The sequence below is a fragment of the Aethalodelphis obliquidens genome, unplaced genomic scaffold (assembly GCF_003676395.1).
Source record: "Aethalodelphis obliquidens isolate GAN/ISIS:26980383/991018 unplaced genomic scaffold, ASM367639v1 scaffold16, whole genome shotgun sequence".
NCBI classification, from domain to species: Eukaryota; Metazoa; Chordata; class Mammalia; order Artiodactyla; family Delphinidae; genus Aethalodelphis; species Aethalodelphis obliquidens.
In genome coordinates, this window is record NW_020837960.1 from 10,994,382 (window position 1) to 11,100,521 (window position 106,140).

Genomic DNA, 106,140 nt, shown 5'->3' on the forward strand with positions numbered 1-106,140 from the left:
GCATCCTTTCATGTGTTTGTTGGCAATCTGTATATCTTCTTTGGAGAAATGTCTCTTTAGGTCTTCTGCCCATTTTTGGATTGGGTTGTTTGTTTTTTTGATATTGAGCTGCATGAGCTGCTATATCCTGGAGTTTTCAACTTATTGACTCCTGGTCTGTGTAAACAGAATGTTTTTCAGAAGTGTGATATAAAGTAATTCACAGTCCCTCTTTTTTTTTTTTTTTTTTTTTTTTTTGCGGTATGTGGGCCTCTCACTGTTGTGGCCTCTCCCATTGCGGAGCACAGGCTCCGGACGCGCAGGCTCAGCGGCCACGGCTCACTGGCCCAGCCGCTCCGTGGCATGTGGGATCTTCCCGGACCGGGGCACGAACCCGTGTCCCCTGCATCGGCAGGCAAACTCTCAACCACTGCGCCACCAGGGAAGCCCCACACAGTCCCTCTTTTGATCTAATTTTAATAATTGAATGCTAGCTCTTCTGTTTATAATCCATTTCTGACCTTTGGACCCATCTGCCTAGCTCCTAGCTCTGTGGGCTCTGGTTGTTTCAACTCATGCTACCAGGGGAGTCTCCCACTTTGGGCTGTCTTGGTAGATATTCTGCCCTAGGCAGGTGCTGGTCACCTATTCTTGACTCCTGATGGGTATTCAGACAGTTACAGCAAGAAATGTTTCACAAATGGTATCTGATAGAGTCTAGTTAAGATTAATGGGGAATAAAAGTGCTTTGCTTAGAAATAATTATCCATGGATCTAAAATCAACAAAAGTCTCTATAACAAAAAATACATAATTTTGGGGGGGGGGGTAGGAGGAGGCTTGAAATAGATCAGAAAACACTTTCACATTTATCGTTCTTTTCATATACTTCAAATTTGTACTTAATGCCTTTCTCCTCCTGGACGTCAGAAAGAACACCTGGATATTCTGGGATAAGTTTATATTTTTCCAAATCAATTTTTGGAAAAAATGTGTCACTTTCAAATTCCTGCATGATCCTTGTCACGAATAGTCTAAGGTGGCCTGGCTTGTTCGTGGCTTCCTTATAAACAGAACTGCCCGCCACTATCCAAACCATGTCCACTTTATTTGTTAATTCTGGTCGCTCAGTAAGTTTTAAGGCGTCATCCAGACTTTTGGCAAGAAAATGAGCTCCCTGTGGAGGTTCCTTGAGTTCTCTAATGAGAACTATGTTAATTCTGTCCCTTAAAGGTCGATTCTTCTCTGGAATGAATGGCGAACCAGGTTTTCCTACCCATAATCACCAAATTCTGTTTACCTTCTACTGAAGAGGTTGTGGTCATTCTCTGGAAATACCTGTATTCATTCCTGAGCAGGGGCCAGGGCAGGTCCCTGTTCTTGCCGATGCCCATGTTCTGTCCATGTACACAGCGACCATGCAGTTTAGTGGATGAACCACGACAGCGGCAGAAAACACTTCCGAGCTAGGGTGTCACACTGACGCGGGGATTACCCGCCAGCTTGGCGCGAAATTCCTCCATCACTTTTCCACGCTTCTTCTATATTATTGTTGACATCATCGGCATGGCAGACTTTACACATTCCATGATCTTGTCCTTGTTCTTTAGAATCGTGCCGGTGGTTGAACGATTCATGTTATAAGAATGAACCACGTCCACCATCTTGTCGCCTCACTCCACTCTCTCAATTATTTTTACTTTTGTTTCCACTGTTATCCCTTTGTACTTCTTAGCAGTACCAGCTACAACATCGCTGTTTTTACGCTTGCTTCTGGACATCCTGCACTTAAAATAAAGGTACTGTACTACTGTACTCTATACAGTACTGTACAGTAAAGTACATAAAAGCACAACCACTTGTAGAGGATGCACACGTGACAGTGTACTCCAGACACGTGAACTAACTTATGTGATTGGACATGCGAACGCACGTTCACATTTTGAAAGTTCATAACTTGAAGGTTTGTATGTAGGGGACTTACTGTATCTTATTTATTTACTTGGCATTGTAGACTCAGTGCCGAGTAGAGTGTCTGATACCTAACAGATGCTTAACACATATTTATCGAATATATGAATGGATGAGTGAATGAATGACGTGTGGGTTCCAATCCAATTTATTTACTTAGTTCACCAACGTCCTCGATACTTGTGGATCAGTCTAATGAAAATTAATCTATGTAATAAGGCCATTTTTCTGAAGAGTCTTGGCATGTTTTTTTTTTTTTAACCCAGTTCTACATGCCACCTTTTTCATTTCTGTGTGTTTGTTTCCAGCTAACATTTCCAGTCTTCCTCCTCTTTCATGTAAAAAAGTCTTACCCATTTGTTACTGACCACCTCAATGGCTCAGTCTCCACCAACCCTCCTCTGATGACCCTGGTTAAAAATGGCCACTCCCTCCCAGAAACACCAATCAAATTGTGGTAGTAACTCTCTTCTTAAGTGTATTGTACAAATTACTTCCATATTCTTTTTTTTCCTTTTTTCATTTTATCCTTACAATTTCCCTGAGTCAGAATGTTGGAGAAATGTTACTCCCCTTCCACAGGTAAGGAGAGATTTGAAGCAGTTAATGGGTATATTCAGGAACACAAGCCTAGAAAATGAAGGAACATACACCAGAACTCAGATCTCTTCTATCCTCCTAGTCCCTTCCTCTTTATACTGCTGTATGATGCATATAGTCTCATGCTCTGGAATACATTATAATCACTTCGTATTAGTTTTATCTTCCCTACTGGATTGTAAATTCCTCCAGGCCCTAACTTCTTGGGCTTGCTAATAATATTAACTAAATCAATAAATTAGTAGGTCCTCAAAACTTTTAAATCAGGAATTAAAAAAAAAAAAAGAAAAGATTTGTAAGCTGCTTTTGCGATGGGTATAAAAGGCAAAAGAGCTCCAAGTTGGTACAGGAGTTGGAAAGCACTACATTGGCTTCATTTATTGGTTAATTTTTGCTCCAAAAGGCTTTACTTAAAAATTAATAATAATAAATCTGAAAAATAAAATAAAGAAAAAAACGAATAACAAAGTGGGTCTTTCTATATCCAAGTCAGTACAAAACCATTTGTGGGGTGGAAGGTTACAAGTTTCTTCTTTGTAATTTCATCTTACATATAGCCAGTCATATGGCGGGAAGGGGTGGAGTAAGCAGATTGCCACTTCTATTGCCCTCATGGATGGGAGAACCGTGGTATTATGAAGTATGATCAGTGGTTGGGCGGGGTGTGTGTGGGAGGGCAGGTTTAGAAAGGTCTGGTGTGGGTCTCAGGGAACGTCAGGGAACTTCGGCACTGCACTTAGACTCTCTGGGTCTCTCCTGGTCCGGCATCTGATGAGACCAACATCAGATCTAACATCAGACTGCAGGGCTTAACCCCAGGCTCTCAGGTCGGGATAGGGGAAGGAAGACGGGCCCCCATCACGCTTTGCCCCAACGAGTCCCAACGTTGGCTTTAGGCCCGCAAATCTGAAACAAAGAAAAAACTCCTCCACATCCTAGGGGCCCCAGCTCGGATCTGCCCTTTGGCTTGAGGGGACAAGTTGGTCTGAGCCTGGGTGAGAACGAGATCCCTTGGGGCCCCGCCCTCCACTAGCGCAGCGGGAGAGGCATAGGTAAAACCCGCGAACGGACCCGCCCTAACTAGTTTGTCCCTGCGGCCGCCTCGTAGGCAGCGGGGCGTTCCGAGTGTCCCGCGCCGCATAGCCATGGCTGCCCGTGGCGGCGTCGCCAGCGCCGGCGAGAGCCTGCGCTACGCTGAGGACTCGCCGCCCCCGACCAAGCGGTCGGACGCCGACACTGACCCGAGACTGGTGAGTCTGCCGGCTCTCCTGCCGTTCTCCCGCTCCAAGCTGCCCGAGCCTACCCGCTAGCGCTCCCCCACCACCCCCACCCCAGTCCCTGTCTCACCTCTCTGCGCCCTTACCCCCGAACCGGGGTCGTCCCTGTGTTCATCCACTATCTTTGTACCACCCCTCATTTATTCAGAGTTGATGCTCCTCGGTGCCCGGCGTTGACGAGTAGGCGTGTTCGGAGAATCTCTGGTCCCTCAAGGAGCTTTCATTCTTGTCGGGAAGACAGACCAGAGAACAGGCAATTGCAGATGCAGTGTGATAAGTGCTGTAGGGTGGGTGTTCCCATCGTGTAGGAGGAGACCCCAGTCCAGTCTTTCGGGGCTAGGGGGTGAGGCCAGGGGAGGCTTCTAGGAGAAAGCGCTGTAACCATCGTTGTAAAACTAAGCTCTGAAGAATGAGTAGCAGCAGACTCGGTGAAGAGGAAGAAGGGTTTCAGGCGCCAGTAGTATCACCTACAGAGTCGTAGGCCAGGTAAACAGGGCCCAGTCAGACACAGTAAGGGGGTCTCTTCAGGCTGAAATGTAGAGCTGGGAAAAGAAACTGTCCAGTGGAAACAATGCGAGCCGCATACGTGTTTTTAGATTTTCAGTAGCCATATTTAAGAAGTGAAAAAAATAGGTGGATTTAATTTTAACAATGCATTTTTATTTAATCCAGTATGTCCACAGTGATATTTTGACGTGAAATCAATATAAACATTTTTTTAAAAAATAAATTTATTTATTTATTTTTGGCCGCGTTAGGTCTTTGTTGCTGCTCACAGGCTTTCTCTAGTTGCCGCCAGCGGGGGCTACTCTTCGTTGTGGTGCGCGGGCTTCTCTTGTTGCAGAGCACGGGCTCTAGGCGCGTGGGCTTCAGTAGTTGTGGCACGCGGGCTCAGTAGTTGTGGCTCACGGGCTTAGTTGCTCCTTGGCATGTGGGATCTTCCGCATGTGGGATCTTCCCCGACCAGGGCTCGAACCCCTGTCCCCTGCATTTTGATGAGCTTTAAGCAGAGGAGTGACCTGTTGGACAATTGTAAGGTTCTCTCAGGTGACCTGTGAGAAGAATGGATTAGTTGGAGAAAGTCTGTTTTATCCCTTTTCCACACCACCTTCCGTGTTGATCCAGCCAACAGTGATATGTCTTGCCCTTAGATGCACAGCACTTGTTGTCCATACTGTTCGTTGACTAGTCATACACAGTCTTGTGACATCTTTTATGTTGACCTGTCATTTTCCAGCATTTTTTTGTTTCTTAAGAGCAGAGACTGGGTGTTTGCTTCAAGTAAGCACTCAATTTGTAAGCGCTCAGTTATCGTTACTTAACTGATAAATTTCTGGAACTGAGTCAGTGGGCTGGAAAGGTTTCAGAAAGCAATATGCTTTTGTTCAACAGACATTTCTTGAGCACTGCTGGATACCAGCCAGGTATCATCCTTGGAAGAAGTAAACGAACAAAACAGATAAAAAGTTTGAAGTAGCAAACTCTTCGAGTTCCTGCTATGTCTGATTCATTCCATACCACAGCCCTGTGAAGAAGGTCCTTTTCAGTTGTCACTTAAACGAGGAGATGGAGACTCAGAAAGTGGTAACTCATCCAGGATCATTCTCCTAATAAGTGGTGGGCCTAGGGTTCTAAATCCTAACACTCTTTCTGCTGTGACTTGCTGACTCCTTAGAAATAAGGCTTTCTTTCTTTTTTTTATTATTTAACTTTTTTAAAAATTGAAGTATAGTTGATTTACTATGTTATGTTGGTTTCAGGTGCACAGCAGAGTGATTCGGATATATATATATTCAGGTTCTTTTTCCTTATGGGTTATTACAAAATATTTCAAAATATTGAGGATAGATCCCAGAAATAAGGCTTTCTGAATAGAGTGTTCAGTCTGTGATGTAAACTGGATAAGATATTAGGTTAGGTAGAACTCATCTCTCTATGGAGAGTTGTAAAAATCTCAGTACTGGACTGATTTGCAAGGCAATTGGAGCCCTGTGGTATTTTGAAGATAGAAATAATATTGGTGATTTTTTTACATCTGTAGGTACTTTTATTTGGAAAAGGGAGTGTATAGAATCCAAGCTATCAGTTAGGAGACATCTTTAGTAGTCTGGGCACGTGAAGGCTAAAGTGTAGGCCAGTGATTCTAAACCTGTCCAGCCCAGAGCCCCCTTTTTATAACAAATATTAAAGTTTCCTGTAATATCCTAAAGATTTATAGGCAATAAAAAATACCCATAAGCATAATTTTAAAAAATCAGTGTACTGCTCTAATTGAAGCATAAAGGTAAAATAAGTATTTTATTAGAAAATAATGTGTCTAGTATTTAAATACGTAAGTACTCAGGCATGATTACATTAGAAGACACAGTGAAGAACTGATCAGTTGCTGGCATATTGCACCAGTGCAAAGAAATCATTGTGAGTGGGATGGCTATAAATGCAGGCTGATTTCAGATGTATGACATTGGCAGTTCAAATACCATAAGAGCCATTGTCATCGACAAACTAATTTTTCCCAAGTTGTGAACAATTTTTGGTAAAATTTTGAATGAAACAAAGTGGAATCTTACCTCAATTTACATGATAGCTGCAATTCTGGAAAATTCAGTCTTCACTAAAATGGTGCAAAAATGATATATTTTATATGTAGTAAAGTCCTAGACTAAGATGATCATAGATAGGCTTTTCACCTACTCAGTGTCCAGTAGAGTCTTTTAAAATCTTGAGGGATGCAGGCAGTTGTTTGTTGTCCTGTGTTGTCTCATATATTTTAGGACTTCTAGGATCCATAGTCCTCATCCACTAAATACCCTCCTTCCTATCCAACTTATCGTGACAACCAGAAAATGTCCTTGCAAATTTTCAAAAGGTCCCTAAGGGTCTGTTCTGCTTCTGTAGGGAATCACTGGTCCAGGCAGTGACCAATGATGAGGTGGAACATAAGAGAGTTGATAATAATAACTTTGGGGAAACTTAGAAGTACTGAAAGTGATGGGAAGTTGACAAAGTGTAGGATAACAAAGAACAAATGACCTAAGTATGGGATATATTTGCTAATCTTATTGAAAATAGTAGAAAATCAAATGTTTGTCAAGGAATTGAAGAAGACATTTTTCATACCATTTTTTAAAAAGATGCAATTTATTTTAAAGTTTTTGAAATATATATCTGCAGTTGTAGATGTTAAATAACTGTCTAGTGTAAGCTTTCCTTTAGGGATTAAGAATTCAGGTTCATTAGCCTGTTTGGGAGATTAAAAGCTAAAAATGTAGGAGGAAATACCTGCATAGTACTTTGAATAAAATACTATCTTACAATTAATTGTTTAATAATCACAAGTCATGACCAGACTTTGCTATAGCAAAGCTGCTTCTCATGGACAAGTAGAAAAGAAACTTTAAAGTCAAGAGGAGAATATTAACAATTTTTAAAGCAGTTTGAACAAAATTCAGTTTGTATGACTTGGTAGCCTTTCAATTTTCAGTACTTCCCTGAAGAGTGTAACTCCTAGTATTATTAGGATGATGTAACATATAAGAAAATTAGCCACATATATGTTTCAGTGTAAGCAAACCTTATACATGAAAATCAAAACCTATCAGACATGTAAATTATCAAGTGCTTATTCATTACCAAAAAAAAGAGACCACTTTTATTTTTCAATTGCAATTGGAATTTAAAATATTTACCTTGAAGCTTACCTTTGAAGAAATCACATGGATTATGTATTGTATATCCATATTTTTAACCTTGCCCTATTCTTTCCTCACTGTAAAACAGTGTTCCTATCATTGTTATCATAAGAGGAGGCTAAAATGTAAGCTCCCTGAAGAGGGACTTTGCTGTCTGTGTATTTCCAACATTTATAAAGGTGCCTGTTATGTGGTAAGCACTTTAAAAATAAATTGTTTAATGAGTACATGTTATTCTGGAATGGGAAGGAATGAGAAGAATAGAGTTAATAAGAATTTTCAGTTGTCTACCAGTGAGTCCTACAAATAAAGATACAAAATTCAGCTTATCTAAAATGTAACTCGTTATATCCCCTCCCTATGCATGGTGATTCTCACCTATCCACTACCTTGAATGATGCCATCAACACTCCACTTTCTCCCTTCTCACTGTTATTCTGTTGGTCTAGCCTCTCTCCTCTGACCTATTGTATTGATAATAGCCTTTAAAAACAGGTCTCTTTGCTTCTGGTCCTTTACGCTTTTTACACTTCACACAGCCATCAGTTATTTTTCTAACTACACAGCTAATTATGGTACTATAATTTTTTAAATTAATTTACCAAGTTCCTTTTTATAAATTTACCAAGGTCCAAACTTCCCATGGTAATTATATAAATTGTATAAATATGCCATTGTGATATACAGGACTGTTCATGAACTAACCCCTAAATGACTGACTTACGCAGCCTCATTCTCCATCTCCTTCACTGTACTGTACCCTGTGCTATGACTTTACTTACTGTAGTTTTCTCCTCTGTCTGAAATTCGTTGCCTGGCAAACTGCTGTTCTTTTTTTTTTTTTAATATATTTACTTTATTTATTTTTATTTTTGGCTGCATTGGGTCGCCATTGCTGCGCACGGGCTTTTCTTTTAGCTGTGGCGAGTGGGGGCTGCTCCTCCTTGCGGTGCGCGGGCCTCCCATTGGGTGGCCTCTCTCGCTGCAGAGCATGGGCTCTAGGCACGCGGCCCTCAGTACTTGTGGCACTCAGGCTCAGCAGTTGTGGCTCGCGGGCTCCAGAGCGCAAGCTCAGCAGCTGTGGCACGGGCCTAGCTGCTCTGCGCATGCGGTATCCTCCCAGACCAGAGCTCGAACCTGTGTCGCCTGCACTGGCAGGCAGTGATTCCTAACCGCTGCGCCACCAGGGAAGCCCCTGCTGTTCATTTTTTAAGACTCAGGTTACTGATGTGAAGCCTTACCTGACTCGAGTTCCCTTTCCCTAGTAGAATAAAGTTGTTTTATCCTAAGTACTTCCTTAGAAAGTCATGTACAGTTTTTTATTAAATTATTTCTTATACTATATCAAAATTATTTGTATATGTATAAGCACCTAGGTTGTGAAGTCTTAGGGCAAGAACTTATATGCTTGCTTCTGTGATTGGCATTGCAGTCGATACATGGTAGTTACTTGTTTATTAAATGAACAGCTATTAACTTTTATTACTACTGAGTGGCTTAATAAATAAACATGGATGTTTGGTTCAACATATTGATGCATGTATTCTTTTTCTGTTAGATTTCTCCTTTATGTTAGTTTCTAAGGGAGAAGAGTCTGTGTCTGTCTTGCTCACTACTCTGCCCAGAATTTAGCACAAAGCCTGTCATAGATGCTAAATAAGTATTTGTATACTTATAGATAAATGCTAAACAAATGTTTGTTGAGTGACTAGTCTCCATATTTCTCCATCACAGCTACCATTTTGATGCAGAATTTATTATTTTTTAAAAATTTTCCTCTGGTACAACTATTGTCTATCTTGAAAGTTGAATGTTGCAGTCTCAAGATAGAAGTTTTAGCATTTTATAACACTTTCAGGCAGTTCATATTTATCTAGAAGGTTATTTACTGCTTTTGCTGTTTTGGAAGAATATAATGCCTTAGGGAATTTGTAAACAATTTTGATGCTTTTTTTTTCCCCAGCAGTATCAGCTATGATGGATGGGCTGTTTTCCCAGTTCTCAGAAATTCTTTGATTCAAGATGGTGGAACATTTAAAGTAATGTGTGTTTGTGTGTGTGTGTTTTTCTGGTGGATATTTGAAACTAGGTGATAGTAACAGATACCTGACTTGGCCCAATTGTTGAATTGCTGGCATTATTTAAATAGTACTTCTTCTCCTTTTTGAAACATGTCTTTTAAATTAAAATTAGATATTCTTTACAGGCAAGGACCAAGTTTTAAGGATCCTTGTTCTCTCAGTTCTCAGCATGGTACCAGCCTTGGTTACTGCTCTATAAATCCACTGAATAATTAAATTAACAAAGGAATGAAACAACTAGATGGAAGAAAAACAGAGGATTAGAGGACATGTTTTACAGTATGATGAACTGATGGCCTTAAGGAATAAAAAAGACTAAGATAAATGATATTCTCTCTCTGATTTTTTTTAATGGTAAAGACAGGCATAAAATATAAGCATGTATTAAATATTAGGTGTAGTCAGAGTACACATGATGCTCTGACTTCTTCTGACGTGCTTTTCCAAATTTTGGTAACTTTATTGCTTGATGCCTCTGATAACACAGGCAGTCTCCAACTCTGTTTTTAAAGTTTGTCGATTCAATTCAGTATAATAGATTTTTTTTTTAACACCAAATACATAGAAGCTATATACGAGGTGTGTGTGGGGAGATGAGTGAGCCAGGATTGCCACCTTCAAGGACAGAGGGCAGCAAACTTCTTTTGTAAAGGGCTGAATAGTATTTTAGGTTTGCAGACCTTATGGCTTCTGTCACACTACCAAACTCTGCTGTTGTAAAGCAGAAGCAGCCATAGACATACAGCCTAGCTGCAATGATGTTAAAGTTTTACTCACCAAGAACTTTATTACTGTATAGTACTTACAGTATTTCTAAATGTGTTACATGGTTTTGGTAAAGATTTTTTTTTAATTAATTAATTAATTTTAATTTTTGGTTGCGTTGGGTCTTCGTTGCTGCGGGTGGGCTTTCTCTAGTTGCGGCGAGCAGGGGCTACTCTTCATTGCAGTGCGCGGGCTTCGCATTGCAGTGGCTTCTCTTGTTGCAGAGCACAGGCTCTATGTTCGTGGGCTTCAGTAGTTGTGGCACGCAGGCTCTAGAGCGCAGGCTCAGTAGTTGTGGTCCACGGGCTTAGTTGCTCGCTGGAGGTAAAGAATTTTAAGTAGAAGTTTTAGTAAGTGCCATGAATTGATACCTAATTTGTATATTTCCATTTGGGGTAACCCATTTCATTCTTTCCTTCCATGCTAGAAAACTTGTGATATTCTATTCAGAAACAGTTTAGAATCGTTGACTCAATTACTCTCAGTTTTGTGTCAGTGGATCTATGCCTAGCACTAAGTTTATTGTCTGTATTTGATCAATATGGTAAGGTTTTTTAACTGTGAGATTTTGTAGGGGATTGTTTCAGGTGCTTGTAGTATAAAATCACTTTTGGCCAGTACAAAAGCTGTGACCATGTGGGATCTTCTCATGATTTTTGTTTTTTAATAACCTTTATTTTTTTTCTGAGTTTGTCTTCAAACAGTGCTTCCCAATCTTTTAAACTTTTTATAATGTAACAAGTTTCATACCTGTCTCTTGCCCCCATAATATTAGTAATATTTTTTATTTTTAATCATTGAATATATAAAAATAAGGTAAAAATTAATGATATGCATGAATGTATTGAGTTTATGATATGCAAACAAATAGTTAGGGAGGAAATGAACTAACATTTAGTGAATGCTGTTTACCAGGCACTGTATTATATTCTCCCAATTCTCATAATAACCCATGAAGTTAGATGTTACTTTTCACCATTTTACATATAAGAAAACTGAGGATCCAAGAGGTTAATTAACTTTCTTAAGGTCATATAGCTCGTAAGTGGCAGGACTAGGATGTGAAACCAATTTTGACTCTAAAAGTCCTTGACTTTTATACTGTACCATATTATTTCTCCATCATTTAGATATAAGAAATTGATGAAATTCAACTCCAAGAAATGATATACAGTCTTGGTTTTTGTGGTACTTTTCAGAGTCTTCAGAAGCTTCAAGATATGTTTTAAAATTCTGTTTTTTTAAATAAATTTATGTATTTTATTTATTTATTTTTGGCTGCATTGGGTCTTCGTTGCTGCACGCGGGTTTTCTCTAGTTGCGGCGAGCGGGGCCTCCTCTTCATTGTGGTGCGCGGGCTTCTCACTGCGGTGGCTTCTCTTGTTGTGGAGCACAGGCTCTAGGTGCACGGGCTTCAGTAGTTGTGGCATGCAGGCTCAGTAGTTGTGGCTCATGGGCTCTAGAGCGCAGGCTTAGTTGCGGTGCATGGGCTCAGTTGCTCCACGGCATGTGGGATCTTCCCAGACCAGGGCTCGAACCCGTGTCCCCTGCATTGGCAGACGGATTCTTAACCACCATGCCACCAGGGAAGCCCTGTTTAAAAATTCTTAAACTTCAAAGCAGAGTTAATTTTATTTCACCTTAACTCAAAAAGGAAGAAAAGAATACTGTGTAATGAAATTAAGCTATAAGCATTACTACTGTAAGAAATTACAGCCTTAAAGTAAAAGACCCTATTGTAAGGGAGTAAAAGTAGCTTTCAGGAAATGGGATGATTTCCCAAGCAAGAAGAATAACCGAATTACAAGGTGTTGCAGGTAAACCGAAAGAGAGAGTTTAAGGGGTGCTTTCCAGGGTCTTCGAAGTCAGTATAGTAAAAACTTGTAAGAGTACATGATAGGAGATGTGGCACATATATACAATGGAATATTACTCAGCCATAAAAAGAAACGAAATTGAGTTATTTGTAGTGAGGTGGATGGACCTAGAGTCTGTCATACAGAGTGAAGTAAGTCAGAAAGAGAAAAACATGCTAACACATATATATGGAATCTTAAAAAAAAAAACTGGCTCTGATGAACCTAGGGGCAGGACAGTAATAAAGATGCAGACATAGAGAATGGACTTGAGGACACGGGGAGGGAGAATGGTAAGATGAGATGAAGTGAGAGAGTGGCATGGACATATATATACTACCAAACGTAAAATCAATAGCTAGTGGGAAGCAGCCACACAGCACAGGGAGATCAGCTTGGTGCTTTGTGACCACGTAGAGGGGTGGGATAGGGAGGGTGGGAGGGAGACACAAGAGGGAGGGGATATGGGGATATATGTATATGTATAGCTGATTCACTTTGTTATATAGCAGAAACTAACACACCATTGTAAAGCAATTATACTCCAATAAAGATGTTAAAAAAAGAAAGTACATGATAGGGAGGAGGCTAGCTAGAGACACAGCAAGATCACTTTTATGGTCAGGGTGCAAAATTAAGTGCAGGATTAAAAGGGAGATACCAAAGATGAGGTATATTTGTTTCTGTTGAAGAATTTGTTTTTAAAGTTTATTTTAAAGTAGACAGATCAGAGGGTTTTCTGACTTAAGTTATTTATTAAACCCTTCTGACTGGTGGGATCTTCCACAACTTTTCTTTTTTAACCTTTATTTTTTCCCCTGATTTTAAAAGAAACAATTGTATAATAATATCATATAGTAATTGAAGTAGGTACCATTTATTGAATGTTTACCACATGTAAAGTACTAGGTGATGTATATGTATGTCCTAATTTTTAAAAATTCATAGCAACCCAAGGAGGTAGGTATTGTTTATTTCATTTTACAGGTGAGGAAGCTCTAGTATAGAGGTTAAGTAACTTGGCCAAGGTTATGTTGCTGATATGTAGAGAGTAATTCAAACCATATTTCTTTGAATTCCAAAGTCTGTGATCCAAAGATTTTGTTTTAGGGATAAAAGGTAGGTAATAAGAATATATAACTACTGTTAATGTTTTGTTTTATAGCATTCCATTTTTTTCCTGTGTGCATATATGCTGAACATTCCGTCGTATAACTTGCTTTTATTCTCTAACGTGGTCTGTAAACATTCCTCAATATATTATTTAATTGTGGATGCATATTTTAAATGTGCCTTAATTTATTTAATTATTCCCCTATTGTTGGGTATTCAAATTGTTTCCAGTTTTATATATTATAAATAATGCAGTGATGTGTATTCTCATATAAAAGTTTATATGCACCTCTCTGATTATTTTCTGAGCCTAATGACATGAATATGTTTAAGGCTGTTGATTCCTATGGTGAAATTACCTTCAAGACAGATTGTCCCAATTTGAATTCGTAGCATCAGTTTGAGAATGTTCATTGAACCACTCCCTTGACAATTGTAAGGCTTTGAGTTGTTGGCTAAATGCATGCCTCTCATTATTAATGGCCTTTATTCTGGAGTGTGACAGATTGCCACATGGCCCCATCCAGAAGTTGAAGGAGGTACTAGTAATCCTACTTTCATACTTAACAAACTGTTTTATATTAAATGTAGGAGTTTTGAACATACAACTTCTTGTTGGAGGTTGAGGGAAGGTAAAATTCTGTGAAAAAAAAATAGGGAATTATATAAGGAGTGAGGACATCAAGGACCAGTGCTAGGATCTAACTTGACATTAGACAATTAAATGACACTATTTTCTCTGGGTAATTTATCAAACTACCTAGTAAGAAGTTGTACAAGGCAAAAGGTTTGTGAATGGGCACTAAAGTCAGTTAGGGATGTTGCATTGAGTATGAGCTCACACTGGAAAGATAATTGAATGATTTTTATAATCTATTAAAAGACTGCAGGAGATTAAATTGTTGCTTGAAGACCTAGGCTGTGGTCTGGAATTAGGATACCTGTGTTCCAGTCCCAGTGCAGACACTGATAACAATTGCTGTGACGCTTCCCTGGTGGCACAGTGGTTAAGAATCCGCCTGCCAATGCAGGGGACACAGGTTCGAGCCCTGGTCCGGGAAGATCCCACATGCCACGGAGCAACTAAGCCCGTGAGCCACAACTACTGAGCCCACGCGCCACAACTACTGAGCCCACGTGCCACAACTACTGGAGCCCGTGCACAGCAATGAAGAGTAGCCCCCACTTGCCGCAACTAGAGAAAGCCCGCGTGCAGCAATGAAGACCCAATGTAGCCAAAAATAAATAAATTAAAAACAAAAGAAAACACAAACAAACAAACAAAAAACAATGGCTGCAACTTGGACAAGGCATGTGACTATTCAGGATCTCAATGTCTTCCTCCGTAAAAATGGAGGAAGTGGAGTGGGTTTTGGCTAGATGTTTTCTATCATTTCTTTCAGCTCTAAAAATGCCAGCAAAACATTGGACATCTTATGGAAACTATTGAAAATAAAACAGAAACATATATATATTTTTTGTGCGTGTGGGATCTTAGTTCCCCAACCAGGGATCAAACTGGGCCCCCTGCAGTGGAAGCACAGAGTCCTAACCACTGGACCACCAGGGAATTCCCAAAACATATCTTTCCTGTATAAAAGTATAAGTGTCTGCTCGTAGAGTACTGTGTGTACTTCAGTTTGCACCTTTCAAAAGTCAAATAGAAATAGAACATTTCCCGAAAAAGAAAATATATAAATGAATTGGTGGGAGAAGTGTGTGATTGTGGGAGCGGGAAAGAGGCAGGGAAGGCTCATTTGAAGGTAGGCTAAAATAGTTTAGAACTTAATTCAGGAATAGTGTAGAACTCTTAATTCAGGAAATTATTGGACAAAAATAATTTAATAAAAGTCAATAAAACAATAAAAGTACAGTAACAAAATGATAAAGGATATCTGTTAGGTAAAAAAAGTCCCTCTTCTCCAAATTTTAGATAATAGAAAGAACTAAGGAAAATCCTTAAATTTGAAAGAGAGAAATTTAGGGCCAGTGAATAAAATAGCAGTGACGAACAAGTTAAAGAAACTAACTCCTAGAACTAAATGAACCTTGAATTGCCCAGAAGACCAAGCTTTTTAGAGCAGATATATCTGAAGCTCAGGCCAAAGAACACGTCTCCAGGCTTCACTGATAGACTTGCCACATCTAGCATGAAGAGCCACAGAGCACGGATGTAAAGCTTGCCATAGTTCTTACTTCCCAACAGATAGCTTCCAAACACCGAAGTCATCTTTCAGTATCATTCTGGTTTAATTTTCTAATTAGAATTTGACTTTGAAAATCTTGCCCCTTCTTGGCCTGTCTGCTTAGGGTTATTATCTTGAGATGATTCCATATTGTTAAATAGATGGAAGTTGACCTTATATTTTACATGTTGTCTGCTCTACGTTTGAAATATTTTATAGGTTACTGGTCTAGTCTGTATTTAACATATTCTGTAGATATTTAACATATTCTGTAGATGATCCCTGCCCTCCAACGTACACATATATTCAATTGCAATAACCTAAGGTCACCGTGAGTTAAGGACAGAATCTCAATCAGAATTCAGGTTTCCCAGCTTCTAACCTTTGTTCTCTCCTGTATCCTCCCTTTTCCCTCTTGGTCTAGCATTGACCCTATCCTTCAGTTTTATCTGGACTCTTCTCAGAAGCCATCTGTGACCCAGAAGCAGAGTACTTAGCAACTGGCCACCTGTCCACCTAACCATCTACACACACATTCATCCATGCAGTCAGTTAACACTAACTTTTTTTTTTTTTTAACACTAACTTTTATTTAACCCATACGTATTCTAGGAATACAAAGATGAATAGTACCTGCTTCTTGCTTTCTAGAGGCTCACAGTTCAGTAAAGGAGACAAGTTATGAAGTTGTGGTCTGGGATTACAATAGACAAACTGGGATGTAGAGAGGTGGGAGTATTTGAATAGGGGAGAGGGTACTGTTGGCATTGATTTCTTTCATATTTGGAAATTCACTTGTTCCTGCTGCCTATCTAGAGTCATTCCATTTTTCTTTGCTATTTAGTAACTGAGAAGCCATATATATACCAGACATCCTTCTGTGTTAGGGACTGGGGTCAATAATACTATCTTTATATGAACAGTGGTGAAACAGAAGGGTGGAGACATATTAGACTCAACTGAATGAGGGTAGTAGGGATATGACTCAGATACCCCAAGTCCCTTAGAGCCAGCAGCTTCAGAGGTCGGAGAGCTTATTTTGGGAAGTGACCTGGTCCAGACACAGGTAGGGACCAGCTCACAGGGCAAACATGTAAGGGTAAGTGCAAGTTTCTTATTGGCAGCCTCTGATCAAATATCTGCTGAAACCGACTTGCAGCGTCTTACTTCCACTACTCCCTACTAGCACTGACTTACTAAATTGTAATAAAGATAGAAAAATGGAATCTCTCCCTCAGGTTAAACCTAGTGTTAAAGTGAAAGTTTTTACCAATTAAAAAAAATGTCAATTACTATATTATTATAATCGTATACATCTTAAAGAGAGTTTTTAGTTAGTGCGTGCTTGTTTCAAATTTGATGGAATGTGTTAACACTAATTAGTAAAATCTGTGCACTAGATTATTTTCAGCACATTGGTTATCTCAGTGTAGCTGTATAAAGCGCTGGATCTTAACTCCAGTGTCTCTGCACATTGATGAGGTATCATGAGGTAACATGACAAAGGGATGGGATTACAACCATGTGCCTTTGCAAATAGCCTAGAGGGAATCTTATCTATGGTCCATGATCTGATTTAAAATCTGGTCCGAAGAGAGGGTGTGTCATGTGTCAACTTTTGAGAGTCATTGACAACTAGAATAACCATCCCTTTATTATCCTAAGAAATATTTCTGGCTAAAAATCTAGTAAGTTCTAAAAGAAATTAGATAAATTTATGGAGAAATAAAATATAAAAGCAAACTAGTAAGTTTTTGAGGACTCTCAGGTTTTGTTTTGAGATTGTGAATCAGTTTGTAACCTTTGTGAGGTGACCTTATTGATCCATATTTCTACCCCTAGTACAGTGCCTGGTTTGTAGTAAGCACCCCGATTAAATGTTTAAATAAACGTTGAATTAGTGAATAATGAATGAGTCAGGGCGATATACCTAAAAACATTATTTTCTGGTCCTGAAACACAGTAGAAATATGTATCAGCCAGGGTTCTCCAAAGAAACAGAACTAAGTAGAATGTATTATTTATCTATTTCTAGGAACTGGCTTACACAATTGTATGGGCTGGCAAGTCTAAAATTTGTAGGGCTGGCCTGCAGGCTGGCAACTTTCAGACAGCAGCTAAGTCTTGAGGCAGAATTTCTACTTCCTCAGGGAAATCCCAGTTTTCTTAAGGCCTTTCAACTGCTTGGAATGGTCACACCTATGTTATCAAAGATAAACTGCTTTACTTAATAAAGTCAGCTGATTATAGATGTTAGCCACATGTACCAAATACCAACATAGCAACACCTACATTGAGGTTTAATTGACTGACCTAGCCAAACTGACACATAAAGTGAACCATCACAGTATCCTTGGGTTTGAGAACTTGAAGCCAAATGTGCAGCCTGGTTTGGCAAACCTGTGATGAACCCAGGGACTCCTGGTACCCTCTGAGGCGACCAGAACTAGGTTGGTATTGGGACAGGACTTTCTGGCTAGTCACATTTAACGTGAACAAAGAAAGCTGCTTGCGTTATTAGAGACAAGGTTTGTATCAGTGGGTCACTGAATAAATGCTAAACAGTTCTTAAAAGGTTATTCATAAGATCATCAGTTATAGCAAGAATTTCAGTTTGGAGAATTTTTTGTTCATTATATTAGAGTGGAGAAGTACTCATTTGTCCTGAGCCTGAGAGTTTTGTTTCTTTTTTTTTATGGTACGCGGGCCTCTCACCGCCGTGGCCTCTCCCATTGCGGAGCACAGGCTCCGGACGTGCAGGCTCAGCGGCCATGGCTCATGGGCCCAGCCGCTCCGCGGCATGTGGGATCCTCCCGGACCAGGGCACGAACCCGTGTCCCCTGCATCGGCAGGCGGACTCTCAACCACTGCTCCACCAGGGAAGCCCCTTGTTTCTTATTATGTTTGCTTTTGGGTTTTGTTTTATTGTTTCAGTTTGTTTTTGTTTTGCCCTTTTATTTACTCTCTGGTCATGCTGTAGATATTAATGCTTGCCTATGGTTTAAAATAAAGTGACTTTAAAGTCAAGCAAGTAAGATGTAGTTAACATTGCTTTTTCTTTTTACTTAATTAAAATTTTTCACTTTAATTAAAGAATTGGTGCTTTGAGAGAAGTTCAAGTGTATTTTTTTTTTGGCGATGGAACAGTAATGGTAAGGGCCAGGTGGATTTAGATATGAAAATCTGGAACATTCATGCCAGCTTGAAATTTTTAGGGAAGGATAATTGTAAAAATTCTCTTCCTAATGTCATTTTATCATGTCTGACACTTTTTCTGGAATATAAATTCCCTTGCTCTCCTTCTTTTGATCTGCATGTGCACTACCTCTCTTTCTCAAATTCTGCTGATTTGCCAAGCAGTCTTTCTTGTTTCTTCCCTTTTTTCTCCTTTCCACTTGCTGTTTAAATTCAAATAGCTTTCTTTGTAGAAATTGAACCAAATAATAAGGCAGCATAAAACACTGAGTTCAGCAGAAAGTGATTTGCTTGTGATTAACCCTTGAGAACTGAGCCACTGCAAGATAACAAAGGATGTATTTTGAGACAACCTGCTCATTCTTCTTTTCCATTAGTAGATGAGACCGTTTCTTCCCCAGGTGTTAGGAATTCATGTGCAGCTTTGCTTGGGTTTTATTTATCACACTGAGGGTGGCGTGTTTTTAGAAAAGCAAGACCAAAGGAGCTTATGACAGTCCTTCCCTCTGCCCCACTACCTCTCACAGACTTTCCTCCCAGCAAAAGGGAACTCCATTCTTCCAGTTGTGTAAGGCAATAACCTTGACATTCTTTCCCCCCAGCTTTACTGAGGTATAATTGACAAATAAAGATTGTATATATGTAAGGTGGACAACATGATTTAATAGACATATACATTGTGAAATGATCACCATAATTCAAGCTAATTAACACATTGGTCACCTCACATTGTTACCTTCTGTGTGTATATGTGTGTGTGTGTGTGTGTGCACGTGTCTGTGCACATGTATGTACACATACGGTGAGAAAGCTTAGGTCTACTACTCTTAACAAATTTCAAGTATAAAACTTATTCATCTTACAGGAACTTTGACCCACATCACCCCATTTCTCCCACCCCAGCCTCTGTTAACCGCTGTTCTACTCTCTGCTTCCATTAGTTTTTGACTTTTTTAGATTCCACATGTATGTGAGATTAATCAATATTTGTCTTTCTGTGTCTGGTTTTATTTCACTTTGTGTAATGTCTTCCAGGTTCATCCAAGTTGTCACAAATGCTAGACTTTCCTTCTCTTTATGGGTGAATAATATTCCACTGTACATATGCACTACATTTTCTTTATCCATTCATCATCTTCTCTTTCTTTTATACCTCACATCCGGTCTCTTAACAAATCTTGTTGGCTTTTTAAAAAATTAATTAATTTATTTGTTTTTATTTATTTATTTTTGGCTGCGTTGGGTCTTTGTTGCTGTGCGTGGGCTTTCTCTAGTTGCAGCGAGTGGGGGCTAGTCTTCGTTGCATTGTGCATTCTTCTTATTGTGGTGGCTTCTCTTGTTGCAGAGCATGGGCTCTAGGCACGCGGGCTTCAGTAGTTGTGCGCATGGGATTAGTTGCTCCACAGCACGTGGGATCTTCCCTGACCAGGGCTCGAACCCGTGTCCCCTGCATTGGCAGGTGGATTCTTAACCACTGTGCCACCAGGGAAGTCCCCACACGTAATTCTTTGGCTGCTTAATTTTCTTCATAGCACATGTCACTTTCCATTGTATATTTTTCTGATTTCTATTGTTTATTGCCTATCTCTTTGAAATACTCAGAGATGGGAGAGTCTCCAAATGGCTGCTTGAAAAAATGCCTGACTTTTTTTATTTGGAGTGTTATTATTTTTCCTTGTTTAACAATTCAGTTACTCCTTCATGTTTTTCTACATGGATCTGTGAATTATATTCATTTCATTTTTGTAATGAAATTTACCTGGCATAGGCCCTTAACTTCATTTTCTTTTTCTTCTGTGAGACTTTTGGATATATATACCTGGTCCAGAATATTTTAAGACATGATTATGTGTTAATTTCTTGATTAAATTTAACGATCATTTTCCATTATATTTTCCCATTTCAATCATAATTCCATCCACTAGCAGACACCAATACAGTACATAAATAATTCAAGTTCCAAAAGGCATCTGGATAGTGGGAATGCTTCTTAAGATCATTTTCATCCCATTATATTAACTTTTGAGAACCTACTATGTACTAGATACTTTGTTAGATTTCAGAAATCCAAAGAGGTAAACAGTCCCTACCTCCAGAAGCTCACATTTTAGCAAGGGTTTGAAATAGGTAAGCCATTATTAAATAATGTGCTATGTATGTACTATAATAGAACTGCTAAGTACCATGGAGTCACTAAAAAGTTTTACTTGAGTGAGGAGATGGGTGGCGTAAGTTTTACCTGGAGGTGACCTTAAAGCTATTTGAAATAAGCCGGGATTTTCCAGGAGGAATGAGCAGAGAACAGAAAGGATTAAGAGTAAAATTGTGGGAGTGAAGAAAGAACTAACAGACATCGGCCATGTTTACACAGTTCGTTGGTCATTTTTCATAATCTTTTCTCATAAATCATTTTGAGCACGCTGTGATTAGGTTTTCACATTCCCACATTCCCATTTTATAGATGAGGAAATGGGCCTAGAGAGATCAGCTTAGGGTCGCAGATTTGGTAAATGTTGAGCTGGAATTGTAGCCCAGGCCTGATTAACTTTGAAGCACATGGGTTATACATTCAGGGGTGAAAGGCAAGATTGAGGAAGTTCATGCTTGCTTCATGGGTAAAAAACATGAAGGCTAATGAAAAAAGTAAAATTTAGAACAGTAAGGGCAAAAAGGAATGGGGAATGGTATGAATCAAGGATGAAGGAGATGATGATACTGAGTGGATTTGAAAGCCCAGCCGCCATCAGAAACCATAATTTTGTCATGGTGCTATGTAGTGTGTTCATAAGACTTTTCTCCAGTCAGCTTTAGCAGTCTAGGCAGAGGATTCTTTTTTTTTTTTAATAATTATTTATTTATTCTATTTATTTGGTTGCGCCGGGTCTTATTTGTGGCCTGTGGGCTCCTTTGTTGCAGCTTGCAGGCAAGCTGTGGCATGCATGTGGGAGCTAGTTCCCTGACCAGGGATCGAACCCTGGCCCCCTGCATTGGGAGTGCAGAGTCTTAACCACTGTGCCACCAGGGAAGTCCCTAGGCAAGGATTCGTTATGGTAACTCTCCAGCCATTTTAAATCAGTCAGTGACTTCACTGGGAATTTACTGTTTGTTAATTTCTGCAATGCTATTATACATATGCTTGGACATTTTAAAATCTAAAATATTCATGCATTGTGTATGGTCACAGGGGATGCAGTGAAAACTATGCTTTTTGGCATTTTTGAGAAATATAATCTAAAGTTGTCATGAATTTTTAAAAACTTAATTAAATACCATTGGCCAATAACACATAAATTAGTTATATGTGTACATATCATCTTTGTTTTCTGTGGTGACTATGATGAGATTGTTAAAAACTGAATTTCCAAATTTGGTATGAATGGAATTTTTCTATTTTTCTTATATAGACCACTTTCCCCAAACACTGGTCTGGACCAGTTGTAAAAGAATTAGTTGGTAGAATTTTTAATTGATTTGTAACTGTATTAGTTTTTAGGCATATATGTGCACATATATACCTTTTTTATAGAAAGATCAACTTGTTATAAATATGTGCTCGCATAATTTTATATAGAAAAAAATGTATCTAAGAATTTATTTAGATCTTCTGCAGACCTAGAAAGCGTTAGCTGCTTTTCTAACCATCTGAACCTTCAAAGAAAAAGTTTCAAAACTAAAACTTCCTGAAGGCAGCCTTGTGGATGTTTAAAACAACAACAACAACAAAAATACCTTGGATGGCATCCACATTTACCATCTGCTGTCTCCTACATATGTTTGACACCTATGGCCATTTTAGCTTAGGCCAGAGTACAGGTGTATACATATCTTTCTTTTTAAATCACACTGCCTGTCTTATTTTCAGCCCATATTCTAATTTCCCTAAGTCAAAAAAGTAGCAACATTTCCCTAGTTTCTGTAAAAACACAGATGTAACGTGATATCAGTCTAGTTGCATGAGCAATCATAGACATTTAACCTGATTATTGCCTAATTGGTAAACAATGACAGTCCTTATGGTACTAACACTGCCTCACTCTCCATTTTGCTTTTAAATTGTCTTTTCAGTGTCGTTTTTGTTCTGTTACTGGCAATTTAGTTTTAAAGCATCATTGTTTATAAAAACATTCAGAATAAAAATTGAAGCACATCATTGTGCTTGACATAGATCAAATATGGTGTTACGTATATAAAAGAAATAAAATAGATCCTGTTAGCCTGAAGGTACAACACTGAAGTTTAAGTAAATGTGAAATAGCATAGTGATAAAGCATATGTGAATTTTTTTTCAACAGTAGTCAAATAGAGAAGATGTTGATGGAATTCTCTGATATTTACACAGTTATGCCAAATGAACCATGGGCTTTTGTTTTTTAAAGCCCCAGTATGCTTTAGATGTTATTTTACTTTAAAAAAATTTAAGGTCAGATAAAAGTATGGCTGAGAGTTCTGCATGAGCTACTTGCTCAGATTTCAGATGGATTTTCCTGTGCTTCCTGTCTTCTGTATTTGCAACTAGATGATCTCTTTTTTCTGTTTGGGTCACTCATGTATGTGGAGAGTTGGTGGAATTTGTTGTTTTAGAGCTCTCTAAATTTGTGTCTGAAAAAAAAAATAGAAATGACTTTCTAGTGACTGAAAAACAGGTAGTAGATAAATATTTTTCTCTAGGAAACAAATAATATTCTTATTCTGGACCGTTTGAGGTTGAAGTTTTAACTTACTTGCTTATCTCTCTGACAGTATTTCCATAGAAAACTTCATGCAGAGGACCTTTATTCTTATTACAGAGTACAGGAATCTGGTAGTGCAGGACGCACAATAGTTTTAAAATTTCAAGTTGAGTTCTACTTCCAAATAGTAGATTTTTGTTATCAGTTGTTTATGCTCAAAAGGTATAAACTATTTTAATATCAAATTAATTGAAAATACTATTAAAGAGGTAAATCAGATACAGTCCCCTTCCAATAAGTAATTTAATTCCAATAAGAAATGAGTTGTTGATTAGCTATGCTAATACTTTGTCCATTTTCAGTGTGGGTGAGTAAGACTTGATTGCACAGTTTGGAGTCATTTATTGAACATTCTTATTTGCTCCAATGATCTACCTAATTTGGGTTTGTTTTTGTTGTTTTTAAAGGTTGCAAGGCCTTTAGTGTTTATCTTTCTATAAAGTTAGTCTTCAGAAATAGAGATTAATTCTGGCGTTAGCATTATTTTTCTTATTGTACTATTGTTGAATGAATGAGAAATGAAATATAAATGGCAGATCTTCTGATATGCTCTGGGAACTCAAAGTAAATGAAACACCCTTCTTATTTCAGTGGGCATTTGTTTATTTTTAATTTTAATTTTTTTTTTATATTTTTTGGCTGTGTTGGGTCTTCATTGCTGCGCGTGGGCTTCCTCTAGTTGAGGCGAGTGGGGGCCACTCTTCATTGCGGCGCGTGGGCTTCTCATTGCAGTGGCTTCTCTTGTTGTGGAGCACGGGCCCTAGAGTGCGCGGGCTTCAGTAGTTGTGGCGCATGGGTTTCAGTACTTGCAGCGCACAGGTTCTAGAGTGCAGGCTCAGTAGTGTGGCACACGGGTTTTGTTGCTCTGCGGCATGTGGAATCTTCCTGGACCAGGGATCCAACTCGTGTCCCCTGCATTGGCAGGCAGATTCTTAACCACTGTGCCACCAGGGAAGTCCACATTTATTAAAAAAATTTATTTAATTAATTTATTTTTGGCTGTGTTGGGTCTTCGTTGCTGCATGTGGGCTTTTTCTAGTTGTGGTGAGCAGGGGCTACTCTTCGTTTCAGTGCGCGGGCTTCTCATTGCAGTGGCTTCTCTTGTTGCGGAGCATGGGCTCTAGGCACGCGGGCTTCAGTAGTTGTGGCTCATGGGCTCTAGAGTGCAGGCTTGGTAGTTGTGGCACTCAGGCTTAGCTGCTCCACGGCACATGGGATCTTCCCAGACCAGGGATCCAACCGGTGTCCCCTGAATTGGCAGGTGGACTCTCAGCCACTGCGCCATGAGGGAAGCCCCACATTTATTTATTTCTTAGAGGTTCTCATGTTGGGGTTTGTGAGCTGAAGGGCTTCAGGGAAACCCATGGATTCCCTCAAATTATATACAAAAATATTTGTGCTTTTCTAGGGTGTATGTATATATTTGCGCTTTTCTAAGGTGTTGCTCCATAGAGTTCATCAGATTTTTTAAAAGCTCTTGCTATCTAGGAAAGCTTAAGGAGACAGAACACATCTAAGCATACATCAGTGAAATAAATGCGATAGGTTAAAAATAAAGATCTTTGGGAGATTAGCATAAACGTTGGAGGCTCACCATGTTTAGCATCCTGTAGAGGACCCATTTGATACAGTTGTGTATAGTGACTGGTGTACAGTCATGCTTGTATCATTGAGGGTCCTGGTATTAATGGATGGTTTTTTGGAACATAGTTTAATGAAGGGACTATTTGCAGAGTTGTGGGCATAGTTTAACCAAAAAGGGATGATGAATCACCCAGGGACTAGCACCAGTTGGAAACAGTTATCCACTCAGGCAAAGAGGCAAGGGGTTGGGAGCTATGCTCCAGAACCCAGTGAGAGTCACAGGTATGGAAGAGGAGCCACTCAACAAGAGCCATGGCCACAGAGGAAATACAGCAGGGAATACGTTGTACTATTGTTTCTACCTCCTTCCACTCTTTGCTTTTCTGCTGATCTTTCCTGTTGGGAAAAAGTCTCATGTGCATAGCCTTTCAACCCCTCTTGGCCTCGTAAGAATGGGTCTTGGACTTGGAACACTTGGAGCTCACACAACCTGTACTTTGTGGGATTATCGTCCCCTGTTTCAGGCTTGCCCCCAGCTTTCAGTATTTCAGACTCTAGGGATAGTGTGGGATAAAGAGGGGGAGGGTGCTTGTGGGCCAATTTCCCTTTATCAGCTGGCTGGCAGCACTAGCCGTGTGAGACTAGTGCACATGACTGGAGCTGATCTTACTCTGTCTCTTCTCTATATGAGTAAATCATTGTTCTACCTAGTGCTTGACTGTTGTGTTTTCCTTCACAACCTTGATACCAAGATATAATGGGCAGAAATGTATAGAGTCCTTTTCTGGGATTGGTAACCAGTGCATGGTGTTCTGTTCAACACTTCCTCTCATTGGCAAAACCCAACCAGAAGCGAGAGGGGGCAAGCAAGGACTGGATAACATAGTCTTTTGAGATAAGGGAAGACAGAGGTAAAGAGCAAGGCAGAGAAGGGTGGAAAATGAATCTGGAGAGACAAATGGAGGATAATCATCAGAGTACTCAATACTTAATTTGTTAAATTAAATTGAAGTTTTAATTGTTAAACGCAATTGAGCCTTACATATTGTTAGATTAAAGTGATAAATGATCAAATGTCTGATGATTTAATGTTTCTGATATAAATACCTTGACATAAAAATCTCTTTAGAATAATGAGGCAACTATTTGTCTCATATATATATTTGAATAGTAGAAATAATAAAAATGATGCAATAATCAACCTATAAAATTGTGAAATTAAAATAACTCAACTTTTCAAGACTTTATGTTTTTTAAATATGCATTTTTCAAAATGTGAAAATTTGGATTATCTAACCTAGAGAAGAGCAATTCATTTTCCACGGCCTACCTCAAAAACCACTTCTGTGAATCTTCTTTTACTTGGACAAATTTAAGAGTTTGTGAAACATTCTTCGTATTTCTGTTACACCATTTACATTCTTAATAGCTAGTTATTCTTATTGATAACATTAAAGTGGTTCACGTTTACTGCCTGTTTACTATGTGCCAAGCCACTGTGCTAAGTCCCTTACATACATTATTAATATTATCCTCAGAATAACCCTAGAAGTGTAGATATTATTGCTTGGTGCTTGATGCATCAGTGGATAGAACAAATCTCACAAAGGCCAGAGATCATTATATTCTTGTATTAATATTTCTACAACATTTTGGTTTTGTGGTTATTGTTAGTATTCATATGTTTATTAGCCATTTAGATTTTTTTCTATGAAGTCCCTGACCTACTCTTTTTTTTTTAATATTTTATTTATTTATTTATTTTTGGCTGTGTTGGGTCTTAGTTGTGACACACGGGATCTTCAATGCGGCATGTGGGATCTTTCACTGCAGCATGTGGGCTCTTTGTTGTGGCACGTGGGCTTAGTTGCCCCGGCACGTGGGATCTTAGTTCCCCTACCAGGGATCAAACCCGTGTCTTCTGTATTGGAAGGCCGGATTCTTTACCACTGGACCCACCAGGGAAGTCCCCCGGACTCTTGTTCATTTTCTACTGGATCATCTGTCTTTTTCTTTTTTTTTTTTTCTTTTGCGGTACGCGGGCCTCTCACTGTTGTGGCCTCTCCTGTTGCGGAGCACAGGCTCCGGACGCGCAGGCTCAGCGACCGTGGCTCACGGGCCCAGCTGCTCCGTGGCATGTGGGATCTTCCCGGACTGGGGCACGAACCCGTGTCCCCTGCATCGGCAGGCGGACTCTCAACCACTGCGCCACCAGGGAAGCCCCATCTGTCTTTTTAATGTGGAGGAATTCTCTGTATTTTTGGGCATGTGCTCATCATTATGTGTTGCAAATGACTTCTCCCATTCTGTGGCTGGTTCAAGCTGAAATATTAAGAATACGTCAGATCTTGATAGCAAAGATAAATATTTCTAGTCAGATGAAAGAATAAACAAGTTTTATGAGGAAGGAAAATAAATTCACACATGAAAACAGTTGAGTACTTTTTTAAAAATAAATTTATTTATTTATTTATTTATGGCTGAGTTGGGTCTTCGTTGCTGCGTACAGGCTTTGTCTAGTTGCGGTGAGCGGGGGTACTCTTCGTTGTGGTGCACAGGCTTCTTATTGCAGTGGCTTCTCTTGATGCAGAGCATGGGCTCTAGGCGCATGGGCTTCAGTAGTTGTGGTGCCCTGGCTCAGTAGTTGTGGCTCACAGGCTCAGTAGTTGTGGCGCACGGGCTTTGTTGCTCCGTGGCATGTGGGATCTTCCCAGACCAGGACTTGAACCCATGTCCCCTGCATTGGCAGGTGGATTCTTAACCACTACGCCACCAGGGAAGCCCCTGTTGAGTACTTTGGTTGGACTGAGGATCCTTAAAGTGAACCAATGGAAAATAAGACTGGAAAACTCAAAATATGTAGCCCCTGGGAAGCTCTAGAAAATGGCAAAAATATACCTCAACAGAACGTCTTCTTGAAATCAATACTCATTTCCCTTCAGTTCAGGAGTAATTACATCTAGACAACTTGAAGGGAACCTCAAAGACTGTTTGGCCTCTTGCTAGCTAGCTCTAGGCTTGTCCTTCTCTGCCAGGGAAAGAATCTTCCTTTACTGAGATTGCCCTAGTGCTCTGCCTTGTGAAAAGGTGAATCTTAGAACTGGAGCTGAGGACTTCCCTGGTGGCACAGTGGTTAAGAATCCACCTGCCAATGCAGGAGACACGGGTTCCAGCCCCGGTCCAGGAAGATCCCACCTGCTGCAGAGCAACTAAGCCTGTGCACCACAACTACTGAGCATGCAGTCTAGAACCTGTGAGCCACAACTACTGAGCCCATATGCCACGACTACTGAAGCCCACATGCCTAGAGCCTGTGCTCCGTAACTAGAGAAGCCACCGCGGTGAGAAGCCCGCACACTGCAGCGAAGAGTAGATCCCACTCACCACAACTAGAGAAAGCCTGCGTGCAGCAACGAAGACTCAGTGAAGCAAAATAAATAAATAAATTTATTTTTTTAAAAAAGTCTAACTCTTTAAAAAAAAAGGAACTGGAACTGAGGAGAGGAAACCTAGATGAACTTTCCTCATCTTGTCTATGAAGAGCTCTAGACTTCTAAGAGAGAGTTACTGGGAGTTAAAGTTAGAGCACCTTCATACAGTTGGCCTTTGTGTCTTGATGTTTATCCTTATAGAGTCTCCTCTTGAAGACTTGGGGCTTTGATTTCCTAAGATTTGCATTCCCTTACAGAACTTGAAAACTGATGGCTATAGGGCCTTTTGGTTTTACTATCCATCTAGTCTCAACCTCCATCTTATGATTTCTGCTGTACTGTTGTGAAATGACTCCATTCTATTCCCTAGTGAGATTATTGTAGCTTTTTTTTTAGTTTTTGGATCTTAAGGGTTTGCCTCTTTCACCACTAATCAGACAGAAACCGTTTCTATAGTATCTCTCCTTAATTCTGATCCCATCAGAATTTGATTTGGCTGCAAGTACCTGAAAACTGAAAATAGTCGTAGTATCTTAGAAAGACAATTTTATTTTTATCTCATGTAGATAGAAGCAGTCCAGGGGTGCTGTGGCAGCTACATGATCATCCAGGACGCGGGCTCCTTTCATCCCATTGTTCTTCCTTCCTTATCCGACATGGCAGCTCCTGGTATAATGTCTACATTGCAGCCAGCAGGACGGAGGAATGGAAAGGGAGAAGGACATTCCACCGTCCCATGAAGGACTTCTCTGAGGCTGCACACACCACTCTGCTTATATCCTATAAGCCAACACTTAGTAAACATAGCTGTACCTAAGTCTAAGGGGGGGCTTGGAAATATGTGTCTGGCTAAAAATAGGAATTTTGATCCTGTAGAAGAAGGGGAAAATGGATCTTGGGGGGCAACCGTTGATCCTGGTTACATAAAACCTTTTTCTGTTGTGACGAATATTTTCCCAAGGTGGTTAAGGAGAAAAGCATAGACTGATATGGAGTATATAACTAATTTAAAATTTATCAGGATGAGCTCATAACTTTAAATTCTGAATTCTTGGCTCTTACTGTAAAATTTTTACATTGGTCTAGAAAGGTAGAAATAAGCTAGCTCTTAAGTTATTCATCACTTTTACTAATTTTTCACAGTTTGACTTCTTTTCTAAACATGGATACGTTTTATCAAGTTTTTTAAATATAGCAGAGTCCATTGAGCATTGCATATGTAAATGAGGAGGAAATATTTACCTTTTAGCTTTATAGAAGATAAATACATTAAACCCACTATTAAGAATAGTCTAGGGGCTTCCCTGGTGGCCCAGTGGTTGAGAGTCCACCTGCCGATGCAGAGGACGTGGGTTCGTGCCCCCGTCCGGGAAGATCCCACATGCCGCGGAGCGGCTATGCCCGTGAGCCATGGCCGCTGAGCCTGCGTGTCCGGAGCCTGTGCTCTGCCATGGGAGAGGCCACAGCAGTGAGAGGCCCGCGTACCACAAAAAAAAAAAAAAGAAAGAAAGAATAGTCTATAGAAAACATTTTAGCAATAGGTAACATAAAAGCTCTTGGTTAGAACAAATTCAAATACATGGAAATTAAATGAAATCTAGAATTATTTTAATTCACTGAAAATTAGCTGTAATCCTGAAGATTTTTAAAAATTCTGCACCACAGAGCTTGAGGAAAATGTGTTATTAATCATAATTCTCATTATTTAAAATGATTTACTTTAAAAACCCAGTATGTAACACTATAAGTGATAATTATTTTTTCCTCCATAGGCAAGAAGTTTGATAGCTGTGGGACTGGGTATTGCAGCTCTTGGATTTGCAGGTAAGATAAATAAAGGATATATATCAATAAATGTTGCAGGAGAAATATTTCCAAGTAGCTTCTGTAGTGATTCATGAGAAGACCCTTAGTATTCTGAGGCTTTTGATTTTAAGACATACGTTCCCATTCTTTGCAACATTTATAGTCACTGAAGATTTGTCAGCACAGCTGACAAATCTAGATAAACTTTGTAGTGAAGGAAATTAACGATACAAAAGCTAGGAAAACTAGCCCCAATAATAATTGATCTTCCTGACATTTTTTTAGTTTGAGCTATAGTGTACTATTAAAAAATAAAATCTCTTTAATATGAAGCAGTGTAAGTGATAATGGGGCTCTTTTATTCTCCTATATTTTTTTCTTGCCGATAAAGAATACACATTTTCTGAGCTGTCAGTTCTTTCTGATGAGCGTAGCCATTCTTTATAGTATATTTATATTCATTTTAACATGTTGGTGTAATTTCTTTGACAAACCCAGGAGAACTTCTTTTACTGCCAAAATCTTTTTAGAAAGAATAAAGATTTAAAGTAAAATTGCTGTCTCTTGTAACCATTAATTTATAGTTATAAATTTAAATTGCATAGCTATTCTCTAATTAAATGTTAATCTGAGAGCATTTCCTTGTTGATAAAGGTTTACATTTTTCATTTAGCATTTGTGTCTCTTAAGTTCCATGGATTTGATCTTGTTAATTGGATCTTCTTTTTAGGTGCAGCTACATTCCATTGTGGTTATATGCAGTGAGATCCAATAGAAAAAGAGACATAAAAGATTTTGTTTTGTTTTGTATAATATTTAATTCCACACAACTCTGTTTAAAGCACCTTACCAGTAAGAACTTTAAAATCAGGAAGATCAGTGGTTCAGATTCTCTTGGTTCTTGTACTGTCAAAGTCTTGTGTCTCATATAACTATAGTTAACTACTTACTGAGGTTTCATGAGAAGAGCATCATGTCTGAAAAGGAATTCTGACAAACTTGCCCATAAACATAAAACAATTTTTGTATTAGTTACTGTAGCAGAATAGGCATAGTTATTTCAAATTCAAGTGTAAGATTTTTATTTGAAATTAGAGAAAGATACTTTTGCCAAGGTCTTGTTTTTACAATGAGAAGAATTGGTGTATGTATTCTATACATACTACTCTGTTGCCAAATTCAGTTTACTGACTAGAATATTAATAGCAGGCAGTTCTCTTTCAGGGTCAAATACGACTGAAGAGTAGAATTTAGGAGAAAGTACCCCTAGACTATTGGAACTAGATATTCTCCTCTATAGTTAAAGTAAATGTCCAGATGTCACTTCTTGAAGCCTTTAATTGCTTTTTTACATTGAGATTGCATGATTGTGGTTTTGAAGGAATTTTAAGGCACTTTAAAAGCCAGATTTTATACTGTTGTAGAATCAAATGGAAGTTGATATTTATATAAGAGATTTAGATGAGTTAGGGTTTCCGCTTCATTTAATTTTACTTTAATGTTCTACTTGATCTCAAGAGCTTTTTATCTCCTACTTAGATTGGCTACTTCACATCTTCCTATGTCTAGCATCCTTTGTTTTTCCCCGTAACATGTTGTTTGCACAGGAATGACAGTATGTTTAGACAGGTTACTTCTTATAAAACATCTATGTAGCTGAACTTTCCCAGCAGAAATCTTGATTTGCAAATAATGTTATGGTTAGAAATTGAATTTAAGTTCAGAGGGTCATAACTGGTTTTCTAGCAGAGCTTTGGGAAAAGAGACCCTAGTATTAGTAGACACACATTCTGATTAGGGTACAAAAGGTAAATTAGCCAGATAATATTTTATTCTTGTTCTATGCCCTCAAAACAATTTAGGACCTATTTTGCTATTGATACTTAGTTGTCCAGACTCAGAGGAATTTTGATTATTAGGATGCCTAAGAAAGGAAAGCACTAAAATAAAAGAAGCTTTTAGGAGAGTAGTCATCCTCAGTGAGAAATTGAGTACTAGGGTGTTATTGTTTTTATGACCTGTAACATTGTATAAAAGTAGGATTTTATACATAACCATTGAAATTTTCTAATTTTATAATTAATAGCTTAAATTAATAGCTATGAACATTATATTAAAATGAAATCTGTCCTCCATTTAATAAATTAGAAATTTGAAAAAATGTGACTGTCTTTCAGGTAGATTTTGAGATAGGTATTAAAATAACATATACACAGTAAACAATAAATACTGTGGTGAGCACTTTGTGGGTGTTGGCTTTCATTATAGAAAATATATTTGCTTTTATTCCTGTTACTATTTAGGTCGCTACACATCTCAAATCTGGAAACCTCTAGGACAAGTAATCACAGAAACTGCAAAGAAGATTTCAACCCCTGTAAGTTAAAAATGGCTTTAGTTAGAAATCTAACCTTGCTTTGATTTTTGTTTATATGCCATTATTGATAGTAATTCAGAAAAATGTTTTGGATTTTCATACAAATGTTTGTATCATTGGCAACTTTACTTTATTGATTTTTCTTTTAAGTTTCTTGGTCATGTTATTTTATATCTAAGCTTATTCCTGACTTTGACTTTTAATTATCGTATTCCTTTTAGTAGTATTACATCAACTTTGAGGTAATTTGTTTTCCTTGTTTAATTAGTATTCATTTAGTGATTGTCCTGTGCCAGGGGCTAGGCATAGCTGGTGAACAAGACAGACATGGTGCCTGTCCTGATGGAGCTTACCCAAAAGTTGATTTCATCTTCAAATTTGAAACTAGTTCCCTCGTACCACCACACCTGGCTATCTCAAACATAAAATTATATGATTCCAACCTTGAAACCTATAGGGCTTATACATTCATCTACCAGCATTACAGCTACTCTGCTGAGCTGAATATAAGTAAAAGATGAATGATAGTAGGTATCTAAAAAGCTATAGTGTGGTGAACTGGGTGAACTGTGGTTTGTGACCACTAGAGACCATGCAAAGAAAACTCACTGAAGCAGTACAACATAAACGTTGATTTCTGGGAAACAGAAGATCTGGGATAGATCAGCTTGACTTACAGCAATTTGAGAATGAATGGCTTGTTTTAGCAAAGGCATTATAGGCTTTTGAGGCTTAGTTAGTCATGAACAATAACCACACTTTCAAAGGATGACATACTATATTATGACAGATAATTAAACTCGGGGTCAAAAGAACTGCAAGTGATTTTGCAGACTTATAAATGCATGTCTGTGATTAGAGGGAGCATGTGTTTATTTTCTGTTTTCCTGTTTATATTTTATTTGGCTAAAGTATTAATAGGTATTTAGCATTCATTCAATAAATGTTCATTAAGCACCTACTACATACTGGACATTATTGTGGGGAGTGGGAGGTAGTCATGAACTAGACAAAGACACTGCCTTCTAGGAGTTTACTTTTTAGTGGAAACAATGAACAAATAAATAAGATACATAATATGTAGAGGTGTTGAAGGTAAGAGTTTAGTTTTCTTTAGAGAACTAGATCAGCGTAAGAGATTGGTTCTTTAACAGCAGAGAGGAATCTATATTAGATAGGTCTGGGAAGGCCTCTCTGAGAAGATGAGGGAGCAGGCCATGTGAACATCTGAAGAAAGAGCTTTCTAGTGGGAACACTGCAAAGGTCCCGAGGTGGAAATGAATTTAGCAGCAAGAGTAACTCCAGTGGAGTATGTGGAAGGAACAGTGGTAGTTTGGGCCCAGATCACTTAGGGCCAAATAGACTGTGACAAAGATAGCAGATTTTGGTTTAAGTGTGATGGAAAGCCTTTGGAAGGTTTTGAGCATGTGGGCAACATGATTACCCATTTAGGTGATCCCTCTGCCTGCTGCAAAGAGTATAGACTAGAATGAGTCAGAGGAGAAGCTGTGAAACCTGTTAAGAGGGTACTGAGATAGTCCAGGGACTTAGGTGATGGTGGCTTGACATAGTTATTTAAATGTCTTTCCATATGTTTATGTAAAGCAAATTGAGAGACTTTCAGAAATCATTTCTCTCCTGTTTATGCTGATCTTCAGTAGATATATTTATACCATAAATAGACTTGTGTTTTGTAGAACTACATTATTTAACACTGAAAGGAAAAGAGAAAGAAAATGAGAAACATTTCACTGCTCTGTGCAGGCTCACAGATAACGTAGAATAGTTTAAGAGATTATTATGGGTATCCTGAATGCAGCCCCTGCATTTCTTTTTTCTTTTCAAAGGTGTCTTTATTTATTTATTTATTTATTGGCTGCATTGGGTCTTCGTTGCTGTGCGAAGGCTTTCTCTAGTTGTGGTGAGCGGGGGCTACTCTTCATTGCAGTGTGTGAACTTCTCATTGCGGTGGCTTCTCTTGTTGTGGAGCACGGGCTCTAGGCACGCGGGCTTCAGTTGTTGTGGCATGCGGGCTCAGTAGTTGTGGCTCATGGGCTCTAGAGTGCAGGCTCAGTAGTTGTGGCTCATGGGCTTAGTTGCTCCGCGGCATGTGGGATCTTCCTGGACCAGGGCTCGAACCTGTGTCCCCTGCATTGGCAGGCAGATTCTTAACCACTGCGCTACCAGGGAAGTCCCGGCCCCTGCATTTCTTAAGGAGAGAAGAGTGATACGTGCCCCCTTTCCCTCCCTTTTGTGGGCTTCAAGTTAAGACAAGTGCCTTTTGATAAATCTGGCCCCTTTTCCACAAAGTACTACTCTTGCAGTTTGCAGTGAAACATCTTGGAATATCTTTATCATCATCATAATTATACCTCAGTGAAGATAGGAGTTTTTAAAATACTTCTTTAAATATTAATTGTTCCAGGGAAATTGAGGAATGAAATATATACATACTTCCTCTTGGCACTGATCCAAAAAGCCAAATTCATAAGCACAGCATTTACAGTGTTTTGATTTTGTAACTGTGTTCATTATTGAATCAAATAGAGTTACTAACAAATAGGGACTGTAGTTGTGTGTCAATAAATCCCTGTCATTCAAAAGAGAATGTTCAAGGCTCAAGTTCCCATGGGTTCTCTTTTCATTTTTTCTTAAACTTTATTCGCTTCTTTGATGCTTTAACATCATCTTTTTCTTAAATCTCATCTTTCTTTTTCTCATGCTTTTTTCCCCATTCTTCTGGAATATTGCCTAGAATAATTTTGTTCATATGGAATGCATGGAGAGTTTGTTTCTTTCCCTCTCACTGTTGTCATGTAGCCGCTGGCTCCTTGGAATCTGGTGGAGCCAGTATTAGAGGGATACTACAGAAGTCTCTGCTCAGACGGAGTCTCCGTGCCCACCTTTATACTTTCCTGCATACTCTCAGCCACATTTTTTGGTACTCTCAGACTTAGCCAGATTTTCTGTTCTTTTTGCTTTGTACACTGCTTGTTTTGATTTTGATTTTCTTTTGTTTGTGCTTTTGGTTTTTAGGTTGGGGTGATTTTTGTTTGTGTGTTTGTTGTTTAGTGCTGGAAATTTGGGGGATTTTCTCTTTATTATTGATGTTCTGAAATTTCACAGGAATTTTTAGCCTTGGCTTATGTGAAAATTGTCTGTTTTTTGTTCTGTTAGATCCTCATATATTTTTTCTTTATTTTTTCCTTCCAATGTGTCTCTGCTCCTGGAACTCATATAAGTGGCCTTTCTCAGCAGTTTGGTAGATTTACTTCCACAATTTAATTGGATGAGAAGATTGGCAGTGTGCTGTGAGCACGTAGGTGGCTTACATCAACAGTCATGTCTCTTCCAAATCAAGGAGCCCAGAGGCAGTCTTGGAACCTCCAGAACCCAGGAGTGGTTGAGTACTATGTGTATTTTACTGCTTGGCATAACTGTCCCCCTCTTCAGCCCTCTGGGTTCAGTGTGATCTGTTGGTACTCGCCTTTGCTTCTCTTGGGCCCTACCACCCACAGCTGGGTGCATCCCAGGCATATGATTCTCTTTCTTGGCCTGAGGCTAAAGTGGTAGGTGGCAGGCCCTTATGCCCAATGCTAATGGAGTTAGGAATCATCTCTCTCTGCTGTTCTGGTTTAATTAATTACCCTGATGTTATTTTTTGTATTTGTTGACTCTGAATTTAGTCAGAGGGGCTGCTAAATTGGGGCTGCTGTGAATTTTTTCTATATGTGCAGTCTTACCTGTTTTCAATCTTCCAGGATCTCTTTAAACTTTCTGGTTTGCTACTTGATCCATTTCTTGTTTTCTAGGCCTCTTATGGATTTTTCTTGTTTAAAATATCTTTTCTCATTTCACAGGCACTTTGGAAAGCAAAAGACTTTTATTATTAAGTCTGCTGTTTTGAACCAGTACCTTTTACTTGATTTTTTTTAAGTATTAATGTATATTATTGACCCAGCTATTGTCTAATTACCCCTAATTTTTTTCTTGGGGAAAAAACCCAAGTCATTTATCTTCTTTTGAGGCTTCTATTTTTCTATTTGTTAATTTTTCTTTTTACTTGAATACAAGTTTTTAAAATTGGACTTACATTGTTTTATGGTTAAGTGAAATTCATGGAAATAACACTAATTAAAATCATCCTGTGGCTCTATAAATCAAATAGATTATTGTACATAATTAAAGTTTATAGTTTATGGTAAATGTGTTTCTTCTCTGAAGACTATGGAATGATATATTTTCCTGGTTGTTTGGAGGGCTTTTATGTTTCAAGTGATTGAGTAAATTAGCTAATGAAGACTTTATCTTGGTTCGTTTCACATCTTCTTTAATAATATATAGCACTACAGCATTCAATGTTAATTTTAGAAGGAAAATTATTTTGATTTTTGTTTATATATATACTTTATAAATGAAATAATACAAAATAATAATTTGTAAGGTTCAGGGTGTGTTTCCAATAGACAGCAGAATAAATCCCACTATTTCTGTTCTTGGAAATTCTATTAGAAAAATATAACCATCTACTCCATCTGTTTGGTGTTCCTTATTGTAGTCACATCTTTTTGAATTTAAACATTTCCTTGACCCACCAGTGTTGTCAGAAAATAGTTCTGCATTGCCTATGTCTGTATATCCTAATATAATGCAGTATTGGTGTATTACTTGTAAGCTTCAAAGGGCTTACAATTTCTTTTTAAAATTATGTAATGTAAAACCTAAATTCCATATGAGTTTAGAAGGCATGATTTTTTCTGAAGTAGCATGAGCAGTTGATTTTCGTTGTTTTCTCTGTCTGCCTTTCTGTATATAGCCCCCAAATATTAAATGTCTATCCTCAAAAATGATATAGCTCCTTTAGAAGGATTATGATGATTGTATATTTACTTGTAAGCTTATTTGTAAACAGGTCAGTGTTTTAGGGTATGAGCCTCATCCAGTTGCTAGACTTTAAGTAACCTTTTCTTAGTCTCCTTTTCTACCTGGAAAAAACAAAGTAAAAAATTTGCTTAGATATAATGGCTACTTTTAGGGTTAATGAGCTTTGTGAATAGAGTGGAAATGACAGTTCATGAAACATCATCAATTTATGCTGAAAATGTGGAGCTCACAAAGGTAGATACTCATAGAAATATTAGGGAGTAAGGTATGCATCTAGTAAAAATTTTGATCACCTGAGAGAAACCTTAAAACCAGCTGTTCTTCCTCTGTTAAGTTTTCTATTCCTTTATATATATTCCCCTATATATTTCTTATTCCTTTATATATTCCCCTGTGTGTGTGTGCTTGTGTATATATACATAATATGTCCACATTAGTATGTGTACTTAAACAATTTGCTTCCCTTCCTCCCCTCACAATTTGGAGGAGGGGGTTGTTTTTTGTTTTCTTACTAGATTGTTAATTACTTGAAATTTGGAATAGTACATCATATTCCTCACAGTACTGGTACATTGATAGATTAGCATCTATGTGATAAAGGACAGAACTTCACTTGTCTCATTTGAAAAGGTCCTGGCACATAGTAGGTGCTAATGTATTTGTTGAATGAGTTAATTGCCAGGGAATTATTACCAATGGAAATTTATGACAAGCTGTTCAAAGAGAATAGCTTATACAAATGACCAGATCTGGCTCCTTAGGACTCATTTCTTAAGCTCTAATAATTTAGTTGGTTTCCTTTTAGTCCCTTTTTTTTAAAAAAAAATTGTATTTGTAACTGTGTTTATTGTTGAAAATTTAGAAAGTAAAAATAAACATGAAGAAAATAATTATTCATAATTCCACCACCCCAAAATAACATTTTGGTGTGTATACTTTCAGATTTTGTTTTATGCAAGCATACACTTTGTTTTTCCTTAGAAAAATATGGGTTCACGTTTTAGAAACATGCATGCATTCAATCATGTGTGAATTTTTTTCCTTCTAAAAGTTGAGTTCATGCATCTTGTTTTCTCTAAGAGCTCCTGAAGAGTTGTCTCTCTTTGCTGTCTCCCATTCCTTTCCTCCTGTTCTGTGTTTTTTGTTTTTGTTTTTTTAATTTATTTTTGTCTGCATTGGGTCTTTGTTGCTGCGTGCAGGCTTTCTCTAGTTGTGGTGAGCAGGGGCTACTCTTCGTTGTGGTGCGCGGGCTTCTCATTGCAGTGGCTTATCTTGTTGCGGAGCACAGGCTCTAGGTACGTGGGCTTCAGTAGTTGTGGCGGGTGGGCTTAGTTGTTCCACAGCATGTGGGATATTCCCGGACCAGGGCTCGAACCCGTGTCCCCTGCATTAGCAGGTGGATTCTTTACCATTGCGCCACCAAGGAAGCCCTCTCCTGTTCTCTCTTAAACTCACTCTAATCAAACCTTCACTTCCAGTACCTTCACTAGACTTAGATTTACCAAAGGGTAAATCCAGCCGTCAGCCCTCAGTTCTTGTCTTACTTGACCTATTGGAAGCATTTGAAACTTTTTTTTTTTTTTTTTGCTACGCGGGCCTCTCACTGTTGTGGCCTCTCCCGTTGCGGAGCACAGGCTCAGCGGCCATGGCTCACGGGCCCAGCCGCTCCGTGGCATGTGGGATCTTCCCGGACCAGGGCACGAACCCGTGTCCCCTGCATCGGCAGGCGGACTCTCAACCACTGCGCCACCAGGGAAGCCCTGAAACTATTTTTCACTTCCTCACTTTTGGCATCTGCTTTTCCTCCTCCTGCACCACTAGGCCATCACAGTTTCCTTTACTGATTCCTCACCATCTCTGTGCCATTAAATGTTGCAGTTTCTAGGGCTCAGTCTTTGGACTTCTTATCTACCCTCCCACTCTAGGTGACCTCATTTAGTCTCACACTTTTAAATACCGTCTGTGTACTCATGACTCCCAAATGTTTTCTCCAGGTCAGACTTTTCCTCCACTTACATAGACATTTTTGAAACTTAATGTAACCAAAACCAATCTCCTGATATGTGTTACCCACAAGAAACAAGTAACAAATAACCACGCCTTGTCTAAGTCACTAATGGCAGTTTAGGCCAGAAACCTTGCAGTCATTTGCAGAGTGAGACAAAGTTTAGCAAGCTGTTAGTTTATTAGAGAATGCTCTTAGGATCAACAGCTCCAGGAGGCAAGAGAAGGAAGAAGAATGGAGGGATAATTTAGGCTGCAGTGCAGTCTTAGTAAAAGGCCTGAGACAGCGAACCCCCCGGGACCTCTGACGCTCAGGTGACTCATCGTGATTATCCCGATTTGGGGCAAGAGGCCATGAAGCTAAGTGACATCACCTGGGAGGTAAATATAGCTAAGAAGTCCAAGGACTGAGCCCTGGAGAAGCACAGTGTTTATACCCTGACGTCAGCCAGTCATCAGCTAAAGACCCTCCTGCGAAGGGGGCGTGAGCTTGACATTCTTCAGCCAAGGCAATTGCTGGAGTTTGACAGCTGAGTGCTGTCTGCCAGCGGCAGCCCCAGTGTCTGCGGAGTAAGTGCCTCAGCTCTGAAGGGGGATCTGAGCAGTGTATAGCAGCGTTTACTGCATCATCTTTAGTTCCCTGCTTTTTCTCATATCCCATATTCAATCCAAGCAAATGTTATTTCTGCTTTCAAAGTACATCCAAAATCTGACAGCTCTCACCTCCTCCTCTACTACCACATTGGTCCATACCAGCATCATCTCTTGCCTAGATTACTGTTATGTCATCTTAACTGGTCTCCTGCCTGCACTCTGTACCTGTCTTTCTATTCTCTACACAGCAGTTAGAGTAATTCTTTTAAAACCAAGTCAAATCTGTTACCCCAGTGCTCTGGTTCTCTTACCACTGAGAATAAAATCCTAAATCATTTCCATTGCTTCCAAGGCCCTCCACAATCTGGCGCCTGTTATCTCTCTACTGCCTCTCTCCTTGCTCAGGCCTCTCCAGCCACATTGACCTTTCAGTCTAGTCTTCCGGTCTCTTGGCCTCCCTGTCTAATATCCTGATGTCCTCCTCACGTTATCAGCTTCTCCTCTTTCTCAGTCAGCCAGTCTAGTAGGTTAAAAAGATGTCTGTCATCTCTACAGTAAGTGACTTGGTCAAGGTTATCCAATGAGAAAATTACCGTAGAGCTTAGATAAAGTTCAGGCCTTTTGCTTCTACTGACCTGTTTTATTCCTTCAGTGTAGTGTTTATCTTGGTCATAATTTCTTGTAGAGGATTATTGTTTAGTGCTCTCCCTCCCCACCTCCCACAATTCCAAGTTGACTTCTGGAAAATACATTGCTCTTTTTTTTTTGAAAAAAAATTTTTTTTAAGAAGATGTTGGGGGTAGGAGTTAATTAATTAATTTATTTTTGGCTGTGTTGGGTCTTCGTTTCTGTGCGAGAGCTTTCTCTAGTTGTGGCGAGCGGGGGCCACTCTTCGTCGCAGTGCACGGGCCTCTCACTGTCACGGCCTCTCTTGTTGTGGAGCACAGGCTCCAGACGCTCAGGCTCAGTAGTTGTGGCTCACGGGCCCAGTTGCTCCGCGGCATGTGGGATCCTCCCAGACCAGGGCTCGAACCCGTGTCCCCTGCACTGGCAGGCAGATTCTCAACCACTGCGCCACCAGGGAAGCCCTGGAAAATACATTACTCTTATTGCAGCTGTGTGACGGGATTGAGGTCATGCCATCTCATATGTGGAACTAATTATTTCTTGCTCTTTCTTTCCTGTATAGAGTTTTTCATCCTACTATAAAGGAGGATTTGAACAGAAAATGAGTAGGCAAGAAGCAAGTCTTATTTTAGGTGTAAGGTAGGTGTGCTGCATAAGTATTATTTTGTTCTGTGGCTAAGTTTGTCTTGAAAAAGAAGAAAATGTGACAGTAAAGTTATCCTTATATTTTAAATTATGAATAGGAGGCAGAGGAGAAAATATCAAATTTTTACATTTTAAAACCTCAAATCTAAGAAATTATCCTACCACCCCTAAAAAAAATCAGGCGTATTTGTGATGTGCCTTTATTTCTTAACAAGGAGCTATTGTATTTTAATACTAAAGTCCCAATGCAATTATCAAAATAACCTTTATTGTGACAATGAATTCTTTCTGGAGTCAGTTTTCTAATTTGATACGTATCATATTTTTGGGATCTGTTTCACAGTTCTTTCTTAGTTCCACAATTTGACATCTAGCATATTTCATTATATTTGTTTTACCTTAGTATCCATTTATTGTCTAACTTTGAATGGCTTGGAGAAAGTTAATGATATTATGTGATTGCTGTATATCATTTAACACTTAAAAGTTAATAATACATCCCCTACCATAGATTTACCAGTATCTATATTTGTTTACCTTATGTTCCCTTAGAGCTCACTCAAATTTTTATGGGGGTTGGTTACAATATGTTAGCTACAACACATCTTACGGTGACTTAGTCAACATAATTAAGGAGAATAGATCATAAAGTCCTATATCAACAGAATTTTTAAATCTCTTTTAGATTAGCAGATATTTAAGGCCAAACATTTTGTAATTTCTTATGACTAATCAAGAAAAAACAAAAAGGTGGGTAGGGGAGGAACAGCTCATTTTAGCTTGGTGCTTCATTTAAATATAAGAAGAGATGGGGGCTTCCCTGGTGGCGCAGTGGTTAAGAATCTGCCTGCCAATACAGGGGACATGGGTTCGAGCCCTGGTCTGGGAAGATCCCACATGCCGCGGAGCAACTAAGCCCGTGCGCCACAACTACTGAGCCTGCGTGCCACAACTACTGAAGTCCATTCTGCTAGAGCCCGTGCTCCACAACAAGAGAAGCCACTGCAACGAGAAGCCCGTGCACCACCATGAAGAGTAGCCTCTGCTCGCTGCAACTAGAGAAAGCCCGTGTGCAGCAATGAAGACCAAGTGCAGCCATAAATAAATAAATAAAATAAATAAATTTATTTTAAAAAATTAAAAAATAAGAAGAAGTGGGCTCTCTCACTGAGAATACAAAAAAAAGAAATGATTTTAAGCAGGGAAACCAAACTAGGAAATTAGCTGTATTGCTAACTATTCTTTTCTTTAATATTATTCAGAGTGGCATTGTTATTTTTCTTGGCCCCCATATCATCCCATTCATAGTGTTGAAATGTGAATATGATGCACATTATTAAACCAAACACAAAAGTTCTTGAGGGTATCATTTAATATCATCCAAGGTACTCCTGTTTTTAGGAAAGATAATTAGGAGTTGACTTAAGATACATGGTTATAAAGTTTTATCCCATTGAGCTGGAAGCTGTACAAAATTTCACAAGGAAAATTGAGTGGCTAACAGCACAGACTCTGATAACAAGTGAATCTAGGTACAAATACCATTTTTACCACCTGTTAGGTGCGTGACTTCAGTCTCATCATTTGTAAAATAGAGAAAATATTAGTTTCTACTGCATAGGGTTGCTGCGAAGATGAACACATATGAAGTTTTAGCATAAACATAGAACTTGGTAACTACCCAATAAATATCAGGTAAACAGACAGATCCTCGTCCTGATTCTGTCGCTGAGGCACTTATTGTTAGCTTTTCTGCACTTCAACGTCTTCATTTTTGATTTGGAATTAATAATATCTGCCTTGTCGGAATTTATAATGACATGAGTGACCTTTTTATCCACGTGCCTGCCAGATAACAGGTGCTGCATAAATGTTGGCGCCGCTCCGTTCCCATCTCTGTCATGAATGCAGAAGCTAAATATTTGCCCTTAACACATTAAATAGAAAGGTGGACCTTATTTCCTTTCCTCTAGCCCTTTCTTTCAGTCAGGTGGCATTGATTTTGAGGAGATTCTCAAAGTGTGAATACATTGCTGTGGTTCCATTTTCTGTGATAAGTGAATCCAAATGATTTAGACTACATAACAAGTAGGTGAAGACAAAGTGGAGCTGACTCTGTTGATACTCTATTTAAAAACAAAGAAACCCCTATGTTACTAGCTGACTATGTTACCAGATGACTCTGTATATTCTTACACATTGCGTAAGCCTGAAATATTTTACTGAGCTGCCCAGGAAAACTTAATATACCTGATACATTCTGAAATTATGCACACATTTGTGATTTTCAGACTTTCTAAAAACTTCTGTGGAACTCTGTTTAAATGTTATTCAATAGACTAGTAGTAGAAAAAGATGAGACCCAAACTGTTCCATTTGCTACAGGATCAGGGAACACTACTCTGTTCTATACACCCCACTCACCTACTCCCAGTCAAATGCATTCCAGGGAGCAGTTTGAAATCCCTGATCTAGGCAAAATGATATTTAATTTAAAGTTACATTTTCAATTTGTGGTGGAATTGTCTATACTGGAGATATATCAGAGCTACGTTTAATTTTTAATGCTTTGTTTAAGAACTAGGATTCTCTCATCTTGCTTAATTTTTACAAGACCAATATCAAGGAGCTTATATCCTATATTTTCTTCTAGTAGTTTTAAGGTGTTACATCTAAGTCTTTAATCCATTTTGAGTTAATTTTGGTGTGTGGTACAAGATAAAGGTCCAGTTTTATTCCTTTGCATATGACTGTTCAGATTTTCTGTTCCCAATAAACACCATTTATTGAAGAGACTATCCTTTCCCTTACTGTATATTCTCTATTCCTTTGTTGTAAATTAATTGACTGTATAGGTATGGGTTTATTTCTAGGCTCTGTTCTGTACCATTAATCTATGTGTCTTTTTATGCCAATACCATACTGTTTGATTACTAGAGCATTTGTAATATATTGATAGATTGAAATCAGGAAGTTTGATGCCTCCAGCTTTGTTCTTCTTTCTCAAGATTCCTTTGGTTATTCAGGATCTTTTGTGGTTGGTTCCATACAAATTTTAGGAATTTTTGTTCTATTTCTGTGAAAAATGCCTTTGGAATTTTGATATAAGTTGCATTGAATCTGTATAGTGCTTTGGATAGTATGGACATTTTTAAAAAATTACTTCTTCCAATCCATGAGCACAGAATATCTTTGCATTTTTTTGTGTCTTCAGTTTCTTTCATCAGTGTCTTCTGGTTTTCAGTGTACAGGTCTTTCACCTCCTTGGTTAAATTTATTCTTCGGTATTTTATTGTTTTTGATGCAATTTTAAATGGGATTGTTTTCTTGATTTTCTGATAGTTATTAGTATATAGAAACAATAAATTATTGTACGTTGATTTTCGAGCCTGCAACTTTACTGAATTTGTCGATTAGTTCTAACAGTTTTTTGGTGTAGTCTTTAGGGTTTTTTATAGGTAAAAATGTCATCTGCAAATAATGACAGTTTTACTTCTTCCTTTCTCATTTGGATGCCTTTTATTTCTTTTTCTTGACTAATTGCTCTGACTAGGACTTCCAATGCTATGTTGAATAAAAGTGGTGAGAGTGGGCAACTTTGTCTTGTTTCTGATCTGATCTTTTCATCACTGAGTATAATGTTAGCTGTGGGCTTTTCATATATGGTCTTTATTACGTTGAGGTTCGTTTCCTCTATACCAACCTTGTCAAGAGTTTTTATCATTAATGGATATTGAATTTTGTCAAATGCTTCTTCTACATCTATTGAAATGACTATGTGATTTTTATCCTTTGTTTTGTTTAGAATAAATCCCACTTAATCATGGTATATGATCCTTTCTTTTAATGTATTGTTGAATTCGATTTGGTAATATTTGTTGAGAATTTTTGCATTTGTGATCATCAGGGATATTGGCCTGTATTTTTCTTTTCTTGTAGTGCCCTTGTCTGGTTTTGGTGTCAGGGTAATGCTTGCCTCATAAAATGAGTTTGGAAGTGTTTCCTCCTCTTCCATGTTTTGGAAGAGTTTAAGGATTGGTGTTAATTATTCTTTAAATGTTTGGTAGAATTAAGTGAAGACATCTGGTCCTGGACTTTTCTTTGTTGGAAGTTTTCTGATTGCTGATTCAGTCTCATTAGTAGTAACTGGTCTGTTCATATTTTCTATGATTCAGTCTTGGTAGATGCTTTGTTTCTAGGAATTTATCCATTTATTTCTCCTAGGGTGTCCAATTTGTTATTGTATAGTACAGTTCACAGTAGTCTCTTATCCTTTGTATTTCTGTGGTATCAGTTGTAATCTCTCCTTTTTCATTTCTGATTTTACTTGAGTCCTCTGTTTTCTTGGTGATCTAGCTAGTGGTTTGTCTGTTTTGTATATAATCTCAAAAAACTAGCTCTTAGTTTCATTGATTTTTGGTTTCTTGGTCTTTTTAGTCTCTATTTCATTTATTTTCACTGTGATCTTTATTTTCCTTCTACTAGTTGTGGGCTTAGTTTGTTCTTCTTGTTATACTTCTCTGAGGTGTAAAGTTAGGTTGTTTATCTGAGTTCTTTTTTTTCCCCCTGAATGTAGGCTTTTATTACTATAATTCCTCTTAGAAATGCTTTGGCTGCATCCCATAAGTTTTGGTAGGTTGTTCATTTGTCTCAAGATTTTTTTTGATTTCTCTTTTGACTTGCTTTTTGACTTGACTTATTTATTTTATTTATAGAAGAATGTTTATGTGCTTATGTAGCAATTGATAGTGTATTTTAACATGTTTGATGATCTATTACTTAACCCCAGGAGATTAGAAGTAGCAAGTAACTGGCAAGTAATAGCTAGAGACTGGAACACTGGCAGAATTGAGGATTGACAACTGACAGCAAGGAAGGCAGTGTTCAAAACAGACAGAAGAACTTAAATGGATAGCATTTTATGACCATTTAGGAGAAGGGCAAGCAAACCTCTGCAGACCTTGAGAGTTTCTTTGCACTTAATTGATACTCATGATAATGCTTTTTGAGTCATTCAAGATATGCTAGATTAGATTATTTATACCCCATTTTTTAAAAAGTAGGAAATGTAATACACTTTCATAAGCATTCTTTATGTTCATGATCATAACTACTATTCTTTGAACACTAATTTTATGCCAGGTCATGCTCATCCTTTTTGCTTATATAATCTAACTTGTCCTTAAAATAATCCTAGGAGGTATGCTTATGAGAAAATTTTGCTTGTGAGAAAATTATAAGTCAGAGAGTTCAAGTAAGCAAGACGAAGTATTTTTTTTGTTTGTTTTTGCCGCACCACACGGCATGTGGGATCTTGGTTGCCCAACCAGGGATTGAACCCGCGTCCCCTGAAGAGGAAGTACGGAGTCTTAACCACTGGACCACCAGGCAAGTCCCAAGACAAAGTTTTATAGATTATGAGTGATGGATTTAAACCAGTGTCTGAATATCTCTAAAAGTTCCTGCGTTTAGCCCCTACAGTGTGGTTCATCCATACAGATGATTTTGAGTTTCACAGCAACCACTGTGTACTTTGGGTCAGCTACTGTTATTTCCATTTGAGGCTCAGAAAAGCAGCTTAGATAAGTGAGTATAAATATTAAGTAGGAACACCAGGATCTTGTTATTATTAGTGTTAATTTTTTTCCTTACCTGGAAAATGTGCTAGAGAGAAGGAGTTCCAGTACTGGATAAGTTAGGTTTTGCAGGAATAATTCCAGGTTTATTTAACTTTCTCCTTTAATTTTTGTTTAGAGCATAGGCTCTAACAGCCAAGCTTTTCCCATAGTTTTCTCACAAAGCTAAATAAATTATGAGCTATTAAGGGTTTTGAGATGTTCTGTTGAAAGATAATAATAGTAAAAGCTAACTATTATGGAACATTTGCTACACACCAGGCACTGCTGTAGCACTTTGTTGGCATCAACTAATTTAATCCTTGTAATTGCTCTATGAGGACTATGTTGTTCCTATCCCTGTGTCACAATGAAGAAACCGAAGCTCAGAGAGGGTAAAAAATTTGACCAAGGCTACCCCATCTTTCATGGCAGTGCTGGGATTAAAATCCTGAAGTCTGGTAGCCCTAGAGTTCAGATACCTGTTTGTTACATTATATATACTGCCTTCCCCTCAAAGAGCTTGAAGCATAAATTTTCAAACTCACAGTAATAGTCTACAGGCTATGATTCTCCTATCCTTATATTGTGTATATGTTTTTTTAATTGAGAATAAGGACTGAAGGAAAGTACATGCAGCATTGAATATGATTTATTTTGATGGTTGGTAGAATGAAGTGACAAGCTGTAATTTCATATTTATCCACAAGATGGTGAAATTCTCATTAGTTTTTAATTTCTTAAAACTCATATAAACCATTAATTTATAATCTGCATTTGACACTATTTGTTACAAGCACTTTAATTTCTTTTTACAGCCCATCTGCCGGCAAGGCCAAGATTAGAGCAGCTCACAGGAGAATCATGATTTTGAATCACCCAGATAAAGGTAGGTAAAATTCCTGTTATATAGCTGAAATGGAAATTTATGTGTCACACGTGTTGTGGTTTTTCTTATAAATAAATGAGCCTTTAGATTGGAGTTCAGTGACCCACCGAAGTGATGCATTTATAGTTATCAGTTTTGGAAAACTTTGTTAGCAATTTCTATATATGAGTATCTAACCTCTGTTTGAGGCTCCTAGCATTTTTTAATCTTTTTAAAAAATATTTATTTATTTTACTTACTTATTTTCTTTATTTTTTTGGCTGCATCAGGTCTTAGTTGTGGCATGCAGGGTCTTTTGTTGTGGCATACGGGATCTTCTTTGGGGCACGCGGGCTTCTTTCTAGTTGTGGCGCTTGGGCTCCAGGGCATGTGGGCTCTGTAGTTGTGGTGCATGGGTTCTCTGTTGAGGCGCATGAGCTCAGTAGCTGTGCTGTGTGTGGGCTTAGTTGCCCCGCAGCATGTGGGATCTTAGTTCCCCGACCAGGGATTGAACCCACGTCCCCTGCATTGGAAGGCAGATTCTTTACCACTGGACCATCAGGGAAGTCCCGAGGCTCCTAGCATTTTGATGGAGAAAGAAAAAACATGACTTGTGGACTCTTTGACTGTATTAACTGATTTGGGCATCATGAATTACATTTGTTTAACCTTACACATAAAAGTACAAGACTTGGAGGGTATTCTCTAGATCTCTTAATGTAGTATGTCACAGATGATTCTGAATTTCTTAATTTTATTCTGGAAGGCTCTGAGGCTGAGCTATTTTTTTTTAACTGGCCAGGTTTTAAATGTAGATTTATCTTACAGAAAGACAATTATTATAACTTTAACTACCCTACAGCTGCTTGAGAGAGAAAGCCCATATGTTTTTTTACTGTTTCTGCTCTAAAATAACAGATGGCAGAAGGTTACACTGTATTTCAGAAGTCAGAAGTGGGGGAGTAGGGGGCAGAGAGTGAAGGGTTTCTTGGATTCTTACAGACTTTCAGTTTTCTAATTATTTTGAAAAAAATTAAAAACAAATTTTGGATTTCTACCCATCCTGACTCCAAAATCAGGCATTCTTTTTCAGCTTTCTCAATTACTGTAAAAATTCTTTTCACTAAATATCATCTCCTTTGGTTTTTGCACTTGCTATTCTTTAGTGTGAATAAACAAGAGAATAAACTTTGAAAAGAGGTTTTGCTTAAAATTTCTAAACAGCTTCAACAGTTACTAAAACATCCATTCAACTAATTTACTTTGCACTGTGGGCTTTTAGAGTAATTGACTCAGAAAGAAATGTGTTTAAATGGTTCTGATGAACCTAGGGTCAGGACAGGAATAAAGACACAGACATAGAGAATGGATTTGAGGATGCAGGGAGGGGGAAGGGTAAGCTGGGACGAAGTGAGAGAGTGGTATGGACATACATACACTACCAAATGTAAAATAGATAGCTAGTGCGAAGCAGCTGCATCGCACAGGGAGATCAACTCAGTGCTTTGTGATCACCTAGAGGAGTGTGATGGGGAGGGTGGGAGGGACATGAGGGAGGAGATATGGGGACGTTGTAGAGCAATTATATTCCAATAAAGATATTAAAGAAAGGAAGGGAGGGAGGGAGGGAATAAAATATTAAAGAAAGGGAGGAAGGGAGGAAGGAAGGAAGGGAGGGAGGGAGGGAGGGAGGAGTTTATCAAGTGTATGCCCTTCTCTCGTTGATTGCGGTGGGATCAAGCACTCATGTATTTCAGATGATTGACAAGTTGTTGATTGTGTCTACTGGCAAGGAAGTGAGCTCTAAAATGTGTCTAAAAGAATATATATTTTTAGATACCTTTAGTAAAATATAGAAAATGTTTATGTTATGAGCCAGTAGTGTTTAAAGAATTACTTGATTTATTCTGAGATTGTATATTTATCAGAATTGGGGTTGTTGGCTGCCCTTAGTGTGCTTACTAGTATCCTCTAGTCTGGCCTTGCATTGGTGGCAGAGTGGGAGGGAATGGATCCGGAAGTAGGAGCCAGCATTCTTCTTCATCTTCTGCCTTCTAGCTAGCAGCATGGCCTTGAACACTCCCCTAACCTCTTCAAATGTCAATGTTATCATCTACAAAATGAAAGGATTTATTTCTAAAGCTTTTTTTGGATATATGATATAATGTAATACTTTTATATACCTATTCAATTAATTAAGAACCCGTACCTTATATTTCTATTCGGATCACATTTTTAACCTAAGAAAGATGCTTTTAATCAACAGTTGTCAACAACGAATGTGACAGCTGTAGACATCTTGTCCATATAATTGCTCATTCACCCAAAATTTTATAATATTTGGAGTTTCAGAGAGTTCATAGACTTCTTAAAACCCATCCATATACTCATAGTTAAGAACTCCTGCTCTAGTACAAGTATGATGATTTAAGGAATATTGCAACTACTTGAGGGAAAAAAATTCATGTTTGATGGAGTTGGGAGATGATAGCTCATAAATCTGGAAATTATCTCTTGAGAAGGAAGGTTGTTTTGTTTTGCTTCATTTTTAATGGGAAGAAGATAATGGATTTTGTTATTTATTTTCACAATGGTTTATATTTTCTGATTTCTAACTCTACAGTAGTTATATTTAGATAAGGGTATTCCTCACCTGGTACAATCTGTCTCTATAAGAAGATAATAGATTTTAAATGAAAGTATCTGTCCTTGCAGAGAAAAAGCCAGGAATGTTTGGGGAAGTATGAGGACGGGCAGCTCTCAGTTTTGCCTGCTCTTCTTACAATTCTTTACCATATTTGCTTGGCCAGGTCTCCACTGAGTGTTACTTATAGGTGGTTGCAAACACTCGACTCCTCCCCCCAGTGCTTCTGAAGTTCATGCATATTCTTTCTCTCACCACCCCACCCCCACGTGGCTTTTCTCTTGGTTTTGCTACCAGCTGGTAAAAGAAAGCGAGAACTTCAAATGTGTGATCAAGATAACTTGTTACATATTTCATTACTAGCTTGTGCAAAGAAAGTGACACCAGAAAATTAGGTGTGGGAGATAACTGGAAATCAATTTTTTGTAACCAGTTTTAAATGAGCATTCAGATGTGCTTTGGTAAAAGTAAATTTTGAAAAACAAACAAAAAGTAAAGTTTGCCTTTTCTTTTAGTGAGATAAAAGGTTAATGCAGTAAAAATGTCTCAGCTCTTTGATCTAATGCTTTTAGAATATCTTTTAGCTTGTATTTTTTTTAAAGTACTGGGGAAAACGATTAGTTATGAAGTTAGTAGTTTGATATTAATGCCTAACGAAAATAGGAAGACAGACTAGGTAAGTTTGAAAAACTGTAGAACCTCAGAGATCTCTCATAGACTGTCTAATCCAGTGCTTCTCAAAATGTAGTTTGCCTGTTCATACCAGGCCAGTTTGTTACCTGTGTGCAGCAAATCAAAAACTGAAATCAAAAGTAAGCATTCAGGGCTTCCCTGGTGGCGCAGTGGTTGAGAGTCCGCCTGCCGATGCAGGGGACACGGGTTCGTGCCCCGGTGTGGGAAGATCCCACATGCCGCGGAGCAGCTGGGCCCGTGAGCCGCTGAGCCTGTGCGTCCGAAGCCTGTGCTCCGCAACGGGAGAGGCCACAGCAGTGAGAGGCCCGTGTACCGCAAAAAAGCATTCAGAAATCTTTATAGCCATTTGACATTGCTGTGACGTCCAAGAAAATTTTTTAAAAAGTGCTTCACCATAGTTTGAGGACACTGGTCTAATCAATGCTGCCTACTAAATCTTTCTGCTCCATCCTGGGAAAAATGCCCTGTTAGCTTTCCTTAAAGATATTTAGTGATGGAGAGCTTCCTGCTTTGCAAAGCAGTGCTCTGATAGGCAACGGTAACTACTAAAAAGTTCTTCCTTACACTTAGCTGAAATCTGCCTGCCGCAGCACATTCTCAGTCTTTTTTCCATGTATGTCCCCTTTCAATAAACATATAATGCTCTCTCTTCTTTAATAGTATTTAAATCAAAATTAAATTAAATATTGGGATTAAAAGCAAGTCAAAGTAATTATACTGTTGAATGGGTTTTCCTTAATTACCCTTATTGTAAAAGAAGCCAAATTTGACATGAAGCCCTGGTAATAATATATTACAACTTATTACAATATATTGCATTTAAAATATGTATTTCAAACATTTAGAAAAAGGAAGATATGATCACTAAGAGTCAACATGGAATCACTAAGGAAAAGTGATGCCTAATTAGCTCAATTTCCGTTTTTGGTAGATGCACTAGACTATTATTTGTTTTAGAGGGCTCATCTTTCATTTCCCTTCATTTCAACATTTTAATTAGATTTAAGACTTTGTATAAGGTAATTTCGTTTTTCTCACATATTAATTTTCCTTGATAAGTGGTGAGATATTTAAAAGTAAAGAACATGGCTTATTTATCTTTAGAACCTATGTGTTTGACATTTAATAAATTCTAATTTTTTTCATGAGTGAATGAATAAGCAAATCAATAAAAAGAAGGCATACAAATAAAATGTACAGGTAAAATAGTGTTGTGAAAATGAATATATAATGATCATATCAAAATTTTAAAAGACTTATTAGCTTGATGTGAAATGACCTGAAACTATTCTTTTTATTCATTCAGAAATTATTTATTCAACTTCTACAAGGTGTCAGAACATTGTGCTAATAAATCTTGGGATTTAAACTGTAAAACAGAGTGGGGTTTCCCTGGTGGTGCAGTGGTTAAGAATCCGCCTGCCAATTCAGTGGTCACGGGTTCGAGCCCTGGCCCGGGGAGATCCCACATGCTGTGGAGCAACTAAGCTCATGTGCCACAACTACTGAGCCTGCGCTCTAGAGCCCATGAGCCACAACTGCTGAGCCTGTGTGCCACAACTACTGAAGCCCACACGCCTAGAGCCCGTGCTCCTCAACAAGAGAAGCCACCGCAATGAGAAGCCTGTGCACCACAATGAAAACCCAATACAGCCAAAAATAAATAAAAATAAAATAAATAGATTTTAAAAAACCCCCAAAACTGTAAAACAGGGCAACTAAATCCTTGTCCTCGTGGAACATACATTCTAGTGGCGGGACAGACAAAAAACAATTAAACCTATTTCAAATTGCAGTAAGTGCAATAAAGGGCACAATGGCCTGAGATTATAGAATACGGGAAAGAGGCAACTTTACATGGGATGATTGGGGAGCCCCCTCTGAGGAGCTCTAAGGGATGAAAAGAAGCTAGCCATGTGAAGAGTGGTTGGAAAGTTAAGGAACTAGCATGTTCCTAGGAGGAAAGAACTTATTGTGCTTAAGGGAGAAAACTAGTGTGATAGGGGTGTAATAAGCAAGGGGAGAAGCTGCATGAGATGAAGTGGTGCCCAGAGTTTGAAAACAGTATGCTTTATGGTAGTGAAACACTATAGGTTTTGTATAATATTAATATTCCGTAAGATGTCACAGAAAAACCCAAACGACCCAATATTTGGGTCGTTTTTGGCCAACCCAATATTTGAACTTTATTCTAAATAGAGTGGGAAGTTACTGTCAGGTTTTAAGCAATAAAACCTGATTTCCTTTTTTTAAAGAGATTATGTTTCTCCTCAATCTCTTTTTATTTTTAGGTTCTCTTTGTATTGAAGTAGAAAATACAGGCAGCAAAGTTCACATCATAATATATATCTAAATAAATTTTTACAAACATACTCGTATAAACAGCCCCCAGATCAAGGACGAAAACATCACCATACCCCTGAAAAGCGTGGGGATACTTTCAAGACCCCTTTCAGTGTACCGCAGCCTTAAAAGGAGCCACTATCTTGATGTATGTATCACAGGTTAGCTTCTCTCTTGAATGTCGAGTCATTTGCATCTGGCTGCTTTGGGTCAACATTATCTTTGTGCGATTCATCCATGTTGTAATGTGGAGCAGTCATTTGTTCATTCTCATTGATGTATAGCAGCCTTAGCAAGGCGTGCACTGTGGACCCCCAGGGGTTCCTAAGACTCCTCTAGGAACTTATTTTCTCCCTTTTCAGGCCTTCTTTGGGTATACAAGGTAATTATTTTTTTGAATGCCATGTATTTTGTATGAAAGCAACAGTTTTCAGACTTTTTCGTCTCAGACCAAAAAGTGTGTCGGTGGAAATGATCAACTAGAGAAATCAATGAATTAGAAGAGATTAAATTTAAATTCAACAGGGGTAAATGTAATGTTCTTTTAGGTCCCCAAAATCAATTGTGTAAATATAGGGCAGAGACTTGGCAGTGTTACACATGAAAAAGAGCCATGGGGGTATATTTGATCTTAAAGGCTATAAGATTCACAGTGTAAAAGCCACTAGAAATAAGCCGGTGCATTCTTAAGCTGCATTAAAGGGCACACAGTATCTGTATTATGAGACTGAATATTACCACAATCTTCTGTACTTGTCACTCACTTTTTCAACTAATATTTATTACCCAGCTATACTGAGCTGAAGTTAGATCTTGTCCAGAATTTTGTGTCCCTTTCTGGATGCTAGGTTTTGGAAGACATGGACAAACTAAGTAGTATTCAGAGGAAACCAAACAGGATGTTGAGGAGCTGGAAGCAGTGTCATATGAGTAGTCATTCATTCATTCAACAAAACAGAATATAGCAGAAGTAACATTGTATGAATTCTGAGTCTAGGCCTCAAGAAGCTTTGCAGCTTCAGCCGTTACCCTCTTAGAACCTGGAGACTACCATGTGAAGAATACCAGGTTGGTCTATGCCTCCTGAAGGATAAAAGACCAAGTTGAGAGTAAGGACTAGCCATCCCAGGTGAAGTCCCAGTGAGGCCACCCTGTACCATCCAGGCCTGGCTCCCCTGACCCAGCTCAGGAGAACTGCCCAGCTAATCCATGGAATAGTGAGGGAAAAAAAACATTGTTGTTAGCCACTAAGTTTTGGGAGTAGTTAGGCAGAAAAGGCTAGTATGAAAAACGTCACATGACAATAAGAGCTTTTAGAAAAATAAAGCAGAGTGGGGGAGGGGTAGAGATCAGCAGCTGGGGAGGAGGCAGTTGCAGTATTACTTATATCATCTTAAAATTCTCTGTAAGGGGATAATATTTGAGCAAAGACCTGAGGGAGTAGGAAGTCATGCAAAAATCTTCAGAAGAGTATTTTAGGCAGAAGGAACATCAAGTGCAAAGGTCTTGGAATGAGAACATACTGTGTATTTCTGGAATTGTAAGGAGATTGGCTAGAGTGTAGTGAGAAGGAGAACAGTGGTAGGAAATATGATTGGAGAGAACATCCAGGGCCAGATGATGACGTAGCTGGAGAGCTAATGCTAAGAACTTTGGCTTTTACCTTCAAGTGTAATGGGAATGATATGATATCTGATTTACAATATGAGAAAGTCTGCTTTGGCAGCTGTGGAGAAAAGATAGCTATAGGATGTCAAGAGTGGAAGCAAGGAAGTTAGTACAGAAAATTGTTACCAAAGAAAGAATGATATTGATTTACACTATGGGTTTTGTAACGAAGGAGGTAAAGAATGGTCCAGTTCAGGATATATTTTGAAGATAAAGCCAACAAAGCTCATGGATTGGAGGTAGTAAAAATGAAGAAGGGTAACTCCTAGGTTTTTGGGTGAAGCAATAATGAATAAGAAACCTTGCTATCGTGAGAAAATTGGAGCACTTCTATGCAATATCTAATACTTAAAATGTTGCATGAGTATGTGAAGTCTCTCTTCTGTGCCTTTATGGAGGCAGAATTATGTTCACTTAGAAGAAACTATGAGCAGTGAAGATTGGACCTCTATAAGGAAGACTGTGCTTGTAGTTGGAGCTACCCTAGTTCCCCTTCATGAGATATCAGTCAACTAGTAATTACAAGTACCTACTGGGAGCTAGGTACTGTTCTAGGCACTGGAGCTACAGCAGTGGAAAAAGTGATATTCAAGCAAAGCAGTAAAGGTAACCTGAGATTGCAAACTGTTGGAGGACAGTTCGTTGGTGATGTAATAGGAGGTATTCATGTATTGTGTAACAGGTAAGAACCCTTTAGGACTCTTCCAACCCTAGGTTTCTGTGATTCTCTATAAGGATCTGATAAACTGAATCAGACTCAAAGTATTCTTCAGAGCCTTCTGTCTGTTGTTTTAAAACAGCTATATTGAGATATAATTCATGTACCATATGATTCATCCATTTAAAGTGTACAATTCAGTAGTTTTTGGTATATTTACAGATGTGTACCACCATTACCACAGTCAATTTTAGAACATTTTCATCACCTCAGAAGGAAACTCTATCATCCTTTAGCTCCACCCGCACCCCATCTCCCAATCCTCAGTTCTGTTCCGTTGATCTGTATGTTTGTCTTTGGTGCCAGTACCACACTGTCTTGATAACCTTTGCCTTGTAATAAGTTTTAATTTTTTATTTTTTTTTTGCGGTACGCGGGCCTCTCACTGTTGTGGCCTCTCCCGTAGCAGAGCACAGGCTCCAGACGCGCAGGCTCAGCGGCCATGGCTCACGGGCCCAGCCGCTCCGCAGCATGTGGGATCTTCCCGGACTGGGGCACGAACCCGTGTCCGCTGCATCGGCAGCCGGACTCCCAACCACTGCGCCACCAGGGAAGCCCAAGTTTTAATTTTTTGAAGTGTGACTCCTCTTACTTTATTCTTTTTTATAGGATTGTTTTGGCTATTCTGGGTCTCTTGCAATTTCACGTGAATTTTAGAATCAGCTTGTCAGTTTTTACAAATAAGTCAACTGGAATTCTCATAGAAATTGTGTTGAATCTGTAAGTCAGCTTAGGGAGTATTGCCATCTTAACGTTAAACCTACTGATCCATGGACGTGGGATGTTTTTCCATTTATTTAGATCTTCTTTAATTTCTTTCACCAATATTTTGTAGTTCTAAAGTGTTTTATTCTTTTTGATACTGTTGTGAATAGAATTATTTTCCTTTTTTTATTATATTTTATTTATTTATTTATTTTTGGCTGCATTTGGTCTTCGTTGTTGCACGCGGGCTTTCTCTAGTTGTACCGAGTGGGGGCTACCCTCTGTTGTGATGCTCGGGCTTCCAATTGTGGTGGCTTCTCTTGTTGCGGAGCATGGGCTCTAGGCACGCGGGCTTCAGTAGTTGTGGCTCTCAGGCTCAGTAGTTGTGGCTTGAGGGCTGTAGAGCGCCGGCTCAGTAGTTGTGGCTCGCGGGCTCTAGAGTGCGGGCTCATTAGTTGTGGCTTGCGGGCTTAGTTGCTCCGTGGCATGTAGGATCTTCCCAGACCAGGGCTCGAACCCAGTCCCCTGCACCGGCAGGTGGATTCTAAACCTCTGGGCCACCAAGGAAGTCCCTAGAATTATTTTCTTAATTTCATTTTTGAATTATTCATTGTGAATGTATAGGAATATCATTGATTTTTATATATTGATTTTATATCCTTCAACCTTGCTGAACTTGTTTATTCCAGTAGTTTTTTTGGTAAGTTCATTAGGGTTTTCTATATATAAAACTATGTCATCTATGAATAGAGTTTGTTTTACTTCTTCCTTTCCAATCTGGATACAATTTATTTCTTTCCTTACCTAATTTCCCTGAATAGAAGCTCAGTACAATGTTGAGAAGAAGTTGTAAGCAGGGACATTCTTGTCTTGGTTCTGATCTTATGGAAAAGCACCCAATCTTTCCCCCATTAAGTGGGGTATTAGCTGTGGGTTTTTCATAGATGCCCTTTGTCAGGTTAAGAAGTTACTTTCTAAGTTTGTTGAGTGTTTTTGTCAAATGCTTTTTCTGCACATATTCAGATTATTATGTGATTTTTGTTTTTTGCTTTTTATTCTGTTGATGTAGTGGGTTACATTAATTGATTTTCGGCTGTTAAACCAATCTTTCATCCCTGGGATAAATCCCACTTGGTCATGGTGTACAAAATTTTTTTAGTATGTTGCTGGATTCAGTTTGCTAGTATTTTGTTGAGTTTTTTGCATTCACATTCATAAGAAATATTGATCTATAGTTTTCTTGTGATGTCTTTGTTTGGTTTGTTATCAAGATAATATGGGCCTTGTAAAATGAGTTAGGAAGCATTCCCTCCCCTTCTATAAACCATCTAGACCTGGGTTTTCTTTGCATAGTTTTTTGATTACTGATTCAGTCTCTTCACTTGTAATAGATCTATTCAGATTGTCCATTTTTTCTTGAGACAGTTTCAGTAATTTGTGTCTTTTGAGGAATTTGTCTAATTTTATATATGTTTTCTAATTTGTTGAAATAGTTATTTATAGTACTCCTTTATAATTATTTTTATTTCTGCAAGGTATGATAGTGATGTCCTCTCTTTGATTTCTGATTCTAGTAATTTGAATCTGTTTTCTTTTTTTCTTGGTCAGACAAGCTAAAGGTTTGTTTTGCTGATCAACAAGCTAAGGACTTCTTTTCAAAGAACCATCTTTTGGGCTGGTTGATTTTCCCCGTTGTTTTTCTATTCTCTCTTTCATGAATTTTTGTTTTAATTTTTATTATTTCCTTTCTTCTTCCTGCTTTAGGTTTAGTTTGCTCTTCTCTTTCCAGTGTCTTAAGGTTGAAGTTTAGGTTATTGATTTGAGATCTTTTTTTCTTTTCTTTTTTATTTAATTTAATTCATTAATTCATTCATTCATTCATTTATTTTGGCTGAGTCAGGTCTTAGTTGAGGCAGGCGGGATCTTCGTTGCGGCATGTGGGGTCTTTTGTTGTGGTGCGCAGGCTCTTCATTGCAGCACATGGGCTTCTCTCTAGTTGTGGCATGCGGGTTTTCTCTCTCTAGTTGTGGTGCACAGGCTCCAGGGCTCATGGGCTCTGTAGTTGTGGTGCGTGGGCTCCAGAGCACGTGGGCTGTAGTTTTGCAGCGCGAGAGCTCAGTAGTTGTGGCGTGCAGCTTAGCTGCCCTGTGGCATGTGGGAACCTGGTTCCCGGACCACGGATCAAACTCACATCCCCTGCATCAGAAGGCAGATTCTTTGCCACTGGACCACCAGGGAAGTCCCTAGATCTTTTTTCTTTTTTAACCCAGGAACTTAAAACTATAATTGCTCTCTAAGCACTACTTAAGCTATGGCCTGTAAGTATTTATTTCCCAAATTTGTCCTTGCTATTGATTTCTAATTTCATTCAATTGTGGTTGGAGAACATAATGTATTGTTTCTATCCTTTTAATTTATTGAGGTTTGTTTTGTGGCCTATCATATGGTTTCTCCTAGAAAATGTTCCATGTGCACTTGAGAAGAATGTATATTCTGTTGTTGGGTGGAGTGTTCTGTAGATATCTGTTAGGTCTAGTTGGTTTTAAGTGTTGTCCAAGTCTTCTACTTCCTTGTTGATCTTCTGTCTAGTTGTTCTATCCATTATTGAAAGTGGGGCATTAATTCTTATTGTTGAATTGTCTGTTTCTCTGTTCATTTTTCTTAGTTTTCGTTTCGTATATTTTGGTGCTCTGTCGTTAAGAGCATATATATTTATAGGAACAGTTGTTTGTTTTAAATTCTATTTTGTCTCATGAGTATAGCCATTCTAGTTTGTGTGTGGTTGGTGTTTCATGATACCTCTTTTTCCATCCTTTTACTTTCAGTCTATTTGTGTTTTTGAATCTAAAGTCTGTCTCCTGTAAACAGCCTTTAGTTGGATCATGTTTTTTTAATCCAACCTGACAACCTAATGACAGATTGGATTGTTTATTCCGTTCACATGTAATTTTATTATTGATATAGTTGGATTTATGTCTGCATTTGTTTTTTAAAAAATATTTATTTATTTATTTGCTGCATTGGGTGTTTGTTGCTGTGTGTGGGCTTTCTCTAGTTGCAGTGAGCAGGGGCTACTCTTCATTGCGATGTGTGGGCTTCTCATTGCGGTGGCTTCTCTTGTTGCGGAGCATGGGCTCTAGGTGCATGGGCTTCGGTAGTTGTGGTGCGCGAGCTTAGTAGTTGTGGCACACAGGCTCTAGAGTGCAGGCTCAGTAGTTGTGGTTCACGGACTTAGTTGCCCTGCGGCATGTGGGATCTTCCCAGACCAGGGCTTGAACCTGTGTCCCCTGCATTGGCAGGCAGATTCTTAACCACTGTGCCACCAGGGAAGTCCCTGCATTTGCTTTTTGTTTTCCATGTCATGTCTTTTTTACCCCTCTGTTAGTCTTCCTTTATTGCTTTCTTTTGCACTGAATATTTTCTAATGTAGTATTTTGATTTTATTATTTCATTATTCTTGAGGGTTTTTAAAAGTGATTGCTCTAGGGTTTACCATATACATCTTAATTTCTCAGAATCAGCTTCAGATTTATACTAGCTTAATCCTTATATATGGAAATATTACTTCTATATAGCTCTATTCCCATTTTCCCCCTTTTGTGGTATTATTGTTATACACATAACATCTACTAATGTTACAAGCTGAACAGTACATTGTTAGAATCATTACTGTCTGCTGTTATTTTCTTAATCTATAACAACTTTGCTTCTATACACCTTTGTGCTATTACTAGCATGTGTATTATGCATGTATTATATTTCTGTGTTACAGACCAAACAGTACATTTTATGCATTTTTTTTACAGTTACCTTTTCAATCAGTTAAGAGAAGAAAGCAAAATAGGCATTTATATTGTGTTTTATAATTACACAGTTACATTTACTAGTGCTCTTTGTATATGTAAATTCAGATTACCATCTGAGGTCACTTTCTTTCAGCCTAAATAATTTCCTTTAGTATTTCTTCTAAAGTGGATCGGTTAACAATAAATTCTTTCAGTTTTTGATTATCTAGGATAGTGTTTATTTCACCTTCATTTCTGAATAACAGCTTTGCTGAATGTATAGCATTCTTGGTCAACAGTTTTTTCTTTGAGGACTTTATGTTATACCACTGCCTTCCTGGCCTCCATTGTTTTTCTGCTAAGTTAGCTTTTTATGTTATTGGGTTCCTTTATAAGTGTCACACTGTCTTTCTCTTGCTACTGTTAAAAGATAAACTGAGGCATATTAAAAATTTTAAGAGTTCGTTTGAGCAAAAATTCATTTGAATTGGGCAGCACCAATCCGAAAGTGGTTAGGAGCCCTCTAGTGGAAAGGTTTTTATAGAGAAGAGGCCGAACCAAACCAAGAAAATTATTTGATTGGCTGTAGCGTAAGCGTTTGCTTTACTTGGAAAAGTCTAGTTGGCTGTTTGTGATTCGTTGTACTCAGGTTTTAATTTCTTAATGTGGAGAGATTTATAGCCTTAGGTTTTAGTTTGATTATGTAGTCTACTAAGGCATTAAAGCCACCTCAGTCTAATGGCCTCATTTTTTAATTAATTTAATGCTGCCTTCCATATTCTCTCCTTGTCTTTGACTTTTAGCAATTTTTAATGATGTGTGTTTTAGGCCTTATTAAATTTATCCTACTTGGAGTTTGTTGAGCTTCTTGGATGTGTAGGTTATTGTTTTTCAATAAACTTGGGAAATTTTTAGCCAGTATATCCTTAAAGATTGTTTTTTCTCCTTTCCTCTCCCGGTACTCCCATTTCATGTATTTTTATGGATTTTATGATGTCCCACATTTCTCTGAGGCTCTGGTTTTTTCTCCTTCTTTCCTTTTTCTCTCTGATCTTCGGTCTGCTTAATCGCAATCATTGTATCTTCAAGTTTGCTCATTCTGTCTTATGCCAGTTCAAATCTACTCTTGAGCCCCTCTAGTGATTTTATTTTTTTAATTTTAGTTCTGTGAATGTATAATGGCTACTTTGGAAACTTTTTCCATAAATCCAGCATTTGGTCCCTCTCAGAGATAGTTTCTGTTGCTACTTTTTTCATGATGTGTGTATGGGTCATACTGTCATACTTGCCTGTTCCTTTACATGCCCTGAAATATTTTGTTGGAAACTGAATATTTTAGATTATGTATTATAGCAGCTCTGGGTATTGGTTTGCCACCCCCCACCGCCCAGGCCAGCTTGTTATTATTATTTGTTTATTAACTGGCTGGATGGTTTTAGTGAAGTAGCCAGAGGTCTTCTCAGCTTGCCTATCCTGGTGTGAAACCACCATGCCTTGTGGGCTGGGAAAAGAGCTGCTGAGGTCCCAGTATTTATTCTAAGGGAGCCATGTCCACGGTAGAGCCTCTGTTCCACTTTCCTGTGGCTGAGCCTCAGCACCAGGCAACTGGGAGTAGGAAGAGAAGTACGAAGGTCCGTCCTGCTCCTCCCAGAAAGAAAGCCCTCTGTCCAGGAGCTGGGGAGAGATGGAGGCCTGTGTTCCTGCTAGAGCAGTCCAGCATGGAGTCTCTGCCTTGCTGAGCTGGGAGGGGAATAGGAGGGAGCCGTTTACCACAGATTCCTACTGACTTCTCATAGATCTTCTCTAGTAGATTTTTCTTTTTTCTTTTTGTTTTTAAGATCGTTTCTAGAGGTTACAAATGGTTGGGGGTTATTATATAGTTTTCACCAGTTTCACTGGGGAGCAGATCACTGGAACTTCTCTGAAGTTCAGAGAAGTCAGTCTCCTATGTTCTTCAATGTGATTTTAACATCTTTCTTTTAAGAAGGGTGGGTGGCTTTTAAGAACCCTTCAGATCAGCAGATGGCAATACTTCTTACTTCTGTCTTACAGATTTGGGATGTAGACATTCATAAGTTTTAACGAGAGTTAAGGAATATATGGATCTGCATAAGGAAGACCCAAGGAAAAAAGGAACTTATATATTCTTAATCCTCACATTGGTGTACTTTCTTTGAAACTCACATTAGTGATAAGTTATACAGGCATACCTCAAAGATACTAGGTTCAGTTCCAGACCACTCCAATAAAGCAAATATTGCAATAAAGCAAGTCACACAAATATTTTGGTTTCCCAGTACATACAAAAGTTATGTTTACACTATACTGTTGTTCGTTAAGTGTGAAATAGCATTATATTTAAAAAACAATGTATGTTCATACCATAATTAAAAAATAAACCTGTTGTAAAAATGGCACTGATAAGACTTACTTGACACAGTGTTGCTGCAAACCTTCAATTTGTAAAAGACTCAGTATGTACAAAGTGCAATAAAACAAAGCATGAGAAAACAAGGTATGCCTGTACCTCACTTTGTAACAATTGTTAGTTGTAGAATATTTGCTTATTTTCTCTTGTGCTGGTTAGGATTGTTTTACCCAGATGTTTTGCAGATATTTATTTTTAAAGCACCCACTCGTAACACACTTGTTTATCCTGTTTTCTGTCTCTCTGGAGTGATTTTACTTTTCTGAAACTGGTACTTGATGCAAGAAAATAAGGGAATAGTGATTCACCACTTCCTTCTCCCCATCAAGGACACGTCTCCACTCCCTTCTGTGTACTCAGAGCTGTGCTGATAATACAGAGAGATCTAAGACACGATTGCTCTTCAACGTATTTATTATGTAATGAGTAGATAGACATATACTTTAAAAGTAAACCACAAGGCATGATTTCAATCTTCCTAAGAAGGAAGAGGACCTGGGATGGGGTTACCGGCTTGAAGAAAGTAGAAAAGGTTTATAACAACCAAATGTTTAACATGGTAGGAACTGAATAAGCAAAGAAGTTAGTAAAGAGAGTGAGAGACAGTGTGGTGTGGTAACCTTCCTGGGAATCCTGACTCCACCTCATTTTAACTCTGTGGCTAGTGTTGGGCAAGTAACTAAACTTTTTTGTGATTCAGTTCTCTTTATGTAATGAAAATAAGAATTGAGCAACTACAAAGGATAGTTGGAGGAACCAAATGAAATACTGTATTAGAATAATGCCTAGTTACTATGCTCATCACTGGTTTTGATCATGGGTTTGCTGAGCCCCAGTTATTTTTGGACAGTATGAATTGATAGTGTCATCAAATGTCATTGAGGTCAATGTATATCCAGTGTTAGTTTTTTGGTAAATTTTTTTTTATTAATTAATTTATTATTTTTTTATTTTTGGCTACGTTGGGTCTTCGTTGCTATGTGCGGGCTTTCTCTAGTTGCGGTGAGCGAGGGCTACTCTTCGTTGTGGTGCGGTGGCTTCTCTTGCTGCGGAGCACAGGCTCTAGGCGCGTGGGCTTCAGTAGTTGTGGCAGGTGGGCTCAGTAGTTGTGTCTCTTGGGCTCTAGAGCACAGGCTTCAGTAGTTGTGGCACACAGGCTCTAGAGCACAGGCTCAGTAATTGTGGCTCACGGGCCCAGTTGCTCCGCGGCATGTGGGCTCTTCCCAGACCAGGGCTCGAACCAGTGTCCCCTGCATTGGCAGGCAGATTCTCAACCACTGCGCCACCAGGGAAGCCCAGAGGATGAGTATTCTAATTAAATGGAATCCAGATGATTCCCCCAAGAAACCTGAGCAGGATCGAAAGATTCAAAACTGCATTGTTTCCATTAAATAAAGGATATGTATCCTATATATTTTATATTAGTCAAGATTCAGTGCCAGAAACCAGAGGTTTTAAGCAGGAGAGCATTTAGTGCAGGGAATGAATGGTTACAAATTGTTGGAAGGTCTAAAGGAGTACATTTTAGACTTGGCTTACAAGAATGGCTCCCCTAGTAATTACAGAGCTGCGCTGTCAGGGGAGCTACTCATTGACTACCTCATGGACTGCCACTAGAACTGTAAGGAAAGCGCAGCTGCGGCCATCACTACACCATGATTTCACTTGCTAGCAGCAGTAACAAAGAGGCCCAGCAAGAAAACCTTTCTCTTCAGCCTTTCAAATCTCACAAGACTGCCTCTCATTGATAGATCCTAATTTGAATCAAACACTACTTGAAGAGAATATAGGAATCATAGTTTTAGGCTTAGGGCCTTTTCCAAGTTTTAGGAAGGTAGAATGAGTGCCGAACCCAAAGTTTCTGCCATGCACATAATTGAGAAGTCCAGTGTCCCTCTCATTAAAAGAGGGTGAAGGGTAATTCAATGTTATTCTGAATAAACTGTCAATTTTTTTCCTCTAACATTGCCATCAATAAATATAATGTTTAATGAGACTTTCGATCTTCCATGCCTTTGATTTTTTTTCTTTCTGCTAAATGAGCATGTTATGGCCAGTGATTTAAATATCCAGAATTCATATCAATCAATTAAAGGTTATGTTTGAGTTCAATTAATATTTTGGTAGCTGTTGAGGATATACAGGATGCCTGGCATTACATTGGTAACTCTCAAAATTTAACCAGCTTGTTACCAAGATTGACATTACCTAATTCTGAGATCATTTTCAAAGATAATCCTGAAGTCAGTTTATTTCAGAGTCAAGTGCATATGGAAACTTGCATCAATTTCATTTGTAATTCTTATTGTATATTCAAGGGCACTCTGTGATATAATCCGTAAGTGTTTATAGCGATTCAGATCTTGATGTGAAAATGTCAGTGATATCTTCAAGGGTAAAAAACTAAATATAGCTCCTTCAGCATTGCCCTTATGCTGCTCTGTTTCCCTGCTTTCTTCCCCCCCCCCCCCCCCCCCTTTTTTTTTCTTTTTCCTTTTTAAAATGGGTGGTATGATATCAGTAAAAGGCCTGGATAAAGTCAGGACAATATACACACCAGTGCTATCTAGATGTTTTTGGTTTGTCGTGCACTACTGAGGTCTTATGTTTTCAACAGCTATAGATCATTTGTACTCAAGGGGAGAAAAAAAATAAAAACAAACACAAAGGGACTGGTGAACTGTAATATGATTGTTAGTTCTAGTGTTAAGCAATGAAAGTGTTCAGGACTAGAAGTTAGAAGGTGTATGATGCTTAAATAGCTTTAACGTGACAGTTTTGGGGCCAGTATTTTTGTATGTCAAAAAGCGTCTGTTTGTGATTTATAAAGATTCTGAATTTGAAATTCACCTCAGTTTTCCTCTTGTTCTTTGCATTAGCAGTAATTCATTGTGAAGAACTCTAAAAAAGAACTGACAGTTTTATTTTAGGGCACAGTGACTCTAAGTCTGTACTCCATAAGTATTATATTTCATTTGAGACTTTAAAAACTGTCAATAATGAAGTGTGTTTTAATCCATTTACTTTTCTTTGTCCTCTCAGGTGGATCTCCTTACTTAGCAACCAAAATTAATGAAGCAAAAGACTTGCTAGAAGCAGCCACCAAACATTGATTGATGCTCAAGGACCACTCTGAAGGAGAAAAAGGGGGACCTTATAAAAAATGTCCTGCAAGTTAAATCATGACCTTCATAATTTTCATACATGTAGTGACCACAATTATTTCTTCCACTACTAAGCTATATAATAATAAAAGAGGAACAATCCATCTTTGTTTTATCTTTCAGAGGAACAAGTTAAAATGCAATCACTGATCTTTCCCCCTTATTTCCTTCCTCTCTCTGATAGTCATACATTTTAAGACTTCTGTTAGTTCCGAATTCCTCCCCCCCACCCCCAACCCCCCGTACAAGTATAATCATCGGTAATATAATTGGAATTTGTGGGCGATGGGTAGAAAGTTTCTTGCTGCTTATACTTATGCTCATGTTGTCCCTTGTTTCCTCAGAGGAATTTAGTACTCTGCCTATGTGAGGTGCTTTAAATATTTTGAGACCAAACACTGACTGCCATCCCGGGGAAGTGATTTGAAAGTTGATTGCATTTACTAAATGGTGTTTTGTAAAGCAGTGGTTAGGAAAGAACTCTGCTCTCCCTGAGACCCTATAGCTGAAGCATGAGAACTTGGAGAGCGACTAAAATGATTAAAGGTTTACAAAATGAGCCCTGTGAGGAAAGCCTGAAAAGAGCTGGGAGAAGTCTGAGGGATTTGTATTTAATTATAGTCTTCTGGTACTGTATATTTATTCAATTATTCATTCTACAAATATTTATTAACCACCTGTAACGTGCGAGGCACTGTAAGGTTCCTTGAGAGTTACAGGTGTGAACCAGCCATGGGTCGTGACCCAAAGGGACTTACAGTTAGGGAAAAGATAAACCACACAAATACTATTTGAGAGGCAATGCTAAAGAAGTTCAGAAAAAGAAAACAATATGTTAAATTGAGCATCAGGGGGAGCTTCATAGAATCACGAGTAGCATAGACCTTGGCTTTCAAAACAGTGAGATGTACCATACGATTGGTGACTCTTCTGTTTCCCCTGAGATCAGTCACAATTAGCAGAAATAGGATGTATTAGTTAGTTTGATTAGAGTGCAGGATTTCTCCAAAGCAGGGGATGAACACATGGTCTGGAACTCCTGGCCCTGAAATGTACAGCATGTTAAATTATTTTCTCAAAACAGCCCCTGGTCATCATCACTTTACTATTCTAAAAGTGACAAAAGAGACTCAGAGGCAGAATACCAGCATTATTTTCTAGTACTCCTTCACAACCCTGGGTTCATCCCAGATAAGCTGAACTATTGTATTTCATCTATCTTAAAATGCTTTCTTAATATTCTAGACACATTTTTCAATTTATGACATCCTGTAGTGGGGGAGTTTTCTTTTTCTTTTTTTTTCCTTAACATCTTTACTGGAGTATAATTGCTTTACAATGGTGTGTTAGTTTCTGCTTTATAACAAAGTGAATCAGCTATACTTATATCCCCATATCTCCTCCCTCTTGCATCTCCCTCCCTCCCACCCACCCTATGCCTGTGGTCACAAAGCACCGAGCTGATCTCCCTGTGCTATGTGGCTGCTTCCCACCAGCTATCAGTTTTACACTTGATAGTGTATATTTGTCCATGCCAATCTCTCACTTCGTCCCAGCTTACCCTTCCCCCTCCCCGTGTCCTCAAGTCCATTCTCTACGTCTGTGGCTTTATTCCTGTCCTACCCCTAGGTTCTTTAGAACCTTTTTTTTTTCTGTTTAGATGCCATATATATGTGTTAGCATATGGAATTTGTTTTTCTCTTTGTGACTTACTTCACTCTATGACAGACTCTAGGTCCATCCACCTCACTACAAATATCTCAATTTCGTTCCCTTTTATACCTGAGTAATATTCCATTGTATATATATATTCCATCTTCTTTACCCATTCATCTGCTGATGGACACTTAGGTTGCTTCCATGTCCTGGCTATTGTAAATAGAACTGCAATGAACATTTTGGTACATGACTCTTTTTGAATTATGGTTTTCTCACGGTATATGCCCAGTAGTGGGATTGCTGGGTCGTATGGTAGTTCTATTTTTAGTTTTTTAAGGAACATCCATACTCTTCTCCATAGTGGCTGTATCAATTTACATTCCTATCAACAGTGCAAGAGGGTCCTCTATTCTCCACACCCTGTCCAGCATTTATTATTTGTAAATCTTTTGATAGCCATTCTGACTGATGTGAGGTGATACTCATTGTAGTTTTGATTTGCATTTCTCTAATGATTAGTGATGTTGAGCATCCTTTCATTTCTTTGTTGGCAATCTGTATATCTTTTTTGGAGAAATGTCTATTTAGGTCTTCTAACCATTTTTGGATTGGATTGTTTGGTTTTTTTGATATTGAGCTGCATGAGCTGCTTCTGTATTTTGGAGATTAATCCTTTGTCAGTTGCTTCATTTGCAAATATTTTCTCCCATTCTGAGGGTTGTCTTTTCATCTTTTTTATGGTTTCCTTTGCTGTGCAAAAGCTTTGAAGTTTCATTAGGTCCCATTTGTTTATTTTTGTTTTCATTTCCATTTCTCCAGGAGGTGGGTCAAAAAGGATCTTGCTGTGATTTATGTCATAGAGTGTTCTGCCTATGTTTTCCTCTAAGAGTTTGATAGTGTCTGGCCTTATATTTAGGTCTTTAATCCATTTTGAGTTTATTTTTGTGTACAGTGTTAAGGAGTATTCTAATTTCACTCTTTTACATGTAGCTGTCCAGTTTTCCCAGCACCACTTATTGAAGAGGCTGTCTTTTCTCCATTTTATATTCTTGTCTCCTTCGTCATACATTAGTTGACCAGAGGTGCGTGGGTTTATCTCTGGGCTTTCTATCCTGTTCCATCGATCTATATTTCTGTTTTTGTGCCAGTACCATACTGTCTTCATTACTGTAGCTTTATAGTATAGTCTGAAGTCTGGGAGCCTGATTCCTCCAGCTCCGTTTTTCTTTCTCAAGATTGCTTTGGCTATTCAGGGTCTTTTCTGTTTCCATACATATTGTGCAACTTTTTGTTCTAGTTCTGTGAAAAATGCCCTTGGTAGTTTGATAGGGATTGCATTGAATCTGTAGATTGTTTTGGGTAGTATAGTCGTTTTCACAATGTTGATTCTTCCAATCCAAGAACATGGTATATATCTCCATCTGTTTGTATCATCGTTAATTTCTTTCATCAGTGTCTTATAGTTTTCTGCATACAGGTCTTTTGTCTCCTTAGGGAGGTTTATTCCTAGGTATTTTATTCTTTTTGTTGTAATGGTAAATGGGAGTGTTTCCTTAATTTCTCTTTCGATTTTTTCATCATTAGTGTATAGGAATGAAAGAGGCTTCTGTGCATTAATTTTGTATCCTGCTACTTTACCAGATTCATTGATCACCTCTAGTAGTTTTCTGGTAGCATCTTTAGGATTCTCTATGTATAGTATCATGTCATCTGCAAACAGTGACAGTTTTACTTCTTTTCTGAATAGGATTCCTTTTATTTCTTTTTCTTCTCTGATTTCTGTGGCTAAGACTTCCAAAACTATGTTGAATAATAGTGGTGAGAGTGGGCAACCTTGTCTTTTTCCTCATCTTAGAGGAAATGGTTTCAGTTTTTCACCATTGAGGACGATGTTGACTGTGGGTTTCTGATATATGGCCTTTATTATGTTGAGGTAAGTTCCCTCTGTGCCTACTTTCTGGAGGGTTTTTATCATAAATGGGTGTTGAATTTTGTCAAAAGCTTTTTCTGCATCTATTGAGATGATCATATGGTTTTTCTCCTTCAGTTTGTTAATATGGTGTGTCACATTGATTGATTTGCGTATATTGAAGAATCCTTGCATTCCTGGGATAAACCCCACTTGATCATGGTGTATGATCCTTTTAATGTGCTGTTGGATTCTGTTGCTAGTATTTTGTTGAGGATTTTTGCATCTATGTTCATCAGTGATATTGATCTGTAGTTTTCTTTCCTTGTGACATCTTTGTCTGGTTTTGGTATCAGTTTGATGGTGGCCTCCTAGAATGAGTTTGGGAGTGTTCCTACCCTCTACTATGTTTTGGAAGAGTTTGAGAAGGATAGGTGTTAGCTCTTCTCTAAACGTTTGAAAGAATTCGCCTGTGAAACTCTCTGGTCCTGGGCTTTTGTTTGTTGGAAGATTTTTAATCACAGTCTCACTTTCAGTGCTTGTGATTGGTCTGCTTATATTTTCTATTTCTTCTTGGTTCGGTCTTGGAAGGTTGTGCTTTTCTAAGAATTTGTCCATTTCTTCCAGGTTGTCCATTTTACTGGCATATAGTTGCTTGTAGTAATCTCTCATGGTCCTTTGTATTTAAGCAGTGTCATTTGTTACTTCTTCTTTTTCATTTCTAATTCTATTGATTTGAGTTTTCTCCCTTTTTTTCTTGATGAGTCTGGCTAATGGTTTATCAATTTTGTTTATCTTCCCAAAGAACCAGCTTTTAATTTTATTGATCTTTGGTACCATTTCCTTAATTTCCTTTTCATTTATTTCTGATCTGATCTTTATGATTTTTTTCCTTCTGCTAACTTTGTTGGTTTTTTGTTCTTCTTTCTGTATTTGCTTTATGTGTAAGGTCAGGTTGTTTATTTGAGATGTTTCTTGTTTCTTGAGGTAGGACTGTATTGCTATAAACTTCCCTCTCAGAACTGCTTTTGCTGCATCCCATAGGTTTTGGGTCATCGTGTTTTCATTGTCATTTGTTTCTAGGTATTTTTTGATTTCCTCTTTGACTTCTTCAGTGATATCTTGTTTATTTAATAGTGTATTGTTTAGCCTCCATGTATTTGTATTTTTTACAGTTTTTTCCTGTAATTGATATCTAGTCTCATAGCGTTGTGGTCAGAAAAGATACTTGATAAGATTTCAATTTTCTTAAATTTACCAAGGCTTGATTTGTGACCCAAGATATGATCTATCCTGAAGAATGTTCCATGAGCACTTGAGAAGAAAGTGTATTCTGTTGTTTTTGGATGGAATGTCATATAAACATCAATTAAATCCATCTTGTTTAATGTATCATTTAAAGCTTGTGTTTATTTATTTTCATTTTGGATGATCTGTCCATTGGTGAAAGTGGGGTGTTAAAGTCCCCTAGTATGATTGTGTGTTACTTTCGATTTCCCATTCTATGGCTGTTAGCATTTGTCTTATGTATTCAGGTGCTCCTATGTTGCCTGCATAAATGTTTACAATTGTTCTATCTCTTCTTGGATTGATCGCTTGATCTTACGTAGTGTCCATCTTTGTCTCTTGTAATAGTCTTTATTTTAAAGTTTGTTTTGTCTGATATGAGAATTGCTACTCCAGCTTTCTTTTGATTTCCATTTGCGTGGAATATCTTTTTCCATCCCTTCACTTTCAGTCTGTATGGGTCCCTAGGTCTGAAGTGGGTGTCTTATAGAAGCATATATGTGGGTTTTGTTTTTGCATCCATTCAGCGAGCCTGTGTCTTTTGGTTGGAGCATTTAATCCATTTAATGTAGTTATCGATAATGTATGTTCCTATTACCATTTTCTTAATTGTTTTGGGTTTGTTATTGTAGGTCTTTTCCTTCTCTTGTGTTTCCTGCCTAGAGAAGTTCCTTTAGCGTTTGCTGTCAACCTGGTTTGGTGGTGCTGAATTCTCTTAGGTTTTGCTTGTCTGTAAAGGTTTTAATTTCTCCATCAAATCTGAATCAGATCCTTGCTGTGTAGAGTCATCTTGGTTGCAGGTTTTTCTCCTTCATCACTTTAAATAAGTCCTGCAAGTCCCTTCTGGGTTGCAGAGTTTCTGCTGAAAGATCAGCTGTTAACCTTATGGGGATTCCCTTGTATGTTATTTGTTGTTTTTACCTTGCTGCTTTTAATATTTTTTCTTTCTATTTAATTTTTGATAGTTTAATTAATATGTGTCTTGGCGTGTTTATCCTTGTATTTATCCTGTATGGGACTCTCTGTGCTTCCTGGAGTTGATTGACTATTTCCTTTCCCGTATTAGGGAAGTTTTCAACTATAATCTCCTCTAATATTTTCTCAGTCCCTTTCTTTTTCTCTTCTTCTTCTGGGACCCCTATAATTCATACGTTGGTGTGTTTAATGTTGTCCCAGAGGTCTCTGAGACTGTCCTCAATTCTTTCCATTCTTTTTTCGTTATTCTGCTCTACAGTAGTTATTTCCAGTAATTTATCTTCCAGGTCCCTTATGTGTTCTTCTGCCTCGGTTATTCTGCTATTGATTCCTTCTAGAGAATTTTAATTTCATTTATTGTGTTGTTCATCATTGTTTGTTTGCTCTTTAGTTCTTCTGGGTCCTTGTTAAACGTTTCTTGTATTGTCTCCATTCTATTCGCAGTATTTTGGATCATGTTTACTATCATTACTCTGAATTCTTTTTCAGGTAGACTGCCTATTTCCTCTTCATTTGTTTGGTTTGGTGGGTTTTTACCTTGCTCCTTCATCTGCTGTGTGTTTCTCTGTCTTCTCATTTTGCTTATCTTACTGTGTTTGGGGTCTCCTTTTCGCAGCCTGCAGGTTTGTAGCTCCTGTTGTTTTTGGTGTCTGCTCCAGTGGGTGAGGTTGGTTCAGTGGGTTGTGCCGGCTTCCTGGTGGAGGGGACTGGTGCCTGTGTTCTGGTGGATGAGTCTGGATCTTGTTTTTCTAGTGGGCAGGACCGCATCCGGTGGTGTGTTTTGGGGTTTCTGTGACCTTATTATGATTTTAGGCAGCCTCTCTGCTAATGGGTGGGGTTGTGTTCCTGTCTTGCTATTTGTTTGGCATAGGGTGTCTGGCACTGGTCGCTGAGTGGAGCTGGGTCTTAGAATTGAGATGGAGATCTCTAGGAGAGCTTTCGCTGTTTGATATTTGGAGCCGGGAGGTCTCTCTCGGACCAGTGTTCCTGAACTCGGCTCTCCCACCTCAGAGGCACAGGCCCGACACCCGGCTGGAGCACCAAGACACTGTCAGCTACTCGGCTGAGAAGAAAAGGGAGAGAGAGAGTGAGAAGAGAGAGAGGGAGCAAGAGAGAGAAGGAGAGAAAAAGAAAAAGGAAGGAAGGAAGGAGGTAAGGAGGGAAGGAAGAAAAGAGCAACCAAACCACAAAAAACAAATCTACCAATTATAATAAACGCTAAGTACTAAACTAAGATAAACATAAAAATAGAAACAAATTAGGTGCAGAAAGCAAACCCTAAGCCTGCAGTTGCTCCCAAAGTCCACCACCTCAATTTTGGGATGATTCGTTGTTTATTCAGGTATCCCACAGATGCAGGGTACGTCAAGTTGATTGTGGAGGTTTGGTCCACTGCTTCTGGGGCTGCTGGGAGAAATTTCCCTTTTTCTTCTGTGTTTGCATAGCTCCTGGGGTTCAGCTTTGGATTTAGCCCTGCGTGTGCGTGTAGGTCACCTGAGGGCGTCTGTTCCTGCCCAGACAGGTCGGGGTTAAAGTAGCAGTTCCCAGCCCCGCCCGCCCCGTTGGGTGAGCAGACAAGCCTCTCGGGCTGGTGAGTGCCGGTCGGCACCGATCCTCTGTGTGGGAATCTCCCCGCTTTGCCCTCCGCATCCCTGTTGCTGTGCTCTCCTCTGTGGCTCCGAAGCTTCCCCTCCGCAACCCCTCATCTTCACCAGTGAAGGAGCTTCCTAATGTGTGGAAACCTTTCCTCCTTCACAGCTCCCTCCCACTGGTGCAGGTCCCATCCCTATTCTTTTGTCTCTGTTTATTCTTTTTTCTTTTGCCCTACCCAGGTACATGGGAGTTTCTTGCCTTTTGGGAAGTCTGAGGTCTTCTGCCAGCATTCAGTAGGTGTTCTGAAGGAGTTGTTCCACATGTAGATGTATTTCTGATGTATTTGTTGGGAGGAAGGTGAGCTCCACATCTTAACTCCTCCATCTTGAAGCTCTCCAGTGGGGAAGTTTTCAATGTTGGCAATATTGACTTATTGAGCTGAATAATTTCTCTTTATGGGGAGCTCTCCTGCACATGGTAGGATGGTTAGCAACAAGGGGCCTGTACCTATGAAAGGCCAGTAGCACCCCCTCAGTTGTGACAATCAAAAATGTTTGTCAATGTTGCCAATTGTTCCTTGGAGGGCAAAATTGCCCTGGGTGGAGAGCTACTGCTGTAAACGTTAACTATGTCTTTTTTTCTTTTTATAAATTTATTTATTTATTTTTGGCCGCCTTGGGTCTTTGTTGCTGCACGCGGGCTTTTCTCTAGTTGTGGCGAGCAGAGGCTACTCTTTGTTGCAGTGTGCAGCCTTCTCATTGGGGTGGCTTCTCTTGTTCCAGAGCATGGGCTCTAGATGCACGGGCTTCAGTAGTTGTGGCGCACGGGCTTAGTTGCTCCGCAGTATGTGGGATCTTCCCGGACTGCGAATCGAGCCTGTGTCCCCTGCATTGGCAGGTGGATTCTTAACCACTGCACCACCAGGGTAATCCGACTGTGTTTTCTTTTGGTATGTAAAATTATGAATGGCTGACTTGATTGATTGATTCTTAGAGTCACTAAAATATGGTTCTTAAAATCCCCCTGTGTGTCCTAATTTTCTTGTGCTTTAGTTTTTGTTTTTTTTCTGCTCACTGTTACCCCTGTACCTCAAAAACCCTCCTAATTCTCCACATCCCCAAAGCCTCAGTATAGTTTAAGGCCAAGCTAAAATCTCTCTCCCTCCTTTTCTGGTGCTTCCAGCAAAAGTAATATCATGAATCATCAGTTCTTTGAGAGCAGGGACCATATCTGTCTTGGTCACTGCTACACTGGCAGCCAATAAATATTTCTTTAATGAATGAATAAATTCCCACAGCACTTTATTCCTCACTTATGGTACCTTGTGAAACAACTCTTTGTGTAACATGACTTATTTCTTCTACAAAAGTGCAAGAGCCTTTAGAGCAAGAATCTTGTCGTTCGTCTTTGTAACCTCTTTAGTGTGGAGCGCTTGGCACTTAGTAGACATCATAAAGTTGTAAGTACTAAAAAAATGTTGTTTTCTGAATACTATGCTTCAGAAAATGTTACCACTGATTTTGAAAGTTATGCTAAGCAATATTGGGGTACCCTCAGGACATACCTGTTAATTGACATCATTTTCTTCTCCATACTGTATTCATGAAAATTTGAGTCCCCAGCATTAGTTTGGAATTTCCTTCATTCTGTTCTCATTTATCTGCTGAGCATGTGCCCAAGAGACAGATCTGATTTTGAATACCATCTTCCTATCACATGATCTTGGGCAATTAATCTGCAAGTCTTATAATTGCATCATCTATAAAATAGAGAAAATAAGAATCCTATCTAAAAAGGTTATTATAGGGAATAAGGTTGTATAAAGCATTTAGTCATATAGCAAGTGCTCAAAAAATATAATTATTCCTTCTTTCAGTGTCCCATCTGGTAGAATACCTTGAATTAAGGTTTGGTGTGCCAGTAATCATTTATTTTACTCTTGAATCTGCAGTTTGGTTAATGCATGGTGGAGACAGCTCATCTCCATTCCATGCAGCATCAGCTGGGGCTGTTGGCTTGGAGGTTAACCGGGGGTGTTGGCCTGGAGCCTCAGTTCCTTGGTACAGAGGTTTCTACCCGGAGCTACTAGGGCATCATCACACCACAGCAGCTGCAGTCTAAGAGACAGGAAGTGGAAGCTGCCAACTCAACCTGGGTCTGAAAACGGGCAGTTTTAATGGAAAACTCTTTCATGGAGCCCCCCTAGATTCAAAGGGAGAGGATATAGAGGATTGTGGAAGAATGAGGGGCCATCTTTAATATGTAGCAGGGCAGGGTCTGGATTGTTTATCCCCTTAATCAAATCAGTTAAGGCATTGTCTTTATTTATTTATTTTTAAGTTTTGGCTTCGCAGTGTGGCATGTGGGATCTTAGTTCCCCGACCAGGGATCAAACCCACGCTCCCTGCATTGGAAGCACAGAGTCTTAACCACTGGACCGCCAGGGAAGTCCCAGCATTGCCTTTAAAAAATTCTTCAGGAATGTAGAATTTAAGTTCAACTAGCTGGTGTAGTTTCAGATGATACAACTATTTTTTTAGGTAGATATTAATTCGGTACTCAGTCTCTAAAAGGCGGAATACTTATAAAATTGGATAAACAGCTACCCACTCAACTCCTCATTATCTTTAAAAAGCTTATTTGAATGGTTACCTATCTTCAGTTAAGATTGCTTTTATGTATTTGCTGTCATTGCATATTCTTCTTAATTAAGTTCTTTATTGATGTTGCAGTTTCTGTTTATTCTTTTTTTTTTTTTTTTTTTGCAGTACGCGGGCCTCTCGCTGCCTTGGCCCCTCCCGTTGCGGAGCACAGGCTCCGGACGCGCAGGCTCAGCGGCCATGGCTCACGGGCCCAGCCGCTCCGCGGCATGTGGGATCTTCCCGGACCGGGGCACGAACCCGTGTCCCCTGCATCGGCAGGCGGACTCTCAACCACTGCACCACCAGGGAAGCCCGTATCTGTTTATTCTTACATCTTAGATGCAATCTGAGGGATTAGGAAAGACCTTTGAAAAACAAAGCAGTTACTTCCCAGATTCCAGAGAAAGTGTAAGTCAAGTAGGCAGTTAATTAAAGGGGAGCACAGAATGCCATTTACAGTATAGTTGATGGTGCCAGTCTCCAGCATGAAGTCAAAAGTGGAGAGAAGTTGGGCTTCCCTGGTGGTGCGGTGGATAAGAATCTGCCTGCCAATGCAGGGGACACAGGTTTGATCCCTGGTCCAGGAAGATCCCACATGCCACGGAGCAGCTAAGCCCATGTGCCACAACTACTGGGCCTGCACTCTAGAGCCTGCGAGCCACAACTACTGAACCCCGTGCGCGTGCAGCCCATACTCCGCAACAAGAGAAGCCACTGCAATGAGAAGCCCGCGCACCGCAACGAAGAGGAGCCCCTGCTCGCCGCAATTAGAGAAAGCCCGTGCACAGCAACGCAGACCTAACACAGCCAAAAATAAAAATAAATAAATAATTAATTAATTTAAAAAAAAAGTGGAGAGAAGTTTAGTAAGGAAAAAAGTATGTTCACTGAGGGAGACATTGTTTTATTTAATCTTCAAGTCATTTCCTTTATTTAGTTTGAAGTGCATTTTGGTTATTCAGCAAATATTGAATACTTACTATATCAGGCAGTAAAGATACAAAATAGGTTCATCCTTAAGATGTGTTGTAAACTCAAACTAAATAGAAGAAAAAAGCAGATTCTTAAATATAGAGAACTTTTTTTTTCCTGATACTTTTGAATTAAGAAATATTAAGAGTTGTATTATTGGGTATGCTTGTGATTACCCAGCAGGGTCATAAGAAATAACGTACTTTATCCACGTATAGAAATCCTCTGCTTGTCATGGGGGACCTTGAAAGAGCTTCTAATGATGAATCTGCAACACATTTGGCAATTAGCTTAAGGTAGTTTAATGACATTTGTGGGGGAAGATGAATTAGCCAGGCCCTTAATGTCAAAAAGTATGAAGTTTCTATGACTCAACCCACTTAGGACGAGCTACAGAGGCTGCAGCAAGAAGTGAAATATACTAGGAGGCCAGCTCATTTGGCACAGTGGGAACCACACCATTCACAGAGACTCTGCACCTTGCCCAGCACCTCCTAGACAGAGGCCTCTGGCTACAAGGAGGATTTAATGGCAGTGAGTAAATGTGTCAGCACTGAGCCTCCCTCCTAGTGGAAAAAGAGCATATCCAAAGAGCACATCCTGTTAACACTAGGTCAGTGTCATCTACTTGTCAAAAATACGCCATGAATTAGGAGCCAACATTTTATTTATGGTGGAGTTAGACACATTAGGAGGTTAGATGATTTATTAGCTGGAAAAGTTGAGAAGGTTCTCTGGACTCGTTTTTTAGGTGCAATCTAAGTGATCTGGATCACTGCCCACTAGTGAAATTGCTGGGTATGGTAGACAAAGAAAATGTTCCTTCTAATAATTTTTATGAGCTCTGTAGCTCCTGTTCCCAGCCGAGTGCGCTTTTCCCTTTTTTTTATTGTTGCTGAGCAAAGAATTTATAAAAAGCTTTTTCTTCCTTTTTTTTTTTTTTTTATTAAAAGCCCTGCTCAATTGAAATGGAAGTTCATTAAGTACTGTTCATTTCTCTTCCTGTCGTAATAACCCTGTCCCCCTCCGCTCTATTCAGCAGTGCCTGGCAGCACTGGCCAACGTTTTGAGTCTGAACAGACTATTACATAGATACAGATATGCAGTCTCCAACATCAGGAGGGAGTTCAGTGCCACATGGGCAGAATGTGATCACTCAGGCTAGATGTCAACCGTAAATTTCAAACTAGCCCCTCACCTTAGAGGGGCAAATGCCCTGGACAATTAAATCAGCAGTTGGGAACTGCTGTGCCAAGCAGCCTGCCTGCGTTCTCCCTCTTAATTTTCATGGCACCCCTGAGAGGCAGCTGCTATTTCTGTGCCCATTTTAGAGATGAAGAGACAAAGGCCCAGAGGAGCTTAGGAACTTTGCCAAGAATACACAGCTAGTAAGAGGTGGGACTGGAATCCGAGTCCAGTTTGGCTTGACTCCAAAGCCCATGTGCTTTACCTTTACTGCACTAATTGTAGACAGTGCAGGAATCATGGTAGAATTAACGGGGCTTGCTCTCGGCTCCTTTTTTTTTTTTTTTTTTTTTTTAATTTATTTATTTTATTTTTGGGTCTTCGTTGCTGTGCGCGGACCCTCTCTAGTTGCCGCGAGCTGGGACTACTCTTCATTGCGGTGCGCGGGCCTCTCGCCGCAGTGGCCTCTCTCGTTGCGAAGCATGGGCTCCAGGCACGTGGGCTTCAGTAGTTGTGGCTCGCGGGCTCCAGAGCGCAGGCTCAGCAGTTGTGGCGCACGGGCCCAGTTGCTCCAAGGCACGTGGGATCTTCCCGGACCAGGGCCCGAACCCGTGTCTCCTGCGTTGGCAGGCGGATTCCCAACCATTGCGCCACCAGGGAAACCCCTCGGCTCCTTTTTTGACAGCTGTGCCCTTGGGTTATAATTTGGGAACTGGGTTTATGGCAGGATGCAGTGTCACTTGGCATGAGCAAGGAGTCCCTAATGTCCTTCCTTCTGCTCCAGAAGCCTGTGATGTCCATCTGACCACTCATAGCGAAAGTTCAGTCGTAGAGTTTAGCAGTGTGAGCTTCTCTGACTTAGAGTGTGGCTGGAGGAAACTTTGTTGAGATTTTATTTGAAACACTGCTGGGTAAGAGCTTTCAAGGAGAACATCTAGAGCAAGGTTCAGAAAACAGCTCATAAAAGTGAAGCAGCAGTTCTTGGGGAGAGAAATGGAGAAATTACTCGGTATAATACAGATGAGAATAAGAAGCCTGCATTTACTGAAAGAAGTAAGAGAGACAATGAAAAAAATTAAGATTAAAAAGAGAACTGAAATAAAAAGAGGTAGCTTGCATTTGAAAGGAAATTGAGTGCTCAGAAGAATTTTTGAAAATTGCTTTCCAGTATTCCCAAGTGTGGACTGGGTTATTGGTTCAAGCCATGCTTTTATGCCAGATTCCAAAATTAAATTTTGCACAGAGCGTTGTCTAATAGAACCCATACAACTGTAGTCACCAACCTAAGACTGGGTCTTTTTTTAACATCTTTATTGGAGTATAATTGCTTTACAATGGTGTGCTAGTTTCTGCTTTATAACAAAGTGAATCAGTTATACATATACATATGTTCCCATATCTCTTCCCTCTTGCGTCTCCCTCCCACCCTCCCTATCCCACCCCTCTAGGTGGTCACAAAGCACCGAGCTGATCTCCCTGTGCTATGCGGCTGCTTCCCACTAGCTATCTGCCTTACGTTTGGTAGTGTATATATGTCCATGCCACTCTCTCGCTTTGTCACAGCTCTCCCTTCCCCCTCCCCATATCCTCAAGTCCATTCTCTAGTAGGTCTGTGTCTTTATTCCTGTAAGACTAGGTCTTTAAGGTTGTCACGTAACTCTCTGTTCTTTCACCTGCTCTAATCAAATGGTGAAAAGGTTTAACTCTTGGAGATTTCTACCTCCTCATGCCTATAATATTAATAGCAGACTTGTGAGTTCCATGAACATAGATATACCTATATTCAAAAAATAAGTGCATTCCAAAGCCAACTCATCGATCTTTCCATTTATCTACCCTTGCTTTTGCTGTTTCCGTCTATGAATGTGGATAACCAAGAGCTGACTTTAGAAACTTTACATTTTGGCTTCCATGCCTCTGGAGTAGGATGAAAATATCTAATAATAGTTTTCCTCTGGTGATGAGATGTCAGACTATATTTGCACAGTCTGCATCTCCCAGGCTGGCCTGGAATGTTGGATAGCAGTGTTGCAGAAAGAGCAGCGTGTACACACAGAAATGCAGCCTTCCCTAATTGACCCCCCTCGGACCTGATGTATGCTTTGTTCCTCAGCTTCTTGGTACTTAGGCATTCAATTTGCATTCTGTTCCACTGCATTTTGTACTCACTTATATACTGTATTTTTGTTGGGCTTTTTTCCCCTTGTAAACAGATTTTTTTTTAAATCCTATCTGTGAAAATAATTAATAATAAATACTGCCATGTTTGTTTTGCTTTAAAATTGTAAAGGATAAACTCTAATATACTTCTATGTATTTAGTTTTCCAAATACAATTAAAATTAAAGCTGACTTGCTAAAATTGAATTTACACTAAATTTTTTCCGTTGTACAACTCTTGAAGAAAAGACACTAACCTTATGTGTTATGTAACTTCATCTGCCCTGTGAGCCCTCGTACAGGCCCTGCTCTAATTTCTTTTTAGACCTCCATGCTGGCGGAGATGCTCTGCTCCTTTGTCCCTCAGGACACAGTATTGATGGCATCACTTCTAAAGGCAGCTGTCAGAAACCAAAATCATAGACACGTGGATTTTCTCAGAAGCCTTTAATGAAACTTGGGTTTTCACCTCTCATACCAAAATAAGCAAGGGAAAAAAATAGAAATCAGCCCAACAGTGCTTTAAAATTGATTTTTGTATTTATCTTCTAATGCAAATGCCAGAGAAAGCGCCTGCTTCCTGGGTTTGTTTAGTTGTTTTTTTGCCTGAGGTATATCTTCATGTCAATTTTTGACCCACAGCACTTTCGACTGCATAAAGAACTCTAAACATAAGCATTGGTAATAGAAATGCTGACACAACCCAACTGTCACCCCTGGAATATGTCATTGAATGTCTGCACACATGCCAGGATCCCGTACTTGGGGTAAGTGAAGAATAAGGCCACTGTTCAGTTTCCAGCGTCTAACAGGGGGAGAGTATGGAGGGTCGTGCCCTCTGTTTCTCGTCTCCCACCCTTTCATCATCTCCCCACACACACCGTGCCCTGGGGAATGGTCACATCTTAATTATCTTTTCTTTCAAGGCCAGTTAGACCTTCAGAGGGTACAGTGTGTGTTGCCATCACTCATGCTGTCATGAGACTGTCCTGTGATCAAGTGTTTTCAAGTCGGTAGAGAAAGGAGGACTGACAATGTTGGGCCAACATAACATGAAGAGTCTGTTTACCATCAAATGCGAGCTTGGATCTTGGTTCATCAGGGGAGGAATATGTTTTTCACAGCAGTCTGGTGAATTAAGAACAATATACAGAATTGTGTGTATATTGTGTGTGTATAACAGTGTGTGTGTATAACAGTGTGTGTGTATAACAGTGTGTGTGTATAACAGTGTGTGTATAACAGTGAGTCTGTTATATTTGACTCTGTTAATGGGATTTACGTATGGAACATCGGTTTCCTCTACAGACATAATTGAGTACATATTTACCGTGATACGAAAACTGCAAGCATATGTAGGGTGTGTGTGATGTTAAATTTTAAGAAACGTAATGAAGAGGAAAATCAGAGAAAACCTGAAAGTATGCAAATAATGAAATTATTAATTTGAATTTTTTGCTCAAGATATATGTGAAGCAGCTATGCCCTCCATATTACTCTGTGGAAATACAACAACAAATAGATGATTTTAATGTGTTACCATCTTCCTTTTTGGATTAATTTTTTAATAGAGCCGTAATGCCTGAAGGGCGGTTCCTAGGGTCTGGCGTGTGGTTCAGGAATGCTCTGTCGGTTATAGCTTCTTCCCTCAGGGCTCTGAGTGGTGTCTGGTGTCAGTAGGTCTGAGGGCCTCTTGTATTTCTTAATATCAAGGGAGTAGGATGTTTTCCCCCAAAGCCTGGCTGACGGTTACCCCTGGGGAAGAACAGTTGGGCTAAACTGACCAGAAATATCCGGAGGCGCGAACACCTCGTTAGTGGAGGTCAGCAGGTCAGGCGGTAACTGCTCAGAGCGTCATTCTTGGGCAGTGGTGTGATTATCATGGTATAAATTGGCTTCGGGGGACAAATCGATCAACCAAAAGAGGTTTAACGATTTTTAGTGTTCAGTTACAATATGGGTTCCGACTTTCTGGATTCAATGAGGGGATGTGTGGCAGTCGACTCTACTTAATTCTAGGCTGTGCGTCCCCCATCCAACCCCCAACACCACCAACACCACCAATTTTGTTCCCAAGGCTGCCTTAGCCTAAAACAGCTTTTGATCTTTGCTGTCTGGGAGTTAGAAATCCACAATGGCAGTGAACGTTTCTCTTTCTCTTAGTGAGCCCGTCGGCTTTGTCCTCTCCTATTCTTGGCCTCTTTTTCACTCTTGCACCAGTGACACCTCAGGACTCTCGCAGCCTCGGGGCTCCTGGGTGAGATTCCTCCCAGACCATCCGTGAGCTGCGGGTCCAAGCCCAGCGCCCCCGCCTGCCTCGCCTTGCTTTCTCCTTCTGGAATACCACCCACCCACCTGCCCACAGAGGGAGACAGTGAGACTAATGAGAAAGGAATGGGAACCAATGGAGAGAAATGCCCTGAATGCTCTGGACTCCTTGGAGAGAGGTGTTTGTTCAGGGCATTATTCATATTTTTGCGAGGAAGAGCAACATTGATTTTTTCCATCCAAGAGCCATTCTGCCTTTGCACGGAGTCACCAGAGCACTGAACCTTCCTGTTTTGTAAATGGGCAAAGTTTCTCACCCATGGCCTAATAGCACGGGCTTTGAAGCTAAATTTTTTATTTCCAGCTCCAGGCATGAATTGTTGCTTCATTTTGCAGGTGACTGGGAGATCTTCTATTCACTGGAATCTGTCTTGGGTAATACTGCATTATTTTAAATTTTCTCTCTGGGGCTTGGTGTATGAGTTCGCCAATGTCAAGCACATACTCCATTACGCATAGAATGCTCTGCACGGGCTCCAGGCTGCAAACCTACCACGCTGCTGTGTTTAAAATTTTCCTTTACAGACCAGCCAGTCAGGTGTCCGACTAAACCTTGAAGCCAATTAGTGTGTTTCACAGAGCCAGGTGCAGAGCTGCCAGGTAGCACCTGCCACTGAGTTGCATTGCTCTAATGGGATCTGCACATGTTTGGCTCTATATGAAGATGTTTTCACTTGACATGGAGTCATCTTTGGTCTTGTTCTCCAACCACTCCACTAAGCAGACACACCCACACATGTTACCAATTTGATCCGCTTTCAGAGGAGGATGGTACCTAGTCTTTCTCTTCCTGCTGCTAATATTTATGCTGATGCCCCTTGGGAAACTGTATTCTCCCATCCAAAGTGCTTTCAGAGGGGAGAGGACCACAGATCTTCGTTATTATCTTCGTTATTATCAGGGCATTTTCTGATAACACTGCATGTCTAACTTAAATTAGCCCATAAAGATTTATTTGAGAATTTTGTGCTTTCTTTTTCAAAAATATGTTTGAAGGTGGCAATTTTTCTCAAAGAACACACCTGAGTTTCTGTAATTTGGGGACTGAAGACATGGGCTCTGGTCCTATAGCTCTGCAGCTAATGAGCTGTGTGCCTGGGCAAGGCACAGCCTTTTCTGAGCCACTTGGATTCACTGTTCTCTAAGGAGCATGGAATCTATAGAAGCAGCACATAGACCTAAGTGTAAATAAATCCCTGATCCACTTTCTATTCGCAGAGTGACCTGGTCAAAGTTTTGTAGCCTCTCTTTTGGTCTCCTGACCCATGAAATGCGTATAATAATATGTACCTCAGAGGGTAATTTGGGGAGTTTAATGATTTCATAGTTACAGATATACCAGATTAGTGCCTGTACACGGTAGCTTTTCCAAAAATGTTCATTTTTACTTGCCTATCTCTTTGGCTTTGCCGTTTTTTTATTTCAAGTACTATACAGATATTACAACAATAAGTGGATTTTTAAAAATAATGAATAGCAATACAGTTGACCGCTGAACAACGGGGGTCAGGGGCACCAACCCCCATCCACCACCCCACCCCCCCAGTGGAAAATCCTCATATAACTTTATAGTCAGCTTTATACAACTTTATAGAGTTGTATAAAGATTTAAATTCTGGCTCGTATACTTACTTGCTGTGTGGCTTTGGACAAGAGTCCTCAGTTTCCTCATCTGTAAAATGGGGATCGTTTCACTTACTTCACACAATTGCGGTGAGGATGAAGTAAAGTGATATGTGTAAAACGTCAAGCATGGTGCCTGGGGCATAACTCCACAACTGTGCACATAACCGATTTCTTCTCACTAAGTCAGTGATTCTCCACTTTGGCTGTTTCTCAGAATCACCTCTGTAGCTTTTACAACTCCTAATGTCCAGGCAGTACCCCAGACCATCAGACTTTCTGGAGTGGGAGCCAGGCGACACTTTTTCAAAGCCCCTCTGGTATTTCCATGTCCAGCCAAGGTTGAGCATCCCTGCGCTAGACGCACCCTGTGTGTCTCAGCCTGTCTACACGGGCCCAGCAGGAGCGCAGCTCAGGAAGGCGACAGGACTGAGGTCCAAAGGGTGGTGTGGGAGGGACTCTGGGAGCTGCTGGCAGGGCCGTCCCCACGGCCTGACAGGTTAATCACCCTGGGGCCTCTCCTTTTCCCACAGCATTTTTATCTAAGTGAAGCCAGCTTAAAATGGAATTCTGGGGGAGCCTAGAGAGGAATCATGTGCAGAGCAGGCAGCTTAAGGAGAGATGGTTAGCAGAAGGGGGAAGAGAGAGCAAAAGGAGATGGTGAGAGCAAGCTTACATCCGCAGGTCCTGACCGAGAAGGCACTCTGACCTTCAGGACAAGATAGCCAGAGTTATCTCTTTCTCCTCCAGGAGTCAAACCATCAGTGGGAAGTGCAGTGTGGTCAGTCCCAGAACCAGCAGCAACAGTGTCACTGGAGAGCTAGTTTAGAAGCGCAGACTCTCACACTCCCCCCACAAATCTTCTGAATTAGAATCACTAGGTGTGGGGCATGGGACTATGCATTTTAACAAGGTTCCCAAGTGATTACATGCTTGTTAAAGATTGAGAAGCACTGCTAAAGTGAAAACAGAACAAGCTTTAGAGGCAAACGGTGCTTCTGAAAGAGTTCTAGCTCTTTCACTTACTCTGTGATCTTTGAAAATTTACTTCTCTGAACTCCTGTTTCCTCATCTGTAAATTGGGAATGAAAGAATTTACCTTAATCATAGACTGCCAAGGGAATTGTGAATGGAATACAGGGGGTCCATGGACTTGGATAGGAAAAAAAAGTCATTTTTATTTTCACTAATCTCTAACTGAAATCTAGCATGCCCTTCAGTTACGAACATAGGCAAAAAATCACAGTAGTGTTAGTAGCCCGTAACTGTCAGCAGTAGAAATCACAGATATTTTCATATCACATTAGAGTTCTCTGCAATTACAGATATTTACAATATCTCTACATATCATTTATGTTCATCTACTTAAAAATTATAGTTTTTAGACTTGCCAGATCTCAATACTTAATGTATTAATAATGAGGCACATACATTACTCTATCATAAATGTGTTTTAGTTTTATAAAAACTGTATTTTAAACTAATTTGTTTCCTTTGTAATTTTATTTTATTTTATTTATTTATTTTTTGTGTGTGATATGCAGGCCTCTCACTGTTGTGGCCTCTCCCGTTGCGGAGCACAGGCTCCGGACGCGCAGGCTCAGTGGCCATGGCTCACGGGCCCAGCCGCTCCGCGGCATGTGGGATCTTCCCGGACAGGGGCATGAACCCGCATCCCCTGTATTGGCAGGCGGACTCTCAACCACTGCGCCACCAGGGAAGCCCCGTAATTTTATTTTTTATTGCCTGTATTTGAAAACTATTCTGAAAAAGGGTCCAGAAGTTCAAGGCACAAAAAAAGGTTTAAGAGAAGCCTCTCTTGCCTTGCAAGTTGTTGTGATGATTAAACAATGGAATCAGATGTGTCTAATACTTGGCAGAGACACAAATTACAGCACCCTGATTGCCCTCCTCTGCATCATCCATCATCGCGTTTGTCCTCAACCTGGACCAAACCATCCTTCAGCCTTTTCTGGGGGTCCATCAGAATGCACAGTGTCTAGTCAACTTCCCCACAGGTATTTTTCTAGCTAATTCTGATTTTATTGAATGAGAGTTAGTGTTTACTGAATGGCTGCTCTGTGCCAGAGAGGTGAACTAAGCTGTTTGGAATCACACAGCTGGTAGTGGGAAAGGTGGCATTCAGCCTCCACACTGCCATGCATATGCCTACATCCAGGCGTGGAGGCACAGATGAAGGCCTCCTGCATCCTCCTGGTTCAAGAAGGCAACAGAGGGTTATCATCTGGCTCACTAAGCACCTATAATCTCTTAGTTCTTGTACAGTCAATAAACATTTATTGAGCACTTACTATGTGCCTGGCTCTATGCCAGTTGCTAGGATACCCAGATGAATAAGTCATGAGCCCTGCCTCTAAGAAGACACTATGTGCTCTGGAAGCACAGAAAGAAAACCCCTAACCCAGCGGGGGCAAAATGTAGAGACAAATGAGGGGAGGGTCCCCCAGTCACTTGGGTACAGTATGAAGTTTAAAATGTTAATTTTACGTGTCAACTTGGCAGGGCTATAGTGCACAAATATTTGGTGAAAGGTTATTCTAAATGTGTCTGTGAGGGTGTTTTTTTACCTGAGTCTAGCATTTAAATTGGTAGACTTTGAGTAAAGCAGATTGCCCTCCGTAATGTGGGTGGGCCTCATCTAATCAGTTAAAGAAACTAGTATAAAGACTGACCTCTCCTAAGCAAGAAGGAATTCTGCCAGCAGATGACCTTCACATTTGACCTGCCACATTGGCTCTTCCCTGGGTCTCCAGCTTCCTGGCCCACCCATCAGATTTTGGACTTCCCAGCCTCCATAATCACATGAGCCAATTACTTAAAATAAATCTCTCCATCTATACATAGATATCCTATTGGTTCTCTTTCTCTGGAGAACCCTGACTAATACAAAATCCAACTGGAGCAGGATGGAGGAATAAGATCTCTCAATTATATCTCCCCTCCAACAACAATTTAGCATCCATCTACAGACAAAGGTACTTTATGGGAGCGGTGGCATTCAGCATCACACAGCAAGGGACCCAGGAAGAGTCTAGCCCACCCATGCATCAGGGTCCTTTGTCCTGCCTGTGAACCCTGAAGTAGTTCATGAACTGGCTAGAGCTCTTCTTGGCCACAGTACAGGAGCCCCTGATTTAGACAATCACCCATGGGCAAGAGAGCCTTAGTGGAAGTCCAGTGGAGAAAGTCCAGGACATCATTGGAGCAAAGAAATCAGATCGGATGCATTAGAAGGGGTAAGAGGACCAAGCTGACTTTATCCCATCAACCACCACCCCTGCCCTGGGTGGGCACAGCTTGGGGCCAAGAGAGCCCTTCTTGGCCTGTGATTTCCCCCCACAGGGGAAAGTGAGAACATGTGAATGAGCATCTGGCTTCTCCAGCTGTGCAGGATGCAGCCACAGAGTCCCAGTTCTCTCTCATTCCATCAAGAGTGCTGAGTTGTGAGCTGCACAACTAGGGGGCTGTGAGCAGCTGGGGGGACAACATGAAGCTCATAGGTCTCCAAACAAATTCAACTAAAAAAATCTCTTCTTGAAAACATATTATAAGGAAACTATCAAAAAATCAAAGACAGAAACTTAAAAGCAGCAAGAGAAAAGAAGCTCATTGCTTTCAAGGGAACCCCCAAAAAGCATCAGTGAATTTCGTAGCAGAAACCTTGCAGTCTAGAAGATAGTAGAATGATAGATAATTGTAAAGTGCTGAAAGGGAAAAAAAACACCAAAAAAACTTGCCAACCAAGAATACTTTATCTGGTAAACTTGTCCTTCAGAAATGAAAGAGAGATAAAACATTCCCAGACAAGCAAAGGCTGAGAGGAGTTCATCACCACTAGATCTACCTTACAAGACATACTAAAAGGAGTTTTTCAAGCTGAAATGAAAGGATGCTAATTAGTAACTTGAAAGCATGACAAAATACAACACACTGGTAAAAGTAAGTATATAATCAAATTCAGAATATTCTAATACTGTAATATGGTAGTGTGTTAACCACTTAACTTTAGTAAAAAGGTTAAAGAACAAAAGTGTTAAAAAATAACTATAGCTACAATTACTTGCTAATGAATACACAATATAAAAAGAGGTAATTTGTGACATCAAAAACATCAAAGGGGGAATAAAAAGATAGAGTTTTTGTGTGAGATCAAAGCTAAGTTGTTAGTAGCTTAAAATAGACTGTTAGGGGCTTCCCTGGTGGTGCAGCAGTTAAGAATCCACCTGCCAATGCAGGGGACATGGGTTTGAAGCCTGGTCTGGGAGGATCCCACATGCCGTGGGGCAACTAAGCTGGTGCTCCACAACTACTGAGCCTGTGCTCTAGAGCCCGTGAGCCACAACTACTGAGCCCGCGCATCACAACTACTGAAGCCCACGTGCCTAGAGCCTGTGCTTCACAACAAGAGAAGCCACCGCAATGGGAGGCCCGTGCACTGCAGTGAGGAGTGGCCCTTGCTCGCCGCAGCTGGAGGGGGCCTGTGAGCAGCAGTGAAGACCCAATGCAACCAAAAATAAATAAATTAAATAAATAAATTTTTTTTAAAAAGTAGACTTTAACTCAAAAGCTGTAACAAGAGAAAAGGAAGGTCATTATATAATGATAAAGGTGTCACTTCATCAAGAGAATATAAATAATATATGCTGTCAACATTGGAATTCCTAAATATGTTGTTAAGCAAATACTAAAAGGGAATTCTCTGGTGATCCAGTGGTTGAGAATCCGCCTTCCAATGCAGGGGACGCATGCTTGATCCCTGGTTGGGGAACTAAGATCCCACATGCCACAGGGCAACTAAGCCCGCACGCCGCAACTAGTGAGCCCATGCACCTGAACCCGTGTACCGCAACTACACAGCCCATGCGCTCTGGAGCCTGCGTGCCGCAATGAAAGATCCCATGGGCCACAACTAAGACCTGACACAGCCATAAATAAATAAATAAATAAATATTTTTAAAAAAACCACCACGTGCTTCTATTCAGGTTTCAATTAAGATGCTATGAGATTCAAGGAGGATAAGAAATGAGATAAAAATTGGAACTAAATGTTATTTATAAAAAAAAGCAAATACTAACAAATCTGAAAGGAGAAATAGACAACAATACAATTATAGTAGGGGATTTCAATACCCCAATATATCAATAAATAGATCATCCAGATAATAACCTTTGCATATATGATAAACTAATATTTAACATGGGAGCCAAGAATGCTCAATGGGGAAAGAATAGTCTCTTCAGTAAATGGTGCTGGGAAAACTGGATAATCACATACAGAAGAATGAAATTGGACTATCTTACACCACTCACACAAATTAACTTGAAATGGGTTAAAGAATTAAACATAAGACCTAAAAAACCATAAAACTCCTAGAAGATATTTGCAAACCATATATCTGATGAGGGGTTAATGTCCAAAATACATAAAGAACTCAAACAACTTGATAGCAACAAATAAATAAATAAATAAATAAATAAATAAATAAATAAATAAGATCCCGTATGCTGCGGAGCGTGGCCAAAAAATTTTTTAAAAAATCTTATTAAAAAGTGGGCAGAGGTAGACATTTTCCAAAGAAGGCATACAGCTGGCCAACAGTTTCATCAGGGAAATGCAAATCAAAACAACAATGAGATATCACTTCACATCTCTTAGATATCTTCAAAAAGATAAGTGTTGCCGAGGATGTGGAGAAAAGGAAGTCATTGTGCACTGTTGGTAGAAATATAAATTAATGCAGCAAATAAGGAAAACAGCATGGAGGTTCCTCAAAAAATTAAACAGGACTACCATACGATCCAGCGATCCCATTTCTGGATGCATATCCAAAGGAAATGAAATCAGGACATCAAAGAGATATCTGCACTCCTATGTTCAGTGCAGGATTATTCACAATAGCCAAGATACAGAAACAACCTAAGAGGCCACCAATGGGTGAATGGATAAGGAAGATGTGATGTGTGTGCGTGTATTTATATACACATATAAATGTACATATTTATATATATACAAAACGGAATATTTTTCAGCCATGAGAAGGAAGAAAATCCTGCTGTTTGCAACAACATGGGTGGACCTTGAGGGCATTATGCTGTGTGAAATAAGCTAGACAGAGAAAGACAGATACTATACGATCTTACTTATATGTGCAAATCTAAAAAAAGCCAAACTCATAGAAACAGAGAGTGGAATGGTGGTTGCCAGGGTCTGGGGCATGGAAGAAATGGGGAGGTGTTGATGAAAGGGTACAGACTTTCAGTTATAAAATGCACAAGTTCTGGGGATATGGTGACCATAGTTAACAAAACTGTATTATATATTTGAACGTTGATAAGAGAGAACATCTTACATGTTCTCACCACAAAAATGAAAAATGCTAATTATATGAGGTGATGTAAATATTAACCTTATTGGGGAAATTTGTTTGCAATGTAAGTGTATATATATATTATATATAAGTATCAAATGATCACATTGTACACCTTAAACTTATACAAAGGTATCTGACAATTATATCTCAATAAAGGTGGAAAAAAATAAAATTAAACAAACGAAAACCCAAAGTCCAACTGACTCTATCCACTTGTGATTATGCTTCAGTGTGCTTTACTTTTTGTCTGAATATGTCTTATATTACAAGGCTCCTGGTCTGGGATTCTGAGTCCCCAAGAGATTTTTGTTTCATTACACACCCTTTGTGGCAGTGTTGTATCTAGGCTAATATAAGCAATGCTGGGAAGCCTGGGGTTAGGAAGGAAAGGAAATAACATTTATTGAGTGCCTACTGAGTGCTGGGCACTGTGCATTTTACATTCATTTTAACCTCTAATTATTAGTATACAAAAAAGTAAATGGAATCGTGCCCATTTTACAGACAAGGAAACTGAAGCCTGGAGAGAGTAAGTGACTCTTCTGTGATCACCCAGCTAGCAGGGAGAATCAGAGCTGGCATCCAAACCTGAGTCTCTAACTGGCACCCAAGACAACCAAGGCCAGGCTCTTTAAGACACAGAGTGTCACCTCCCACAGAAAGTGCTAGGCCCAGGGAATAAGACCTCCAGCTCCTCAGAGACCTCACTCCCTCGCTGGCAGAGCTTCCTACCCCCAAGGGGCCCCTGCAACCACACTAGCCCCTCCCGTGAGAGATTACTCTATGCCCTGCTTGAAGCCCATGCAGAAGATCACCAAATCGCCAAATAAAGGAGCCCTTTGGTCTCAGAAGAGTCTTTGAAACATCCCACTGTGACGTTGGCCCCAGAGCTTGGGTTTCACCCAGACTCTCCGGGTCTCAGTCGTGTTGATCATCAAGGGCCTCTTGACTTACTTCCATATGTCACTCCACCAGGACCCTGCCATTTTGCTCTACTGATGAGAACATCACGTGGGCAGAGTCAAAATCTCTCCTGCAGCCCCAGAAGATGGCATCTATTGCTGGTTTCCTTATCTGTGTTCCCTTTCATCCATCAGACAAGGAAATTGAATTGGTCTGGCACCATCGGCTCTCCAGAAAGCTCCTCTGGCTGCTCAACCTACCAAAGACGGTGGATTTTTTTTTTAACATCTTTATTGGAGTATAATTGCTTTACAATGGTGTGTTAGTTTCTGCTTTATAACAAAGTGAATCAGTTATACATATACATATGTTCCCATATCTCTGCCCTCTTACGTCTCCCTCCCTCCCACCCTTCCTATCCCACCCCTCTAGGTGGTCACAAAGCACAGAGCTATGTGGCTGCTTCCCACTAGCTATCTATTTTACGTTTGGTAGTGTATATATGTCCATGCCTCTCTCTCACTTCATCCCAGCTTACCCTTCCGCCTCCCCATGTCCTCAAGTCCATTCTCTATGTCTTTATTCCTGTCCTGCCCCTAGGTTCTTCAGAACTTTTTTTTTTTTTAGATTCCATATATATGTGTTAGCATACGGTATTTGTTTTTCTCTTTCTGACTTACTTCACTCTGTATGACATTCTCTAGGTCCATCCACCTCACTACAAATAACTCAATTTCGTTTCTTTTCATGGCTGAGTAATATTCCATTGTATATATGTGCCACGTCTTCTTTATCCATTCATCTGTCGAGGGACACTGAGGTTGCTTCCATGTCCTGGCTATTGTAAACAGAGCTGCAGTGAACAGTTCCGATTTTAGTATACGTGCTGCCGAAGCAAGCACTAGAGGGTGGATTTATTTGGGTGTTTCTTTTTGGAGTGAGTGAACAGGCCTTTTCAGAGCTGCCCACAATTAGCTGAAAGGCCTGAACTGCCGTGCCAGGCCCACCTGTCACGAGGATGGCGGCCAAATGGGGCAGATGGGATCCAAGCCAGGCCAGCAGAGAGCCTCTTAATTTAGCCTCGGAGTCCTTTTCCTCTCTTTTCTGGGCACCCTGGAAATAGGACAGCGGTGGAAGACAAGAACATGAGTCAGAGAAAACCATCCAGGAGCCTGTGTGTTAAAAACTCACCTCCAGGGCTTCCCTGGTGGCGCAGTCGTTGAGAGTCCGCCTGCCGATGCAGGCGACGCGGGTTCGTGTCCCGGTCCGGGAAGATCCCACATGCCGCAGAGCGGCTGGGCCCGTGAGTCATGGCCGCTGAGCCTGCGCGTCCGGAGCCTGTGCTCCGCAACGGGAGGCAGTGGGAGGCCCGCGTACCGCAAAAAAAAAAAAAAAAACAAAAACGAAAAAAACCTCACCTCCAGCCTGCAACAGTGATTGTTTAGAGGAGAAGAGCTGAGGGACTTCCCTGGCGGTCCAGTGGTTAAGACTCTGCACTTCCACTGCAGGGGCACGGGTTCAGTCCCTGCTGGTGGGAGTAAGATCCTGTGTGCCGCATGGCCAAAAAAAAAATAAAAGAGAAAGAGAAGAGCTGAAAACCAAAATTAAACATTGGTTTTGCTCATGCTGCCTGGAAGGCTCTTCCTTGCCTTGTTTTTTTTTTTTTTTTTTTTTTTGTGAATAAATGTCTACTTCTCCATCCTTCAAAGGGTGCCTCCTTTCAGGGGCTTTCCCAGCACTGCTCCCCCGCCCCTCCGCCCAGCTCCCCAGGCAGAGCCCACTGGCCCTTCTTTGTGCATCCTTTGCACGGTGAGATGACCTCTTGGCGCAATTGTGGGTGCAGGTTATATATGTTTATTTTGACATGCTCCAAAAGGGAGGTAAGGTGGATTGCAAATATGTAACTCGAATGTAAACTAAACCATTTACTTTAGGTGACAAGATCAGGGCGAAGGGAGATAAGGGTTAGAAAGGTAAGAAACAACAAAGGAGGTCATTTGTGCATAAACTACATACTCCGGGATCTTATACTCAGGTTTCAGGTGGGCCATGGCTGCCGCTCTAAGCTTTCCGGCAGCCAACGCAGCTCTGTGAGGGGTTGTGAACAATGTCCTCCACAATGTCCTTAGAAGGGACGTTATACATTTCATGGGGCTGTGTCATATAACATCCTTTCCTGTCCACCCATGACATCGCACCTAAGTGCCCTTCAGGGAAAGCAGTTCTACAGGGCGGCCAATACAATTTTGGCCCGGTTAGATTCACAGATAGCCTTTACTGAACCAGGGGAATTGAAGATCTTGCTGACTTCAGCGGAGATTTGGATAAGTGTTGTGTTGTGCTCTTTCAGGAGTGTTCATTCTTTTCATCACCGAGCATCTGAGCCCCTTCCTAGCTTGGTGGAGTTCCCTGAGCTAAGGTAGATCCTGCCTCCCGTTGTAGAAGCTGGAGGTGGCAGCGACTTGCTTCTCCAGCCCCTCTGCAGCCAGCATGTGAGCAGAGGACCCAGGCACCACCAGCCTGCTCCAAAATTATGATGACAAGGTCACTGCCAGTGGCTGCAGAAGGATAACCTTTTGAAGGCAGCATTGGCACCCTGACCTGTGGCATCCAATGACTGATGTCATCAGTATCAGTAATGGAGACTGTGACCCCCCCCCATTCCATCCAAGCCCCTGTCCTTGCCGCAGGACACTGAACCTGGTTCTTCTGCCTTCTCAGTGATTCTGTGCACCTGTCAATATCCCTGTAATGAGTTCATTTCCTGCTTAAATCAGCCTGAGTTGGTTCCAGTTGTCGCCAGGAAGAAACTGTCTGATGTACAGAGCTCTTCTACTCTGCCTCTCACCACCGACACACAGAGGGAAGGAAAGCCAAACCGCTGTGAAGATCGGGGGTGCATAAGGACATGAGGACACAATCGAGGTCAGCCTACAGAGAGTCACTAAGAGGCATAGATAGGGAAATTGAACCAAGGGAGACTGTTCCAATGCTGGCCCCCTGGAATCTCAAAGCCTGGAATTACATTGTCGAACATGGTAGCCAGCAGCTACATGTGGCTGTTTGAATAGAAACTTAAATTATCTACAATTAAAATTAAATACAATTAAAATCTTATTTTCTCAAGTGCGCTAGCCACATATCAAGTGTTCAATAGCCACAGTCACCTAGTGGCTACCATTTTGTACAGCAAAGATATAGAACATTTCCATCGTTGGAGAAAGTTCCATTGGGATACGCTGCCCTAGAACCTTGAAATTGCAGACTGAGTGGCAGGATTACTGCCTTATTTGGTCACATCTGTCCTTTCTGGTGTTTGATGAGGCTCTGAGTACAAAGGCAGTGGGGCAGCAGTTCTATGCTTGTCTATCCTGGTGGACCTCAAATCCACACCAGCTGGCAGGACCAGGAAACCCTGGGTGTGCCCTGTGAGAAACCGTGGGGTCATGGGGAGCCCCCTTTACCTTTACCCTCCTGTATGTTCGTCTTATGTTCCCTTTATACTGCTTGTTGTTGGCTGCCCCGGAGGAAACAAAAGTAAAGGCAACTTTGAATCTAGTCCGCAACATCATTCTCATCTTTCGAGGACCTGGACCGCGCTGTGCAGCCTAGGCCAGTGTAGAGGCTGCCTGAGGGATGCAGGATGTGTGTTAGCGATGGCGGCTGCATGCTCACCCGGGACCTAGCACGGTGCTTGGCATATTGGAAGTACCCAGCAAACATTCCCTGGATTGACATGGATCTAACGCAGACTCCAAGGGACCTGACTTAGGACAGTCAGATAATTTTCATGCCAGATACCTTTCATCCTACGGTTGAAGGAGACACTAATAATGATGATATGATGGTGAAGGTACGAAAAAAATGGGACTTAAGAGTATAAACTCATTATAATTGGAATTAGGCAAAAGTAGGGTACACATGTGAAGATGTTTGGAGCTATGGGAATGTTTCTGTTTTAAAATTCCTTAAATATTGTTGTAGATATCAGAGTGATTAAGAATGTTCAGACAGGGCTTCCCTGGTGGCGCAGTGGTTGAGAGTCCGCCTGCCGATGCAGGGGACACAGTTTCGTGCCCTGGTCTGGGAAGATCCCACATGCCGCGGAGCAGCTGGGCCCGTGAGCCATGGCCGCTGAGCCTGCGCGTCCGGAGCCTGTGCTCCGCAACGGGACAGGCCACAGCAGTGAGAGGCCCGCGTACTACACAAAAAAAAAAAAAAGAAGAAAAAGAATGTTCACACAGGTGTGATCCCTTTGGTGAAATGGCAGTAATAGTACCTACTCATGGGAACTGGGGCTCAGAGAGATGTCATGATTTGCACACTCTCGCAGACTTAGTTTCACTGCCCCAGGACCCAGAATACTCATCTGCTAGGGACCTTCAGGCCCTGTCGTTCCCCTCCACGCCCCTGTCAGCTCTAGGACTCTATGATTCCCACCAGAAATTGCAAACCATTCAGATCAAACTTGCCCAAGAGAATCTGTGTGGCTTTGATGCACACGGTGTCCTCTATAAATCACAGTCACGGCCACAGATACTCCTGGGGACTCCAGGCTGAATGGCCACTCAGAGCTCTAATCACGTTCTGGGTCTTAGTCCTCTGTGGTGAATCTTACAGCAGAGCAGCGAGTGCTAAAGCAGAAACCCCGGTGACAGAAGGAGCTCTCTGAGGGTTTGGTGGAATAAATTGCTCAAACAGTTGGATTTGTCTAAAAGCAGTGAAACTGAATTCCTGCTATGATACTGGGATAAACAAAATGTAATCTACAGCATTGTCCTAGCTCATCCAAATCATGTCTTCCTTTTTCATGTAAGTAATTGAAAAAAAACTGCAGAGACCTTTAGGAGAGTTATCTTATTTGGATCTGATTTTTTTTTTTAACATCTTCATTGGAGTATAATTGCTTTACAATGGTGTGTTAGTTTCTGCTGTATAACAAAGGGAATCAGCTATACATATACATATATCCCCATATCCCCTCCCTCTTGCGTCTCCCTCCCACCCTCCCTATCCCACCCCTCTAGGTGGTCACAAAGCACTGAGTTGATCTCCCTGTGCTATGCGGCTGCTTCCCACTAGCTATCTATTTTACGTTTGGTAGTGTATATATGTCCATGCCACTCTCGCCGAAGATTTCATACTGAAGGCGAGTGCAGGCTTGCAGTAAACGCAGGTGAACTTCAGGGGGAAGGAGAGCCCCTGTACAATCACAAATGCAAATGTTTAAAGCGACTCAACAATTTTCCGCTTGCAGCTGCCCGTTTTATCTCTCGCAAAACCAGTAATGATACAAGCAGTTGATTATGGTTTACAATAGCAATAAACCTCTCACAATTGGTTGTTTCCAAAATAAATAGCCATTCTGTTAAATGTTAAATAACAAGCCATAAACGGCGGAGAACAACCAATTTCTTGTGGATTATTGCCTGAATAAATTTCAACAGGAATGGCAGATCATTAAGCTATAAACGCCACAGATCAAAACCATTGAAACATTTTTAAAAAAATCAATCAAGGAATTCATCAAGGACTCCCATTTTACAAACCAAATCACACCACACATTCTTTGGAGCTTTTCCTTTGCTGGTCATGGTTAGCTCTATTCTTGCTCTATTCTTGCCCAAATCCTTCCAAACTTTTTCAGAATACCTTTCTTTTTTTTTTTTTTTTTTGGCCGTGCTGCACGGCTTGCAGGATCTCAGCACCCCAAGCAGGGGTCGAACCCATCCCTCACCCCACACAAAAAAAGAATACCTAGCCTGATAGTTAAATTGGCCCATTCTGAGAGCATGCAGTTTCACTCAGCTGCATTCTATAAGCCCTACATTTAACATCTACAATATTCCAATTGATAAAACACAGACCTGTCCACAAAGTTAAACATCTGAGTCAAAGCTCAGTGGCAAATATATTCAAACTGCAGCTCTAATAGAGGCTGTTCTTGCAAGAGGAGCCAACTTCATCCGGGTGATTGATAGAAGATTCCTCGCCATAGCAACCGGGGTTATCTCTCTGGAATAACAACACTAGCCTCTTTCATAACCAGTTTTTCATCCATAAGTTTCAAAGGCAGTTGCATGCATATTGTGTGATCCTTTATTTTTCTTTTTGAATGAACAGTTAGCACTTAGATAAAAATAGAACAAGATGCAGGGAAACCAAATTAATTTCGCATTCTTCCTGGGAAAAAGCATTACAATGGGTCTCGTAGGCAGAACAGTTAAAGGGCAGGAAGGGTCCCTGTGTCTTCTGAGCACAGAGGGATGGCAGAGAGATTTCGATTCATCTGCCGCCTCTGAAATAGCCCTACTGCACTGATTTGCTTTGTGCTGTCATGGGATCAGGGTAAAGAATTTTTTTCAGATTTTATTCCTGCCTCATTATTTGACCTCATAATCCCTAATACACACACACACCTTAGGTATGATCCAGTACAAAGTAATAAGTGGTCTGCAGAAAATGGTAGAAAAATGTATATTCTCTCTGGAAAAACATGCATATTCCATCACCTTTTTGAAAGAAATTGCTAAATGAATCTCAAACCACTTCCTCTGTCTTATATCTAATGTTCTAGGGAAGCCATAGACATCAGTGTCTTTCAATGTCACTGAAGTGTCTCACCAGCCCCTCACAGGGATGCTGTGATAATGTTCTGGACCAGACTTCTAGTCAGAGACTTCAGTCTCTGCAAGTGAAAAGCATGGCCCTCAAGCCTCGAGGAACACGGAGGCTGTGACGAGGAGAGACAGACCATAACCCTAGATGGACCACTGCCAAATTCTCCCCATCTCTTGTCCCAGCTCGGATCCATTTCCCATTGGAGCCAACCTGACTGCAGTTGCTCCCTTGAAAGTTTGAGTGATTCTTCACCAGTCTTGCCTATCATTCAGAGCCACAGTCTTGAAACCTAGGGCCTCCCTGTAACCCTGGAGACTTTCAGTCCTCTGCTGAGGAGAGAGTAGGCAGGAAGTGAAAAAAAGGTGCCACTAGGGCCAAAGCAAGAGGAATCTGGGGATATGGTTTCTAAAAAGAGCCAAATAATGTGGGCCCTAAGAGGGGGAGGGTAGCCATCCAACAGAATCGCTCCAGGTGAATCTCTGACCTGATTTGGATTTAAGCAAGAAGGCATGACAAATGGATTACAAAAGATGTTCTGTATAGCAATTTTACCCTCAGTTTGGAAGTAGGAAGAACTCTTTGAGATCTCCATTGTATTGGACACAAACACTGCAGGCCTCCTAAGAAACCCTTCGTGGCCACCTTGTTTCCAAAGTTGAAGCCCAAGTTGTTGGCTGCTCACTGAGAAATGGTGTCCAGGGCAGCACCACTGTATCACGTTGCTTCTTGTCTTCCCTCCTTGTTTTCCCCCTTTTTTCCTCTTACTCTCACCTCTCCAGGGTTTCACTTCCCAAATAAATTAGCTGCACTATAATCCTTGCCTCAAGCTCTGTGTGGAGGGTGGGTGCAGAGGAAACCACCTGGATGAATCAGACTCAGGGCTGGGGCAAGGTTCTCTAGACACTTTATAGGCAAAGGGGTGGGTGGTGCAAAGCATGGCCCTTCTCTTTGAGGGAATACAAAGATTCCTTCATTTGCTAAATGATCCCTGACTTTACAGCCACCTTGGGAAGCTGCTTCCCAGAGGCTGAGGTTTGAGGAAAGGTTGCTCAATTGCTTTTCAGAAATAGGGCAATGGGCCTGTTTTACTCAGCAGCAAAGGGTCGAACTGGGAGCAAATTAAGCCTCCTGGCATCCAAGGTGTTTGCAATTAGTTTCTCCTGAAACAGAAGATAACTTTGTTTTAATAGTCAAAAGAACAATAGCAACGGCAGCAAAACCCCACAAACTGCCGGTCATCAGACGGAGGAGACCTCATGCCCACCTTGAACCCGCACAGAGGTGGCGGTGCCCTCCCAGCCCAGAGGGAGGAAAGCCGGTGCTCTACTCTGCGCTCAATGCCCTCCTCACGAAGGCTTGCTAAACCCTGCGGCATCTATAAATATTTCATTATTTACGGGTGTGCTGGTTTATTCATGCGCTGGCCCAGCATCCCGTGATCTCTCTCTGTGTTGCGGAGCCTGTGTGGGGCTGGTTGGTTGCAGCTGGCGCTAATGAGGCCAACGTGTGGTTCAGTCCCCACGGGAGCCAGTTAACTTCAGTCCGCTCCACGGCCGGAGGCAGCACCCAGCCACGGAGCTTGTGTGCACTTCCGGCCAAGAGCATCCAGGGAAGGGGAGTGTGACTTAACACTCCGTCTCCAACTCTGCTGGAGAAAGTTACTCCCCATGGTGTCTTCACTCCTGCAGAGGTGAGCATGGTTTTCTCCAAGATTACCCCTCGATCCTCTCTAAAGAGGTATGTATTTTTTAGAATCTTCCTTTTTCTTTCAATGAGTATTTACCAAGCACCTGTTATGCGTTAAGAGCACACTTCTTTGAGTCCCTTCCTTGCTCATTTATTCTTCATCCACTAGAATGCAGTCTCCTAGGGGGAGAGGCGCTCTGTGGACATCAGGAAATAAACTAGGTGGCGTTACAGATTTTTGTATGTTTCTGTATAATGTTAATATACTAGAAAATATTTATTCACTCAATATTTATTGACTATTACGTCTTTCTTGGACACCTAGGGATACAAGAGTGAAACAAAACAGCTTTAAACAATTCCTATTCTCATGGAGTTTATGTTTCACTGTGGCGAGTGATAGTAAATAAGAAAAGCTAGTTAAAAAATATGTATGTTCCCTGATGGTAAGTGCCAAGGAGGAAAATAAAGCAGGAGCAGGGATGGAGGCTGCTGGGAAGGATACTGCGATTATAAATGCTGCGGTCAGGGTAGACCTCGCTGAAGCGACATTACGCGAGGACCCTTTGCCACGTGCCCTTGGCCGGAAGTGCACAGAAGCTCCAGTGTCAGGTGCAGCCTCCGGCTGTGGAGCAGACGGAAGTTAACTGGCTCCCGTGGGGACTGAACCCAGACGTTGGCCTCATTAGCACCCGCTGCGATCTAGGGAGAGAGAGTGAGCTGTGTGGGTAACAGAGGGGAGAACGGTCCAGGCAGAGGGAACAGCAAAAGGTGGAGACCATGAGGAGGGAGCATGCGTGGCCAGTTGGAGGACCAGCAAGGAGGCCCTAGTGGCTGGGACTGAGTGAGTGAAGGTGGCAGTGGAAAATGCACCAAGGAAGAGGGGAGGGAGGGGGACCAGGGAGGGTCCACGGGCGCTTGGAAGGGCTTTGGCTTCTTTTGGAAGAAATCAGAAAAGGCTCGTCAGAGGCGTTTCTTTGGACCTGGGTGGAACAGGCTGAGCGGTGTTAATGTGTGCGTCCGCACTCCCCTGGAGGGGGCGCTGCCGGACCTCGCGTGCGATTCGGGAGATGACTGTGCAGGTGCCGAGGTTGTCTTTTCAGACTTGAGGGCTGAGCGGAGTTAGCGCTGGCTCCCTGCCCCACCCTCGCCCCGCCCTGTCCCCCACGTGCTACAAGCCTGGGAGTCATGTGTGGTCGCATGTTGGGAGCCCACACAGAGCCTGGGATTACTGTACCCACCAGCCAGGCGGGTGGGAGCTCGGAACAGAAGCAGGAGATCAAAGGGTTGAGTCATTTCTTACCTTGTAGATTACAGTTATCGTTCCCACCTGCCAAGACACAGGAAAATTGCGTAGCACGTGACCCAAGGCCACGTGAGTGAAGGAGAAAGCAGAGGCACCCCAAGTTCCAGGAAGGAAGGTGTTGCCTTGGGGTTATGGAGTGGGGGGGAAGGGGTAACTGTGGAACGCTTAGAGGAGGGGTGAGATTTAAGCGGGTCGTGAAGCATAGGAGCGACGTGGGTCTGTGGACAGGAAGAGGGAGGGATTTCAAGTCTTTGTCCCTGAGTGAGGAAGGGTAGGACGTTATGGACACATTCAGGGGTCAGGAATAGGGAGAGGCCGTGTTGGGAAAGAGCGAGAAAAGGCTGGCAAAGAGTGGGCCACATTGTGGAACTCCTGGCATGCCAGCGGGAGAAGTTTGGACTTTTCCTGGGGGCGATTTGCTGCATGAGATGGCAGGGTTGTAGCAGACAGAGCCGTGTCTGTTTCCTTTACGCCTATATATGTGTACGTGGAAGTCTTGCCAGATATAAAATACGGGAGACCCAGTTAAATTTGGATTTCAGATAAACAATGAATAATTCTCAGTATAAGTATGTCCCATGAACTATTTGGGACATAAATACAGGACACCCAGGTAAATTTAAATTTCAGATAAACAACGGACAATTATTTTTAGTGTAATGCAATATATGTCCCATGCAGTACTGGGGAGGTACTTATATTTTGAAAAATTCATTGTTTATACGAAGTTCAAATTTAACTGGACATTGGGTATTTTTATTTGCTAAGTCTGTCAACCCTAGTACGTGGAACTGAATCAATGCTGCGGACTCCAGGCCAGAACCCCCCTCCTGCTACACTAACTGGCCTGGACAGCTCTGCCACCAGGGAGCTGATTTCTGGGCCACCCGTGGTGCCAGCTCAGCTCTCCGATGTCTCCAGCCTATGAGATACCCCTGAGAACTGTGGGGCTCCCAGCTGCCTCCCCAGGGACCAGCAGCAGCTCTCCACACCTGCCTCTCTAGACATGGAATAGGAACCCTGACTGCCAGCAGAGCAGTGGCAGCCGCTGAGAATCAATATCAGCCCTGTTGTGTAGGGTGAGGGGACACAGCCTGCTACCCTAAGGCAGTATTGATTATGCAAGCGGGCTGCCCTCAACCAAGCAGGCGTGCTGAAACAGGATGCTGGCGGCAGCCTGCCCTTTCATGGGGAACTCTTCAGATAGCCCTCAAAGTCTAACAGGCTCAAAAGGGAGGAGCAGCAGAGTTCTTTCCTTTCATTAATGCAATGCCTTAGGGAGCTACATTGTATTCTTTGTTTTTTCTTTTTTTTAAAGGCAAACTTGGGAGGGGGGAACCCATAGCTGTCTTCTCTCCTTTGGGACTCTGTCTTCTTAAATGTGGTCCATCATTCAGTTCAAGAAACAGAGCACAAAATATAAAAACTTGGACTTCCCTGGCGGTCCAGTGGTTAAGTCTCTGCGATTCCAATGCAGGGGGCACGGGTTGCATCCCTGGTTGGGGAACTAAGGTTCCACATACCATGTTGTGCGGCCAAAAAAAACCCCCAAAACTAATAGAAGTTGCATTGAAAGCCTAGAATGTGTTGGGCTCTGTAGTGAGCATTTTTTACGTGTTGTGGGGTTTTATCCTTATGAGAATTCTATGAGAGGGATATTACCCTCTTATTTCACAGATTCAGAACTAGAGACTCACCAAGGCTCAGTGATTTGATCAGGGCCACACGGCCTGCCAGTTTTGAACCTCGGTTCAAACCCAGGTCAGTTTGACTTGTAACACAACTGCTGGCCCAAGGAGCCAGACAAGCCACATACACCGCTGGTTTGTCATGAAAATTCCTAAATGGGAATTCCTTGGTGGTCCAGTGGTTAGGACATGGCGCTGAGCCATGGGCCCAGGTTAGATACCTAGTCGGGGAACTAAGATCCCTGCTCTGCGTGGCCAAAAATAATAAAATAAAAACTTCCTAAGTGGTCAACATCCTCTGAGAAACTGTCCCTGGCTGCTCTGAAAACCTCAGCTACTTCTCTCTGCTCTTAGATGATTTCCGTTCCACCTGTGTTGCAGAACTCTGTCGTTGTGCTGTAAAAACACTCACCTTGGTACATCCCCACTTATCCCCGAGGTCCTTAAGGTCAAAGTCATTTTTCTATCAAGTGTGTCCCGCTCTGTCTTCAGGGGCCAGAATATTGTTCGGCATGCAGTAGACTCTCAATGTATATCTGCTCTTGGATACTATTATTTCTAATTCTCTTTTCCCATTTGTTTAGGGAGCCCAAGGAATGCTGTCGTGTTAGTGTGTAGCATTGTGACTACAGGTCTTCTGCATGCCTATCTCTATTTTCTTACACTGAGTTTTCTATTCTCCTGTCTTCACTGGGGACTCAGCTAACTGGTCAACACCAATACTGATAGAAGGTTCTTCTGCGGTCAAAAGATTGGACCAGCGCGGATGCCAAGACGGGTATATTTGCAAAAGTCCAAGCTGGTCTCCTCAGTTGTTCTTCCCTGTGATTTGGTGGAAGGGTCGAGGGCAAAGTGAGCCCAGTGGAAGGCCTGACTTCCCAGACTCAGGGTCTTAAGGCTGATGTATTTTCAGTCACAGCGATACAGGGATGGAGTATCAAGAGAAGGCTAAAAAATATGCTATTGAAGGAGGACGACAGATTGGCTCTGGTCCTACCTTCTCACAAAAGCTTCTTAGAAAAGTCACCCTGTTTTTGAAAAGCGTACATATTCCCACAAAACCTCTTTCAGGAAGTAGATAGGTACATTTTCCCATGATTCTGCTTCCAGAAGGAAATGTGGGTATAAAGGGAAATGTGGGACCCCACGTGTAGTCTGGCCCTTCAGGGATGAATGGGCCATGGAACGGGTAGTTGGTGCTCCTGGACAGGCATTGGCTGCGAGGGCCGGGTGGATACTCAGCCTAGCCACCGGGAGCTCAAGCACGAAGGAAGTCGGTAAATGGAGATTGTAGCACTTAAACATTCCTGATCTTTGTGTTCTGCGCATCCTTCAAGGGGTCTTATGACTAACAGTGATTGCCCTGTCACATTAATTCATCCCCCAGAGGCTATTTTTCTTTCAGATGCTCTTTGGGGCAAAGATGACTGCGTTAAAAATCTGGGCTTGTTCTTGCTGACAGAGTTAAATCTGGTCTGTGTTTCTTCTGCACAAGAAGAAAAGTCTGAACTGCACAGAACAACTGTCTTGAGGGCACGTCCGGAGCTGAGTTTGTCTCTCTCATCTTCATCTTTTTATTGTTTTTGTTATGGTACATATTTCGGTGGTGTCAGGATTTTTTAAGGCTCTACCTTGGGAGAAGCTCAAGAAATTGTCTGTGTTAGCATTGGTGAGGCTAAGACAGGTGTATGCATATGAGTCTGGCTGTTTATTGATCCCATGGAATGAGTAACCACTTGGAATATCCTGGCTGTGAGAAATATAACCCTTGACCAGCCAAAGCCATTTGTCTGCCTTCCCTGTTGAGAGAAGCACATTTAAAATTCCTCACGTGGGGGCTTCCCTGGTGGCGCAGTGGTTGAGAGTCCGCCTGCCGATGCAGGGGACATGGGTTCGTGCCCCGGTCCGGGAAGATCCCACATGCCGCGGAGCGGCTGGGCCCGTGAGCCATGGCCGCTGGGCCTGCGCGTCCGGAGCCTGTGCTCCGCAACGGGAGAGGCCACAACAGTGAGAGGCCCGCGTATCGCAAAAAAAAAAAAACAAAAAAAAAAACCTCACCTGGGAGGAACTTCTTGGAAAGAATATTTCATGCAAACGAATACACTCCTTGGACTTGCGTTGCAATTTGGATTAGAAAATATGAACTCGTTATGCCTGGGCATCCATTTTGTTAGAGGCCATCTTGAGAATGAGAGCGTGAGTCGTTGCGGGAGTCTTGTGTAGGAGCTATCGTGGAGTAGATTGGGGATGTATTGGGCTCCACATCTTGCGTGAGGGGTTTGAATCTTGGACTGCTGCTGCTTTTGGTTTAACGCTACATGTTGCTAGGGAGGAGGCCCAACAAAGTTCAGAATTTTAAAACAAAGCGTTGCCATCTGCTGGGAGGAAATGGAGAGCAGTTCTCAATTCCCATCTTGAGAGCTTTATGGGTAGTTACTGGGGGAAAGAGAACCTCCAAAAATTAAAGTCAGAGATTTATATTTTGTACACATTTTGCACTGGGGAGAATGTTAGGTTTTCCTCCAGAGGTTTGGTTTGGTTTTTTAAACTAGCCAGAGTTCTGTGAAATATGTTCTCTAAAGAATATCAAAGAAACTTCCAATCAAGAATTTTAGTTTCTACTGCTTTGGGGGCACTAATCGAGCCCCAAACGTTCTGCCTCACAACCTGCCATCTTTGAAGGCCTGAGCTTGGAAGGCAGCCGACTGAGTGGCATGTGAGCACCTTATTAGAAAAAGGATTTGGACAGCCCTGCCTGCCGTGAGGTAATGTGGGCTGTGAACCCTGATTGGGATGTGGTTACGCATCTGTTGCAGCCGCGTGCTTGGCCAAAGATGGATTAGGTTCACAACTACAGAAACTTTAGAAATTGAATATATATATATGTATAAAAATTATAAATTTGTATATTATTTATAAATTTATAAATATACTGTCGATATATAATATTAAATAGAAAGTTTATATCATAATAAATTATATTATATTAAATATATAAATATGGTATATTTTCTATAAATTTATAAATACATATATTATCTGTGGATATTTATACGTATACTCATCACGTGGATTTTGAGAAGCTGCTGTACAGAGGATGAGAGGGGTGAGACTATCGTGAACGCATTGGCTCACACTCAGCGTAAGGGATGTAGGAAGTGCTGTCTGCCCTGGTGCTCCTCTCC

The 106,140-nt window shown here is 40.4% G+C and overlaps 1 protein-coding gene and 1 pseudogene across 1 annotated transcript; one reads left to right on the forward strand and one right to left on the reverse strand.

Annotated features, from left to right (window-relative positions):
* Positions 1-815: 815 nt before the first annotated feature.
* On the reverse strand, positions 816-1,642 carry LOC113625540 (dihydrofolate reductase pseudogene; annotated as a pseudogene).
* Positions 1,643-3,662: 2,020 nt separating this feature from the next.
* DNAJC15 (DnaJ heat shock protein family (Hsp40) member C15) lies at positions 3,663-66,131 on the forward strand. The gene is made up of 6 exons (XM_027116184.1): positions 3,663-3,799; positions 30,232-30,283; positions 32,569-32,642; positions 41,314-41,390; positions 47,830-47,900; positions 65,906-66,131. Exons 1-6 carry the CDS (start codon positions 3,695-3,697, stop codon positions 65,974-65,976), a joined length of 450 nt encoding a protein of 149 aa, XP_026971985.1. The 5' UTR covers positions 3,663-3,694; the 3' UTR covers positions 65,977-66,131.
* The last annotated feature ends 40,009 nt before the right edge of the window (positions 66,132-106,140 follow it).

Bases quoted from the DNA above. Each gene is read 5' to 3' on its own strand.
- DNAJC15 (XM_027116184.1), top strand. From the start codon at position 3,695: ATGGCTGCCCGTGGCGGCGTCGCCAGCGCCGGCGAGAGCCTGCGCTAC. The intron at 3,800-30,231 runs GTGAGTCTGCCG...TTTCCTCCATAG, and splicing joins CCGACACTGACCCGAGACTG to GCAAGAAGTTTGATAGCTGT. The intron at 41,391-47,829 runs GTAGGTGTGCTG...TTCTTTTTACAG, and splicing joins AGTCTTATTTTAGGTGTAAG to CCCATCTGCCGGCAAGGCCA.